The following is a 110,974-nucleotide window of genomic DNA, read 5'->3' on the forward strand; positions in this document are numbered from 1 at the left end:
TGGGTTGGGTGGTTCGAGTCCTGAATGCTGATTAGCTGACAGCTGTGGTATATGAGACAGTTTTCCATGGTTATGACAAAACATTTATTTTTTCTGCTCTAATTACGTTGGTAACCAGTTTATAATAGCAATAAGGCACCTCGGGGGTTTGTGATATATGGCCAATATAAGGGCTAAGGGCTGTATTGGCCACATACTACACCCCTCGTGCCTGATTGCTTAAATATAGACCCATTTGATAATTCTGTATGATACTTTTCACGTCATTAAAAATAATCTAACAATATCATATAATACAATATAAATCAAATCAAATTGTATTTGTCACATGTGCCGCAGCTTACAGTAAAATGCTTACTTACAAGCCCTTAACCAACAATGCAGTTTTAAGAAAATACCCTCAAATAATAATTTAAAAAGTAAGAGATAAGAATAACAAATAATTCAAGAGCAGCAGTAAATAACAATAGCGGGGCTATATACCGGGGGTACCGGTACAGAGTCAATGTCAATGTGCTGGGGCACCGGCGTCTAGGTAATTGAGGTAATATGTACATGTAGGTAGAGTTATTAAAGGGATTATGCATAGATACAGGTCCTGGATGGCAGGAAGCTTGGCCCCGGTGATATACTGGGCTGTACGCACTACCCTCTGTAGTGCCTTGCGGTCGGAGGCCGAGCAGTTGCCATACCAGGCAGTGATGCAACCCGTCAGACGGATGCTCTCGATGGTGCAGCTGTAGAACCTTTTGAGGATCTGAAGACACATGCCAAATCTTTTCAGTCTCCTGAGGGGGAATAGGTTTTGTCATGCTCTCTTCATGACTGTAATGGTGTGCTTGGACCATGTTAGTTTGTTGGTGATGTGGACACCAAGGAACTCTCAACCTGCTCCACTACAGTCCCGTCGATGAGGTTGGGGGCATGCTCGGTCCTCCTTTTCCTGTAGTCCAAATTCATCTCCTTTGTCTTGATCACATTGAGGTTGTTGTCCATGCACCACACGGTCAGGTCTCTGACCTCCTCCCTATAGGCTGTCTCATCGTTGTCGGTGATTAGGCCTACCACTGTTGTGTCATCAGCAAATTTAATGATGGTGTTGGAGTCGTGTCTGGCCGTGCAGTCATGAGTGAACAGGGAGTACAGGAGGGGGCTGAGCACGCAATCCTGAGGGGCCCCCGTGTTGAGGATCAGCGTGGTGGATGTGTTGTTACCTACCCTTACCACCTGGGGGGCGGCCCATCAGGAAGTCCAGGAACAAGTTGCAGAGGGAGGTGTTTAGTCCCAGGGTCCTTAGCTTAGTGATGAGCTTTGAGGGCACTATGGTGTTGAGCTGTAGTCAATGAATAGCATTCTCACATAGGTGTTCCCTTTGTCCAGGTGTAAAAGTGCAGTGTGGATTGTAATAGAGATCGCATCATCTATGGGTCTGTTGGTTCGGTTTGCAAATTGGAGTGGGTCTAGGTTTTCTGGCGTAATGGTGTTGATGTGAGCCATGACCAGCCTTTCAAAGCATTTCATGGCTACAGACGTGAGAGCTACGGGTCGGTAATAATTTAAGCAGGTTACCTTAGTGTTCTTGGGCACAGGGGGGGGCTATGGTGGTCTGCTTGAAGCCTGTTGGTAGTATTGCACTCAGACAGGGAGAGGATGAAAATGTCAGTGAAAGGACCTCCCGAGTGCCGCAGTGGTCTAAGGCACTGCATCGTAGAGCTAGCTGTGCCACTAGAGATTCTGGGTTCGAGTCCAGGCTTTGTCACAGCCCGCACAATTGGCGCCGCCCCATGGATGTCCTTGTCCCGTGGCGCACTAGTGAATCCTGTGGCGGGCCCGGGATAGGTGCACACTGATACGGACGCCAGGTGTACAGTGTTTCCTCCGACACATTGGTGCACTGGCTTCTGGGTTATGTGGGAATTGTGTCATGAAGAAGTGCGGCTTGGTTCGGTTTCGGAGGACGCAAGACTCTCGACCTTCGCCTCTCCCAAATCCATATGGGAGTTGCAGCGATGAGACAAGACTGTAACTACCAATTGGATACCACAAAATTGGGGAGAAAAGGGGCAAAAAATTATAATAATAAAAAAATTATAAAATAAATAAAATGTCAGTGAAGACACTTGCCAGTTGGTCAGCGCATGCTCGGAGTACATGTCCTGGTAATCCGTCTGGCCCTGCGGCCTTGTAAATGTTGACCTGTTTGAAGGTCTTACTCACATTGGCTGCGGAGAGCGTGATCACACAGTCGTCTGGAACAGCTGGTGCTCTCATGCATGTTTTGGTGTTACTTGCCTCAAAGCGAGCATAGAAGTTATTTAGTTCATCTGGTAGGCTTGTGTCACTGGGCAGCTCTCGGCTGTGCTTCCCTTTGTAGTCTGTAATAGTTTGCAAGCCCTGCCACATTCAACGATCATCGGAACCAGAGTAGTACGATTCGATCTTAGTACTGTATTGACACTTTGCCTGTTTGATGGTTTGTCGGAGGGCATAGTGGGATTTCTTATAAACTTCTGGGTTAGAGTCCCGCTCCTTGAAAGCGGTAGCTCTACCCTTTAGCTCAGTGCGAATGTTGCCTGTAATCCATGGCTTCTGGTTGGGGTATGTACGTACAGTGCCTTGCGAAAGTATTCGGCCCCCTTGAACTTTGCGACCTTTTGCCACATTTTAGGCTTCAAACATAAAGATATAAAACTGTATTTTTTTGTGAAGAATCAACAACAAGTGGGACACAATCATGAAGTGGAACAACATTTATTGGATATTTCAAACTTTTTTAACAAATCAAAAACTGAAAAATTGGGCGTGCAAAATTATTCAGCCCCTTTATTTTCAGTGCAGCAAACTCTCTCCAGAAGTTCAGTGAGGATCTCTGAATGATCCAATGTTGACCTAAATGACTAATGATGATAAATACAATCCACCTGTGTGTAATCAAGTCTCCGTATAAATGCACCTGCACTGTGATAGTCTCAGAGGTCCGTTAAAAGCGCAGAGAGCATCATGAAGAACAAGGAACACACCAGGCAGGTCCGAGATACTGTTGTGAAGAAGTTTAAAGCCGGATTTGGATACAAAAAGATTTCCCGAGCTTTAAACATCCCAAGGAGCACTGTGCAAGCGATAATATTGAAATGGAAGGAGTATCAGACCACTGCAAATCTACCAAGACCAGGCCGTCCCTCTAAACTTTCAGCTCATACAAGGAGAAGACTGATCAGAGATGCAGCCAAGAGGCCCATGATCACTCTGGATGAACTGCAGAGATCTACAGCTGAGGTGGGAGACTCTGTCCATAGGACAACAATCAGTCGTATATTGCACAAATCTGGCCTTTATGGAAGAGTGGCAAGAAAGCCATTTCTTAAAGATATCCATAAAAAGTGTTGTTTAAAGTTTGCCACAAGCCACCTGGGAGACACACCAAACATGTGGAAGAAGGTGCTCTGGTCAGATGAAACCAAAATTGAACTTTTTGGCAACAATGCAAAACGTTATGTTTGGCGTAAAAGCAACACAGCTGAACACACCATCCCCACTGTCAAACATGGTGGTGGCAGCATCATGGTTTGGGCCTGCTTTTCTTCAGCAGGGACATGGCAGATGGTTAAAATTGATGGGAAGATGGATGGAGCCAAATACAGGACCATTCTGGAAGAAAACCTGATGGAGTCTGCAAAAGACCTGAGACTGGGACGGAGATTTGTCTTCCAACAAGACAATGATCCAAAACATAAAGCAAAATCTACAATGGAATGGTTCAATAATAAACATATCCAGGTGTTAGAATGGCCAAGTCAAAGTCCAGACCTGAATCCAATTGAGAATCTGTGGAAAGAACTGAAAACTGCTGTTCACAAATGCTCTCCATCCAACCTCACTGAGCTCGAGCTGTTTTGCAAGGAGGAATGGGAAAAAATGTCAGTCTCTCGATGTGCAAAACTGATAGAGACATACCCCAAGCGACTTACAGCTGCAATCGCAGCAAAAGGTGGCGCTACAAAGTATTAACTTAAGGGGGCTGAATAATTTTGCACGCCCAATTTTTCAGTTTTTGATTTGTTAAAAAAGTTTGAAATATCCAATAAATGTCGTTCCACTTCATGATTGTGTCCCACTTGTTGTTGATTCTTCACAAAAAAAATACAGTTTTATATCTTTATGTTTGAAGCCTGAAATGTGGCAAAAGGTCGCAAAGTTCAAGGGGGCCGAATACTTTCGCAAGGCACTGTACAATCACTGTGGGGACGACTTCCTTGATGCACTTATTAATAAAGCCAGTGACTGATGTGGTGTACTCCGCAATGCCATCGGAAGAATCCCGGAACATATTCCAGTCTGTGCTAGCAAAGCAGTCCTGTAGTTTAGCATCTGCTTCATCTGACAACTTTTTTATAGACCGAGTCACTGGTGCTTCCTGCTTTAATTTTTGCTTGTAAGCAGGAATCAGGAGGATAGAATTATGGTCAGATTTGCCAAATGGAGGGCGAGGGAGAGCTTTGTACGCTTTGTATCTCTGTGTGTGGAGTAAAGGTGGTCTATATTTATTTTCCTCTGGTTGCACATTTAACATGCTGACAGAAATTAGGTAAAACTGATTTAAATTTCCCTGCATTAAAGTACCCGGCCACTAGGAGCGCCGACTCTGGATGAGCGTTTTCCTGTTTGCTTATGCCGGTATACAGCTCATTGAGCAAGGTTTTAGTGCCAGCATCAGTCTGTGGTGGTATGTAGACAGCTATGAAAAATACAGATGAAAACCCTCTAGGTAGATAGCGTGGTTTACAGCTAATCATGAGATACTCTACCTCAGGCGAGCAAAACCTTGAGACTTCCTTAGATATCGTGCACCAGCTGTTGTTCACATATATGCATAGGCCCCAGTCCCGTGTCTTACCAGTGGTTGCTGTTCTATCCTGCCGATAGAATGTATAACCCGCCAGCTGTATTTTCTTAAATGTCGTTGTTCATCCAACATATAAACCAGCGTTCATATAATAACACCTTGTGATGTTTATTTTTGCTCTGTAAAATAATATGTTCCTATTAGCTGTAGTCTACTAAAGTCAAGAGTAACTGCAAAGTACTGGAAGCCAATCGCTACAGCACAAACTCACCTGTGGCTCATTGTTGCCTCTGACAGTAGTATCAATTCCACAGGAAGTTTTGGAATGTTGCTGTCTAGAGTGGATTACAGCAAACATGCCACACTCCGAGGGGGTGAAAGAGTAATCTCCGGTTAACCCAGAAGTAAAATCGATGCAGAATCTGCCCACGGGAGATTAGTGACAGGGAGACTATTCAATGTCAGACAGAAGATGTTGAAATAAAGGTTCAATATCAGCTGTCCAGCTCAGACTAAAATAAGCACTTTTGCCTTTTTTAAAACAGGTGAGAATGAGGTTAATGGCAGAGCTGACTATCGTGATCCACATAAGAGCAAAAGGTCATCAAACTAACTTTTCTGGTTTTACATGGAAATTCCAGTGCTAACAAACATATCATATTTCTTATATCAGCCACACCCTCGTCTGTCCTAAAAAAAAACACTGACGTAAGACTCTTGCTCACACCATACTGTCTACTATGGAATGAAAATCAGACATAATTACAGAGAAATCCTCCCTTTGATGTCCCATGTGTCTTCTGTACAACATCCTTTGGGTCTGTTGTTTTAATTATTAACATGTTCCTATAGCAATGTTTATTTTTATTCAGTTGATGTTCATAATATGCGTGCACACACAGCATGGCACAGTCACAGTGTGATGTAATTTGTGTTGTAGGACACTTTGCAAATGCCTTCAATAAATGTACGTTGAGGGTTTATTACAAACCCACAAAGGAAAATACCTCAGTGATGCACTTTTTTATCATGTACTGTTGTTGGAGACATCTTATTACCTGGTATTGCCATTGTCCCCCCTATTCAGTAGAGGGCAGTGTAGCATTTGTCTTACTCTAAAGCTACATCCTGCTACACGCTATTTACGCAACATGCGCAATGCAAACTTCCTTTTTCTAATGCAGCGGAGTCAAATCCCCTGTCTTTGACTCCAGGCTCCTGGTTAAGGAGACAGAAAAGACTGAAAATGGTTAGTAAAACGCCAAAATATGTTCCTACATACATATATAAGACATCAGATATGTGTTGTGTGCAATCACATGTTTTAGATGTTTTTGAAAGCCATAGATGAAGATGGATTCCGTCCAGCTACCTCTCAAGGGGGTCTATCAAACGTGGCCTAATGGCCGCCTGAATCAATTCATGCTTCCTGTAGCTCTGTAGAGATCTTCCTAGCGAATTGTTACTTTGTCTGTAATCAAGTCCAGTGATGTGAATCGCTAATAAACATGTTTATAGTGTTGCCAAAGTCGGAGTAGGGTCGAAATTAAAACTAGCCCGAGGCTAGTACTTTTCACACCGGCTGGCTAGTAGAAAATGTGGTCAGCTAGTTCGACAGTTGGTGAAATTGTCTTTTCATATATCGCATGGCACAGATTTTGGACCGGGATAGGATAATGTGGTCAGTGCCCAAAATCCATCCCTGTGCTGAACATCGCAAAGTAGTGCTAACTAACTGCTAGCTAGCCCATCAGCGAAGATGGGCCAAATACTTGGTGTGACAATGTCTGACAGTTTGGCCACATAAAATAAACTTTCAGTGCAGCATGTGTAACGTTAGGTATACTTTGTGTGTTGAAAAGTAGTTAGGTAGGTTTACCGACATGCTAATTACGTTACTCTCTTATAGGGTTTTGTGAAAGTGGTGAAAAATAAGTCCTACTTCAAGAGGTACCAGGTCAAATTCAGGAGGAGGCGAGGTAAGGGATTTCTAAATTGTCAAAATTATTTGTTTTAGCACGTGATTGGAGTTGCAAGAATGCAAATGCCATGACTGTCCTGATATTTCCTTTCACACTAAAGACCCTATTCATTCCATTGATAAACCTCCATCTCACTGACTTTGGTATCCTTGTTCTGCATAGAGGGAAAGACGGACTACTTTGCCCGTAAGCGCCTGGTCATCCAAGATAAGAACAAGTACAACACACCCAAATACAGGATGATTGTCCGCTTCTCCAACCGGGATATCGTCTGCCAGGTAAGATGGGGAAAATGTTGGAATTACCAGAATGGACAATCTATTTAGCAGAAACTTTTATCTAAAGCAGCTTACTTTTGACAGTAACACATTCATCAGTAACACACAATTGACAGTTACACATGTGGCTTGTTAGAGTCAAACCCACAACTCTGTTGCCACCTGAGCACCATGCTCTAGTCCAGTTTAATCCACTGAGAAAAATGTGGAACTGTGTTCTCAGATCAATTCAACTAGATTGACCCCATCATTCTCACATGTCCCATGACGCTTTGATTTGAGTTAATCGGAGATGGCGCTTTGATTTGATTTAATCGGAGATGTCCCGTGATGCTTTGATTTGAGTTAATCGGCGATGTCCCATACTATGAGGGGTTGGTTACCAGAAATCGGCGCAGCACACGCTTATGACTTAAATGTTGTAGACTGTATTGTCATTATTTCTTGTGTTATGTGATTTGCTCCAGATTGCCTATGCCAAGATCGAGGGGGACATGATCGTGTGCGCTGCCTACTCCCACGAGCTGCCCAAGTACGGGATTGCCGTTGGTCTGACTAACTACGCAGCAGCCTACTGCACTGGTCTGCTGCTGGCCCGCAGGGTAAGATCAGCTCTCATACACCCCTGCTCTGACCTGATGGCTCCCTCCATAGTTTTGTTCAGTTTGCAGCACTATTAGCGAATGCGTATTCTATGTTTCTACCCTGTTAATGAAAGCTGTCTTTTATCAACATTGCATGTGCCATTTACTTTCGTCAAACCTTGTTTAATCTTTTACACCTTGAACTAATTTCGAAGTTATTGACATAACTCTGGATCGCGTTCTAGATTGTTTGTTATAGAGATGCCATGATTCCCTGTATTACATGAAGTATGTCTGCTCTGCATCTGAATTTCCAAACAATCCTATTGAACCATGCATTTCTTTTTGCTCATTGTGAGGAATTGGCAGTTACAGGCGAAAGGCTAGCTGTCCGTTTGACTTGATCCACTTGTTTTGCAACTGACTGTAATATAATATGCCATTTAGCAGACTTAGTCATGCGTGCATACATTTCTACGTTTGGATGAACATGGGAATGGAACCCACAATCTTGGCGTTGCAAGCATGATGCTCTACCAACTGAGTCATAAAGGACCTCTGCTTTAGCCACCTACAGTGTTGCTTGCTGAGCGAGAACACACTACCAATGTTGTCAGCTTGGCTTAATACTACAACAGATTCCTCTAATCCTGTTTTTGTCTTCCCCTCCAGCTGCTGAACAAGTTCGGCCTGGACAAGGTGTACGAGGGACAGGTGGAGGTCACTGGAGATGAGTTCAACGTGGAGAGCATCGACGGTCAGCCAGGTGCATTCACCTGCTACCTGGATGCAGGGCTCGCCAGAACCAGCACTGGCAACAAGGTTTTCGGAGCCCTGAAGGGGGCTGTGGATGGAGGCCTGTCCATCCCCCACAGGTAATTACTTTCCCTGGCTTAAGAACACGTTTTTGTAGCCAGGGGCCGTATGTATCTAGTGTCTTGGCGTAAGACTGCTGATTTAGGAACAGCTCCCCCTGTCCACAATCTTATTCATTGTCATCGAAAAGGCAAAACTGATCCTAGATCAGCATTCCCACTCTTGGGGCACATGATGCATACTTACCCAGGTCAAGATTTGTTTGTAAGTCACACAGATCTGGGACTAGGCTAGTACTTCTGAAGTTGCCAGGATCTATGTGTTGCTTGATGATGATACACTTGAGGCTGAGCAAATTGTAGTTGGTCCTTCATTTGCCCAGGTTGATGTAACATGTCCTGTTTCAAGACGGGGCTGAGAGCAAAATGAATCAGTAGTTTACCAGCCAAATGTTATGTTCTTGGTGTTCTGCAATCACTCATTTCATATGGCCTTAGTGAAACTATTGGTCATAGTGCACTGCCTATAATCCTCAGTCAATATGACTGGGTCAGTAGTCCCTTTCCGGCTGACATGGTCTTGTCCCCTCTTCCCCTTCCTTTCCCCCTAGCACTAAGCGCTTCCCTGGATATGATGCGGAGAGCAAAGAGTTCAATGCAGAGGTCCACCGCAAGCACATCATGGGTGTCAATGTGTCTGAGTACATGAGCTATCTGATGGAGGAGGATGAGGACGCATACAAGAAGCAGTTCTCTCGCTTCATCAAGAATGGCGTTGCCCCTGACACGGCAAGTTGAAAGTTCACACTGAACCCATTGTGATGTATCGGGAGGTGCCTGCCAATACATGTCTATTAGTTAAATTAGACCACAGCTGGATGGTTACGTGTTTATCTGCACTATTAGCCACTTGGGATTGTATCACACACCCAGTTCTACCCAGTTTTCACTGAACCAAACTAAACCTGAGATAGCATGGGTTGCTACTACTGCTCTGTTAAATTCTTAGGTCTCATGCCTGTAAGCATACTGGGGATCATATCAGCTTATGATGCAAATAAATTCTGAAGGGAAAGTTGTGCTGAATCCCAAACCAGTCCCTTCCCCTTGGCCCTGCGTTTGCGTGTTCACAGAGGCCTATTTAAATGTAAAACACAATTGCGTCATTCAAGTCACCCGTGTTTCCTGAAGTTAATGGTTTCATTTAATTCCCTTGTCACTTAGGAAGTGTCCCTTGGAGTTGTCAGCAACACGTGACACCAGAGTGCCCTCAAAACGATTTGGAAGGGGGCGAGGGCCTGGTTTGGGATTCTGCGTTAACTTACTGTCCATTGCTTCAATCTTATCAATGCTCTCTGATCTACAGGAGGGGATAGGGGTTGCTTTGGAATTTTTCAATAAGTCTATGTAGTAACTGCTGCTCGATGATGATAGACTTGAGGCTGAGCAAATTGTAGTTGGTCCTTCATTTGCCCAAATTGATGTAATCAACGTTTCAAGACGGGGCTGAGAGCAGTACAGTTAATACATTTGTCATATGTACTAGTCCTAAAATACAACAGGCAAATGTGACATCAACTCATTCCTATCAACTGGATGTGTGTAAAGTAAAAACTATACTGCATCCAGCAGGAGCCTCTGTACTGTTGTGTTAATGTGTATTTGGTCTGGAATTTACTTTTATTTACCCACTACATGGTACTATTGTTTGCCACACTTGTCTCGCAGGTTCAAGAGATGTACAAAAAGGCCCATGCTGGCATTCGTAACAACCCAGTCCACGAAAAGAAGCCCAAGAAAGAAGTCAAGAAGAAGAGGCAAGTTGATGAGCAATTGTGGCTATTTTCTATTGGAATGCAGTACTTACTACTGCATTGTTGGCTTTCATGCTGTTATGACTAAAACATCATGGTCCAAGTTGGGGTCAATTCCATTTCAATCTACCTGTTTGTATTTAAACACATTTCAGTTTACTTATTGCATTGTCCCCTGCCCTTGGCATTGTAGTCATGTTCCCTGACATTGTTAAAATGCATCGTAATGTAATAATTCTTTGTTTGTCTCCCCCAGGTGGAACCGTGCCAAGCTCTCTCTGGCCCAGAGGAAAGACCGCGTTGCTCAGAAGAAGGCCAGCTTCCTCAGGGCTCAGGAACAGGAGGCTGCCGACAGCTAAACTCTGGTCCTAATGATGTAGGGACAATTCTTTGTTCTAATAAATCTACAGAAAAAGAATGTAGCCTCTGTCTGTTATTGGTTTACCCCTCTATTATAGGAGCTACTGTTTGAAGTGTTACCCATACTGTTTAAGTGGTTGAGATTGTGTAGAATTGGACATGGAACTGATTGACTTACTCTCCTCTGAAGTGTTGGCAGTCTCTAGATTCAAAACCATCCACCAGGGATATTCAAATATGGACCTCCAATCCAGTTTCACTGCTGATTTTTCATTTTTTCTAATCGGGAACTTATTTAGACCTGGGACACCAGGTAAATGCAATTTAATCTGGTAGAACAAAAAAACAAAGCTGACCTACCTTGAGTTGAATACACCTGCTATAGACAGTGTTCAATGCAGATTTTAAATAGATGGAGGGAAAAGTTGACAATGGAATACAATTGATTGTACATTTCTAGCAAACAATGCCAGTCTAAACATTACACAAATTAAAGGGGAAATTAACCCAGTCCCCCTCAATTTGTAAAGCATTTTTAACCGATGGTTTGATTGTCCCTCTATATACTGAAATTTAAATAACATTCAACAATGTCAATTGAAATTAATTCATTAGTCACTAATCTGGCTTTCACATGACTGAGCAGGGGTGCAGTCAGGTTAACAAAAGGTCTACCGACTAGGGAGCCAGGCCCAGCCAATCAGTTTTTCCCCACAAAAGGGCTTTATTACAGACAGCTGATGAAATGGAGTAATTCTCTGGGTGGCTGGTCTCGGATGATCCCACAGGCGAATAAGCCGGATGTGGAGGTCCTGAGGCCGGTTTGATGTACTGCCAAATTCATTAAGACTGAGGCAGTTAATGGTAGAGAAATGTAGTCAATCCTCTGGCAACAGCGCTGTTGAACATTCCTGCAGTCAGCATGCCAATTGCATGCTTCCTCAACTTGAGACATCTGTGGCGTGTGATCAGTGGCCTTTTGTCCCCAGCACAAGGTGCACCTGTGTAATGATCATGCTGTTTTGTCAGGTGGATGGATTAACGCTCAAACATTTGTACACAATTTGAGAAGATTTTTGTGCATATGGAACACTTGGCATCTTTTATTTCAACTCATGAAAAACAGAACCAACACTTTACATGTTGCTTTTATATTTTTGTTAATTATAGTTCCCTAAAAAGCTTAAGAGGGGGCAGCAGTAGTGTTCATCTGTGTCCTGATTCTCCACCCTTTCCCAAAGTGTGGATTTACAATAGTATAAATGCAGTTCCAATCAATACTTTCAAATCCAGGGTCTGGATGTGCCTATGTTTTCACCTCAGGAGTCCTTAGTGTGCGATATCTTTTTCCACAACAAGCTCTTCAGGTTGTTCAGTATAAGCGAGTGTTCCATCTCCATCTGTTCAGCCGAGCCCTTCAATGCTATACATGCATACAGCTGTTTCTCCAGCTCCTCCTGAATGTCAGACGGCGCCCCGTTCAGGAGGTAATCCTTCAGTGCGCCGCACGCCTTGGCCAGGTTGGGCTGCGTCACCTCTGGAGTACACCGGTGCTTGGTGAGGTCACAGGAAGTGCGACAGTCGGCACCGTACAGACAGTCCTCTTCCGTGTCGCACCGCCGCTCCCTCATGGCTTTCTGGAAGGTGGCCTCAGGGACAATGTGGCGAGTGTCCATCACCTTCAGGTCGTGGCGGTCGTTGTAACCGAAGCCGTCCGCGCTCACGTCACACATGAGGAAGGAGCCGAAGGTCCCGTGGAAGACATCCTCAACGAGCTCCAGGAGGCCGATGGAGATCTTGGCCTTGTGGGGCCAGGAGGGCGTGAACCACTGGTCCATGCTGCGTCGTACCCCCGCGGGGATCCACAGCTCCACCACCCAGGGCAGGCTGATGCCGTACAGGGGAGCATAGGGCACCTTCTCCATCACATACAAGTTCAGAGAAAAAGGGAACAAGAGAGATGGGGGGTATTGGAAGAGGCAGAGGAGAGAGAGCTGTGATGACTTTCATCACAAATACGCTCATGATTACTAGATCATTTGTGTTGTCTGAAGAAAATAATCCCTGTTTTTATTCTTCATAAATGGGCATTCCTATTAGATTACCTTCTCCATCACATACAGGTCCCCACAGAAGCCCAGGAGCCTAGGGGTGTGCTCTCGGTCCTGCAGGACTATTGCTAGCAGAAACTCATTGAGCTGGAGAAGAGCCCACGTGGAGCGGGCCTCCGGCAAGGAGATGAGGCCATCTTTGTTGTAGTCGGCCATGGAGAAAACCAGGCTCACCAGGTCTGGAAGGTTGGCCTGTTCACCCACCTTGGTCTGGAGAGGAATAAGGGGTAAGAGATACCTTCATAACAGAACTGCATTAATGAACACGCTAGCCACTAAAGTCATAACACACTAACAAAGATGGCAATAAGTTACGTGAATACTGTGACAAAATATCAATTAGCATTTATGAAATATTGGTGCCCTGATTATAAATGCATAATGTATGGATTATGAATGTGTTATGAAGACCTTCAAATAAGTGTTGCAGACATGAACCTATTAATAAAAGCTGGTAGTCTAATGAATCACACTGGGATGAGATGACAGTATTCTGACCTTGAGGTGGCTGAGGACCATCTCTTTGAACTTCTCCACGGAAGTTCCCTTGGTGGGCTTGTTGAAGGGCGATGCCTCCTTCCTGTGCTCCATCTCAGCTCCCAGGTTATAATGAGGAATCTCTTCCATTTGGCACTTAATCACCCCCTCTAGGTCCCCCCAGCCACCTGAGTACACCTGAGACACACAGACCCACAACATGCTCGTGTTAGTTCTCAGACACAGAAACGCTGTAGCTCTAAACACTATGGGTGAATCTCTAAAGTCCTTCCTTGATTCCTCATGTCCTCTCTCCACACCACCTGCCCAATGTCAGAAGGAAGTGAGAAGCAGATCCTTGGACCTTCTCCTCCAATGCTCTCCTTCCCTCTTACATTTTGGAAAGGAAAGACTTGAGATTTACCGTAGAACTAGGATCAGAGTCAGATCTGACCTGGTTGTTCGGCTTGGCAGAGAGACATTTCCCCAGGTACAGCGTGTCTTTTTCACACAGGCTTCTGCATGCCGAGCCGTCGATCACTCCTTTCCTGTACTTGTCACACTTGGATAAATAGACATGGTGTTGGTTTGTATAGTAACTCACAGGATGGTTTCAATACAATATGGAAGCTGACACTGGAATGCTGTATTTGAAGGAATAGTATATTTTTAACCAGTAGGAGGCTCCATCAATTTACTTATTTCATATAAGGAAATGGAGAACTCACTATGGAATTCTTGCACTCATGTCCACGACACAGCTCTGAGTAGGATGAGTACTCCACATACACCACCCAGCTACCCACAAACACTGCCAGCCACGAGAAGAACAGATACTTCATGTGCAGGTAGGAGAATCGGGCCTGAAACAGAGAGAGCAAGGGAGTGAGGGAGAGAGAGTAGATAATGAGATAGAGGGGGAGAGAGAGCTGTGATGACTTTCATTACATAAGATCATGATCAGAATACATAAATGGGCATTCCTATTCGAAGAGTTCAGGTGGAAATCATATTACCAAGAAAGCAGGAATGTGAGGTTGTAACACTCAGCACTAAAGGGATTTCCAGTCATTTCCATAAGCAGGCTGGTCTAGTACCAGTAGTGTAGTTATCCAATTAATAGCTCCTTCACTGGGTGCATATTGAAACATGAACGTTTAACTGAGATGCAGTATTATAACAATCCTGCAGAATAGATGAGGTGAGAGATTAACAGATAACACACTAACATAATTTGCGCTAAAACAGGGTCAGGTTGTGAGACGTGAAGATTCATAGAAAGAACCAGATTCAAAACGACACTTCCTCAAAAACTAATGTCAATTTAGATTTGAGTGGGTTTCAACAGAATGCATTTCGAATGCATTGCTGTGCCAGAAAATCCTACCTTTCTCCATGTTCTTCAGGAACTAACAGCAAAACAGATCCATTTGAAATCTAAATGCCACTCAAAGAAATTTGGCGGGATTGCCGTAAATCCCAGACCCCTCGTGGCTTGACATTCTCTAATCAGACATCTTAAACCTGTTTACTGTGTTATTCCTCTCCAGAAGGGCTGGGTGATCTTGTAAAATGTATAACACGTGAAAGAAATAATAACTATTGTTATTGAGAGGGAGAGTATGAGAGAAAAACAGAGTGTGCTTGGGGACAGGGAGTCGATACAGCCATAGGGCTCTGGTAAAATGAAGTGCACTATATAAGGAATAGGGTGTCATTTGGTACATAGCCAGTGACAGACAGGAGAGAGGAGGGGTGTCTTGTTCCCAGTGTCTGTTGCGCCTGCATCTATGCTTGTTGTAGTCTAGCAACCATCTGTGAGAACAGACCATGTGACTCGTTCTTCCTAGACTGACTTGGCCACTGCAACAGAGAGAACAATAAATCACTGAACTGAGGTGGGTCATATAATGAGGGGGGAGAGCGAGAGACATATCATCTATATTTTCTGTACGAGCCAGCATTGAGTCAATCATGTAATTTCATGTGATCCCATATAGTGGCTTGCGAAAGTATTCACCCCCTTGGCATTTTTCCTATTTTGTTGCTTTACAACCTGGAATTAAAATAGATTTGGGGGGGGGTTGTATCATTTGATTTACACAACATTCATTTACACAACTGCATAACTATCTACAACATATTACAGTCCTTCATTAAAACATAATTATGTTCACTGCTATAACAGCACATTCATGTACACTATATATGAAACTGTTAGTAATGAACTAGTTTATTCTAATTAGAGAGCAATTGATGGAGAAACAGGCCTTAAATTGGGATATACATGGGTAGTTGCCTATAGAGGGCCTTGTGGAGTACAGTAATACTTCATTATTACAATGACTATTGATTATGAGCTCTGTAATCAACAACCCAATGGGTGCTCTGTGGTAACACATGGTTAGTTACAGGCAGACAGCTACTGTACAATCTTTATCCTTTTTGACACTCCAAATTGTTATTGCCTTTTGATAACATTTTCTTCCTGATTCATAATTCTAAATGGAATATCTTAATGTTCTCAGTAGATCAATAATGGCATTACTTCAACACAGAAAGCTGGCTGAGTGGAGGAATAACAGACATTCAGAAACCCTTTCTATTCCATCTATTAATAATGAATATGTCCAATGTTTGACAGTGATGGACTCCCCTAGCCTCTCTCCCTCTCCCTCTTTCAGTTCCAATTTGCTTTATTGACATGACTCTGTCTCTCTCTGTATCTCTTCTGTGCAATTCTCAACTTAAAATAGTACTTTGAGTGCCAATCTCAATTTCTCCCTCTATTCCATGTTGTGATGCTGTGTGTGGATCTGTAACCACTTCTTACTCAATTCCCACATTTCATTACCGTCCAATGACTATGGACAGAGTGATTAACCCACATGATTGTGAGTAAAGGTGAACTTTTGCATTGTCTTTGCCCAGCACTTGTAATGTGATGTACATTGGACAATACCACTTTCTAAAGATGAACCCTTTACGCAAATGAGGAAAAGCGAGTCCCTGTTTTCTGAATTGGATTTCTATAAGAACTCTGTTATTAGTGATGATGCATAAGACTGGGACTTGACAGATGTGCATTCCCTTCATCTTCCACCCACCCTCTTTCACTGACAGTAAAGATGACTCTTCTGAAATCAATTTAGCCCTTCAGTCTGCATCCATCTCGCTCTCTAATCTAATCCTTCTCTCTCTATTCAATGGACCTCTTACTGTAATGTCAGTCCATTACTCTCCTCTTTTGTCATCTCAGTGTTGAGAGCTGTGGAGTCTTTTTTATTTGACCTTTATTTAACTAAGCAAGTCAGTTAAGAACAAATTCTTATTTTCAATGATGGCCTAGGAACAGTGGGTTAACTGCTTTGTTCAGGGGCAGAACGACAGATTTGTACCTTGTCAGCTCGGGGATTTGATCTTGCAACCTTTCGGTTACTAGTACAACGCACTAGGCTACGCTGCCGCTCCTGACTAGTCACAAGTCACTTCTCTATTGTGACTGCAGGTCCAGAGCAACCGCTTTTTAGCAATTATCTCTCCCCACAGCCCAATCTCATTCTGTGGTCCTAGACCTGGACGGTGGTTGGAGCAGCTAGAGGTCAAAGAGCTGTAATCTCGGTTAACCCTTTTCCTCTGTGCTTAGATTTTTCCATACTTGTGGGAAGAGTTGGTGCTTTCCAGATAAGTGTTCTCCCAGCCGCAGTGCCTTGATATTAAACCTAAATTATTCAGCATTCCACAGGACCGACAACTGCTCAGAATGTCATTTACAACAGCATGGTGTCTAGTGTAGTCCCTCTCTATATGCAGGCTGATCTCTGCCTCGGTGTCTCAGAGAACCAGATACACTTGACTTGGGAGGTGTGCCAGGCTAATAACATCAATAACAAGGAAATCAGTAGCTTTCCTTGTCATTTCTCTGTGGCATTCCCTGGTCAAGTAATCTGAAGACCTCATACACTTGACTTTACACTGAGTGAACAAAACATTATGAACACCTGCTCTTTCCATGACATAGCTTTCACCTGGTCAGTCTATGGTCCCTTATTGATGTAACTTATTAAATCCACTTCAATCAGTGTAGAGGAAGGGGAGGAGACAGGTTAAATTATGATTTTTAAACCTTGAAACAATTGAGACATGGATTGTGAATGTGTGCCATTCAGAGGGTGAATGGGCAAGATAAAGAATGTAAGTGCCTTTGAACGGGGTACGGTATTAGCTGCCAGGCGCATTGGTTTGAGTCAAGAACTCCAACGCTGCTGGGTTTTTCATGCTCAACAGTTTCCTGTGTGTATCAAGAATGGTCTACAACCCAAAGTACATCCAGCCAACTTGACACAACTGTGGGAAGCATTGGAATCAACATGGGCCAGTATCCATGCCCCAATGAATTGAGGATGTTCTGAGGGCAAAAAGGGAGTGCAACTCAATATTAGGAAGGTGTTCTTAATGTTTGGTATACTCAGTGTACTGTATGTTTAGAGTGAGCATAATCGGTAGGTGTCCTAGTACTTTCCCAGTGTTTTTTTACAAACCTAAACTGAAAGAACTACTCTCGATTAACCCAGAACTAAAGTATTGCGTAATTGGTCAGAGGCTCTATGAAGTTCAGGGTCCATTTGTGGGAAGACAGAAAGAGTATCAGAACTGGAACAAATAGCTCCACCCTCGCTCTTTGCAAGTTGCGGGCAAGTCTATTGCCAAATGTTTCCTCCCCTTTCGAAATTCGAAAAAGATGCTAACACCTGTGAAACCAAGATTTGTCCAAAGCACCGGAACTAATGCTGCTCGTTATCTCACGCATGCCATTGTACAAATCATGACAGATCTACAGTGACATTTATGTTTACGTAGTCTGTCCATGAGAGACTAAGAGAACTGCTACAAAGCAGCATGACCACACAAACAATACACTGTGTTCCATATTGATTCTTGCGTAGGTAGGTGCTGTAAATTGCATCCAACTGCAAAGTCATTATAGATAACACTCTGAAGGAAAATAAATATGTGGTTGTTCTTTAAAAATCAATGTTTTGAGGGCTTTCATTTGAACTGTGATTATGCATTTCTCACTCCTATACAGGAGCCCATAGGCTGCTGGTGGGGAAAGAGCAAGGCTACGTCCCAAATGGCTCCCTATATAATGCAAATAGTGCCCTATGGGCCCTGGTAGAAAGAAGTGCACTATAAAGGGGATGGAGCCCTAAAACACAGCTAATGAGGCAGCATTGATCCTGGCTGTTGTGACTGCTTGTTATTAATTACCAGCTGTAATCAGAGCTGTGGTGATGTAATGGGGTGTGTGGATGGTAAGGGCGGAAAGAGTCATTATAGGGCACGACCTTTGCCCTGAGATCCCGGGTCAAAAGTGGTGCACTAGAAAAGGACACAGCCTTAGCCATTGTTTAGCCACTAAATAATCATGCATCCCACCAGGCCTTGGGTTTTATTTCCTTAGAAGGAACTGCAGAAAGTGTAATTGATTATCCCCTACATATTATGTCTGAAACATGCTGGAGATACCAACATTTCAATCGACACGTGATGGGACTATAGTCTAACTAACCCTAACTACAGTCCAGCTTTTTTAATTGACACTGAGCAGAGGTCCAGATATTGAGTCCATGCAACTTAAGGATGCACAACAAATACATGGACAAAGCACTTGTTATTTGTGACCTGAAACGGCTCTTTGGCATCCATATACGCAGGGAGAGAAGATAGAAATGTTCTCTGCTCTTGATCCATTTCTATGCTGACACTTGTTTTGCAGCCCTGCTCACCACTCATCCATTATTCATGATCATAAAGCTAGTCCTCTCTAATGGGCACTCTCTCCAGCTGTGAAGAGAGAGAAATGGAAAGAGAGAGATATGGAGAGATGGGGGAGAGAGAAAGAGGGATAGAGAGATGAGGGAGGGAGGGACATATGAACAGGGAGAGGAAAGGGGGATACCTAGTCAGTTGTACAACTGAATGCATTCAACTGAAATGTGTCTTCCCGCATTTAAGCCAACCCTTCTGAATCAGAGATGTGCAGGGGGCTGCCTTAATTGACATCCACGTCATCGGCGCCTGGGGAACAGTGGGATAACTGCCTTGCGAGGGATAGAGATGAGAGAGAGGAGATGAAGGGGAGAGACAGAGAGGAGATGAAAGGGAGAGAGAGAGGGGAGATGAAGCAGGGATGGATGGAGAGGGAGAATTAAAAGATTGGGTCACAGACAAAAGCAAACCATTTCCCTCCCTATTATTCTAGATGGGGAACACTAATAGGCTTATGCACAGTGCACACACATGGGAATCATTAAGCGTGGAAGATGTTTCCTGGTGAGAGCTTCTTTTTGTACCACCTGTGTAAACTCTCTGCTTGCATCTCCCTCTCTCTCATAGGAGTTACGCACCAGTAACTCATCTGTCCCAGCATCCATCTCTTCCTCCCAGGACTCCAAGTCTCTAAAGGAAGGAGGTGTCATTACTATTTGCTGTGTGCATTGTGCAGGCTCAGAGAGATATCACACTCAGTGCATCGCAAATGACACCCTATTCTCTACAAAAACACTATATAGGGAATATGGTGCCTTTTGGGAATTACACACTCTCTATTTGTGTGCCTGGTACAGGCACAGGGAGATGTAACACTGTCTCTGTCTCTGTCTCTGTGTGCTATGTGCAGGAGCTACGCGCTGCCTGGTTGAGCGGACTCATCCCAGTCCCAAGTCGGACAGCATACAGCAAGCAATAAGAAAGACGCCACCTCTCCCTCCTGGTCGAGGACACACCCTCCTGGTCGAGGACACACCCCAATCCCCACACTGACTCAACACTGCGACAATAACACTACATGTTAACAGCAGATTTTGGGCCAGTTGTTCACTTTTCACTTACATACTGTGTAGATACATATGACATGTTCATGGCCTGTTGTAAGTTACAGTCTCCTAACATACAAGCATGCAAAAATACACAGCCTTGCTCTCTCTTCCTCACATATGCACACACACGCGCAAACAATCACGCAAACCTACACACACGCACAGAATAGCAGAAGTTGCCACAACAACTTAACACATTGCTTGTTAGCTCTCCACTTGTGTCACAGGACAAAGTGACATGTCAATAGCATTTAATTCTGACTTCCTGCTCTTCTGCTCCAGATTAGTTAATCAGTTCAGCCTATCGAGCATGTCCAAAATACAAATGAAGTTTACACCTAAGGAGAGTGGGGTGGGAAGAAAATACTAACCAGCTAAATGCTGCATCTTAAGTAATATTGATTAAATTAGGCTCCCACCATGTCCTCTGGGACAAGCTTAGACCTCAAACAGTGGTTTGTGAACACATGCTGATAGATTCATGCACTGCAGAGCATGGAGAGGAGGCGATATGGAAGAGAATGGAGAGATGAGAGCATGCAGGTGTTCCCCCAAGGAGAGAGAGTTGTGGAAAGATGAGTTGACAAACAGCTCCTCCTTAAACCTCCCCACATCTGAGTTTAACTGACTAAAATGTAGGTAACCAAATCTTCCAGAAACATACAATTTAAAACTTTGAATAATTTGCTCTGTTCTGGGCATGTGTGTTCTAGTTAGCACTGTCAAACTGTGCCAACATCAAATAAGATGATCAGCATCGTCATCATATCCCCCTATTGCACATACTGACACAGTTCCTCATATTCAGGCTCGGGCCACAGGGGTACATCAGACCTGGTTCTCTCTCTTACTTCACAGGGACAAAACCGGTGGGTGGGCAATGGACATCGGTCATTTTAATTTTGAATTGCCATACAAAAATACAGCTGTGCCTGATCACATATTCACACTGTGTTAAATAGGTGACAAATCACAACAGACACGTTTCTAGGCTACCCATATTAAAATGTGCAGCCAGGGCTACGTGTTTGGTGATCTCAACTATGGCTTTCACAAAGGCCCATAGGGCTTTGGTCAAAAGTAGTGCACGATATAGCGAATAGGGTGCCATTTGGGATGAGTCATTCCCAGGTTCTAACTCTGGTGGTAAAGGACTCAAGGAGCATTGGATGTCAGATCTGGATGACTGGGTACAATAAACTGGACCCAGCATGGCAGGATTACCCTGTCTCCTGACAGACAGACAGGATCCATGGAGCAGTTTTATCTCGGCTGGACCACTGAGCTCTGCACCCCCTGACAACCATGGCCTTCCACAGTATGTAGCCTATGTGGAGATTCAATTTTGGACGACTGCGATAACTTCCGCCACACGCAGTGCAATGTCTGACACTATTAAGTCAGAAAGCAGACCCAACTGTAGACAATACGTCTTTTGATGCTAAGGATTTGTTGAATGTTTTGTGAAACGATTTGTAATCTCTCATGGCTGTTTACGCAAGATTTTTGGTCTGGTTTAATGAGATTAAATTACTTGTGACATTCTGGGAAATTCTGTAGGCTACGGGGAGTACAATTTTAAACAGTGCTCTGCATAGATAAAACAATCACAAGGAATCCTTATCTCCAAGTAGGACATCTGCTTGGGGTTTTATTTACAGTTGAAGTCGGAAGTTTACATACACCTTTGCCAAATACATTTAAACTTGGTTTCACAATTCTTGACATTTAATCCTAGTAAAACTTCCCTGTATTAGGTCAGTTAGGATCACCACTTTATTTTAAGAATGTAAAATGTCAGAATAATAGTAGAGAGAATGATTTATTTCAGCTTTTATTTCTTTCATCACATTCCCATTGGGTCAGAAGTTTACATACACTGAATTAGTACTTGGCAGCATTACTTTTAAATTGTTTAACTTGGGTCAAACATTTCAGGTAGCCTTCCACAAGCAGTTGGGTGACTTTTGGCCCATTCCTCCTGACAGAGCTGGTGTAACTGAGTCAGGTTTGTAGCCCTCCTTGCTCGCACACACTTTTTCAGTTCTGCCTACACATTTTCTATAGGATTAAGGTTAGGGCTTTGTGAAGGCCACTCCAATACCTTAACTTTGTTGTCTTCTTCCCCCCCCCCCCCCCCCCCCCCCCCCCCCCCCCCCCCAACGATGCTGCCACCCCCGTGCTTCACGGTTGGGATGGTGATCTTCGGCTTGCAAGCCTCCCCCTTTTTCCTACAAACATAACAATGGTCATTATGGCCAAACAGTTGTATTTTTGTTTCATCAGACCAGAGGACATTTCTCCAAAAAGTAAGATCTTTGTCCCCATGTGCAGTTCAAACCGTAGTCTGGCTTTTTTATGGCGGTTTTGGAGCAGTGGCTTCTTCCTTGCTGAGCGGCCTTTCAGGTAATGTCGATATAGTACTCATTTTTACTGTGGATATAGATACTTTTGTACCAGTTTCCTCCAGCATCTTCACAAGGTAATTTAATGTTGTTCTGGGATTGAACGCATCTCCTTCCTGAGTGGTATGACGGCTACGTGGTCCCATGGTGTTTATACTTGCGTACTATTGTTTGTACAGATGAACGTGGTACCTTCAGGCGTTTGGAAATTGCTCCCAAGGATGAACCAGACTTGTGGAGGTCTACCATTTTTTTATGAGGTCTTGTCTGATTTCTTTTGATTTTCCCATGATGTCAAGCAAAGAGGCACGGAGTTTGAAGGTAGGCCTTGAAATACATCCACAGGTACACCTCCAATTGACTTAAATTATGTCAATTCGCCTATCAGAAGCTTGTAAAGCCATGACATAATTTTCTGGAATTTTCCAAGCTGTTTAAAGACACAATAAACTTAGTGTATGTAAACTTCTGACTCATTGGGATTGTGATACAGTGAGTTATAAGTGAAATAATCTGTTTGTAAACAATTGTTGGAAAAATGACTTGTGTCATGCACAATGTAGATGTCCTAACCGCCTTGCCAGAACTATAGTTTGTTAACAAGAAATGTGTGGAGTGGTTGAAAAATGAGTTTTAATGACTCCAACCTAAGTGTATGTAAACTTCCGACTTCATCTGTATGTATGTATGAAATCGGCATGTCTTACTGGAGCGACCAACCGGCGAGTGACGGTGTTCCATCATGTTATGACCTCATTAGGAAGATGCAGAGTGGCCTGGAAAACCCTCCGTGGGACTAAGATGGCAGACACACACACACTCCCCCTTGTGACTGCTGTCACTTTCCACTTACATGGCTTACTCACACAGCGGTGTGAAGGAAAAACAGGCACAAAACAAAAACGCAGCTCAGAGTGTGTCTCTTGGCTGAACAAAACAGACAGATGAGATGATGAGACCAGGGTTTTTGATTCCGGCTGTAAAATAAATTACATTTTTAATAGATATGTTGATCACTGGGGGAAAAAATAGCTACAAACATGAACCATATCTAACTAAATTTAAAAAAGGTTGGGCTCTATAAGTTGCAGTAAAACACCACTCGCATTGTAAAGGTTGGATCTCCTACATGGTCTAGAGAACACTGTTTTTCTCAGCTTTCCAAGTTGATTCAGAAAGTATTCAGACCCCTTGACTTTATCCACATTTTTTTACGTTTAGTTTTCCCCCCCTCAATCTACACACAATACAAAATTCTGACAAAGCAAAAACAGGTTGACATTTTTGCTAATGTATAAAAATAAATAAAAAGATGACAAGTTGTCCTTTAAAGTTCATGTGGATAATCTTGTGACAAGCTTTAACTGAAATTGTTTTTTTTTCGTAATAAGGCTTGCTTCCCGCTTATGGCTAGAAAGAAGCTTGTTCATGCCACTTTTCTCTCTGTAATTGATTATGGTGACTTGTGTATATGCATGCAACCTCCTCTGTCTTACAGGGACTGGACTCTGTTTATCATGCATCATTGCGCTTTATTACAAATGCCAAGTCACTCACCCACCATTGCACCAAATTGGACCTCACTTTATATGCGTAGAAAGATACAAATGTATGTGTTCATCTACAAAGCCCTTTTGGGTAAACTCCCTCTTTACCTCTGTAGTCTGGTCTCCTTCACCAGCAGCAGTTACCATACCCGGTCTGCTAGGTGGTTGCTACTTAAAGTCCCCAGGACATTCACAGTATGAGGCAAGACTGCCTTCTCTTCTTGTGCACCAGACACATGGAATAATCTACAATCCATGCTTCATCCAGATATGCAAGTGTCACTGAATGCATTTAAAATACTGATGGGAGACTGTTACAGAGGAGTGTAAATGCTTTTTTTTTTAGGCTGGATCATGTTGTTGTATGTTTTAAATATGTAATGTACTGATTGTTGCTGCCTTCTTGGCCAGGTCTCCCTTGAAAAAGAGACTCTCGGTCTCAATGGGCTTTTCCTGTTTAAATAAAGGTTAAATAAAATAAAAATACAGGACCTATATACTAGACAGAGGAAAGCCCCAAAAATGGTCAAAGACTCCAGTCACCCAAGTCATAGACGGTTCTCTCTGGTCCCTCACGGCAAGCTGTACCAGAGCACCAAGTCTAGGATCAAAAGGCTCCTTAACAGCTTCTACCCCAAGCCATAAGATTGCTGAACAATTAATCAAATGGCCACACAGACTATATCCATTGTCCCCCCCTCCCATTGACACGGTACTGGTATGTAGCCTCGTTATTGTACTGTGTTACTTTTTTACTTTTGTTTATTTGGTCAATATTTTCTTAACACTTTCTTGAATGGCACTGTTGGTTAAGGGCTTTTAAGTTAGCATTTCATGGTAAGGTCTAGGTGTAGACCTGTTGTATTTGGCGCATGTGACAGTTTGATTTGATTTGATCAAGTTGGTAGAAACATCTCAAGGATGATCAATGGAAAGGATTTTTGAAATAGAAAACATTTTTGGAAAACATTTTTGAAATGTTTTATCCATTTTAGAATAAGGCTGTAACGTAACAAAATGTGGAAAAAGTGAAAGGGTCTTGATACTTTCCAAATACACTGTATACTAAGTGTACAAAACATTATGAACACCTGGTCTTTCCATGACATCGACTGACCAGGTGAAAGCTATGATTCCTTACTGATGTCACTTAATGAAGGGGAAGAGATGGGTTAAAGAATGATTTTTAAGCCTTGAGGCAATTGAAACATGGATTGTGTATGAAATTCAGAGAGTGAATGGGCAACACAAAATATTTAAGTGCCTTTAAACGGGGTATGGTAGTAGGTGCCAGGTGAACTGGTTTGTGTCAACAACATTAGAATTTTTGAATTCAACAACAATTTTTCAACAACATTAGAATGCAAAGAAAAACATGATCTAGCTGTCCTTGGGATTGAATGCAGTGCTCTCATCCATGGAAAAATACCTTGTGTATCCATCCTCCTGTTTTGTGTGAAAGCTGGATGATCCCTGTTGCTACAGAAACGGTGAGTACCTACTGAATTGGGCCAATGACTACAGCTCTTGGGCATCGACAGAGCAAGTACGCTATTGGAAATGAAATAGGATCAATCCAATACTCAAAGAAACAGTTGTATCAGAAACAACAGCCTCAATAATGGCAATGGCCAAAATTACAGTTTACCGAAGATTAACATATTGCAAATGAATGTATATGAAATCGTGTCCAAAAGAGCCTTATAATGTTCAAAGTAGCCTACCATACAGGAACATGAATAATCCCAACTGTCTAATAGTGAATGGGTGATTGTCCGATCACGATAAAGTATAGGAAAGATTTCCCACTGGGTTTACCTGTATGTAGATAGGCTTCCTCAGCCAGACCCATGAAAACAGACCTCTTGCCATGGCAAATAGAGCACATCTCACAACACTAACCTGCCAGAGGAAGAAATCACAATAAGAAGCGAAACATAGAAATCTAATCTCGTCTTCTGCACAATTATTCTGCCTTCTTGTGTAGCAATAATTAACCACAGTGTGTACAAATAATAACAGTCCATTTCACCAAATCCTTTCTCATCCTCCGTCAAATAAGCTCTTCCTTGGAAGTGCGCTTTCAGTGCTGCAAAATAGCAGCCACTTGAACGCTGCAGCACTCTGCCCACGAGACAGAGTAGGAGGGGATTGTATAGGAAAAGGGGTTCTTGATAAAGGCGTATAGATTACAATACTGTCACAAATGTTAAAGGCCCAGTGCAGTAAAAAACGTGATTTATCTACGTTTTATAATATTTCCACATAATGACGTTGAAATAATACTTACAATTTTGAAAATGATGATAATGCTCCTTTAGTGTAAGAGCTGGTTGAAAAAACTGCATGAAATTTCAGCCTGCTTTAGTGGGATGGAGTTTTGTCCTGCCTGGAGACATCCCCAAGCGGTAAATTAGTTAATAGACCAATAAGAAAGAGTTCCAAAACTCTGCCAAAAACGACTTTTTCAGTTTTCCCCTCCTTGCAAAATTCTTGCTTGAGAAATTGGTCTTTGCTAAGAAACGATTGTTGTTTGTTTTTGATCATTTTAATTGAAAACAATCACAGTGATGTACTTAACTGTTAACCAGAAATGATTTGCTATGTAGATAAAAACGTCTGCTTTGTACCTTTAAAGAAAAGCTGTTCGGTAGACTGCTACTATGTACTACTGTATGTGTCTAAACAGCACACAGACAAAGTTGTCAAATAGTTTCTATACCGTCTTTGGTCTTACTAAAACGGTTACAAAGAAACACGCACGTTCTATGATTTTACGTCAGTTAATCATGAAGCAGAGCGCAGGATTCCTATCATGTTGTAAAACAACACCACTTCATCCAGCATGTAGAGAGAAGTGTGGAGTGAGTGGCAGGCGAGCTTGATTGTATTAACTCTTCGCATCTATGTTATTTAGACTTTATGTTGAACCGCACCATGTCCACCGATTAACCAAACAGGTAAGAGCAGCACATAACGAAGTAACTAAGCAACTGCCTCCGAACAAGCCATCTACTTACTGGTGGCTAACTCTACATAAGCTAGCTAGCTAGCTAACAAACTTGCTAGTTAACGTTAGCTGAAATGCTAACCAACTGTAATATGTCGCTGACTTTGGTGTTATTGTTGCCTTACCTCTGAAGTTTGGTGTACATACTTCATCATTGATTTTATTGCATCCAGATTGCCATTGTACACACACTCTCACCAGGATGGCTGAAGAACGCAGGGTCTGTAGCAGTGCCCCACAGGTTGAGTCAAAGGTGAGACAAGCTAACCGTAAATAGAGGCTTGCAAGAGATTATACTTTTTTTTTAATGTATGTGATTCATTTATCAAATAAACTGCTATTCAATGGAGGAATGCATTAAAAGTCATGTTTTTTTCAGCCTCCCTCTTCATCCTCTTCAATGAGGGAACTGGAATCTAAAAACTTGCATCTCAGAAGGAAGTTAAGCTCAGTGGAAGAAGAAAGTGTTTCTGTGATGCAAGAAAACAGACAACTGATCATTGAATTGGAAGCAGTGAATCTTGAACTTGCCAGCTCCAAAACCAAAGTATTCCAGCTCATGCAATTTTATACAACCTCTGCCATTATTAATGATTATAACACTATTCATGCAGGCCTTTACAGAGGGCCCAAATAATTGTTACTAATGTGGGTTTAGTTCCACAGATGCTCAGCTTGAACTAAGACAAATTTGTTCACCTACAATCTTGACAGGTCCGGGTTCTGGGTTCCACCGTAGGGTCTAAGACTTCTAGTGTGTGTCATATGAAGGAGGAGATTGAGGGTATGAAGGCTGAGGTTGAGGCCCAAGGGGATGCACTCAGGTTGGTAGGAGAATACACAGATACAACTTTGTGAATGCAGTTGTGCTAGATGTGTTGCCATGTTCATTGTAGAGATACAGAAAAGAGGCTGGAGGAGACTGAAGAGACATTGGTTATTAAGAGCAGACTAGTGGACCAGCTACAAGAGGAGCTGAAGGCTGCTAGGGCTGAGTTAGAAAACAGGACTAATCAGGGGATAAGGTAAGCAGTGATTCTATTTTCTTTAACAATCCCCACTTACTATAAACATGGAGTTCTCAAAATATTTAGAACACCCCCCTTTTGCCTTCAGAACAGCCTCAGTTAGTCAGGGCATGGACTCTACAAGGTGTCAAAAACGTTCCACAGGGATGCTGGCCCATGTTGACTCCAATGCTTCCCACAGTTGTCAAGTTGGCTGGATGTCCTTCAGGTGGTATACCATTCTTGATCCACACAGGAAACTGTTGAGCGTGAAAAACCCAGCAGCGATGCAGTTCTTGACACACACTGGTGCGCCTGGCAGCTACTACCATACTCCGTTCAAAGGCACTTAAATCTTTTGTCTTGTCCATTCACCCTCTAAATGGCACACATACACAATCCATGTCTGAAGGCTTAAAAATCATTCTTTAACCTGTCTCCTCCCCTTCATCTACACAGATTGAAGTGAATTTAACAGGTGACATAAGTAAGCGATCATAGCTTTCACCGGGCCAGTCTTTCATGGAAAGGACAGGTGTTCTTAATGTTTTGTACACTGTATGTAATACACATCACCTGATGTCACCTCCTTGTACTAGTGCTTGTTTGTTAACTAAGATATACAGTTGAAGTCGGAAGTTTACATACACCTTAGCCAAATACATTTAAACTCAATTTTTCACAATTCCTGACATTTAATCCTATTAAAAATTCCCTGTTTTAGGTCAGCTAGGATCACCACTTTATTTTAAGAATGTGAAATGTCAGACTAATAGTAGAGAGAATGATTTATTTCAGCTTTTATTTCTTTCATCACATTCCCAGTGGGTCAGAAGTTTACATGCACTCAATTAGTATTTGGTAGCATTGCCTTTAAAATTGTTTAACTTGGGTCGAATGTTTCGGGTAGACTTCCACAAGCTTCCCACAAGAAGTTGGGTGACTTTTGGCCCATTCCTCCTGACAGAGCTGGTGTAACTAAGTCAGGTTTGTAGGCCTCCTTGCTCGCACACACTTTTTCAGTTCTGCCCACAAATTTTCTATAGGATGGAGGTCAGGGCTTTGTGATGGCCACTCCAATACATTTACTTTGTTGTCCTTAAGCCATTTTGCCACAACTTTGGAAGTTTGCTTGGGGTCATTGTCCATTTTGGACCAAGCTTCAACTTCCTGATTGATGTCTTGAGATGTTGCTTCAATCTATCCACATAATTTCTCCCTCATGATGCCATCTATTTTGTGAAGTGCACCAGTCCCTCCTGCAGCAAAGCACCCCCACAACATGATGCTGCCACCCCTGTGCTTCACAGTTGGGATGGTGTTCTTCGGCTTGCAAGCCTCCCCCTTTTTCCTCCAAACATAACGATGGTCATTATGGCCAAACCGTTCTATTTTTGTTTCATCAGACCAGAGGACATTTCTCCAAAAAGTACAATATTTGTCCCCATGTGCAGTTGCAAACAGTAGTCTGGCTTCTTTTATGGCGGTTTTGGAGCAGTGGCTTCTTCCTTGCTGAGCGGCCTTTCAGGTTATGTCGATATAGTACTCATTTTTACTGTGGATATAGATACTTTTGTACCAGTTTCCTCCAGCATCTTCACAAGGTCTTTTGCTGTTCTGGGATTGATTTGCACTTTTATCACGAAAGTACGTTCACCTCTAGGAGACAGACTGTGTCTCCTTCCTGAGCGGTATGACGGCTGCTTGGTTCCATGGTGTTTATACTTGCGTACTATTGTTTGTACAGATGAATGTGATACCTTCAGGTGTTTGGAAATTGCTCCCAAAGATAAACCAGACTTGTGGAGGTCTGCAATTTTTTTGCTGAGGTCTTGGCTGATTTCTTTTGATTTTCTCATGATGTCAAGCAAAGAGGCACTGAGTTTGAAGGTAGGCCTTGAAGTACATCCACAGCTACACCTCCAATTGACTCAAATTATGTCAATTAGCCTATCAGAAACTTCTAAAGTCATGATGTAATTTTCTGGATTTTTCCAGGTTGTTTAAAGGCACCGTCAACTTAGTGTATGTAAACTTCTGACCCACTGGAATTGTGATACAGTGAATTATAAGTGAAATAATCTGTCTGTAAACAATTGTTGGAAGAATTACTTGTCATGCACAAAGTAGATGTCCTAACTGACTTGCCAAAACTGTAGTTTGTTAACAAGAAATTTGTGGAGTGGTTGATACACTTAGGTTGGAGTCATTTAACTTGTTTATGTAAACTTCCGACTTCAGCTGTATTTTCCATTAATCCCAAAGAGTTGAGCAACAGAGAAAGGACGCTCTTGTTACTGCAGAGAGGCAGACATTGGCTCTCCGGAGTTACAAGGGAAATATGTCTGAGAAACTGAAGAAGGTATGGAATAAGAATGGCGAGTCAAGCTATGTAAATGACAAGAATGTAAATGTATTTTAAGCCTGTTTGTTCAGAATAAATGCTTGTCAGTACATGGTGAAATGCGCTGCTTAGGTTTAGACATTGAAGTCTTTGATTGTATAGCAACAGGATGCTGTGTTGTGGTCCATAGGTGTTGGACAACGAGGCCAGACTGAAGGAGGCTCTTATCCAGTGTGATAAAGAGAGAGTGGTGTGGGAGAGGAGGTGTCTTCAGCTAGAGCAGGACAAGACCGAAATGAACCAGCTGATCGGGTTGGTACTAAAGTGTCTGCTCGTCATAGCTTACTTATGAATTTCTGAATCAACCTCTGAAAATGTGTTTTCATCTCAAATGAATTAATCTATGTGGTTACACTTCACTTGAATCATCTGTGATGAGGAGGACCGTGTAAAAAAGGACAGTTTTGCTTAAAACCATGATATGTGGATATGGTTGAGATTGGTTGTAGTTAGTAAAATACTAATACCACTGTGATGGACATACCTATCGTAATAGTAGTTGGGAATCTCTCTGACCAGCCAGTTGAAGGAAGAGTCGGTCAGAGCCAAGGCGATGAGTGTAGAGAGCGCCACGTTGCGTTCTCGTCTGGAAGAGGCCTCTGTCCAGGCTGTGGAGCTGAAGAGAAGACTGAGTGACAGGGAGATAGTTGAGAAGGACATAGAGGTGTTGAGGAAGGAGTGTAGGGACCTACGCCACCTCACTACCAGCCAGGAGCAGAGACTGGAGCACTGTCAGAGAGAAGCACAGCAGAGCCAGGCTGAACAGGCCAGCCTAGAGGCCATCCTCAGCCTGCTGCATCTTAGAGAGGTGAGCATACTCCCTACTACACTCTCAAACTATACCCTCTGTGTATTGTCTATACATGCTATATTCTGTATGCTGTATATGCCCGATAAAACCATAGTGCACCCTGCTTATTGCTAACTCAGCATACCCTCAACTCTGTTCCAGACAATGATGGTGGACAAAATGTACTATACTGTTATGTAAAAGTGATCTAAATATTTGTTATAGAGTGGAGGGGGATCACTCTGTGCTAAGCCTTGTCTGCCAGCTCCATTCTGTGATGTCCCCAAACTCAAGCCAGGTGATTTCCCTAGCTTATACTCTTCAATACTATACATCATATTGTAGTCTGTATACACTGAGTGTACAAAACACTATCATGCTCTTTCCCTGACACGATTGAATCCAGGTGAAAGCTATGATCCCTTATTGATGTCACTTGTTAGAGCACTTCAATCAGTGTAGATGAAGGGGAGGAGACAGGTTAAAGAAGGATTTTTAAGCCTTGAGACATGAATTGCGTACGTTTTCCATTTAGAGTGTGAATGGGCAAGTGCCTACAGGGTATTATAGTAGGTGCCAGGCGTACCAGTTTGTGTCAAGAACTGCAATGCTGCTGGGTTTTTTATACTCAAGTTTCCTGTGTGTATCAAGAATGGTCCACCACCCAAAGGACATCCAGCCATCTTGACACAACTGTGGGAAGCATTGGAGTCAACATGTCAGCTTTCGACATTTGTGTAGTGCCCATGCCCTGACGAATTGAGGAAGTTCTGAAGGCAGAAAGGGGTGCAACTCAATATTAGGAAGGTCTTCCTAATGTTTTGTACACTCAATGTATAGCACATAACTAATCTTCCATCTTTAGGCCATGTATACAGTAGAGTAGGTAAACTCTAACAATATCTATCTTCCTTGCATGCTGTAACATTGTGGATACACATGAAAAATGCAAAGTATGTTTGTATCCTCCCAAAAAATGGTCAGTTTGTTTTTTGTGTCTACGGTGTGTCAGGGGAGCAGTACCAGCAGCTGCTGCCTGTGTTGCATGCTGTGGAGCAGGAGAGAGTCAGGCAGGCAGCTCTAGCCCTGGACCTGCAGGAGAGACTAAGGCAGACCCAGGTGGAGCTGACTGCCCTACAGAACAACATGAACCAGAGAGACCTCCAGCTACAGAAACTGCACACAGAGCAGCAGGAGAGGACAGTACAAATTAACCAGCTGGAGAGAGAGGTAAGGAAGGACACATTATCCACACTACTATTCAAAAGTTTGAGGTCACTTAGAAATCTCCATGTATTTGAAAGAAAAGCAAAAAAGGTTGGTCCATTAAAATAACATAACATTTATCAGAAATACACTATAGACATTGTCAATGTTGTAAATTACTACTGTAGCTGGAAATGGCTTTTTTTATAGAATATCTACATAGGTGTACGGAGGCCCATTATCAGCAACCATCACTCCTGTGTTCCAATGGCACATTGTGTTAGCTAATCCAAGTTTATAATTTTAAAAGGCTAATTTGTCATTAGAAAACCCTTTTGCAGTTATGTTAGCACAGCTGAAAACTGTTGTGCTTATTTAATAAGCAATACAACTGGCCTTCTTTAGACTAGTTGAGTATCTCGAGCATTAGAATATGTGGGTTCGATTACAGGCTCAAAATGGCCAGAAACAAATAACTTTCTTCTGAAACTCGTCAGTCTATTCTTTTTCTGAGAAATTAGGGCTATTCCATGCGACAAATTGCCAAGAAACTGAAGATCTCGTACAACGCTGTGTACTACTCCCTTAACAGAAAAGGCTTAACAGGCTCTAACCAGAATAGGAAAAGTAGTGGGAGGTCCCGGTGCACAACTGAGCAAGAGGAAAAGTACATTAGTGTCTAGTTTGAGAAACTGACGCCTCACAAGTCCTCAACTGGCAGCTTCATTAAATAGTACCGGCAAAACACCAGTCTCAACATCAACAGTGAAGAGGCGACTCTGGGATGCTGTCCTTTCTCGCATGGAATAGCCTTCTGGACTTTCTTCTGAAACTTGTGAGTCTTTTGTTTCTGGCCATTTTGAGCCAATAATCGAACCCACAAATGCTAATGCTCCAGATAATCAACTAGTCTAAAGGTCAGTTGTATTGCTTATTTAATGAGAACAACAGTTTTCAGCTGTGCTAACCCTTTTGCAATTATGTTTTCTAATGATCAATTAGCCTTTTAAAATTATCAACTTAGATTAGCTAACACAACGTGCCATTGGAACACAGGAGTGATGGTTGCTGATAATGGGCCTCTTTACGCCTTTGTAGATATTCCATATAAAATCAGCTGTTTCCAGCTACAATAGTAATTTACAACATTAACAATGTCTACACTGTATTTCTGATCAATTTGATGTTATTTTAATGGACAAGAAAACAAGGACATTTCTAAGTGACCCCAAACTTTTGAATGGTAGTGTGTATGTCATATATGCATACATACAGTACCAGTCAAAATTTGGCCATACCTACTCATTCAAGGATTTTTCTTTATTTTCAACATTGTAGAATAATAGTGAAGACATCAAATCTATGTAATAACATATATGGAATCATGTAGTAACCAAAAAAGTGTTAAACAAATCCAAATATATTTTATATTTGAGATTCTTCAAAGTAGCCACCCTTTGCCTTGATGACAGCTTTGCACACACTTGGCATTCTCTCAACCAGCTTCATGAGGAATTCACCTGGAATGCATTTCAATTAACAGGTGAGCCTTGTTAATGTGTGGAATTCCTTAATGCGTTTGAGCCAATCAGTTGTGTTGTGACATGGTAGGCGTGGTATACAGAAAAATGCACTATTTGGTAAAAGACCAAGTTCATATTATGGCAAGTCCAGCTCAAATATGCAAAGAGAAATTACAGTCCATCAATACTTTAAGACATATGAAGGTCAGTCAATGCGGAAAATTTCAAGAACTTTTACATTTTCTTCAAGTGCAGTCGCAAAAACCATCAAGCGCTATGAAGAAACTGGCTCTCATGAGGACCGCCACAGGAAAGGAAGGCCCAGAGTTACCTTTGCTGCAGAGGATAAGTTCCTTAGAGTTAACTGCACTTCAGATTGCAGCCCATATAAATTCTTCAGAGTTCAAGTAACAGTCACATCTCAACATCAACTGTTCAGGGGAGTCTGCGTGAATCAGGCCTTCATGGTTGAATTGCTGCGAAGAAACCATTACTAAAGAACACCAATAATAAGAAGACTTGCTTGGGCCAAGAAACACGAGCAATGGACATTAGACCGGTGGAAATCTGTCGCATGGAGGAGGCGGTGTGATGGTGTGGGGGTGCTTTGCTGGTGACACTCAGTGACTTATTTAGAATTCAAGGCACACTTAACAGCATGCCTACCACAGCATTCTGCAGCAATACGCCATCCCATCTGGTTTGTGCTTAGTGGGACTATCATTTGTTTTTCAACAGGACAATGACCCAACACACCTCCAGGCTGTGTAAGGGCTATTTGACAAAGAAAGAGTGATGGAGGGCTACATCACATTACCTGTCCTCCACAAATCACCCGACCTCAACACAATTGAGATGGTTTGGGATGAGTTGGACCGCAGAGTGAAGGAAAATCAGCCAACAAGTGCTCAGCATATGTGGGAACTCCTTCATAACTGTTGGAAATGCATTCCTGGTGAAGCTGGTTGAGAGAATGCTAAGAGTGTGCAAAGCTGTCATCAAGGCAAAGGTTGGCTACTTTGAAGAATCTAAAATATACAATATGTTTAATACTTTTGGTTACTATATGATTCCATGCAGCAGAGGTAACCCTGGGTCTTCCTTTCCTGTGGCTGTCTTCCAGAGAGACAGTTTCTTCATAGCGCTTGATTGTTTTTGCGACTGCACTTGAAGAAAATGTCAAAGTTCTTGAAATTTTTCGCATTGACTGACCTTCATGTCTTTTTTTTTAATATATATATATATTTTTACCCCCTTTTCTCCCCAATTCCGTGGTATCCAATTGTTAGTAATTACTATCTTGTCTCATCGCTACAACTCCCGTACGGGCTCGGGAGAGACGAAGGTCGAAAGCCATGCGTCCTCCAAAACATAACCCACACTGCTTCTTAACACAGCGCGCATCCAACCCGGAAGCCATCCGCACCAATGTGTCGGAGGGTGCACCTGGCGACCTTGGTTAGCGTGCACTGCACCCGGCCCGCCACAGGAGTCGCTGGTGCGCGATGAGACAAGGATATCCCTACCGGCCAAACCCTCCCTAACCCGGGCGACGCTAGGCCAATTGTGCGTCGCTCCACGGACCTCCCGGTCGCAGCTGGCTGCGACAGAGCCTGGGCGCGAACCCAGACACAACTGATTGGCTCAAACGCATTAAGAAGGAAATAAATTCCACAAATTAACTTTTAACAAGGCACTGCTGTTAATTTAAATGAATTTCAGGTGACTATCTCATGAAGCTGGTTGAGAGAATGCCAAGCGTGTGCAAAGCTGTCATCAAGGCAAAGGGTGGATACTTTGTCAAATTTGTTTAACACTCTTTTGGTTACTATGTGATTCCATATGTGTTATTTCATAGTTTTGATGTCTTCACAATTATTCTACAATGTAGAAAATAGTAAAAATAAAGATTAGACGGATGAGTAGGTGTGTCCTAACTTTTGACTGGTACTGTATATGTATTATTCTCTTTAAAATGTGTGTGTGTGTATATATACAGTGCCATGCGAAAGTATTCGGCCCCCTTGAACTTTGCGACCTTTTGCCACATTTCAGGCTTCAAACATAAAGATATAAAACTGTATTTTTTTGTGAAGAATCAACAACAAGCGGGACACAATCATGAAGTGGAACGACATTTATTGGATATTTCAAACTTTTTTAACAAATCAAAAACTGAAAAATTGGGCGTGCAAAATTATTCAGCCCCTTTACTTTCAGTGCAGCAAACTCTCTCCAGAAGTTCAGTGAGGATCTCTGAATGATCCAATGTTGACCTAAATGACTAATGATGATAAATACAATCCACCTGTGTGTAATCAAGTCTCCGTATAAATGCACCTGCACTGTGATAGTCTCAGAGGTCCGTTAAAAGCGCAGAGAGCATCATGAAGAACAAGGAACACACCAGGCAGGTCCGAGATACTGTTGTGAAGAAGTTTAAAGCCGGATTTGGATACAAAAATATTTCCCAAGCTTTAAACATCCCAAGGAGCACTGTGCAAGCGATAATATTGAAATGGAAGGAGTATCAGACCACTGCAAATCTACCAAGACCTGGCCGTCCCTCTAAACTTTCAGCTCATACAAGGAGAAGACTGATCAGAGATGCAGCCAAGAGGCCCATGATCACTCTGGATGAACTGCAGAGATCTACAGCTGAGGTGGGAGACTCTGTCCATAGGACAACAATCAGTCGCATATTGCACAAATCTGGCCTTTATGGAAGAGTGGCAAGAAGAAAGCCATTTCTTAAAGATATCCATAAAAAGTGTCGTTTAAAGTTTGCCACAAGCCACCTGGGAGACACACCAAACATGTGGAAGAAGGTGCTCTGGTCAGATGAAACCAAAATTGAACTTTTTGGCAACAATGCAAAACGTTATGTTTGGCGTAAAAGCAACACAGCTGAACACACCATCCCCACTGTCAAACATGGTGGTGGCAGCATCATGGTTTGGGCCTGCTTTTCTTCAGCAGGGACAGGGAAGATGGTTAAAATTGATGGGAAGATGGATGGAGCCAAATACAGGACCATTCTGGAAGAAAACCTGATGGGGTCTGCAAAAGACCTGAGACTGGGACGGAGATTTGTCTTCCAACAAGACAATGATCCAAAACATAAAGCAAAATCTACAATGGAATGGTTCAAAAATAAACATATCCAGGTGTTAGAATGGCCAAGTCAAAGTCCAGACCTGAATCCAATCGAGAATCTGTGAAAAGAACTGAAAACTGCTGTTCACAAATGCTCTCCATCCAACCTCACTGAGCTCGAGCTGTTTTGCAAGGAGGAATGGGAAAAAATGTCAGTCTCTCGATGTGCAAAACTGATAGAGACATACCCCAAGCGACTTACAGCTGTAATCGCAGCAAAAGGTGGCGCTACAAAGTATTAACTTAAGGGGGCTGAATAATTTTGCACGCCAAATTTTTCAGTTTTTGATTTGTTAAAAAAGTTTGAAATATCCAATAAATGTCGTTCCACTTCATGATTGTGTCCCACTTGTTGATTCTTCACAAAAAAATACAGTTTTATATCTTTATGTTTGAAGCCTGAAATGTGGCAAAAGGTCGCAAAGTTCAAGGGGGCCGAATACTTTCGCAAGGCACTGTATATATATATATATATATATATATATACATATATTACTAACAGCAGATTATACACATTTTGGCCAATGGATCGTCGGAATAATTTTAGAGGGTGTAATACAATGTAATATTATTAATTTACAATTTTATGTTCTTAACCCTGGGCAACATGTGCGTGGGAGGCTCACAGGGATATTGGTTGCAACATTTCTCCACCAATTTATATATTTTTTCAACTCAATACTTCTTGTATTCCCCCAAAAATGTAAATAAAAAAATATAGAAATGCACTTGTAATTCAAGCTTTAAAACTGCAATTTTCTCTTTACCTCGTGAAATTTGAATAGCTTTAAAGCTGCAACAAAATATCTGCCACTGTCACGCCCTGACCATAGTTTACTTTGTATTTTCTATGTTTTGATTGGTCAGGGTGTGATCTGAGTGGGTATTCTATGTTTCATGTCTTGTTTGTCTATTTCTATGTTCAGCCTGATATGGTTCTCAGTCAGAGGCAGGTGTTCGTCATTGTCTCTGATTGGGAACCATATTTAGGTAGCCTGGGTTTCACTGTCTGTTTGTGGGTGATTGTTCCTGTCTATGTGTTTTTTCACCAGATAGGCTGTTTAGGTTTTCGTTACGTTTTGTTTTGTAGTATTGTATTGGAGATTCGTGTTTCGTATTATTAATAAACATGGATCGTAAACCACACGCTGCATTTTGGTCCGACTCTCCTTCGTATGAAGACGAAACTCGTTACAGAATCACCCACCACAAAAGGACCAAGCAGCGTGTCAACAGGCAGGAGCAGCGCGAGGAGACGCGCAATAAGGATTTCTGGACATGGGAGGAAATCCTCGACGGGAGAGGACCCTGGGCTAAACCAGGGGAGTGTAGCCGCCCAAAGGTGCAGCAGGAGAAGAGGCAACAGGAGCAGCCCAAAGAGGAGGTATGGACATGGGAGGACGAATTAGAAGGAAGAGGACCCTGGGCTCAGCCAGGAGAATATCGCCGCCCCAAAGAAGAACTGGAGGCGGGCGCTGGAGCTGAGAGGCGCAGATATGAGGAGGCAGCACGACGTAGCGGATGGAAGCCTGAGAGGCAGCCCCAAAAATTTCTTGGGGGGGGGCTAACAGGGAGTATGGCTATGCCAGGTAGGAGACCTGAGCAGACTCCCTGTGCTTACCGGGGGGCTAGAGAGACCGGACAGGCACCGTGTTATGCAGTGGTGCGCACGGTGTCTCCAGTGCGGGTGCATAGCCCGGTGCGGTATATTCCAGCTCCGCGTGTCTGCCGGGCTAGATTGAGCGTCGAGCCTAATGCCATGAAGCCGGCTCTACGCAGCTGGTCCCCAGTGCGTCTCCTTGGGCCGGCTTACATGGCACCAGCCTTGCGCTCGGTGTCTCCGGTTCGCCTGCATAGCCCAGTGCGGGCTATTCCACCTCGCCGCACTGGCAGGGCAACCGTGAGCATTCAACCAGGTAAGGTTGGGCAGGCTCGGTGCTCAAGAGCTCCAGTGCGCCTGCACGGTCCGGTTTTTCCAGTACCACCTCCACACCCCAGCCCTCCGGTAGCAGCTCCCCGCACCAGGCTTCCTGTGCGTGTCCTCGGCCCAGTACCACCAGTGCCAGCACCACGCATCAGGCCTACAGTGCGCCTCGCCTGTCCAGCGCTGTCGGAGCCCTCCTCCTCTCCAGCGCTGTCGGAGTCTCCCGCCTGTTTAGCGCTGTTAGAGCCTTCCTTCTCTACAGCGCTGCCGGAGTCTCCCGCCTGTTCAGAACTGCCAGTTAGCATAGAGCTGCCAGTTAGCATAGAGCTGCCAGTTAGCATAGAGCTGCCAGTTAGCTTAGAGCTGCCAGTTAGCATAGAGCTGCCAGTTAGCAAGGAGCTGCCAGTTAGCAAGGAGCTGCCAGTCTGCAAGGAGCTGCCAGTCTGCAAGGAGCTGCCAGTCTGCAAGGAGCTGCCAGTCTGCATGGAGCTGCCAGTCTGCATAGAGCTGCCAGTCTGCATGGAGCTGCCAGTCTGCAAGGAGCCGCCAGAGCTGCCTGTCTGCAGGATGCCGCCAAAGCTGCCAGTCTGCAAGGAGCCGCCAGAGCTGCCAGTCTGCAAGGAGCCGCCAGAGCTGCCAGTCTGCAAGGAGCCGCCAGAGCTGCCAGTTAGCATGGAGCAGCCAGGGCCGCCAGTCAGCATGGAGCAGCCAGGGCCGCCAGTCAGCATGGAGCAGTCAGGGCCGCCAGTCAGCATGGAGCAGCCAGGGCCGCCAGTCAGCATGGAGCAGCCAGTCAGCATGGAGCAGCCAGTCAGCATGGAGCAGCCAGAGCAGCCAGTCAGCATGGAGCAGCCAGAGCAGCCAGTCAGCATGGAGCAGCCAGAGCTGCCAGTCAGCATGGAGCAGCCAGTCAGCATGGAGCAGCCAGAGCTGCCAGTCAGCATGGAGCAGCCAGTCAGCATGGAGCAGACAGAGCTGCCAGTCGACCAGACTCTTCCAGATCTGCCAGTCGTCCAGACTCTTCCAGATCTGCCAGTCGTCCAGACTCTCTCAGATCTGCCAGTCGTCCAGATTCTCCCAGATCTGCCAGTCGACCAGATTCTCCCAGATCCGCCAGTCGACCAGATTCTCCCAGATCCGCCAGTCGACCAGATTCTCCCAGATCCGCCAGTCGACCAGATTCTCCCAGATCCGCCAGTCGTCCAGATTCTCCCAGATCCGCCAGTCGACCAGATTCTCCCAGATCCGCCAGTCGACCAGATTCTCCCAGATCCGCCAGTCGACCAGATTCTCCCAGATCCGCCAGTCGACCAGATTCTCCCAGATCCGCCAGTCGACCAGATTCTCCCAGATCCGCCAGTCGACCAGATTCTCCCAGATCCGCCAGTCGACCAGATTCTCCCAGATCCGCCAGTCGACCAGATTCTCCCAGATCCGCCAGTCGACCAGATTCTCCCAGATCTGCTAGTCGACCAGGATCTGCTGAAACCGCCAGCCAGCCAGGTTCTGGTAGTTTCTACTACCTGCCTGGGCTTCCTCTCAGTGCTGAGCTTCTTCTCAGTGCTGAGCTTCCTCTCAGTGCTGAGCTACCCATCTGTCCCGAGTTACCTCTGTCCCTCTGTCCCATGTTATCATTGTGGTGGGTAACCTATTTAGGGACGTTTAGGAGGGGGATTAAAACTGTCATGGAGTGGGGTCCACGTCCAGCGCCAGAGCCGCCATCGCGGACAGATGCCCACCCAGACCCTCCCCTATAGGTTCAGGTTTTGCGGCCGGAGTCCGCACCTTGGGGTGGGGGTACTGTCACGCCCTGACCATAGTTTACTTTGTATTTTCTATGTTTTGATTGGTCAGGGTGTGATCTGAGTGGGTATTCTATGTTTCATGTCTTGTTTGTCTATTTCTATGTTCAGCCTGATATGGTTCTCAGTCAGAGGCAGGTGTTCGTCATTGTCTCTGATTGGGAACCATATTTAGGTAGCCTGGGTTTCACTGTGTGTTTGTGGGTGATTGTTCCTGTCTATGTGTTTTTTCACCAGATAGGCTGTTTAGGTTTTCGTTACGTTTTGTTTTGTAGTATTGTATTGGAGATTCGTGTTTCGTATTATTAATAAACATGGATCGTAAACCACACGCTGCATTTTGGTCCGACTCTCCTTCGTATGAAGACGAAACTCGTTACAGCCACATGATAAAATGTGTAGAATTGTAGGAAATTAGTTTGAAAACTGCCACATTTTCTATCTGATGCCAATTGGGGGGCCTTTAAAATGTTCCTACCCAAGGCTCGAAACGTGGTTTGTCCGTCTATGCACTGCTGAAGTCCTAGTAAAACTCATTGATTGCTATGTTTTATCTCACTAGAGTTGTGATCTGATTATGAGGGGGTCCCAACAAGTTTGAGAACCCCTGGTGTACTGTATGTGTGACTGATGTCTGTCCCCTGGTAGTGAATGTTGTATTGCAAACGGACGTGGCAGTTTCCCCAAGTACATATTCCAGCTTTCACGTATAACTGTATAACAGCTTTTCACATATATTTCACGTATAACAGGTGGCTCTCGTCCTGGGCCTGCAGGAGAGACTAAGGCAGACACAGGAGGAGATGACTACCCTACAGAACAACATGAACCAGAGAGACCTCCAGCTTCAGAAACTAGACACAGAGCTGCAGGAGAGGACAGTACAAATTAACCAGCTGGAGAGAGAGGTAAAGATGGACACAGGGAATATTGTACTGTACCACCATTTTCGCTATGAGTGGTCTCAAATCAAGGAAGGCAGTATCTCAAAGGAATCTGAGTTACATAATGTCACATACCAGAACAAGTGAGGGTCTCACTCACAGAATCAGAGCAATAAGGCCTTAAACCAGTGCCTGAAACTAAAGATAACTTGTTGTATACAGTATGAGAGATGTCTGTCCCAAGAGGTGAATGTGTTCTATTGCAGTTAAGGAGGAAGAACGTCTGCCTGGCAACTACAGTGCAACAGTTAGAGAAGAAAGATGCAGGACTTTCACAGGCTGTAGAGAAGACCACTGAGTTGGAGCAGAACCTGCTGGTAATGGTGACGTGCTCAACACATACACTGAAAATAAATTGTGTTGTCACTAATCTATCAAATGCTGAAGTAGGCTACACTAAACAGACTGTTGTCACTACACACACACGTGCTTTCACTTACACATGTTGGGTCTGTCTAAATCCACAAGGATGCCTCCCTGCCTTTTGATTGAGACAGACCCAGTTCTCTCTAACTCACATACACATCCTTTCACACACACAGGCTGTTATATTTAAGTTGGCTAATTAGTTAGTTGATGAAGTCTCTGGTTTGAAACATAGGAAAAGAGCAGCAGTATCCAGCACTTTAAAACCACTCTGGACTTGAAGAAGAGGGATTTCCAGCAGGAGTTGGAGGAGACTCAGAGAGTTGGCTCAGAGCAACGTAAGGAGCTACAGGATCAAATCAAAATGGTGAGAGGATACATGTATTGTATTCCTTTATTCACACTTGACTGTTCATAAAAGTCACCCAAGGTTACAGTAAGCAATTCCATGAACTTTACATACTTTCAGTCTTAGAATAGTTATACATGAAAGCTGGAATCCGTATACTAGGTGAAACTGCCACGTCCGTTTGTGATGTTACTGCAAACAACGACCACAGTTGTCACGCCCTGGTCTTAGTATTTTGTGTTGTCTTTATTATTTTGGTCAGGCAAGGGTGTGACATGGGTGAATTATGTGTTGGTTTTGTCTAGGGGTTTTTTGTAGGTTATGGGATTGTGGTGAGTGGAGTTGTCTAGAAAAGTCTATGGTTGCCTGGAGTGGTTCTCAATCAGAGGCAGGTGTTTATCGTTGTCTCTGATTGGGAACCATATTTAGGCAGCCATATTCTTTGAGTGTTTCATGGGTGATTGTTCCTGTCTCTGTGTTTGTTTGCACCAGATAGGGCTGTTTTGGTTTTTCACTGCATTTTGGTCCTCCTCTCCTTCGACGGAAGAAAACCGCAACAACGGTTTTCCTTCGCACATCATTGCCCATCGTACTTGTGATAGAACTGCAGAGTATGTACTGTGAAAATATTTTGCCACGATGCTGGATGCTCCTCTACTCTGTTTCATTGACAAAACAATAACATGCGCTGGGGGTGAAGTGGCACTGTTTCACCTTATTCTGAATTTCAGCTTTACAGTACAGTAGATGTTTGAGCACCTGCAAAGATACTTGTGTTTCCTGCCTGTTTCATGTGATTTTATGTCTGCCTGTCCTGTACAGTTGCACTCTCAGAAAGCAGAGCTGGAGAACGACTTGTCTTCAGCCCAGCATGAGAGACAGGAGGCCCAGCACAGAGCAGAGAGACTTCAGACCTCCCTCAACCAGCTCACGCATGTATGTCTGCCCCATACACACACCTCACATTACCTTTACCTAGAGTGCGTTCGGAAAGTATTCAGACCCCTAGACTTTTTCCACATTTTGTTACGTTACAGCCTTATTCTAAAACGGTTTACATTTTTTTTTTCCCTCAATCTAAACACAATACCATGTAATGACAAAGCTAAAGCAGGTTTTTTACATAAGTATTCAGACCCTTTGCTATGAGACTTGAAATTGAGCTCAGGTGTGTCCTGTTTCCATTGATCATCCTTGACATGTTTCTACAACTTGATTAGAGTCCACCTGTGGTAAATTCAATTGATTGGACATGATTTGGAAAGGCACATCTGTCTAATATATGGTCACACAGTTGACAGAGCAAAAACCAAGCCATGAGGTCGAAGGAATTGTCCGTAGAGCTCCGAGACAGGATTGTGTCGAGGCACAGATCTGGGGAAGGGTACCAAAACATTTCTGCAGCATTGAAGGTCCCCAAGAACACAGTGGCCTCATCATTCTTAAATGGAAGACGTTTGGAACCACCTAGACTTCCTCAAGCTGATTGCCTTGCCAAACTGAGCAATCGTGGGAGAAGGGCCTTGGTCAGTGAGGTGACCAAGAACTCAATGGTCACTCTGACAGAGTTCCAGAGTTCCTCTGTGGAGATGGTTGCACTTCTGGAAGTTTCTTCCATCTCTGCAGCACTCCACCAATCAGGCCTTTATGGTAGTGTGGCCAGACGGAAGCCACTCGTCAGTAAAAGGCACATGACAGCCCTCATGGAGTTTGCCAAAAGATACCTAAAGGACTCTCGGACCATGAGAAACAAGATTCTCTGGTCTGATGAAACCAAGATTGAACTCTTTGGCCTCAATGCCAAGCGTCACATCTGAAGGAAACCTGGCACCATCCCTACAGTGAAGCATGGTGGTGGCAGCATCATGCTGTGGGGATGTTTTTCAGCTACATGGACTGGGAGACTAGTCAGGATCGAAGGAAAGATGAACTGAGCAAAGTACAGAGAGATCCTTGATGAAAACCTGCTACAGAGCGCTCAGGACCTCAGACTGGGGCGAAGGTTCACTTTCCCTCAGGACAATGACCCTAAGCACACAGCCAAGACAACGCTGGAGTGGCTTCGGGTCAAGTCTCCGAATGTCCTTGAGTGGCCCAGCCAGAGCCCGGACGTGAACCCCATCGAACATCTCTGGAGAGACCTGAAAATAGCTGGGCAGTGATGCTCCCCATCCAATCTGACAGAGCTTGAGAGGATCTGCAGAGAAGAATGGGAGAAACTCCCCAAATACAGTGCCAAGCTTGTAGCATCATACCCAAAAAGACTCAAGGCTGTAATCGCTGCCAAATATGCTTCAACAAAGTACTGAATAAAGGGTCTGAATACTTATGTAAATGTTTCAGTTTATTTTTAATACATTTGCAAATATTTCTAAAAACCTGTTTTTGCTTTGTCATTATGGGGTATTGTGTGTGGATTGATGAGGAAGAAAAAACTATTTTGTCAATTTTAGAATAAGGCTGTAACGTAACAAAATGTAAAAAGTCAAGGGGTCTGAATACTTTCCGAATACACTGTAGATCTTCACAGATTTATAAATCACACCCACGTCATTGAGTTTGACAGAACGACACAGCTGGGCATCTCAATATTAATCTGACTAGTGCTATAATCCTGTCACTTCCTAGGATACAGAGACGAGAGCCATTCAAGACCAGGAGGCCTTGAGAGCTCTCAGAGTGCAGGCAACAGAGTATACTACCAAGGTCAGTCCTTATGAAAACACATGCTATGGCAATTTAGTTATCAACTAAATCAGACTTTTTCCTGTATCGGTCCTGTTGCAGGTGAGGTTTTTGGAGACAGCCCTGACAACATGCCAGGATGAGTTGAGCGACTGTATGCTACAGATAAAGGGAGTGAAGGGACGCTACGAGAGAGAGCTGGAGACAAACGCTAAAGAAGTAGAACATGAAGACCTTCACCTTGCTTTTATTTCCTGTGAAACACTTACAACATTCCAGACACATTGTGTGATATCTGTGGGTGGGATGTTGTAGTCTGGTCCCAGATCTGTTTTTGCTCTCTTGCCAACTCCTTGTCACTTCTTCTCAAGCTGAACATGACAATGTGTGGCATGACCATTCCATAAGGAGTGGGCAGGAGAGCAGACTGGCACTGAGGAATTTGGGAACAATGTGAAGGATATGAGACCCCAAAAAATCTAGGATGTGAAACAAAAATGAAATACATTTCCAACTTGTGAAGTGTATGGATGAAGACTAGTGAAGTTCAAACAGGCAGTTCCAGCGTACTCTGTCCCCAGGTGGAGGCTCTGCAGGCGGAGATGAGGGGTAGCTCTCTGGTGTGTCAGAGCTCCAGTGAGCAGAACTTGCAGCTGCAGCACACCGTCCAGAGACAGCAGACCATGCTGCAGGAGAGCACCTCCCGTGTGGCGGAGCTAGAGGACAGACAGGCGCTGTTACTGGAGCAGGTAGACAGATACTTTTACTGTCCTCAGAGAGGAACATTATTTCCACAGCCTGTAAGTTACATACAACATAATGAGCAAACCAGCATTAGAGATTGAACATTAAACACAACACAGCAGTACATAGAACATTACAGTTTTAATTGAACTCGGTGAATGAATAAATCAACTACTAGAGCGCGTGAGCTGCAGTTGTCATATCTAATGTACGAGTTTGAGATGCAATACAAATGTCCCTATTTTGAAACATTCTACATTGCTTTAACTGGTACAGTTCTTTATGTGCAAAGCCAGCTTTTGTGGGCCAGCCTGAACTTCCTCTTAAGGGCCCAGCAGAGTTAATAAAATAGAGCTCATATCTGTTTATAACTGACTGTGCATGCTTGCTGCTCATGCTGTTCATGAGTGTTTTGAAAAGCCTAATTGTTTAGACAGATTCCTGTGTTCAAACTGATTACTTTCGGCTTGCAGGGGCTGACTATAGTGCAGTCCGTTTCTTGAGCAGATGGTCGGGGGGGCCGGAACATAATTTGTAGACTACAATTTGACCACAAGAAGCCTAAACAGATATAATATTTGACTAAAACATAATAATTTCAAACATTGCTTACATTTGTATATGATCACGTGCCTCTATGCATGGGAATACTTGGGTACAGATTTCCAAACTTAAAATCACTTGGAGCTGATTTCCTGGTGTTTTTACAGTATTTTATGTCCAACAATGATTTTTAAAAATGCTTAGAAAACTTGGGGGCCAAATAAAACCACCGCCAGTTGGGGAACCCTGGTATAGTGGGTAAAAAGTAAGTATTTGTTCAAATTTTCAGTACAGTTTAGCAGACCATTTTATTATCACGGTTTGGAGGTGAGTTGAGAGGGTTCAATTCACACACTGTGTGGTGTGTGTTCCTCCAGGTGGGCCGCTTGGAGAAGGACCTGGAGAAAGAGAAGGTGTTAGCCTTCAAAGAGCTGAAGAGGAGAGACCAGAGAGCCCAGGAGGCCATAGAGGGATTGCAGGAGGCTAGTCAGCAGGCAGCGAGACATGAGAGAGAAGCCCTGCAACTCTCCAACTCTGTCACGTGAGACTAGTTTTTACTCCCTCTACCGTCTCGGCTCTAATCTATGCTACTCGACTCTACTCTAATCTATGTTACTGTACTCTACCAGGGTTCGAAACTGTGACAAACTCCTGCGTTTGAACGTTTGACTTGGCAGTGTAACACCAATTTTTAATTAGGCACTAGGGTGCCTGTTTATTTTTTTGCTGGTCACATTAGCTTTTCACCTCACTCAAGATTTAACCATGATTTGGTCAAACGGTAAAGTACATTATCCACATGATTCCTGCCCTGTGGCTGTGCATGTTTTGCTGGGGACTACGGCTATGATGAGTGAGCCACTCTCCTTTCCCAGGAAACAAAATGCTCCTGGGGGAAAAAAAGTGTTCAGATTTTTAAAATCCAATTGCTGGGGAAAACACAGCTATCCTGTTGTTACAGTTGAAGAGGGGAGGTTCTCAGCTTTCTGTAGGTATCCTTTTTATTTCTGATCTCTCAATTTTGACCTCCATAGCAACGATTCTTCAACCAAGATATTTGATATGGCTTTGATACAGAGTGTGTGAAATGTTGCGCATTGGCTATTGCATAGGCATAATTGAGCTGTAGGTTACAACTGCAAAGTTTTTTTGTACTTGACATTTACTGTTAGATTAATACATGGCTGCCAGCATTGGGTATTATGTTTAGTGTTACCAATCAAGCTAATGAGTTTTCAGATTTTGTGTACTCAGGTGGTGAATTAGCCCCAAATAAATGAGCCTAGAATATTAGTGCACATGTAAAGATGTAGGGAAGATTGTCTCTATTGAACAAAATACAATTCAGAACATTCTGGAGACCTATTTTAACAGTAAAATGTAACAATAGCTTATTTGTCAAACCAAAATTCACGACATTCACTGGATTAGGTAGCAGAATATCTTGAATCATGCATTCTTTCAGGGACATGTTAGATAAATACATACATAAATAAACTTGTTTATTACCATCTCAGTTGTCTACACCTCTTAAAAGTACTTTAAATGACTTTTAAGATGATTACAAATGTTTTAAATTGTGTGAACTGTGAAAAATATTTGACGCAAACAAATCATGGGCTGGTGCCACCAACTGAAAAAGTTAGTGGCACCAGTGCCACCAGGGGAACATGTTGGTCTGCTTTACTCTATACTACACTACTCTACAACACTGCACACACACGACCGCTATTAAATGTATCATTTTGATTTACTCTACTGAGACAAGGCTGCTTGTTGTTCTTAAATGTTATAATACTGTAATAACAATTATAGCTACAATTCCAAGTATAGCTTTTTACCAATGCTCAGACCCCACAGTAAAGCTTCATTCAAGAGTTGGTGGATGGAAGTTCTCTCAACATCTGACTTCCATCACCCCTCACCAAGTGATAAGTCTTGTCTTGTACTAATCAAGCTAGTTACTGATTGCACCAGTCTAGTGATTAGGAGTCAAATGAAGCAAAGTCAAACACCTGCCTGCCTGCAGTAAGGGGAAGTCCATATAAACATAACTCCTTATCAGGAATTAGACAGTTTAATTTAAGCTCCCATTTGGGTTTCATTAAACTAGATGCCTTTGTAAAGATGCAGGTTTTGACAACATACAATACTTACGAAAGACCGAACAGGATACAGTGGAATGGTCCTTAAGTAGTTGTGTAATATCAGCTGTTTGTTTATAGTCGATAGTTGTCAGAGCGCTCTATTCGTTGTTGTTGGTTGGCTGCATTATAAGGCCTCTTTCAGCTGCTGAGAAGCTGGGAATGCATTTGATATGGCCAGCTTAACTCCCTGAGTTACTTTGACCCTGGTATCTCCAACTGTCATGTTTGTCATTTTCGTGAATAATGGCTTTCCTAAATAGACTTGTACTCAGTTAAATGTTCTCCTTCAACATTGATCCTAATGTCTGGTTGTGTGTGTATAATGTCAGTTAGCAGCAGGGCTTGTGGAGACTGGTGAAGCCGGTCTTATGACTTGTCTGATTATAACGCTCTGTACTCAGTATTTGTTGTTGGGCGACTGTGCTCTCTGTTAGGGGTATATAAGCAGTCTAGATAGCCCATCCCCAAAAGATCAACCGGAGAACAAACACAACATACTATAGACCAGTAGAAGGAAACGCTTAGAGATGTTCCATCCTGACCAGTACAGGCCAGGGAACCAGGACACGCAGAATATCACTGTTATACTTCTCCAGGCATCGCAAACCTTTTGTTATACTCACTTGGTTTCTGCGTTGCCAATTATCAGTGCAAGCGACTTTAGGGTGACAGTTTACAGACATAGCGTTCCTAGTAGCCTTGTGCTCCTGTTGTTGAGAGCCAGGATTTGTCTGTGTCCTGTCCTGCAGGCAGTTGTCAGAGGACATGAATAAGGTTCAGGGAGAGCTGAGTGAGCGAGAGCAGCAGATGCTGCTTCTACGGAGAGACAGCGACACCAAGGCCTTACAGCTCTCTAAGATGGAGAAGATGCTAGCTGAGACCAGAGGAAAGCTGGACAAGAAGACAGAGTCTGGTATGGAAAGTAAAGGGCGGGACAACCGAGACAATATGGTTCTGTATCAATATCCTTACTTTAATTCACTGAGCTTCTTCTCTGAAATGCATTTTTTTGGTTATATAGATAAACTATCATAGAAGGATTCAAATGTACTCTTAGAAAAGGTGGTACCTAGAACCATAAAGTGTTCTTCAATTGTGTCCATAGGTTGGGAGAACCCTGTGAAAGGTACTATTTTTTTTTGTTCCAAGTAGAACCTTTTCACTAATACATGGTTCTACAGGGGTGGGCAAACTTTGGATCCGGCCTGTGAGCCCATTCAACCCCCCCAAATTATTTTGGGATAAACACTCCAGGCCAATCTTGAATGTCTAAAACTAAATAGAAAGTATGTAGACTTTAGAATGGACCTACATGCCTTTTTTCTGGACCGCAAATGGCTTTTTAATTAACATTGAGAGAGAAAATCTGTGTGGCCCTCTGCTGAATTTTGAAATCCCAATGTGGCCCTTGAGCCAAAATAATTGCCCATTCCTGTTCTAAGTAGGAAACCTTACAGGATCCCTTATACCACTAACAGGTTCTAAGTAAGTAGAACGTTTTTCACCATCAAAGGGTTCTACCTGGAAACAAAAAGTGTTCTCCTATGGGGACAAATGAAGAACCATTTTTTTAAGTGTAGTTTTGTGACAGTGCATGTGCCCTTGATGATTGATTGATTTAATTTATTGGATAATTATTGGGTAAGTATTAGGCTGCTTCAGATGCATACAACAAAAAAAGAAAAAAAAGCCTGTAGGCTAATTTCCATCATGGTCCTCGTGATTCTATAGTCAACTCAATATACAAGTATCTACTTTTGATAACAATTCACTTTGCAGAGTAAGTAACTGTCTGTGTTGAAATCAAATTTTATTAGTCACATGTGACGAATACAACAGGTTACAGTGAAATTACACCTGAATTACACCTTACAGTGAATTACACCTTACAGTGAAATGCTTACTTACAAGCCCTTAACTGACAGTGCAGTTTCAAAAAATACAGATAAGAATAAGAGATAAAAGTAACAAGTAATTAAAGAGGAGCAGTAAAAAAAATAACAATATATACAGGGGGGTGCCGGTACAGAGTCAATGTGCGGGGGCAGCGGTTAGTTGAGGTAGTATGTACATGTAGGTAGAGTTAATTAAAGTGACTATGCATAGATTACAACAGAGTGGCAGTGGTGTGGGGAGGGGAGGGGGCGCAATGTGAATAGTCTGGGTAGCCATTTGACTAGATGTTCAAGAGTCTTATGGCTTGGGGGTAGAAGCTGTTTAGAAGCATCTTGGACCTAGACTTGGCGCTCCGATACCGCTTGCCGGGTGGTAGAAGAGAGAACCGTCTATGACTAGGGTGGCTGGAGTCTTTGACAATTTTTAGGGCCTTCCTCTGACACCTGGTATAGAGGTCCTGGATGACAAGAAGCTTGGCCACAGTGATGTACTGGGCTGTTCGCACTACACTGTGTAGTGCCTTGCGGTCGGAGGCTGAGCAGTAGCCATACCAGGCAGTGATGCAACCAGATGCTCGATGGTGCAGCTGTAGAACCTTTTGAGTATCTGAGGACACATGCCAATCATGTCCACAATCATCTCCTTTGTCTTGATCACGTTGAGGGAGAGGTTGTCCTGGCACCACACGGCCAGGTCTCTGACCTCCTCCCTATAGGCTGTCTCGTTGTTGTCGTGATCAGGCCTACCACTGTTGTGTCATCGGCAATTTAATGATGGTGTTGCAGTCGTGCCTGGCCGTGCAGTCATGAGTGAACAGGGAGTACAGGAGGGGGCTGAGCACGCACCATTGAGTGGCCCCTGTGTTGAGGATCAGTGTGGCGGATGTGTTGTTACCTACCCTTACCACCTGAGGGCAGCACATCAAGGAAGTTCAGGATCCAGTTGCAGAGGGAGGTGTTTAGTCCCAGGGTCCTTAGCTTATAGATGAGCTTGGAGGGCACTATGGTGTTGAACGCTAAAGCTGTAGTTAATGAATAGCGTTCTCACATAGGTGTTCCTTTTGTCCAGGTGGGAAAGGGCAGTGTGGAGTGCAATAGAGACTGCATCATCTGTGGATATGTTGGGGCGGTATGGAAATTGGAGTGGGTCTAGGGTTTCTGGGATGATGGTGTTGATGTGAGCCATGACCAGCCTTTCAAAGCATTTCATGGCTATAGATGTGAGTACTACGGGTCAGTAGTCATTTAGGCAGGTTACCTTAGTGTTCTCCGGCGCCGACAGAGATGGCCGCCTCGCTTCGCGTTCCTAGGAAACTATGCAGTTTTTTGTTTTTTTACGTGTTATTTCTTACATTAGTACCCCAGGTCATCTTAGGTTTCATTACATACAGTCGAGAAGAACTACTGAATATAAGATCAGCGTCAACTCACCATCAGTACGACCAAGAATATGTTTTTCGCGACGCGGACCCTGTGTTCTGCCTTACAAACAGGACAACGGAGTGGATCCTATGCAGCGACCAAAAAAACGACTACGAAAGAGAGGGAAACGAGGCGGTCTTCTGGTCAGACTCCGGAGACGGGCACAGCGCGCACCACTCCCTAGCATTCTTCTTGCCAATGTCCAGTCTCTTGACAACAAGGTTGATGAAATCCGAGCAAGGGTAGCATTCCAGAGGGACATCAGAGACTGTAACGTCTTTTGCTTCACTGAAACATGGCTCACTGGAGAGACTCTATCCGAAGCGGTGCAGCCAACGGGTTTCTCCACACATCGCGCTGACAGAAACAAACATCTTTCTGGTAAGAAGAGGGGCGGGGGCGTATGCCTCATGGCCAACGTGACATGGTGTGATGAAAGAAACATACAGGAACTCAAATCCTTCTGTTCACCTGATTTAGAATTCCTCACAATCAAATGTAGACCGCATTATCTACCAAGAGAATTCTCTTCGATTATAATCACAGCCGTATATATCCCCCCCCAAGCAGACACATCGATGGCTCTGAACGAACTTTATTTAACTCTCTGCAAACTGGAAACGATTTATCCGGAGGCTGCATTCATTGTAGCTGGGGATTTTAACAAGGCTAATCTGAAAACAAGACTCCCCAAATTTTATCAGCATATCGATTGCGCAACCAGGGGAGGAAAGACCTTGGATCATTGTTACTCTAACTTCCGCGACGCATATAAGGCCCTGCCCCGCCCCCCTTTCGGAAAAGCTGACCACGACTCCATTTTGTTGATCCCTGCCTACAGACAGAAACTAAAACAAGAGGCTCCCACGCTGAGGTCTGTCCAACGCTGGTCCGACCAAGCTGACTCCACACTCCAAGACTGCTTCCATCACGTGGACTGGGAGATGTTTCGTATTGCGTCAGATAACATTGACGAATACGCTGATTCGGTGTGCGAGTTCATTAGAACGTGCGTTGAAGATGTCGTTCCCATAGCAACGATTAAAACATTCCCTAACCAGAAACCGTGGATTGATGGCAGCATTCGTGTGAAACTGAAAGCGCGAACCACTGCTTTTAATCAGGGCAAGGTGTCTGGTAACATGACCGAATACAAACAGTGCAGCTATTCCCTCCGCAAGGCTATCAAACAAGCTAAGCGCCAGTACAGAGACAAAGTAGAATCTCAATTCAACGGCTCAGACACAAGAGGCATGTGGCAGGGTCTACAGTCAATCACGGACTACAGGAAGAAATCCAGCCCAGTCACGGACCAGGATGTCTTGCTCCCAGGCAGACTAAATAACTTTTTTGCCCGCTTTGAGGACAATACAGTGCCACTGACACGGCCTGCAACGAAAACATGCGGTCTCTCCTTCACTGCAGCCGAGGTGAGTAAGACATTTAAACGTGTTAACCCTCGCAAGGCTGCAGGCCCAGACGGCATCCCCAGCCGCGCCCTCAGAGCATGCGCAGACCAGCTGGCCGGTGTGTTTACGGACATATTCAATCAATCCCTATACCAGTCTGCTGTTCCCACATGCTTCAAGAGGGCCACCATTGGTCCTGTTCCCAAGAAAGCTAAGGTAACTGAGCTAAACGACTACCGCCCCGTAGCACTCACATCCGTCATCATGAAGTGCTTTGAGAGACTAGTCAAGGACCATATCACCTCCACCCTACCTGACACCCTAGACCCACTCCAATTTGCTTACCGCCCAAATAGGTCCACAGACGATGCAATCTCAACCACACTGCACACTGCCCTAACCCATCTGGACAAGAGGAATACCTATGTGAGAATGCTGTTCATCGACTACAGCTCGGCATTCAACACCATAGTACCCTCCAAGCTCGTCATCAAGCTCGAGACCCTGGGTCTCGACCCCGCCCTGTGCAACTGGGTACTGGACTTCCTGACGGGCCGCCCCCAGGTGGTGAGGGTAGGCAACAACATCTCCTCCCCGCTGATCCTCAACACTGGGGCCCCACAAGGGTGCGTTCTGAGCCCTCTCCTGTACTCCCTGTTCACCCACGACTGCGTGGCCACGCACGCCTCCAACTCAATCATCAAGTTTGCGGACGACACAACAGTGGTAGGCTTGATTACCAACAACGACGAGACGGCCTACAGGGAGGAGGTGAGGGCCCTCGGAGTGTGGTGTCAGGAAAATAACCTCACACTCAACGTCAACAAAACTAAGGAGATGATTGTGGACTTCAGGAAACAGCAGAGGGAACACCCCCCTATCCACATCGATGGAACAGTAGTGGAGAGGGTAGCAAGTTTTAAGTTCCTCGGCATACACATCACAGACAAACTGAATTGGTCCACTCACACAGACAGCATCGTGAAGAAGGCGCAGCAGCGCCTCTTCAACCTCAGGAGGCTGAAGAAATTTGGCTTGTCACCAAAAGCACTCACAAACTTCTACAGATGCACAATCGAGAGCATCCTGGCGGGCCTGGTATGGCAACTGCACCGCCCTCAACCGTAAGGCTCTCCAGAGGGTAGTGAGGTCTGCACAACGCATCACCGGGGGCAAACTACCTGCCCTCCAGGACACCTACACCACCCGATGTCACAGGAAGGCCATAAAGATCATCAAGGACATCAACCACCCGAGCCACTGCCTGTTCACCCCGCTATCATCCAGAAGGCGAGGTCAGTACAGGTGCATCAAAGCTGGGACCGAGAGACTGAAAAACAGCTTCTATCTCAAGGCCATCAGACTGTTAAACAGCCACCACTAACACTGAGTGGCTGCTGCCAACACACTGACACTGACTCAACTCCAGCCACTTTAATAATGGGAATTGATGGGAAATGATGTAAATATATCACTAGCCACTTTAAACAATGCTACCTTATATAATGTTACTTACCCTACATTATTCATCTCATATGCATACGTATATACTGTACTCTATATCATCGACTGTATCCTTATGTAATACATGTATCACTAGCCACTTTATACTATGCCACTTTGTTTACATACTCATCTCATTTGTACATACTGTACTCGATACCATCTACTGTATCTTGCCTATGCTGCTCTGTACCATCACTCATTCATATATCCTTATGTACATATTCTTTATCCCCTTACACTGTGTACAAGACAGTAGTTTTGGAATTGTTAGTTAGATACTTGTTATTACTGCATTGTCGGAACTAGAAGCACAAGCATTTCGCTACACTCGCATTAACATCTGCTAACCATGTGTATGTGACAAATAAAATTTGATTTGATTTATGGTGGTCTGCTTAAAACATGTTGGTATTACCTACTCAGACAGGGAGAGGTTGAAAATGTCAGTGAAGACACTTGCTAGTTGTTCAGTGCGTGCTCGCAGTACACGTTCTGGTAATCCGTCTGGTCCTGTGGCCTTGTGAATGTTGACCTGTCTAAAAGTCTTACTCACATCGGCTGCTGAGAGCATGATCACACTCTTCAGGTACAGCTGGTGCTCTCTTGCATGTTTCAGTGTTATTTGCCTCAAGGTGAGCATAGAAGTAGTTTAGCTCATCCGGGAGGCTCGTGTCACTGGGCAGCTCTCGGCTGTGCTTCCCTTTGTAGTCTGTAATGGTTTGCAGGGCCTGCCACATCCAACGAGTGTCAGTGCCGGTGTAGTACGACTCAATCATAATCCTGTATTGACGCTTTGCCTGTTTGATGGTTTGTCGGAGGGCATAGCGGGATTTGTTAAAAGCTTCCGTGTTAGAGTCCTGCTCCTGACCTCTTCTTTATTTATCTAGTCACTGGTGTATCCTGCTTTAATTTTTGCTTGTAAGCAGGAATCCGGAGGATAGAATTTGATTTATACAAGTATCTACTTTTGATAGCAATTAACTTTACAGCGTAAGTAACTGTTCTGATGCTATCCCTGTGTATTTTTGCAGCTTTTAGATCTTCTTTGTCTGAGAGTGTGTCTTTAGGGGCCACTTTCCAGGTCACAGATTAAGCAGAGTCCTTGATTAAAATGCGCGTTCAGAATCTCGTCGAGGACTAGGCTTTATCTGGAGATCTCTTTCTCTGAGTGATGTTTCTAACCTTGTTCTCTGGGCCTTGTCCGGTTCAGTCCAGGATCTGGAGGAGAAGGTGCGTTTCACCAGGAAGGACAGGAGGAACTCCCTCCACCGCACCCAGCTGCTGGAGAGCCAGATGAAGACGGTGAAGGGAGAGCTGGTGGACACACTGGACCACCTGCAGGAGCTACGAGACCGATTGAGACGCTCACAGGCCAACGCAGAGCAGCGCAAAGTTGACATGGAGAAACTGCAAGCAGGGATGAGGTGAGAGAGCCCCAAATGCAAACAGTCCTGTCCGTTGGCCTCATCTTGTGTTCCTACAGATGAGTTGGGCAGAAGCCCCTTCATCCCTCTCCCAAGTCATTTAGTACCCGAGGCTCCATTTGGTATCTGGTACTTTGACCTCCCTCTTCACTCCTTTTCAGCAATGGGGCCATAACACCTCAAGCTTGAAGCTTGACGACAAAGCTGAATCCAAATAATTTATTTGTAAAAATGTATATTGCCTCAAGGAATGTTAAAATAATTACTGTATCTGTCGTTACAATTTGTACTGCTCCCAAATTATTTGAAATACTTATCTATTTTGCTTTTGCGGGCGCCAAAGACGTGGATGTCGATTATGGCAGCCCCCCGCACCTCTGATTCAGAGGGGTTGGGTTAATTGCGGAAGACACATTTCAGTTGAATACGTTCAATTGGACAACTGACTAGGTATCCCCCTTTTACTCTGTTTTTTGTGACTTGATTTTCGTTGGGGGTTGATAAACACTGAACTTATTTCAGCTCCTATTCCCAGCACTTCTTACCCTGTCTGGGTTGTGTGGGAACTTGGAGCCAAACCAGTGTAAATTATTACCAAAGGACTGTGCTACAGGCCAATGGGAAAGAAGCAAAAATATGATGGCCATGGTTCTGTTTTTAACTTGTGTAAAATTAGATAAATGCTGTGTTGCTTCTGTGGTGTTCTATTGTCAAGGGTTGTCCAAGGTTATGTGCTTAAAGTAATTTTCCAGGGGACAAAGACTGAACACCCCCCACACCCCCGTTTGTAATACATCACTTGGAGGCAATTGTCACTGGTTGTGGGGAATCTGTTGCTGCTGTTTTTCAAACACACTTTCTGTGACGCAGCAGCTGCCCATACAGATTGTGTAACAAAGTTTAACTGGTGCTACTTGTCTTTTTATAAGGTAGACTATAGGCTATCGACATTACGTCCTTGCCTGCCCTCCAGTTCCAGTTCATACATTATGAAAAGAAAACATTCATATCATGACAGTTTTATTGGGGGATTTTCCATGTGTATCCCTAGGATCATGTCTTTCATATTGTTTCATGAAACTCTTTCAGATGCTTTGTTTCAATTGAAAATATTTGAGTGCCAAGATGTGGCTGTGACCCCACTCTCCGAGAGTGTCTCAGGGGGAGTTGGGATATGCAAAAAAAACATTTCCAATTCACACATGCGTATTAATACACACTTGTACATGAAACGGGAGAAATATAAGCATCCTAATTATTCATATTATTATTAGTGGGGCTTGCGAAGCAAGAGTGCAATATCAAATCAAATTGATTTATATAGCCCTTCGTACATCAGCTGATATCTCAAAGTGCTGTACAGAAACCCAGCCTATATGTTAGCCTAATTTCAGTTTATGCAACAAAACAAATAGTCATTGTGTAGAGAATCATTGTACCATCTAAACAGCTTTGAAATATATTTTTCATAACAAAAAAGCTTGTATTTTCAGAAGTTTGAAGCTATTGTACAAAACTGAAAGTAAACGCAAAAGCAAACTTAAGAATGGGAAGCATAGAAATAGCGCACGTAGAACAGATCTACTGCTTCGTAGACTTGCTTTCAACGAGAATGACAGATCTATAATGGACATTTATGTGCATTTGGTCAGGTCGCCCAAAAAGTTACATATTGCAGCTTTAAATCTTTGACATTCTTCTGAGTTATTATTATTTAGAAAGCTACTCGTACACCGTTTTTAAAGCTAGGAATGCCATTGAAACTTTAAAACATGCATATCGGTCTGGAATATTGTGCTTGATATCTTTTTAAACTATTAAGCTACTTCTCTGCTAATCAAATCTGATGTCGGTACAAAAATATCTGCTACCAATCTAACAATACAGCTGTTTTAGTAACCGCATGAACTGTATTTTTGTAATCACGTTTTCATAACGTTAAATGACAAATTTATAGGTGTGCCAAGCTTGTAGCGTCATACCCAAGAAGACTCAAGGCTGTAATTTCTTCCAAAGGTGCTTCCACAAAGTTCTGAGTAAAGGGTCTGAATACTTATGTAAATGTGGTTTCAGTTTCTTTATAAATGTCCTACTACTTTACGAATTCACTGTATTTGTTTGAAACCCACAGCATGAATGATTGAGTTGCTTTGCTTTCCTAAGAGTGTTGTCCACGTAATCCTGCCTTTTATTCGCATCTTCTGACAGAAGATCACTTCGTCCTATGTCTTTCTGCTTTCAGTTCACGTGCAGAAACTGTAGTAAAGACATTTTTATAATCTATTTTTATAATCTAACTGCCCCACAATCCAGAGTAATACGGTTGATATAGTAGTCTATAAAAGTAATCAGACCAATTATTTAACTTTGACTATATGTAACTGCTTTGCTTTAAATAGTAAATTAACTTTTTAAAACCTCTTCAATTACCACAGAAATACTTTTTAAAGAGCTAATGGGCGCCAGGTAGCTTATTGGTTAGAGCGTTGGGACAGTAACCCAGATCCGGCTAAATGAAAAGTCTGATGTGGAGGCCTCCCGGGTGGCGCAGTGGTTAAGGGCGCTGTACTGCAGCGCCAGCTGTGCCATCAGAGTCCCTGGGTTCGCGCCCAGGCTCTGTCGTAACCGGCCGCGACCGGGAGGTCGGTCCGTGGGGCGACGCACAATTGGCCTAGCGTCGTCCGGGTTAGGGAGGGCTTGGTCGGTAGGGATGTCCTTGTCTCATCGCGCACCAGCGACTCCTGTGGCGGGCCGGGCGCAGTGCGCGCTAACCAAGGTTGCCAGGTGCACGGTGTATCCTCCGACACATTGGTGCGTCTGGCTTCCGGGTTGGAGGCGCGCTGTGTTAAGAAGCAGTGCGGCTGGTTGGGTTGTGTATCGGAGGACGCATGACTTTCAACCTTCGTCTCTCCCGAGCCCGTACGGGAGTTGTAGCGATGAGACAAGATAGTAGCTACTACAACAATTGGATACCACGAAATTGGGGAGAAAAAGGGGTAAAATTTCAAAAAATAAAAATAAAAGTCTGATGAGCAAGTCACTTAACCCTAATTTGCTGCAGGGGCACCTTATTACTATAGCTGACCCTGTAAAACAACACTTTTCATTGCAACAGGAACAATAAAAACAAAAAAATGAAGTTGGAATTTTACATACATGGAGGTCATTAAAACTGTTTATCAACCACTACACAAATTATAGTTTTGGCAAGTCGGTTGGGACATCTACATGACACAAGTAATTTTTCCAACAATTTTTTACAGACAGATTATTTCACTTATAATTCACTGTATCACAATTCCAGTGGGTCAGAAGTTTACATACACTAAGTTGATTGTGCCTTTTAAACAGCTTGGAAAATTCCAGAAAATGATGTCATGGCTTTAGATGCTTCTGATGGGCTAATTAACATCATTTGAGTCAATTGGAGGTGTACCTGTGGATGTATTTCAAGGCCTACCTTCAAACTCAGTGCCTCTTTGCTTGACATCATGGGAAAATCCAAAGAAATCAGCCAAGACCTCAGAAAATAATTGTAGACCTCCTCCACAAGTCTTGTTCATCCTTGGGAACAATTTCCAAACGCCTGAAGGTACCATGTTCATCTGTACAAACAATAGTATGCAAGTATAAACACCATGGGACCACACAGCCATCATAATGCTCAGGAAGGAGACGCGTTCTGTCTCCTAGAGATGAACATACTTTGGTGCGAAAAGTGCAAATCAATCCCAGAACAACAGCAAAGGACCTTGTGAAGATGCTGGAGGAAACAGGTAAAAAGTATCTATATCCACAGTTAAACGTGTCCTATAAAGACATAACCTGAAAGGCCGTTCAGCAATGAAGAAGCCACTGCTCCAAAACTGGCATAAAAAAAAGCCAGACTACAGTTTGCAACTGCACATGGGGACAAAGATCGTACTTTTTGGAGAAATGTCCTCTGGTCTGATGAAACAAACTGAACTGTTTGGCCATAATGACCATCATTATGTTTGGAGGAAAAAGGGGGAGGCTTGCAAGCCAAAGAACACCATCCCAACCGTGAAGTACACTGGTGGGGGTGCTTTGCTGCAGGAGGGACTGGCTTCATGAGGTAGGAACATTTTGGATATATTGAAGCAACATCTCAAGACATCAGTCAGGAAGTTGAAGCTTGGTCACAAATGGGTGTTCCAAATGGATAATGACCCCAAGCATACTTCCAAAGTTGTGGCAAAACTGCTTTAGCACAACGATGTCAAGGTATTGGAGTGGCCATCACAAAGCCCTGACCTCGACCCTATAAAAAATGTGTGGGCATAACTGAAAAAGTGTGTGCAAGGAGGCCTACAAACCTGACTGTTACCCCAGCTCTGTCAGGAGGAATGGGCCAAAATTCACCCAACTTATTGTGGGAAGCTTGTGGAAGGCTACTTGAAACGTTTGGCCCAAGTTAAACAATTTAAAGGCAATGCTAGCAAATATTAATTGAGTGTATGTACACTTCTGACCCACTGGGAATGTGATGAAAGAAATTAAAGCTGAAATAAATCACTATTATTCTACATTTCACATTCTTAACATAAAGTGGTGATCCTAACTGACCTAAGACAGGGAATTTCTACTAGGATTAAATGGCAGAAATTGTGAAAAACTGAGTTGAAATGTATTTGGCTAAGGTGTATGTAAACTTCTGACTTGTACACGTACACACACACACACACACACACTACCTGTCAAAAGTTAACACCTACTCATTCAAGGGTTTCTTTATTTTTACTATTTTCTACATTGTAGAATAATAGTGAAGTCATCAAAACTATGAAATAACACACATGGAATCATGTAGTACCCAAAAAAGTGTCAAACAAATCTAAATATATTTTATATTTGAGATTATTCAAATAGCCACCCTTTGCCTTGATGACAGCTTTGCACACTCTTGGCATTATCTCAACCAGCTTCACCTGGAATGCTTTTCCAACAGTCTTGAAGGAGTTCCCACATATGCTGAGCACTTGTTGGCTGCTTTTCCTTCACTCTGCGGCCCGACTCATCCCAAACCAGGTCGGGATTTTGGAGGCCAGGTCATCTGATGCAGCACTCATCACTCTCCTTCTTGGTCAAATAGCCCTTACTCAGACGCCTCCATACTTTACGGTGGGAAATACAAATGCGGAGATTACCCGCTCACCCACTCCTCGTCTCACGAAGACACGGCAGTTGGAACCAAATGTCTCCTATTTGGACTCCAGACCAACGAACATATTTCCACCGGTTTAATGCCCATTGCTCGTGTTTCTTGACCCAAGCAAGTCTCTTCTTCTTATGTGTCGTTTTTAGTAGTGGTTTCTTTGCAGAAATTTGACCATGAAAGCGTGATTCTCGCAGTCTCCTCTGCACAGTTGATGTTGAGATGTCCGTTACTTGAATTTATTTGGGCTGCAATTCCTGAGGCTGGTAACGCTAATGAACTTGTCCTCTGCAGCAGAGGTAACTCTGGGTCTTCCATTCCTGTGGTGAGCCTCATGAGAGCCAGTTTCATCATAGCGCTTGATGGTTTTTGCGACTGCACTTGAAGAAACTTTCAAAGTTCTTGAAATATTCCGTATTGCGTGACCTTCATGTCTTTAAAGTAATGATGGATTTTCTTTTCTCTTAGATGGTCGCCTCGCTTCGAGTACTTGTTTTTTTTAGGTATTATTTCTTACATTGTTAGCCCAGAAAACCTTAAGTGTTATCACATACAGCCGGGAAGAACTATTGGATATAAGAGCAACGTCAATTTACAAACATTACAACCAAGAATACGACTTTCCCGAAGCGCATCCTCTGTTCGGACCACCACCCAGGACATTGGATCTAATCCCATAGGCCGACCCAAAACGATGTCGCCACATAAGGGGTACCCAGAGCGGCCTCCTGGTCAGACTTCGGAGATGTCCACTTCTGAGTAGATTACTCGCCAATGTCCAGTCTCTAGACTACAAGGTGGATGAAATTAGGGCAAGTGTTGCCATCCAGAGACATCAGAGATGGTAACATTCTCTGTTTCATGTAAACACGGCTCTCTCTGAATATGTTGTCGGGGTCGGTACAGCCACCGGGTTTCTTCATGCATTGCGCCGACAAAATAAACATCTCTCTGGGAAGAAGGGCGGAGTGATGTGCTTCATGATTAACGACTCATGGTGTAATCATAACAACATACAAGAACTCAAGTATTTTTGTTCACCTGACCTAGAATTCCTTACAATCAAATTCCACCCACATTATCTCCCAAGAGAACACTCTTCGATTATAGTCACAGCCGTGTATACCCCCCCCTCCCTCCCAAGCAGACACCACGACAGCCCTCAAGGAACTTCACTGGGCTCAATGTAAACTGGAAACCATATCTTGAGGCTGCATTTATTGTAGTTGGGGATTTTAACTAAGAAAATTTGAGAACAAGGCTACCTAAATTCTAGCAGCACATTGACTGTAGCACGCGTGCGGTCAATAAACTGGACCACTGCTACTCTAACTTCCGGGATGCGTACAAGGCCCTCCCCCGCCTTCCCTTCGGCAAATCCGACCACGACTCCATTTTGCTCCTACCATCCTACAGGCAGACACTCAATCAGGAAGTACCCATACTAAGGACTTTTCAACGCAGGTCTGACCAATCAGAATCCACACTTCAAGATTGTTTTGATCACGCGGACTGGGAAATGTTCCAGGGAAGTCTCAGAAAATAACGTTGATTTTATACGCTGACTCTGTGAGTTTATAAGGAAGTGCGTTGGAGATGTGAATATTCAAACCTACCCTAACTAGAAACCGTGGATAGATGGCGGCATTCGCAGGAAACACCACATTCAACCATGGAAAGATGACTAGGAATATGGCAGAATATTAACAGTGTAGTTATTCCCTCCGCAAGGCAATAAAACAAGCGAAATGTCGGTATAGGGACTTAGTGGATTCGCAATTCAACAGCTCCGACACGAGACGTATGTGGCAGGGTCTACATTAAATTACAGACTACAATAAGGAAACCAGCCACGTCACGGACACCGGCATCTTGCTTCCAGACAAACTAAACACCATTGCCTGCGTTGACGATAATACTGTGCCGCCTACCAAGGACTGCGTGCCCCCCCCCCCCTCTTCCGTGGCTGATGTAAGACATTTAAACCCGTTAGCTCTCGCAAGGCTGCCGGCCCAGACGGCATCCCTTGCCGCGTCCTCATCATGCGCAATCCAGCTGGCTGGTGTGTTTACGGACATTCAATCAATCCCTATCCCAGTCTGCTGTTCTCACATGCTTCAAGAGGGCCACCATTGTTCCTGTTCCCAAGAAAACTGAGCTAAACGACTATCGCACCGTAGCACTCACTTCCGTAATCCTAAAGTTCTTTGAGAGACTAGTCAAGGACCATATCACCTCCACCCTACCTGACACCCTAGACCCACTCCAATTTGCTTTCCGCCTCAATAGGTCCACAGACACGCAATCGCAATCACACTGCCCTAACCCATCTGGACGAGGGATACCTATGTAAGAATGTTGTTCATCAACTACAGCTCAGCATTTAACACCATAGTCTCCTCCAAACTCTTCATTAAGCGCAAGGTCAGTACAGGTGCATCAAAGCTGGGACCAAGAGCCTGAAAAACAGCTTCTATCTCAAGGCCTTCAGACTGTTAAACAGCAATCACTAACATTGAGTGGCTGCTGCCAACATACTGACTCAAATCTCTAGCCACTTAATAATAAAAAATTGGATGTAATAAATGCGTCACTATTCACTTTAAACAATGCCACTTTATATAATGTTTACATACCCTACATTACTCATCTCATATGTATATATTGTACTCTATACCATCTACTGCATCTTGCCTATGCCGTTTGGCTATCTCTCATCCATATATTTATATGTACATATTCTTATTCATTCCTTTACACTTGTGTGTGTGTATAAGGTAGTTGTGAATGTTAGATTACTTGTTAGATATTACTGCATGGTCGGAACTAAAAGCACAAGCATTTCGCTACACTCGCATTAACATCTGCTAACCATGTGAATGTGACCAATACAATTTGATTTGTTTTGAACTTCTCAGATCTTCTTTGTAAAGGGTTTAAACACTGTTTCCCATGCATAAGCAATTAATGAACATGCACCGGTGGAACGGTCGTTAAGACACTAACAGCTTAAACTTAGGACACTAAAGAGGCCTTTCTACTGACTCTGAAAAACACCAAAAGAAAGATGCCCAGGGTCCCTGCTCATCTGCGTGAACGTGCCTTAGGCATGCTGCAAGGAGGCATGAGGACTGCAGATGTGGCCAGGGCAATAAATTGCTATGTCTGTACTGTGAGATACCTAAGACAGCGCTACAGGGAGACAGGATGGACAGCTGATCGTCCTCTTTTCTACGTTAAAATATCTGAAAAGTTGTATTAGGAAAATTATAACTTTGTAATCTGAATATTTTCCTTGGTGCCCCGACTTCCTAGTTAATTACATTTGCCTGATTAGTTAATCACATAATGCTGATTACAGAGACTTTGATAAAAACTAAAAGTCTTCATTTAATGAAAGTAAAGACACGACAACAGGAATGTCAGTGTTCTGCCATGGCCAGCGAAGAGGGATCTCAATCCCATTGAGCACTCCTGGGACCTGTTGGATCGGAGGGTGAGGGCTTGGGCCATTCCACCCAGAAATGTCTGGGAACCTGCAGGTGCCTTGGTGGAAGAGTGGGTTAACATCTCAAAGCAAGAACTAGCAAATCTGGTGCAGTCTATGACAAGGTCATCTCTGCAATACTTAATGCAGCTGGTGGCCACACCAAATACTGACTGACTTTTGATTTTGACCCCCCATTTGTTCAGAGACACATTATTCCATTTGTTAGTCACATGTCTGTGGAACTTGTACAGTTTGTCTCAGTTGTTGAATATTATGTTCATACAAATATTTACAAATGTTAAGTTTACTGAAAAAGGAACGCAGTTGACCGTGAGAAGATGTTTATTTTTTTGCTGAGTTTATGTACATTCCTCCCAAACTGCAGGGCACCATCATTGCTTGGATGGTTCCAGTGTCTTGAACAGCCGCAAGGTCATTTTGTCTGACTGCGTCTAAATTTAGCATTGTGTTTTTCTCCCACACAGACAGCAGCATCATATGCTAGAAGGCTATCGGCTATGTTTATCATCTCCTGTTCTTGATCAAAACAGTAATCACTGATATTATTGTACAGTTAGAGGTATCACATGTTTAACTTCAGTGAAATTAGAAAAATACCCTAGTCCTTCTGGATTTAGATTTTTCTGGATATTGGGGTTTTGTGCCGAGCTCTGCTTTGTTGATACACTTTTGGGCCCTTGTGTGTGCGTGATGTACATTTTCCCTGACACCCAAAAGTACTTGTTACATTTTGAGTGCTTAGCAGGACAGGAAAATGGTCCAATTCGCGCAATTATCAAGAGGACACCCCTGGTCATCCTTACTGCCTCTGATCTAGTGGATTCACTAAACACAAATGCTTTGTAAATTATGTCTGAGTGTTAGAGTGCCCCTGGCTATCCGTACATTTAAAAATCAAGAAAATTGTCCCGTCTGGTATGCTTCATATTAGGAATTAGAATTGATTTATACTTTTAGTTTTGATACCAAATACTTTTACTTGAGTCATTTTCTATTAAGGTATCTTTTACGCAAGTATGACAATTGGTTACTTTTTCCACCACTGTATGTGTGTTTGTTTCCCCAGGGTGATACACAGTCAGTTGGAGGAGACATGTAGAGAGTTGGAGCAAAAGAAACAGGAGATTATCGACAAAGACACAGAAATTAAGGAAAGGCAGGAGGAACTTGAACTAAAATCCCTCCAGGTGCACCAAAGCAACCCACACACACAATATGTACACAAGACTACATAACACAGACAACCATTTTTTTCAAATATGTGGTTAACTTTTTTGTTAAACTTTTTATTTTATTTGTATCACTCACAATGGTTGCTCACATCAACACCATGATTTTGCCAATTTCTTTAATCCATGTATGTGATTCTCTGTGTGTCAAGCTCAGTAAATTAGAGGCTGCTGTTGAGAGTCATACACAGAAGATGCAGCAGAAGCTCATCCTCCAACAGGGGACGCTGGAGATTTCCCAGAGAGAGGCCAAGGAGAGAACCAACCAGGTTTACTACATCACATCTCACTTGAGTTAACAGCACTCACTAATCCATCTGAGTAGAACAGGTTCTGTCAATCAGCAACGCATGCCACATGGTTCTGATAGATGTATGTTCTACTATGCTAAACTGTTATTGCAATTGTGTTCTGAAATATTATAACGGAGCCATATGTGTTCCACAAACTCATTTTTGATGACCTGATATACAGTGCCTTCAGAAAGTATTCACACCACTTGACTTTTTTTGTCTTACAAAATTGGGATTAAAATGGGTTTAATCATTTTGTCAACAATCTACACAAAATACTCTGTCAAAATGGAAGAAAATGTTTAACATTTGTAAAAAAAAAAAGTAAATATGAAAAAAATAAATAAAAGTATAAATAATAAAAAAACACATATCTTGAGGTATTCAACTTCCTGAGTCAATACATTTGGCAGTGATTACAGCAGGTGAGTCTTTCTGGGTAAGTCTCTAATAGAGGTCGACCGGTTATGATTTTTCAACACCGATACCGATTATTAGAGGACAAAAAAAAGCCGATACCGATTAAATCGGCCAATCTTTTTATTTTATTTGTAATAATGACAATTACAACAAAACTGAATGAACACTTATTTTAACTTAATATAACACATGAATAAAATCAATTTGGCCTCAAATAAATAATGAAACATGTTCAATTTGGTTTAAACAATGCAAAAACAAAGTGTTGGAGAAGAAAGTAAAAGTGCAATATCTGCCATGTAAGAAAGCTTAACGTTTAAGTTCCTTGCTCAGAACATATGAAAGCTGGTGGTTCCTTTTGACATGAGTCTTCAATATTCCCAGGTAAGAAGTTTTAGGTTGCAGTTATTATAAGACTATTTATCTCTATACCATTTGTATTTCATTAACCTTTGACTATTGGATGTTCTTATAGGCACTTTAGTATTGCCAGTGTAACAGTATAGCTTTCGTCCCTCTCCTCGCCCCTACCTGGGCTCGAACCAGGAACACAACGACAACAGCCACCCTCGAAGCAGCGTTACCCATGCAGAGCGAGAGCGAGACTGCTCTACCAAATCATAGACTTAGTTATAACATGATAACACAGAAATAAGAGCCTTAGGTCATTAATATGGCCGAATCTGGAAACTATAATCTCGAAAACGAGACGTTTTATTCTTTCAGTGAAATACAGAACCGTTCCGTATTTTATCTAACGGGTGGCATCCATAAATCTAAATATTCCTGTTACATTGTACAACCTTCAATGTTATGTCATAATTCCGTAACATTTTGGCAAATTAGGTGGCCCAAACTGTTGCATATACACTGACTCTGCGTGCAATGAACGCAAGAGAAGTGACACAAAGTTAAATATGCAGGTTTAAAAATGTATACTTCTGTGTATTGATTTTAATAAAGGCATTGATGTTTAGGTACACATTGGCGCAACGATACGCACCGAATCGATTATATTCAACGCAGGACACGCTAGATAAACTAGTAATATCATCAACCATGTGTAGTTAACTAGGGATTATGATTGATTGATTGTTTTATTAAGATAAGTTTAATGCTAGCTAGCAACTTACCTTGGCTTACTGCATTCGCGTAACAGGCAGTCTCCTCGTGGAGTGCAATGTAATCAGGTGGTTAGAGCGTTGGACTAGTTAACTGTAAGGTTGCAAAATTGAATCCCCCGAGCTGACAAGGTAAAAATCTGCCGTTCTGCCCCTGAACGAGGCAGTTAGCCCACCGTTCCTAGGCCGTCATTGAAAATAAGAATGCGTTCTTAACTGACTTGCCTAGTTAAAGGTGTAAAAAAATAATTAAAAAAAAAGCCAAATCGGTGTCCAAAAATACCGATTTACGATTATGAAAACTTGAAATCGGCCATTCCGTTTAATCGGACAACCTCTAGTCTCTAAGCGCTTTCCACCCCTGGATTGTGCAATATTTGCCCATTTTATTATTTTCAAAATTCTTCAAGCTCTGTCAAATTGATTGTTGCTCATTGCTAGACAACCATTTTCAGGTCTTGCCATAGATTTAAGCAGAAATGTAAAAACTGTAACTTCGCCACTCAGTAACATTCACTGTCTTCTTGATTAGCAACTCCAGTCCAGATTTGGCCTTGTGTTTTAGGTTATTGTCCTGCTAAAAGGTGAACTCATCTCCCGGTGTCTGGTGGAAAGCCCAGCACCTAAGTTAAGGATGTGCATATGACCGAACTTTTTGGGGGAAAGTAGACAGAACCAAGTTTTCCTCTAGGATTTTTCCTGTGCTTTGCTCCAACTCCTCAATCCTTAACGATTACAAGCATACCTATATGGTATTCTGTTCAGGCTTCCTTTTCACTTTCCATTGGGTTAGTATTGTGGAGTAACTACAAGGTTGTTGATTAATTTTCAGTTTTCCTATCATAGCCGTTAAACTCAAACTGTTTTAAAGTTGCCATTGGCCTCGTGAAATCCCTGAGTGGTTTCCTTTCACTCTGGTAACTGATTTAGGAAGGACGACTATTTTTTTAGTGATTGGGTGTATTGATACACCATCCAAAGTGTAATTAATAACTTCATTATGCTCAAAGGGATATTCAATGTCTTTTGTTTTTACTTTTCTACAAATAGGTGCTCTTCTTTGCGAGGCATTGGAAAAGCTCCCTGGTCTTTGTGGTTGAGTCTGTGCTTGAAATTCGCTGCTCGACTGAGGGACCTTAAAATTATCTGTATGTGTGGGGTACAAAGATGAGGTATTCATTAAAAATATTGTTAAACACTTCTTACACACGGTCCATGAAACTTATTAAGCACATTTTTACTCCTGAACTTTAGGTTTGCCATAACAAATGGGTTGAATACTTTTCATTCTTAATTAGTACACATTTCGAAAACATAATGCAAAGTGGAATTATTGTTTGTCACTGGCTTACACACAATCTCAATGTAATCCATTTTAAATTCAGGCTGAAACACAAACAAATGTGGAAAAAGTGAGTGTGTGAATACTTTCTGAAGGCACTGTACAGGTTTAAATTGTGTAGTCTAGTGGTTCAGATAAGTTTGTGTGTCAGGTGGAGTTTCTGAGTGAGAGGCTGGAGTTGATACAGAAACAACTGCAGGGAAAGGAGGACCTGGAGAAGGTAGAGTGAGTGTGTCTCCATGCTGGAGGACAGTGGATGTATGGCTAATAATAATACTTGATTAGGGTTAAGTATATCAAGGTTTCGCTAACTCTGTCCTGGGGCCCCTCGTGGGTGTACATTTTGGTTTTTGCCCAACCACTAAACAGCTGACTCAAATAATCGAAGCTTGATCAATAAATCAAATTGATATATTAAGCCCTTTTCACATCAGCCGATATCACAAAGTGATATACAGAAACCCAGCCTAAAACCCCAAACAGCAAGCAATGCAGATGTAGAAGCACGGTGGCTAGGGAAAACTCCCTAGAAAGGCAGGAACCTAGAAACCTAGAGAGGAGCCAGGCTCTGAGGGGTGTCCAGTCCTCTTCTGGCTGTGCCGGGTAGAGATTATAACAGTACATGGCCAAGATGTTCAAACGTTCATAAATTACCAGCATGGTCAAATAATAATAATCACAGTAGTTGTCAAGGGTGCAACAGGTCAGCACCTCGGGAGTAAATGTCAGTTGACTTTTCATAGCCGAGCATTCAGCGTTAGAGACAACAGTTGCAGTAGCGAGAGAGCGAGTCGAAAACAGTAGGTCCAGGACAAGGTAGCACGTCCGGTGAACAGGTCAGAGTTCCATAGCCGCAGGATATGTTCCACACTGTGTCAAACAACAACATTGACGAATACGCTGATTCGGTGAGCGATTTTATTAGCAAGTGCATCGCCGATGTCGTACCCACAGCAACTATTAAAACATTCCCCAAACAGAAACCGTGGATTGATGGCAGCATTCGCGCAAAACTGAAAGCACGATCCACTGCTTTTAACCAGGGCAAGGTGACCAGAAACATGACCGAATACAAACAGTGTAGCTATTCCCTCTGCAAGGCAATCAAACAAGCTAAGCGTCAGTATAGAGACAAAGTAGAGTCGCAATTCAACGGCTCAGACACGAGGTTTGTGGCAGGGTCTACAGTCAATCACGGATTACAAATAGAAAACCAGCCCCGTCACGGACCAGGATGTCTTGCTCCCAGACAGACTAAACAACTTCTTTGCTCGCTTTGAGGACAATACAGTGCACCTGACACGGCCCGCTACCAAAACCTGCGGACTCTCCTTCACTGCAGCCGACGTGAGTAAAACATTTTAAACGTGTTAACCCTCGCAAGGCTGCAGGCCCAGACGGCATCCCCAGCCGCATCCTCAAAGCATGCGCAGACCAGCTGGCTGGTGTGTTTACGAACATATTCAATCAATCCTTATCCCAGTCTGCTGTTCCCACATGCTTCGAGGGCCACCATTGTTCCTGTTCCCAAGAAAGCTAAGGTAACTAAGCTAAACGACTACCTCCCGGTAACACTCACTTCCGTCATCATGAAGTGCTTTGAGAGACTAGTCAAGGATCATATCACCTCCACCCTACCTGACACCCTAGACCCACTCCAATTTGCTTACCGCCCCAACAGGTCCACAGACGACGCAATCACAACCACACTGCACAGTGCCCTAACCCATCAGGACAAGAGGAAAGCTATGTGAGAATGCTGTTCATTGACTACAGCTCAGCATTTAACACCATAGTACCCTCCAAACTCGTCATCATGCTCGAGACCCTGGGTCTCGATCCCACCCTGTGCAACTGGGTACAGTGCCTCTTTGCTTGACATCATGTGAAAATCCAAAGAAATCAGCCAAGATCTCAGAGAAAAAAATTGTAGACCTCCACAAGTTTGGTTCATCCTTGGGAGCAATTTCCAAACACCTGAAGGTACCACATTCATTTATACAAACAATAGTAGCCAAGTGTAAACACCATGGGAATCTTTACTCGGATTAAATGTCAGGAATTGTGAAAAACTGAGTTTAAATGTATTTGGCTAAGGTGTATGTAAACTTCCCACTTCAACTGTGTGTGTATATATATATATATATATATATACACACACACACACACAGTACCAGTCAAAAGTTTGGACACACCTACTCATTCAAGGGTTTTATTTATATATATATTTTTTTTTTTAAGTATGAAAAACCCTTAAATTAGTAGTTGTGTTAACTTTTGACTGGTACTGTGTGTGTGTGTGTGTGTGTGTGTGTGTGTGTGTGTGTGTGTGTGTGTGTGTGTGTGTGTGTGTGTGTGTGTGTGTGTGTGATAGATATATATTTTTTTTTGCTAAACATGTGGGGCTCAAAGCAGAGCCCCACCTGCCCTGAATGACAGGTCGCCACTGCTTCAGTGTGTGACAGGGTTGTGATTCTGAAAGGACAGCAACCGATATAACAGCGCACTCATGTAGGAGAGTGCACTTTTTGTAAATCAAATCCAATTTTATTTGTCGCCTACACATGGTTAGCAGACGTTAATGCGAGTGTAGCGAAATGCTTGTGCTTCTTGTTCCCGACAATGCAGTAATATCTAACAAGTAATCTAACAATTCCCCAACAACTACCTAATACACACAAATCTAAAGGGGTGAATGAGAATATGTACATGTAAGTATATGGATATGGATGAGCGATGGCCGAGTGGCATAGGCAAGGTGCAGTAGATGGTATAAAATACAGTATATACATGTGATATGAGTAATGTAAGATATGTAAACATTATTAAAGTGGCATTATTTAAAGTGGCGTTGTTTAAAGTGACTAGTGATCCATTTATTAAAGTGGCCAGTGATTGGGTGTCAATGTAGGCAGCAGCCTCAGGACCCAATTGCGCAGGGTGGGGTTGAGACCCAGGGCCTCCAGCTTGAGGATGAGCTTGGAGGGTACTATGGTGTTGAATGCTGAGCTGTAAAACACAAAGGGCCAGTGGTGTAGTGGAGGGTATACGCAGGTATAAACTGTACACCCACTTTTTTCAGTTTGTATTGCATATACTCACTTCTTAATCCCTACTGATGCGTATCAATGTAGTGTAGAGGATATATACGACATATCAATTATGTAGTAGAATAGGGAAATAATGCATAAAGTCGCCTACACATTCACAAAGCACGTGAAATATATTTATATTTAGTGCCTTAGACCACTGCACCACTTGCGAGGTCATACTTCTGTTGTGTTTAAATATTTGCAGAAATCCATTCAGGTGTATTTTTGTGACTTTTGGCAAATGCATTCTACTGATCTAAAGTCACGCTGTTGCAACTGCCTGTAAAGACACAGTCCAGTTCAAAGGGAATGATGGCAGGCCCTTGTGGCAAATGGCTTGTTTGTATAAAGGCCTACTGTAGCTCTGATTGGCTATAGTGCACCGGTCTGCGTAGACTCCAGTCCTGGACAAGACAGACGCTTTTATTCTGTTTTATTTACTGCGGTGTCTATTAATTGTCCAAATGCATGACCCCTTTCACACTCTATATTGCTATAGAATTTCCACAAATGCCTTAGTATACGTAATTCCCAAACATTCTAAGAATTTATGAAAACGTGAAAATTACCATATCTAATTGGTCGCTTGTCAAAAAAAAGTTTAAAGTGTTATATTCTTCCCAGGGGTGTATATGAACAGATTTTAATAAGATATCATGTTGCTAAAATGCTGTCAGTTTGACATTAAATGCAACAATGTTTCACACACAAGTTTTTTTTCAAAGAGATGGCTAACAGCAAGCGCGCTACAATAAAAAACACAGTTCCACTCACCAGATGATAATTTTAAACTTAACTAGTTGAAAGTTATTCTTGAAAAGAGAGACGCTAACAAATTAGCAACAACATCCTCTTTGATAACACCTGCTGCAGCCACTGCAAACTAGCCTATAACAAAAGCTAGCTAGCTAGACACTGGGAAAATTACTGCTCGCTCTTGCGCAGTGTCCTATTGGCCTTCAAGAAGGCTGAATTTCCATACATGTTTGTAATAACGGTCGCAGCCATTAAGTCAATGTGATTGGTTGATTCCACTGTCACTCCAAAATTTTGCCCTAATACAGTTGAATGGCAGATGCCTTTTATCTAGCTCCTAATGGCTTAGCCAATGGCTGCCTTAGCTAGCTAGATTTATCTCCCCAAAGACCAGCAAAGAAAAATCGTGATTCAATATTTTTTTTGCTTCAGTGTTAACCCTTTCCAACAAAAACTGAAGAGATTAAATCAGAACATTATTGAAAATAATAATATAATTATAATATTATTATTCTAATAGTTATTTTATAAATCCTTAGCCCTTCTCTGAAGGCGTAGAAGGCCCATTGTTCCCCACTGTGTTTGGGTTAGGAATAATTTGTAGAGTGTCTCTATTTTCCCTCAGCATGCATTTTTTTCACTGTTCTGAATGTCTAAATATGTTCTGAAATATGAACACAGAAATACTGGACGTTTTGAACTCTTATTGTGGTGATTTGACAAAATATCAATCACGGTCTTGAATTGGACTCGAATTGGACTTTTGACCATTTTTCTGACCTCGGTCTTGACTTGGTCTCTCGCTCCTTGTCCCCCTCCCGGTCTCGGTCTTGCCTCGGACTCGATTTCCTCCGCTCTTGTTCTTGAATGTGTCTCGAACACAACACTGCTCTGTAGTCTCATGGGTGTTCTAACCAGATTCCCCGGTGGGAGTCATTTTTTTCAACACTTGGACACTGACATCCCACAATCCAAACCCATCTTTCCCATGTAACATTTTTGTTAACACGTCCACAGTGGGACAGGAGCAGGCTGTTGTCCTTGTGTTGTCCTTGTGTTGTCCTTGTGTTGTCCTTGTGGTTCTCAGAGAGAGGGGAGCGTGAGAATGAGTTCCTCAGTTTAACGTAATGATAGGCTTATTATCTAACACTGTAAATTATAACAGCATCTCACACAAAACCTGACCACAATAACACACACACTCACTCACTCTGTCTACTTTCTTACACCACACACTATAATAGTTTCACCACTAATTCACTGGGCTGCTACATTGGGCCCAGTTATCATCTCATACATCTTCCTTGTATTTTACATGATGAAGTCACCTTAGCTGACCTTTATCTATTTTATATCCACTGTGGCATGGAATGTTCCTTTGTTAGAAGTACTCATGCTGATATATGTGGGGAAAGGACACTTTTCAGAAGTAGAATATATGGCAATGCTATGGCAGTTTTGCAATTGAGTAGCCCAAAATAGTTAATGAAACAATGGTATACCGTATCTACAGTATGTCTATCTTGTCATTACACTACTGTTCTCACTCAACAAAACATGTTTACCAAGGGTTTCAGTTTTGACAGCTTTGTCTCAAGATGTTGCCTCAGCAGTTCGACATCAGTGTCTATTTCTGAGTACTGACATAACATCTACTCTTCTTTTGTCAATATGGGTCTTTCATTTGACTGTCTTTCTGTAAGTCTTCTGTGAACTGTGGCTACAGTGTGTGTGTGTGTGTGTGTGTGTGTGGCCGTGTGTGTGTGTGGCCGTGTGTGGCCGGCCATCAGGAAGCCTTAGTCCAGGGCCAGCAGCTGTTTCTGTGCAGGGAGAAGCTCCAGAGGACATCTCACAACCAGGAGATGCATAGTCGCTGTGAGAGCCTGGCAATACAGCTAGAAGAAAGTGTTCAGTTATGCCGTGAAAAGGTTTGACCCACTCACGGCACCCTCTTATTGTCTCCCACATAAGCGCACATGTCCGTGACGTGATATAATTTAATCAGCGCTTGTGTGCTGTGGTACTTACAGTAAATGCTATGTGATATAATTCCACCTTTGAGCATGCAAGATTATCAGTGTTTGTACTAGGTGCTGTTAAACATCTACTAGATGCTGGGGATACTGGAGGCGGCACATAACGATACTAATGCCTGGTCATCTGGGTGATATTGGTGATAGGAGAACCATGCCAGGCATATGGAGGAGGAGCAGGGGAGGATGGAGGAGCAGGCTGCCCAGACTGAGGCCAGACTCCAGGCCACAGTGGCCTCCCTCAGACTGGAGCTCGACACACTGAGATGGCTGCAACAGAATGAGGTAGCTAGAGCCTTCTACATTAGGTCATAGTAACTGTCTGTTTAGTTACATTCACATCAAATTTTGTCGGAATGACCCAGGTTCAGTAGAGGGGTTCAAACTTTGACCCTTTTATACTGAGTTTCTCCTAGAAATTATCTGCTAAATTCCCAGGTCTGTCCTCCCGTGCGAAGGGAGTATTTGGAGGTTATTATACATCTCAGTTTACTAAATCGATCATCTGTTTTTGTTGGATCCTCTGATTCAGAAAAGTTTTAGATAAGTCTTCTAAGTCTCTTGAGTACTGACAATGAGCATGAGTCCCTTCCGTTAAACCAATGGGGGTCTCTTCTCCTCCAGCTGTCAGCTCTACAGGAGAGCCAGGCGGAGGTGCTGAAGGCGTCAGAGTGTGTCTCCGCCACCCTACGCTGCTCCCAGGATCAGCTGACCTCTGAACTACAGCATTACAGACTGCAGCTGGAGGAGGCCCAGCACAACACCACCGCCCTGTTGGCAGAACTCAACACCAGAGAACAGCTGCTGCAGAGGACCAGCGAGACCCTGCTCATCAAGGTAGAGCGGTGAAGGAATATCCTCTTGTAGCTAAACAGCTAATGTTTATTTGATAGTTAATTATCTTGAAGTTGCCATACCCATTGATTGTGGTAAAGTCATTATTATAATTATCTTTGTTTTGGGTGGGGGGGGATCAGGAATCCGAAATGACACGTCTAAGGACCAAGATCTCCAGCTTTGAGAGAAGCAAGGAGCTCCATAAAATAGCTGTTTGCTCTTGTATCAGGTCACAACCCTACAGCCCCCTCCCTACTCCCACCACAAAGTAAGAGAGAAGACCGATAAAGAATACCTTTGTCGACAAATATACATTTTATTTTGAATATGAGAAAGTACTTTCGGACAAATTAAATGCTTTTGTTTTTATTGTATTGTCTAGTAGCATGCACAAATGCTTGGTGGAGTGTAATGTGCTGATTCAGAATGCACTTTTGATTGTGCATATGACTATTTGTATGTTGTTTACTATTACAGTAACATTCAGCAGGTCTAAACACCAATTCTAATTATTGACAACAAATGCTAAACCACTGTGAAACGTGGCAGTGTTACAGCAGTGTTACGCCCTTATTTGTCTGTTCCAAGTGATCTGTGCCATTAGTATTGCTGCACGGAGAAGAGCTGCTCTCTGCAGGAAATTAAACGGAGCAGCATCTGCAGGCGATTTGATCCTAATGCTACCTCCAAATCGCTTCCCTTGCTCATCCTAGGAGTGGCTATGTAGGATTCCTTATGATCCTAGGAGATATGGAGCAAAACAATCTGTCTGTGTCACAAATGGCACCCTATCCCCTACATAGTGCACTACTTTTGACCAGAGCCCTATGGGACCTGATCAAAAGTAATGCACTATAGGGTTCCATTTGAGAAGCATTCGTTGTCTCTGCCAGGTTTACGTTAACGGTGAGCCATTCAAAAATCATGTAATTGCACAGAGTGAGTCCATGCAACTTATTATGTGACTTGTTAAGCAAATGTTTACTGGTTAACTTATTTAGGGTTGCCATAACAAAGGGTTTGACTCAAGACATTTCAGCTTTTCATTTTTTATTAATTTGTTAACATTTCCAAAAAACAAAATCCACTTTGACATTATGGGTTATTGTGTGTAGATCAGTCACACACATGTTCAATTTAATACATTTTAAATTCAAGCTGTAACACAACAAATTGTGGAAAAAGTCAAGGGGTGTGAATACTTAATGAAGGCACTGTGTATCCTCAATCTCTCTTCAATTTGATTGTCTTTTAGGACAAGAGCAGACTAAGATATTCACAGATTGTGTCTGGATATGTTTGTCGGTGTGTTTTTATTTACGTGTGTGTGTTTGTAACAGCATGCCTGCGAGTGTGTGTGTGCGCGTGCCTGCGAGTGTGTGCGCTCGTGTGTGTGTGTGTGTGTGTGTGTGTGTGTGTGTGTGTGTATACAACAGACAAAAGCAGCAGAATGTGCTGAGGCAGCAGTCTGTGGTAGGAGGAGTGATGGTGATGGACCCAGCCCTAACCTGAGGCGACTGCTAGCCCTCAGTCATCCCAGGGCAGAGGTACATGCCTTCCCCCCTCTGTCACACTGCCACGTGGGGAACAAAGTGGCCAAATACCCCAGCTGCTGACAGCTCAGCACCACACAATAGCAGCCAGAGACATAGGCTGCAGCCCAAATGGTACCCTATTCCCTATACAGTGCACTACTTTTGACCAGAGTCATATAGGTAAAAAGTAGTATATAGGGAATAGGGTGCCAGTTGGGATGCTACACAGACCCAAGCTGCTGAACTCAACTGCCAATGTCCAGCCACATTCTTTACGCATCACACTTGATTTAGTCTCTTGTGTGCGTGCGCCTGAACCAAAATGCATACATTGGGTTCCTGCGCTGGACACTGTCTTTTTTATCTCTCTATTAGACACTATTCTCCCTCTTCCTTCTAAGGGTCCCTGACACAAACTTAATTTTTCACACACTGTAATGGAAAAGTGTAATTTATACGGTCATTTTGGGTATTGTCAACAGTCAAATGCTGTAAAACATTTTACTGCAGCATACTTTCAATTATGGTACATTATGGGGAAATGTGGGTGGGGAAATAATTGCTGTATTTCTAATGGTACTGTAATTCTACCCAACAGAATACAGTACCATGCCGTATTTTTGTAGTACCAAAAAACTTTTGACCACTAGTGGGTGCATGGTATTGTTGTTTCTGACTTATTAACATATTTTGAGAGGTACCTTGTAAGAGCCTATATTTGCTGCGATATGAAATACAGTAACTTACTTGCCAATGAGCTGCCTGTAAGTTACTGTCAAATTCACTGCAATTCACAATAAATGACTTCAATAAATGACTTTTTCAAAGAAGAAGAATCCAACAGGCTTATTCTTAATGCACTGCTTAGGGTTTTCATTCTCCAAAATTGTTCTATAATCTTTTTACCCTCAGATTTGATCCTTTTTCATAAGAATATCTTGCATATTCAATGGTAAGCTGCGTGCAGAGGGCATTTAGAGGGATCTGTGTGGATTTCAGGGGGAATATTAAATGAAAAGCTTGTTGGGTTTCAGTTCTGGTGTCCTGCCACCTCTGCCAGCTGCCAGGCTATTTCTGCAGGTGGAATTGCACTGCTGTAACGTGGTTGATTGTTTTCACATAAATGTTCATAGATGTACACTCACTACACCGAGTATACAAAACATTAAGAACACCTGCTCTTTCCATGACATAGACTGTCCAGGTGAATCCAGGTTAAATCTATTATCCCTTAATGATGTCACTTATTAAATCCATTCAGTCAGTGTAGATGAAGGGGAGGAGATAGGATAAAGAAGGATTTTTAAGCCTTGAGACAATTGAGACATGGATTGTGTACAGTGCATTCGGAAAGTATTCAGACCTTGACTTTTTCAACATTTTGTTGCGTTACAGCCTTATATATAAAATAGATTACGTTGTTTTTTCCCCTCGTCAATCTACACACAATACCCCATAATGACAAAGCAAAAATAGGTTTTTCGAAATTTTTGCAAATGTATTAATAATAAAAAACTGATCACATTTACCTAATTATTTAGACCCTTTACTCAGTACTTTGTTGAAGCACCTTTGGCAGTGATTATTTTATTTATTTCACCTTTATTTAACCAGGTAGGCAAGTTGAGAACAAGTTCTCATTTACAATTGCGACCTGGCCAAGATAAAGCAAAGCAGTTCGACACACAAAAAAAGGCCATGGTGGCAAAGCAAATACAATATAGCAAGTAAAACACTGAAATGGTAGATTTGCAATGGAAGAATGTGCAAAGTAGAAATAAAAATAATGGGGTGCAAAGGAGCTAAATAAATACATTAAATACAGTAGGGAAAGAGGTAGTTGTTTGGGCTAAATTATAGGTGGGCTATGTACAGGTGCAATAATCTGTGAGCTGCTCTGACAGCTGGTGCTTAAAGCTAGTGAGGGAGATAAATGTTTCCAGTTTCAGAGATTTTTGTAGTTCGTTCCAGTCATTGGCAGCAGAGAACTGGAAGGAGAGGCGGCCAAAGAAAGAATTGGTTTTGGGGGTGACAAGAGAGATATACCTGCTGGAGAGTGTGCTACAGGTGGGAGATGCTATGGTGACCAGCGAGCTGAGATAAGGGGGGACTTTACCTAGCAGGGTCTTGTAGATGACATGGAGCCAGTGGGTTTGGCGACGAGTATGAAGCGAGGGCCAGCCAACGAGAGCGTACAGGTCGCAATGGTGGGTAGTATATGGGGCTTTGGTGACAAAACGGATTGCACTGTGATAGACTGCATCCAATTTGTTGAGTAGGGTATTGGAGGCTATTTTGTAAATGACATCGCCGAAGTCGAGGATTGGTAGGATGGTCAGTTTTACAAGGGTATGTTTGGCAGCATGAGTGAAGGATGCTTTGTTGCGAAATAGGAAGCCAATTCTAGATTTAACTTTGGATTGGAGATGTTTGATATGGGTCTGGAAGGAGAGTTTACAGTCTAACCAGACACCTAAGTATTTGTAGTTGTCCACGTATTCTAAGTCAGAGCCGTCCAGAGTAGTGATGTTGGACAGGCGGGCAGGTGCAGGTAGCGATCGGTTGAAGAGCATGCATTTAGTTTTACTTGTATTTAAGAGCAATTGGAGGCCACAGAAGGAGAGTTGTATGGCATTGAAGCTTGCCTGGAGGGTTGTTAACACAGTGTCCAAAGAAGGGCCAGAAGTATACAGAATGGTGTCGTCTGCGACGACCATTCTGGCACCATCCCTACGGTGATTACAGCCTCAAGTTGTCTTGGATATGACGCTACAAGCTTGGCACGCATATATTTGGGGAGTTTTCCCGTTCTTTGCAGATCCTCTCAAGTTCTGTCAGGTTGGATGGGGAGCGTCGCTGCACGGCTATTTTCAGGTCTCTCTCTCTCGTTCAATCAGGTTCAAGTCCGGGCGCTGGCTGGGCCACTCAAGGACATTCAGAGACTTGTCCCGAAGCCACTCCTGAGTTGTCTTGCCTGTGTGCTTAGTGTCGCTGAAAAACATCTCCACAGCATGATGCTGCCGCTACCATGCTTCACCGTAGGGATGGTGCCAGGTTTCCTCCAGACGTGATGCTTGGCATTCAGGCCAAAGAGTTCAATCTTTGTTTCATCAAACCAGAGAATCTTGTTTCTCATGGTCTGAGAGTATTTAGGTGCCTTTTTGGAAACTCCAAGCGGGCTGTCATGTGCCTTTTACTGAGGAGTGGCTTCCGTCTGGCCACTCTACCATAAAGGCCTGATTGGTGGAGTGCTGCAGAGATGGTTGTCTTTCTCCCATCTCCACAGAGGAACTCTAGAGCTCTGTCAAAGTGACCATTGGGTTGTTGGTCACCTCCCTGACCAAGGCCGTTCTCCCCTGATTGCTCAGTTTGTCTGAGCTCTAGGAAGAGTCTTGGTGGTTCCAACTTCTTCCATTTAAGAATGATGGAGGCCACTGTGTTCTTGGGGAGCTTCAATTCTACAGACTTTTTTTTTTTTACCCTTCCCTTGCCTTGACACAATCCTGTTTCTGAGCTCTTCGGACAATTCCTTCAACCTCATGGTTTGGTTTTTGCTCTGACATGCACTGTCAACTGTGGGACCTTAGACAGGTGTGTGCCTTTCCAAATCATGTCCAATCAATTGAATTTACCACAAGTGGACTCCAGTCAAGTTGTATAAAACATCTCAAAGACAATCAATGGAAACAGGATGCACCTGAGCTCAATTTCGAGTCTCATAGCAAAGGGTCTGAATACTTATGTAAATAAGGTATTTCAAGAATATAGAATTAGAATAGAATTTATTATGAATTTGCTCAAATTCTTTGTCATTATTGGGTATTGTGTGTAGATTGTTGGGGGAAATGTTTTATTTAATTCATTTTAGAATAAGACTGATACTTTCTGAATGTACTTTGTGTGCCATTCAGAGGGTGAATGGGCAAGACCAAATATTTAAGTGCCTTTGAACGGGGTATGGTAATAGGTGCCAGGCGCACCGGTTTGTGTCAAGAACTGTATCGCGGCCTCCCGGGTGGCGCAGTGGTTAAGGGCGCTGTACTGCAGCGCCAGCTGTGCCATCAGAGTCCCTGGGTTCGCGCCCAGGCTCTGTCGTAACCGGCCGCGACCGGGAGGTCCGTGGGGCGACGCACAATTGGCCTAGCGTCGTCCGGGTTAGGGAGGGCTTGGTCGGTAGGGATGTCCTTGTCTCATCGCGCACCAGCGACTCCTGTGGCGGGCCGGGCACAGTGCGCGCTAACCAAGGTTGCCAGGTGCACGGTGTAGCCTCCGACACATTGGTGCGGCTGGCTTCCGGGTTGGATGCGCGCTGTGTTAAGAAGCAGTACGGCTGGTTGGGTTGTGTATCGGAGGACGCATGACATTCAACCTTCGTCTCTCCCGAGCCCATACAGGAGTTGTAGCGATGAGACAAGATCGTAGCTACTACAACAATTGGATACCACGAAATTGGGGAGAAAAATGGGTAAAAATTCAAAAAAATAAATAAAAAAGAACTGTATCGCTGCTGGGTTTTTCACTCTCAACAGTTTCCTGTGTATATAGAATGCTCCACACCCAAAGGACATCTGGCCAACTTGACACAACTGTGGGAAGCATTGGAGTAAACATGGGCCAGCATCCCTGTGGTATGCTTTCGACACCTTGTGGAGATGAACTGAGGCTGTTCTAAGGGCAAAGTTGGGGGTGCGTGCAACTCAATATTAGGAAGGTGTGGTGTTCCTAATGTTTGATACACTGTGAATATGTCAGCCATAGATGCACATGAACACATGCAGGAGAAGACACCTGTACTATCCTGATTAATGACTGTGAGAGTGGAAAAAAACAGGAGAAAGAATGCATGATGCCTGGGGGGAAAAAAGTGTTTCAGCAATTTATTGTTGTAGGGTGAAGACTGGAGTTGCTGAACCCACAAGAGTCTGGGAATGGTGTCTTACATGTATGTATTTGACGTTTTCTTAGGGAAGGGACCAAACTCGGTCCTCGGGAGCCCAAGGCTTGCACGTTTTGTTTTTTGCCCTAGCATTACACAGCGGATTAAAAAAATAATCAAATCCTCACGCTTTGATCATTTGAAATTAGCTGTGTAGTGTTAAGGCAAAAACGGCACCCCTTGGTGTCACAAGGACCGAGGTTTGGGAAACTCTGTTTTATGAGTTGTTTAATTGTAAAAGAAAGGCATGATTTTCACATTCTGGTAACAACCTCAGACATTGAGCAACTTAAACCAAGCACCACATTTCTCTCATCTGAGTGGTACACATGAATGTGCTTCAACATGCAGTTTCATTCAGAATAGGTTTAAAGTCTTTGAGAAGTTTAATCCGGTGCATTCCCTATTGTTATTATACCCTCAATACTATTCTGTGGTGTCTGCAGCTGGAGCACATATTTTAAGCTGAGTGAGAGACAGCACAATGGGACAAGGTGTCCTGCCAAAATAATATTGAGACTGCCGTCTGCAGCACCCTCTGTAGCACTTTGTTGTCGAGGGCAGTGCAGTTGTCTTACCAAGCGGTGATGCAGCCAGTCAAGATGCAAACTAATGTACTTTTATTTTAACTACTCATATCATGCATGATGTCAAGGGAAACAAAGTACTCTGTTTCAGCAAATAATAGTTGTTGGGTGCAGGGTTCCGTTTCAATTCCAGTCAATTCAGGAAGTGCACTGACATTCCAATTATCTTCAATGCTTTTCATTGTGGAAAATTTGGAATTGTAACTTGGTTGACTTTGTGAATTGACTGGAATTTAAACGGAATTGACCCCAACCCTGGTTGGGTGTAGACTGAGGTCACTGGGCCCACAAGAGACTGGGAATGCTGTCTTTGTTATTTATGTAGGCGTAGTTGTTGTCATGTTTGAAATGCCACTTTGCATTTAGCAAAAACATTCCATACTCCTACATAACCAGAATATAAATAAAACTCAAAACAGGATTTATTACACACGAATACAAGTTTATTACATGGCAATGTTATAGTCATGATCTGTGCTGCATTGGTGTGTGAATAAATGCTGACATGTATGGAATTTATCATACAGTGACAATACTTGTAAAGTTCCATAAATACGTATACAAATATTTTTTTGCACTCCATTCCTGCCCATCAGTGGCGGATTTAGGCATAGGCATCTTGCCCGGTGCGGCATTGGGCGCCCGCACACAAAAAAAATATATCTGAATGGTGACATTTGCGCGATCGGTTTTCTATCGCTCATTTGCATGTCACGTCAATGATATCATTGTGTGATATCACCGTGTGGGACTGTGGGTCAATTAACCTTGTCGGAGTGGGCGCCCTGATGCTAGTTTGTGAGCTAGGCAGGCTACTGCCTGGGAAGGTCTCCCACTCAGAAGTACGAGATGGGGCGAGGTAGGTTGACCTCAGGTCTCTCCACTGGAAGCCCGAGGTAGGGCGAGCGGGGAATCTATCAAATAGCGCACCTCTAACTTTGTACAGTACTAATGCAATTAGTTGTGCAATTTAGTTTGTGTTTCTTGTTTGAAGTGCAATAGTGTAATAATCAGGTTATCTTCTTTATAAGTGTGTTATTCTATTTGTGTTACAGGATTTGTGCAATTTAGTTTTATTTGTGTTTTTTGTTAGCAATAGGGTAATAGTGTAATAATTTGATTATCTTTATTTGTATTTATATACTACAATTTGTTTATATTTGTCTTTGTTACTTTTTGATATTTATGAGTCTTTAAAAAATATATATATTTATATAGTTTTAAATGTTATTATTATTTCTTTGCGTTGTTCCAAATGTCTGAATAAAAATTACAGTGCAGAATGGTGTTTTTTGTTGCTGTTGGGGGGAGGGGCGCTAAAGTGGGGGTTCGCCCAGAGAGCCATACAAGCTGGAACCACCACTGCTGCCAATGACTGGTACCTTACTCAATGTAGGAAGGACTGTAGTGGTATGTTTACGACGTGTTGTTACTTGCAGGTGGGTTGGGGCGCGTCCGGAGACGCCTCTTCTTTCCCGAGCGCTGACCTCCAGCTATATAATATCCTCTCTCACGTTCAATCTTTTCAGAATCTGGAATACTACACAACATCCAAATCTGACTTTTCTGCTGAGTTCATCTTCGAGAGTTTTCTACTAACAGGTAAAAAAATATAGATAATACAACATTACATACATCAACTTGTTCTCATACAATAAGGATACACATAGATTTGTAAAATAAATACATAAATTGATCTGAAAGAAAAGAAAGCCTATGTTCATGGAAAATAGGAAACATAGTAATTTCTGTAGCTTCTTTAGAGACGAACTAAACTATAAAGTTGTTTATTATCAGAATCTTAAGTATTGAAGTAAAATGTTGCTGCCGGTAGATCTATTCTTTATCATATCGCAGTTGGCTTGTAAACTCATATCAGGTAGCCTAGGCTAGATGTCTTTCGCTATTTTAAATAGATGTCACTCAAAATGTGTAGAGTGGTCAAGCGTAGTGAAAAATAACTGTTCGAAAATGTAAGTAAAAAATAAATAGAACTTCAATACGCTTCTATTTCATTCATCATTTCGGGAATTTACTGTCACTGTGCCTTTAAATTATAATGGGTGTCGGCTGGCTAGAATCACATGAATCCAAGAGGAAAGAAACCTACTCAAAAAGTCCTTGTACTGTGAGTCATGTCATATCTTGCAGCGGATTTAAAGATATAAAAAATACTTGTAGGCTACAGTTCTCCATTTGATTGCTTAATTGAGTTGCTGTGTCAACATGTTGACTAGAGAATATGGAAAGTTAGGATTTGAACATTGAAAAAAATAAGTCCATCTCTGTCATGTATCTCTCTGAATGTTGATGCTTTTTTGCACGATGAGATTGTGAATTTAATATTCTAATGACTGATAATTCATATGAATTTATTTAATGAATTAAATATATAATCTATTCTTATCATGTTTGTCTCAATCTTACATAAAATGTTTTGTAAAAGTAGGAACTTTACTGTTTTTGAGGGTCATGAATCCTATAGTTTTTGTCATCTGTGTTCTGAGGTGGTTTTGTGTTTAGTCATCCTCTACCAGAATTAACCCAGAACTCATCCAGTAGCACCACATAGGAAACCAGCTGCTAGGGGAATACTAGAGGATAATTGGTTAGAGGAACAAATGGGTCACAAATGGGCATATGTTTACAGATTCCTTCCTTAGGAGAACTGTATCTTCTTATCCAATCTCACAAGAAGCTTCAATCAAAACATGGCTGCAGGAAAAATTGTATTGATATTATGTCATTCCTGCTTGTATGGTGAAATGGACTTAAGTACTGTACATTTTCAGTTGCTGGATTGTTGAGAAAAAGATCAGTCTTCCAAACAGTCAATTTGGAGAGAAATTGAGAGAGCTACTGTTCCAAGTTCTCCCATGAGTCAATCTGGGTCACTTGATTCACTCTCTTTGCACCACCACCCTAGATCAACACAGATTTAGGGCTCTGGTCAAATGTAGTGCACTCTAGGGATTAGTGTGCCATTTGGATCAAAGCTTAGTTAGACACACAATTGTCAATAAAGGAGTAATAATAGTAAAGTAACAGGTTTTATGTTAAGTCCAATATGAGATATACTCTCATTAATACTTCCAGTAATAAAGACATGAGTTTATAAATTCAAGCACACATTACATTTTTGTTTTAATAATGGAAGACATCCATAGTAAAGATAGACTGTCCAAGAAAATAATAATTGGTCGCCAACAAATATTTGTTTTGCAAACAGACACCCTGGTATCTGCTGCCATTATGGTGGGCCATTCCACAGAACACACACCTGTCTTATGTAAATAATACTGTTCATATGGCTTTCTCTTCGGTGGGCCAACAATTACCTCTGTTTACCTGAGAAAAACATTCACTAAGGATGGGAAGCTTTGCCCTGTGTTGTGTATTAAAACCTCTTAAGGATCAGACCCTTTTTTTTCACAATTTAGCCTAAAATGACATACCCAAATCTAACTGCCTGTAGCTCAGGACCTGAAGCAAGGATATGCATATTCTTGAAACACTTTGAAGTTCTTTGAAATGTGAAATTAATGTAGGAGAATATAACACATAGATCTGGTTAAAGATAATATAAAGAAAAACATTTGTTTTATTTATTTATTTGTTCCTCCTTTGAAATGCAAGAGAAAGGCCAATATACAGTTTTAGAACACCTACTCATTCAAGGGTTTTTAATTATTTTGACTATTTTCTACATTGTAGAATAATAGTGAAGACATCAAAACTATGAAATAACACATATGGAATCATGTAGTGACCAAAAAAGTGTTAGACAAATCAAAATATATTTTATATTTGAGATTCTTCAAATAGCCACCCTTTGCCTTGATGATAGCTTTGCACACTCTTGGCATTCTCTCAACCAGCTTCATGAGCTTCCTGGAATGCATTTAAATTAACAGGTGTGCCTTCTTAAAAGTTCATTTGTGGAAACTCTTTCCTTAATGCGTTTGAGCCAATCAGTTGTGTTGTGACAAGGTAGGGGGGATATACAGAAGATAGCCCTATTTGGTAAAAGACCAAGTCCATATCATGACAAGAACAGCTGAAATAAGCAAAGAGAAATTAGTCTATCATTACTTTAAGACATATGAAGGTCAGTCAATCCGGAACATTTCAAGAACTTTGAAAGTTTCTTCAAGTGCAGTCACAAAAACCATCAAGCGCTATGATGAAACTGGCTCTCATGAGGACCGCCACAGGAATGGAAGACCCAGAGTTTCCTTTGCTGCAGAGGGTAAGTTCATTAGCGTTACCAGCCTCAGAAATTGCAGCCCAAATAAATGCTTCACAGAGTTCAAGTAACAGACAAATCTCACCATCAACTGTTCAGAGGAGACTTCATGGTTGAATTGCTGTAAGGGAACCACTACTAAAGGACAACAAGAGGAAGAGACTTGCTTGGGCCAAGAAACATGAGCAATGGACATTAGACCGGTGGAAATGTGTTCTTTGGTCTGGAATCCAAATTGGAGATTTCTGGTTCCAACCGCCTTGTCTTTGTGAGACGCGGTGTGAGTGAACGGATAATCTCCACATGTGTATTTTCCACCGTAAAGCATGGAGGAGGTGTTATGGTGTGGGGGTGCTTTGCTGGTGACACAGTCTGTGATTTAATTAGAATTCAAGGCACACTTAACCAGCATGGCTACCACAGCCTTCTGCAGCGATACGCCATCCCATCTGGTTTGCTCTTAGTGGGTCTATCATTTGTTTTTCAACAGGACAATGACCCAACACACCTCCAGGGCTATTTGACAAAGGAGAGAGATGGAGTGCTGCATCAGATGACCAGGCATCCACAATCCCCCGACCTCAACCAAATTGAGATGGTTTGGGATGAGTCAAACCGCAGAGTGAAGGAAAAGCAGCCAACAAGTGCTCAGTATATGTGGAAACTCCTTCAAGACTGTTGGAAAAGCATTCCAGGTGAAGATGGTTGAGAGAATGCCAAGAGTGTGCAAAACTGTCATCGAGGCAAAGGGTGGCTATTTGAAGAATGTCAAATATAAAATATATTTAGATTTGTTTAATACCTTTTTGGTTACTACACAATCCATATGTGTTATTTCATTGTTTTGATGGCTTCACTATTTTTCTACAATGTAGAAAATAGTAAAAAATATTGAATTACTTGGTGTTCTAAAACTTTGGACTGGTAGTGTATGACTTAGGAATCTAGGTGCAACTTCCATTATTGTAACGTAAACGCAGAGAGTCAGGAAGCAAGTGCAGTTGGTGAGTTTAATAACAAAGAACCTGAAGATATAAAAAACAAGAGAAGCGTACTAGACATGAAAACAAAACCAATACTGCCTGAATACTGAGGGCTAAATAAAGATGGTTGCCAGGTGTGCGTAATGTGGGTTGCCAGGACCGGTTGTTAGTAGAGCGGCAACATCGAGCACTGGGGCGGGAGAATGGGTGACAATTATTAGCGCCATAGATTAACCTTTCACACTACAGACGCTCTATGGACGGACTCTGACATTGCTCATTCTGATATTTTGTGTAATTTTTGATTGTGTGTATTGTTATTATATTGCTAAATATTACTACACTGTTGGAGCTAGAAGCATAAGCATTTTTCTATACCTGCAAATATCTGTGTACTAGACCAATACACTTTAATTTGATATAAAGGCCTCCATAACAGGTGATAAAGAGCCATAAGTTTCCATCATATCTTTGACATCACAGAGGGTTTTTGTGTTTGTCAGTGGTAACAACAGTCACCTTGTATAGCATTCACCAAACAGAGAATTAGATCAAGATGGAAATAGATGGCTTGTAGAGTAGTGGATCAAGATAGGGGTTGGTTACTATTACATAACATTGTTGAAGTCCTAACTACGGCAAGCTCAAGTATGAAATGTCACTTTGTTTCTCCTCCTCTCCAGAACCATGGTGTTCCATAAGGAATTTCAGACTGCAGGGAAGGAGCCTGGTCTTCAGGTGTGGCGCGTGGAGAAGATGGATCTGAAGCCGGTTCTTAAACAGCTCCACGGAAACTTCTTCACCGGAGACTGCTACGTTCTTCTCTACACCACGGCTGCCCCCTCATACTACATCCACATGTGGCTGGGTGAGAGAGAGAGCTGGTTACCCGACTGATATAGCTTATCACCATGGCCACTCAGGCTGAGCCTTAAACCATTATCCTATATGTGCAGGAAATGGGTTATAAAGGGTTATAAAAAGATACATGCCTGTTCACTTGTCATATCTATTTGATAATGAACTGAAAGGTTCCTCCCTTGTTGTGTATGCTCCGGAGAGAACTTACCCCTATGTACAGATCTAGGATCAGCAATCCTAACCTAAACCATTAGTAGGACAAATGCTAAACTGACCCAAGAACTGCACCTAGGGGAAACTTCACCCTACACCGTTCTGTATGTTCATATGGACTTTCCCATTGGTCTTCTTCCTCAACTCCCCACGTCTCTATTGGCTGATACCACAGGAAGTGAGAGTTCTCAGGATGAGAAAGGTGCGGCAGCCATCTTTACCACCCAGCTGGATGATTTCCTGGGCGGAGGCCCAGTCCAGTTCAGAGAGGTGCAAAACAACGAGTCTCTCACCTTCCTGGGTTACTTCAAGTCTGGCATCAAGTACAAGGTTAGATATTTCAGAATAACATCTCAGAGAGACAATTGGGCATATTAGCTTAGATCAGAGCGCCATAGAAAAACCTCAAGTGTTTCTTGGTTAAATAAAGATACCCACACACGCTAGCACGCACACTCTACACACACACACACACACACACACACACATATATATTGTTGTATGGTGATATTATACATTTTGTATTGTAGATATGTGGTGGTGTAATTATGTTCAATTATGTATTGTTTTGTATTTAGTTTTATGTGTGATGTAAGTGCCTTAATGTGTTTGGACCCCAGAAAGAGTAGCTGCACCCAAGGCAGCAGCTAATGGTGATCCTTAATAAATACAGTACTGCACATCCTTTTAAAAATGACTGAAGGTCTCGCTGTGTCTCGCATGACAACCCCAGTATAGCTTTGGTTTCCCTTTCCAGCACGTAGATGCTTACTCTGTTGTTATACATCCCACTACTATACTTCTCTAAGTATGTCAGTGACATTGAACCCCAATGAATTTGAAGAGAAGGGTAATTATCGAAAAGATTGTGCATGGGTTTCTCATTATTAGGTTAAGTATTGATAGAGTGGAGTCCCATTTGAACTTGTTGACTAATGAGACTCAATTTCACAGTTACTGATTACCAGCGTCCAGTTAAAGGATGGTAAAATGTGTATTAATCAATACTCTAGTGAGAACAACAGCAACACACCCATCAAAGTATTGAAATACTAATGAGTCACGACACATGTTGCCCATATTTGAAGCTGTACATGCACAAAAGAGGGATTTGCTAAAAAAGTAACTGTGCTATTTATAGTAATGTGTGTATGTAAGTTTTAGCATCTGCAGTGGATAAAGTTTTCCATAGAGGGTTGCCATGGAGAGTTTCAAATGATGGACAGGCTAAGGGAGGACACATATGGGTCTAATTCCAGAAAACCAAATGGCTGCATGTCTGGCAAGATTTTACATTAGCTTCTGGATTGGCAAGTAGAGGAAGCTATGGAAGTAAATGTTTACTTACAACTCTGAACAAAGTTGCTGTCAATGACGTTGGAGTTTAACATGCAGTGTGTAACATAAATATATATAAACTTCTTATAAGCAATGTATTATTGTTATTCTCTGTCCTTCAGCAAGGTGGGGTGGCCTCTGGCTTCCAGCACGTGGTGACCAACGACATGAACGTCAAGCGTCTGCTGCACATCAAAGGCCGCAGGGCCATCAGGGCCACGGAGGTAGACATGTCCTGGTCCAGCTTCAACAGAGGAGACTGTTTCATCATCGACCTAGGAAAGGTGAGGCTGGGATAGCCTATCGGAGACTAAGCTAAATTATGATATGTTACTAAGTCTCCTCAACCAGACTCACGTGTTGAACTTGGCCAATGCTACATAAGGGGATTGTCACATAGGCAGATAGGCAGAAACACAATGATCCCACATGCACAATGTTTGCATATGTGTAATGAGGGTGATTTTACAGCCCTCTCCAAAGAAGGAGAGGGCTGTAAAATACCCCAGTTGTTATTTTGAGGATCATGCATGAGCATGAATAAGTAGGGGGGAGTGGGATAAGTTGAGCCATTTTGTACATTCAGCATCACGTCGTCAAGGGAAATATAGTATTCTGACTAACAAAGATATCTACATATATTTTAGGATGGTCTGTATCCCTGGGAATAATCAGAATTCATGTAAACATTACTGTCTTGAAAACATTGCATGTCCAAAAGAAGTGGTCTCCTGTCACGGCTTACCCAGGGTGTGGGGTAAGTTGAGCCCCGGGACAGAGTAAGTTGAGCCCCGGGACAGGGTAAGTTGAGCCCCGGGACAGGGTAAGTTGAGCCCCGGGACAGGGTAAGTTGAGCCCCGGGACAGGGTAAGTTGAGCCCCGGGACAGGGTAAGTTGAGCCCCGGGACAGGGTAAGTTGAGCCGTGCTGAATTAAATATTAGCTCTACCTTTTTAAACCCACATCTTGCTTTTTTTCCCAAACACAATAAATGTTTTGTCTTTTAATAATTTGAAGAATATTTTAACACAGGCTTAACACCTAACAAACAATTTTTTTCAACACTTTTAACATAGGCCAGGTCCTGTTGTTACTTCAGATCCCAGCGATATTGCCTTGCATTGCCCCAGGAAAGAAAACACTTCAATTTGCTTAACTTGCCATTGGCTCAACCATTGGCTCAACTTACCCCAAGGCAAACATTTTGACTAAATTAGCCCACGCAGCTACAAGGATGCACTTTCATGCTAGGTTTAGGACCTCATATTGTAGCTTATAAAGACCCAAACTGATGTATAGAACAATCTTAAAAGTATCTACTTTGGTTTAGATACAAGCATCATGAAACCTCTAACACAAAAAAAATGTTTTTTGGGCCTGACTTGCTTACCACTTTTTCCATGTGGTTTCTTCCTTCACAGACTCCATGAAATGATGACCTCTTCCTAAATATTTAATCAAATGATACATTTTGTGTATGGTTTCCTATAAACAAGGGTGGCTTAACGTACCCATTTGGCTCAACTTACCCCACTCTCCCCTGTGCATAAAGGCAAGAGTCTCTTCACTTAGTCTGAGTCATGGCCATTCAGACAGCTTTTGTGTCTATTCTCAGGACATCTTCCAGTGGTGTGGCAGCGAGTGCAACAGCTTTGAGCGTCTGAAGGCGTCCCAGGTGGCCATCGATGTCCGTGACAACGAGAGGAATGGCCGTGCCACTCTGCTGATGATTGAGGAGGGAGGAGAGCCACAGGCTGTCATCGACGTGAGTCACTCTCTCTCACGCACACACACACACACACACGCACACACACACACACACACACACACACACACACACACACACACACACACACACACACACACACAGACACACACACCGATAATCGCGGAGGGAGGATAGCCACCACCACCACCACTTCCTGACCCTGTTACATTGGAAGGGTCAGAGAATATGAGGGGGGTGGTTACTGGCATCTGCCATTATTATGTGCTCTGGGCACGCTAAGACATTGTGGTACGATCTTATCTCATTCAATGCATTTAAAGGGTAAGGAGTTGCATGGTGGTCACAAACTATGTACAGGGTATTTTATGCAATGCTGGAACCTTTTTAGAGGAGTGCACTGGGACTTCTTAGGCAGAGCTAATTAACTTGTCTATGACTTATTTCCCATTATTCACGACATGAAGCATTGTTGTGATTGTGTTTATTTTTAGGCTCTAGGGCCCAAACCCAACATCCCTGCAGGAAGCCCTGATGACGAGTCTGTTGATAGATCCAACCAGAAGAAGGGAGCTCTCTACATGGTAAAGATTTGCAGCCTTGTGATGCTCCCAGTCTGACCTGTTATGTCATGGCGCTGCACACTGTGACAGCAAAAGTAGCAATTTCCGTTGTCGCTGTATAATATTGATGAATAAAGATGTATTGTAGATCTCTGATGCGGCAGGCTCCATGAAGGCATCAGTGGTGGCCCAGACCAGCCCCTTCAAACAAGAAATGCTTTCCCCCAGTGAGTGTTACATTCTGGACAATGGAGTGGACAGCAAGATCTTCATCTGGAAAGGACCTAGTGCCAACACAGCTGAACGCAATGCTGCCATGAAGGCTGCAGAGCAGTTCATCAAGGAGAAGAAGTACCCCAGACACACCCAGGTAACGTTACATCAAACCTCTCCCCCGTCACTACTGCTGCCTTGAATATTCTGAACTTGTACCCATGTTTGGGAAGTTAGTCTCAAGTGGTAACACCGCCAACTCCGGAAGAACACATGTTAGTCCCCCTGGTCCGGCATTTTCCATACATAAAGGGAATGGCATTCCATTACAGCCACCACTCCACATCCCATCAACATCCTCTCAGATCTGTGGATTGATAAAGTCCTTTGAAGTCTACTCTATTTAATTCTACAGGTCCAGGTGTTGCCAGGCGGAGGAGAGACCACCCTGTTCAAGCAGTTCTTCTGTAACTGGAAGGATAAGGACCAGACCACGGGCCCAGGCCAGGCCTACAGCTTGGGGCGTATCGCCAGGGTGGTGCAGGTCCCCTTTGACTCCTCCGGCCTGCACACCAACAAGACCATGGCAGCCCAGCATGGCATGGTGGATGACGGATCCGGGAAGGTTCAGGTACGGCTGGAAGATAGTAGTGATGACATACAATGATCTAACTCAGGACTATTAAAACAAGTGGCACTGGCTGGGGAAAATGGATACCTAGTCAGTTGTACAACTGAATGCATTCAATTGAAATGTATCTTTTGCATAGGTACTGGAGGAGAGGTTTGGGAAATACTGATGTAACTCTACTACTTCTGGTGTGTTTAATGTAGAACATGACACACTGGGAGAAGTACAATGAGTGTACAAAACATTATGAACACATTAGGCTTCATTTCTGGTGTCATGCCACCTCTCTCTGCCAGCTGCCAGGTTATTTCTGCTGGTGGGATGTGGAGCACTCTTGTAACTTGTCTCCCCACTTCTAAAACCAAAGTTGCGCCCCTATCAAGAATGGTACAACACCCAAAGGACATCCTTGACACAACTGTGGGAAGCATTGGAGTCCGCATGGGCCAGCATCCCTGTGGAACGCTTTCGATACCTTGTAGAGTCCATGCAGCAGTTCTGAGGGCAAAAGTTGAGGTGCAACTCAATATTAGGAATGTGTTATTAATATTTTGTACACTCAGTGTATGTCGTAATGTAAAGGAGATGGATCTCCTCCTCAGGTGTGGCGTGTGGAGGATGGTGACCAGGTGCCAGTGGACCCCTCCAGCTATGGCCAGTTCTATGGAGGTGACTGCTACCTGGTACTGTACAGCTACCGCCTGGGAGGCAGGGAGCAGCACATCATCTACACCTGGTGAGTATTGTTCACCATATCGCCACAAGAGGGAGACATAATCATGCTTAAGCTATAGGCCTAACTCTGCAGGAGGCAGGAACACATCTGTTCTCTGTGTTTGTCCCTATTCATATCCCTGTAAGATTGATTGATTGATGATTGCAGGCAGGGGCTGAAGTGTACTCAGGATGAGCTGGCTGCCTCCGCCTTCCTGACTGTCAGGCTGGATGACTCCATGGGAGGGTCTCCTGTCCAGGTGAAATACTAATTCAGACACTATTCATAACAGATATATCTTCTTTAATCACATCACATATGTCATAAAAAGTGGTTCTCTATATATCATTGTCTTGACTTAAATGGTTGAACTTGTGAAGGCTCCAGAGGCACTGCTCTGTGGATGACCCTGTGCAGGTTCCAGCCTCTTGTGTGTGTGTGTCGATCCTAATCTGTGGTTTGACGGATGTGCTGAAGTGTCTCCTCTCCTACTCTCTCCTCCAGGTGCGTGTGACTCAGGGCCAGGAGCCGGCCCACCTGATGAGTCTTTTCAAGGGGAAGCCCATGGTGATCCACCTGGGGGGGACGTCCCGTAAGGGAGGCCAGAGCAGGGTGGGCTCCACACGCCTCTTCCACATCCGCCAGAGCTCCACCAAGGCCACACGGGCTGTAGAGGTCAGTCAGTCATACAACATATACAAATCAAATCTAAATGTATTGGTTGCATACATACACACACACACACACACACACACACACACACTGAATGAAGGCCTATGTAGGTTTAGGTGATCACACAACATACACAAACTACAGTACTAACCACTGATATTTTTAATGATCCTGATTACTTTAAATTAGGGCAGAAGTTATGAAGTTACATAAGGAATATGAGAAAGGAAAAATGTATATTCGTACAGTTAATAAAGTAACTGAGGAGGATTATAGGATAGGAGTACCTCACCACTTCTCTTTCTCTCACTATCACTCCCTCGCTCCCATTCTCTCCTATCCAGGTGGAGCCCTCTGCTGCATTCCTGAACACCAATGATGTGTTTGTGCTGAAGTCCCCTAACACTGTGTTCCTGTGGAGGGGAGTGGGGGCCACTGAGGAGGAGCTGGCTGCAGCCCAATACGTCACCTCTTTCCTGGGAGGAGGAAGTGCCACTGAGGTGTCAGAGGGCAAGGAGCCAGGTGGGTGTTTTAGTCTTACACCTAATCACAGGCATAACATAACATATTTTAGTGATGATAGGATTAATTTACTTTCTCTTTGAAATACGTTTAATGTAACACTTTTATTAGCAAATAATGCATATGAACAGTCATTACAAAATTACTCCAATTTATTCTTGTTTTTCTAAAGCTACTTTTTGTCTTTTAGGCAAATGTCATTGCCGGCCGCTTTATAGTTAATTTTTCAGATTTTCCTTCATTTGCATTGAATTAAACTTGTTTTCCATACTGGTATGATGAGTGTTTCTGATGTACCATATTGTATTGTTCTGCATCCTTCCCCAGCTGGGTTCTGGTCTGCTCTGGGAGGGAAGAAGGAGTACCAGACCTCTAGGAGCCTGCAGAAGATGGTTAAGCCACCACGCCTGTTTGGCTGCTCTAACAAGACTGGCAGGCTCATAGTGAGTAGAGGGTGGATTTCTCTTAGTGTAGGGATGGAATATTTTCTTGTGAAGGATACTCTGTATTCATCTCTCTCTCTCTCAGGCTGAGGAGGTGCCTGGAGATTTCAACCAGTCAGACTTGGCAACTGATGACGTCATGCTTCTGGACACTTGGGATCAGGTAAGGTCTTGGCCTGATGTTGAAGACCATTATACAGTATAATCCACATGATCCCAGTGGCTCTGATACAACTGAAGTCCTGCCATGATAGTTTTTAAAGGAAGTGGTCCAATCCTCCAATCCCTCTCCACATTCTGCTTTTATTGTTTCTCTATCCCATGATCCCCTGAGGGCGCAGGGTTGAAGCCATAGAAATAGAATGAAATACTTCCTGGCATGGGTGCACCCAATATGGCCGCCGCTCAACCCATCAAGGAGCATTGATTTGAATGGGAATGGCAATTCTAGTCATTTAAAATTGTTATATTACTTTTACAGATCTTCCTCTGGATCGGCAACGAAGCCAATGAGGTGGAGAGGACTGGATCAGCAAAAATTGGTACGATAGATTATTGATCAATTGGCCATTGTTGATGCATACACGCTATCACTACCTCAGTGTAGTCACTAACAAAACATTTCAATCTATAGCAGGGTTTCACAAACTCTGTCCTGGGCCCCCCCCCCCCCCATTTAGTTTTTTCCATAGCACTACACAGCAGATTCAAAGAATCAAAGCTTGATGATGAGTTGATCATTTGAATCAGACGTGTAGTGCTAGGCCAAGACCGAGTTTGTGAAACTGATCTATGGAGCTTAATGTAGAGCTTTCTTCTTGTCTTTTAGCCAAAGACTATGTGGATTCGGACCCTTCTGGTCGCCGGGGCATTGCCATCACTACGATCAAGCAGGGAATGGAACCACCAACCTTCACCGGCTGGTTCCAGGCCTGGGACCCCAAGTTGTGGGAAACCGACCCTCTGGAGCGTATCCGCGCCCGCTTTTAAACTTTACTGTGCTCAACCACTTCCTCCTGCTCCCTCCCCTCGCATGGCTTCTTCTCCTGCATTATCCTCTACTCCTGAAAACAAAAGGCCAAGACATCTGAAAGACATATGCAAGCAGTTGGACCCATAAACCCAATGAAACTGGTCTGGTCCATTATATTGGATTAGCCTGGTCTCAGATCTGTTTGTGTTCTTGCATACTCAATTGCTGGTATTGTCAAGCCAAATGTTTGACATGAAAGTCAGTGACAAGAAGTTGGAATGATAGCACAAACAGACTGGCACTCATGCTATGCTTGGATGAATATCTCAGAAAATGTTGTCTTTATTTTGTTATTATCATGTATAACTGTATGGCTTCTCAATGAAACAAGTGCCAATGCTCAAACACAGGAATGATAGTTAAATACAAGAAAATGCCAAGTCTATTTCATGCTTGTATACTGTCGTAATTTTACTCTGAATCCGATAAAAATTTACTTCTGAAGAGAAACAACCAACAACCAGGTTTTATGGGATTTGATGATTGTATTAAAACATCCTGCTTTTTGAAAGGGGGTTGTGTTTTTTTTATTATTTCTTGCATTATGTACACTGAACAAAAATATAAACGCAACATGTGAAGTGTTGGTCCCATGTTTCATGAACTGAAATAAAAGATCCCAGAAATGTTCCATACTCACAAAAAAGCTTATTTCTCTGAAATGTTGTGCAAAAATGTGTTTATATCCCTGTTAGTGACCATTTATTCTTTGCCAAGATAATCCATCCATCTGACAGCTGTGGCATATCAAGAAGCTGATTTAAACGGCATGATTACACAGGTGCACCTTGTGCTGGGGACAATAAAAGGCCACTCTAAAATGTGCAATTTTGTCACACAACACAATGCCACAGATGTCTCAAGTTTTTGAGGGAGTGTGCAATTGGCATGCTGACTGCAGGAATGTCCACCAGAGCTGTTGCCAGAGAATGTAATGTTTACTTCTCTACCATGAGCCGCAACCAATGTCCTTTTAGAGAATTTGGCAGTACACAGCCAGAAGAGGACTGGACACATCTCAGAGCCTGGTTACTCTCTAGTTTTCTTCCCAGCTTCCTGTCTTTCTTGAAACCTTTCTTTCTAGCAACCGTGCTATTACATCTGCATTGCTTGCTGTTTGGGGTTTTAGGTTGGGTTTCTTGTGACGAATGCTGATGTAAAAAGGGCTTCATACAATACATTTGAATGATTCTGTGTGTGTATAGGTGTCGGCTATGTGTATGTGCTGGGTGGTAAACTACTGTATTTAAGACTCGATCATGCGACCGGCATTGGATAATGAGAATTGAGCTAACTGAGGGAGCCATGTGAGTAAGAGGTGCTTTGGAACAGGCAGCTGGGAAAAAATTATTTATAATGACTATATTCAGCCCAAGGGCACAACGGCCACTAGCCGCAAAATGCATACATTTTTTTAGGGGCCATTACGGCCACACAAGGGGGATGCCGCTGTGAAATTCGAGGCATGATCAATTGCTTGTCAAATAGTGAATGAGAGACTGATGAAGTGTGTGCAACCTAAGCAAAAAACAAAGACTGCATGCCTTTTTCAAATCATCATTAGTCTCATCATGCAGCCTTAGAATGTATTAAACATTAAAACATGTAGCCCAACGTTTGTATCACAACTAAAGTGTCATAAATAACTCTAAATTAAACATAATATGAGGACAACCTTCTTTGTTAACTACTCAACACAGAATAGCTGTGCGCACACTCCCTAAAATTGTTTAGAGAAAATATCCTTTCTATATTATTCAGCTACGTTCAATTGTATTCTTCCTAATATAAAATAACGCCATAGAATTCTAAACAAATCTTGTCTAGTGTAGCCCACAGCTATATGGCATAGCCAGGTCAGGGCCTAACATAAGGACAACTCAGAGTATACTACTCTGTTCTTCTGTAATAGACATTTTTTTCATATCATGTTTCTTTGGACCTGTCTAAAATATATAACGGATTTATTGTGTTGGTGTAGCTATATCACATGGACTTATTAGACTTTTTAAAATGTATATTTTCCAAAGGTCTGAATCAGTGGTGAACGACAAGGCACTGGAGTGGCGAACCACACTTGCTGTCTCTGCGTGGCCAGCTCCCCTCTCTCCACCGGGATTATTTGCCTCTGACCTTATTAAAAGGGCTGAGTCACTGGTTTGCTCGCTCGCTCTCTCTCCCTCTCTCTCTCTATTTCAATTAAATTACATTCAAAGGGCTTTCTTGGCATGGGAAACATATGTTCACCCAATAGATAATTGAGTTTACCAAAATTTGATTTGTTTTGGAATCATTTCTCTCTCTCTGTCTATCTCTACCGCACCTGCTGTCTCAACCTCTGAATTCTGGGTTATGAAAAGCCAACTGAGATTTACTCCTGAGGTGCTGACCTGTTGCACCCTCTATAACCACTGTGATTATTATTTGACCCTGCTGGTCATCTATGAATGTTTGAACACCTTGAATAAAGATCTGGCCTTAATGGCCATGTAGTCTTATAATCCCCACCTGGCACAGCCAGAAGATGCCTGGCCACCTCTCAGAGCCTGGTTCCCCTCTAGGTTTCTGCTTTTCTATGGTGTTTTTTTCCTAGCCACCATGCTTTTACATCTGCATTGCTTGCTGTTTGGGGTTTTAGGCTGGGTTTCTTGTGACAAATGCTGATGTAAAAAGGGCTTTATACAATATATTTGATTGATTTTGTGTGTGTATAGGTGTAGGCTATGTGCTGGGTGGTAGACAATTTACAGTGTTTATTTACCCTAGTCTGACTGACACCAAACACACACCAAAGTCTTCCTCTACTCTCCCTCGCTGTGTACCACATGAGTCTCGTCAGTCAGGCTAAGTTTGCCCACACACCCTACTTATTTTACCACTATCCCTGCTAGCCCACAGCCACCCCACTAATCAATCTCGTATAAAAGTCTTATAACATTAGTTAAGCCCTCAGACGGGGCCAGGCGTACTTCTCTTTGTGTGTGTGTGTGTGTGTGTGTGTGTGTGTGTGTGTGTGTGTGTGTGTGTGTGTGTGTGTGTGTGTGTGTGTGTGTGTGTGTGTGTGTGTGTGTGTGTGTGTGTGTGTGTGTGTGTGCTATCGCAACCCACAAATGTCTCAGACTATGTTAGGAATATTTATTTCTCACACACAATAGAATAGGTCAACTTTTGTACTATGGGGGGATAGTAGATTTACATAGTCTAGTGCTTTTGCTGTTTTTACCTTTGGACTACTCATCTTGTTGTCTGACAAAAAGTAGAAGTTGGCAGTTCTTCCAATATCTTCAATATGCACCTCGGACGCGTGCAGTTGCGTCCAGGATGTGTCTGCCTTCACTTGTAGCCTGTGAGAAAGACTTGATCATGTGACTGGCATTGGACAATGAGAATTGAGCTATCTGAGAGAGCCATGTGAGTAAGAAGTACTTTGGAGCAGGCAGTCGGGAAAAATATATTATAATGACTATTTCAGCCCAAGGGCACAACGGCCACTAGACACAAAAGACATAAAACATTTTAGGGGCCGTGACGTCCACACAAAGGGAATGCAGCTGTGAAATTCGAGGAATTATCAAGTGCTTGTCAAATTGTGAATGAGAGACTGATGAAGTGTGTGCAACCTGAGCAAAAAACAAAGCAGAGCCCATGCCTTTCATGAAGCGTTTTTCAAATCATCATTAGAGTCTCATCATGCAGCCTTAGAATGTATTAAACATTAAAACGTGTAACCCAGTGTTTGTATCACAACTAAAGTTGTAAAATAATGCCATAGAATTCTAAGCAAATCTTGTCTGCTAAATGAACTAGTGTAGCCCACAGCCATATGGCATAAGGACAACTCAGAGTATGCTATTCTCTTCTTCTGAAATAGACTACAGTTTCTTCATATCATGTTTCTTTGGACCTGTCTAAAATATATAACGGATTTATTGTGATGTATAGCTATATCACATGGACTTATTAGACTTTTTAAAATGTTGTTTTTCCAAAGGTCTGCATCAGTGGTGAACGACAAGAGTGGCGAACCACACTTGCTGTCTCTGCGTGGCCAGCTCCCCTCTCTCCACCGGGATTATCTGCCTCTGACCTTATTAAAAGGGCTGAGTCACTGGTTTTCTGTCTCTCTCTCTCTCTCTCTCTCTCTCTCTCTCTCTCTCTCTCTCTCTCTCTCTCTCTCTCTCTCTATTTCAATTCAATTACATTCAAAGGGCTTTCTTGGCATGGGAAACATATGTTCACCCAATAGATAATTGAGTTGACCAAAATTTGATTTGTTTTGGAATCATTTCTCTCTCTCTGTCTATCTCTACCGCACCTGCTGTCTCAACCTCTGAATTCTGGGTTATGAAAAGCCAACTGAGATTTACTCCTGAGGTGCTGACCTGTTGCACCCTCTATAACCACTGTGATTATTATTTGACCCTGCTGGTCATCTATGAATGTTTGAACACCTTGAAGAAAGATCTGGCCTTAATGTCCATGCAGTCTTATAATCCCCACCTGGCACAGCCAGAAGATACCTGGCCACCTCTCAGAGCCTGGTTCCCCTCTAGGTTTCTGCATTTCTAGGGTGTTTTTTTGCTAGCCCCCATGCTTTTACATCTGCATTGCTTGCTGTTTGGGGTTTTAGGCTGGGTTTCTTGTGACAAATGCTGATGTAAAAAGGGCTTTATACAATATATATTGATTGTAGGCTATGTGTGTGGCATGCTAATGGATGCTAATCATGCTCCTGTATAAGGCTGTTTCTGCTGAGTCTGACTACAGTGGATTACTGAGCCGAAAGCAAATCACCTTTACTCCCTCTCTTTCATCTCCTCATGCTCACTCTTATTCTGTCCTTCTCTCTCATTCCCCCCTCTCTTTCAATCTTCCCTCACTTTCGCTCCCCCATTGCTTTCATTCCCTCTTGCTGTCCCTCATTACCTGATACTGGAGTTGTGAGACCAATTTATTTTTGTACCGTTCAAATCACTTTATTAGCCTTATCCAGGAATTTTTCTCAATTTAGGTTCTTAAAGATAAAGGAGTTTCTGTGAGACTAACAGCAGCGATGAACCAGAAGATTGTCCTCATCACAGGTTGCTCCTCAGGCATCGGCCTGGCCCTGGCTGTACGCATAGCCAAGGATGAAAAGAAGAGGTTCATTGGTAAGTTAATGGGTACACTTTGGGTTGAACAGAATTTGGATATTTCATGTTATGGTAACCAAAATGTGATGTTTATTCCATCTCTGTCAATGGATGAAATCTCAGCTATCTGTTAAAATTATTATGGAAAGCAGTGAAATTGTGAGGATGGTTCCTTTACCTTCAGAATCCCCAAAAGTATGGTCAGAAACTCCTAATCCCCAGACTATACAGCTACACAATATTCATAGACAAACTTGTCTGCTTCCAAGAGACTAAGATACACCTGTGTTGTGTTCTCCAGTGTATGCCACAATGAGGAACCTGGGTAAGGCAGAGGCACTCATGGAGGCGGCAGGCAGGACTCTGGGCAGGACCCTGGTGATTAAACAACTGGATGTGTGCAATGAAGACTCCATCAAGGCCTGTGTGGCCAGCCTACCGGATGGCAAGCTAGACATACTCAGTAAGTACGGATGCATGCCTACACCCTTATCTGGTATTACATGTAGGCTAATGGCCTCACATTTATATGTATGGACACTGTCTTCCCTGATCGCGTTTGCATTACAAACCCAGTAAAGCATTTGACTGTAATTTTTTTGTAAGGCTAGTTGGTTGTACAGTCAAATTAAAATGGCCTGCACTGACTTATCCCACACATCCCAATTCCAGTGGCCGGTTCAGTAGGATGTAACGTTACAGAACATTCAGGCAGAAATGTATCATAGAAAACAGATATAATTGTCTGTCATGTAGAATAGGGCATTGTTTCAGCTCTGCTGATTCTATTTGTATTTGCAAACAAATCAAATCAAAAATCAAATCAAATGTATTTATATAGCCCTTCGTACATCAGCTGATATCTCAAAGTGCTGTACAGAAACACAGCCTAAAACCCCAAACAGCAAGCAATGCAGGTGTAGAAGCACGGTGGCTAGGAAAAACTCCCTAGAAAGGCCAAAACCTAGGAAGAAACCTAGAGAGGAACCAGGCTATGTGGGGTGGCCAGTCCTCTTCTGGCTGTGCCGGGTGGAGATTATGCAAACGCAACAATCAGAACGTTTTCACATAACTGAATAAACCTATATTTTCCCCTCTCAGTCAGCAATGCTGGGATGGGTCTGGTAGGCCCCATCGAGTGTCAGTCTATAGAGGAGATGAAGGCTGTCATGGATACCAACTTCTTTGGTCTAGTGAGACTCCTCAAAGAGATCCTACCAGACATGAAGAAGAGGAAGAGTGGCCATATTGTTGTGATCAGCAGTGTCATGGGCATACAGGGTAAGAGATGTTGCTTCTTTTCACACAATTGCTTTTCATGAGGTTTTCTTACAGACTAGCAAGTGTATTTGTGAGTAGGCTACACATTTGTATGTGCCTAATGGCACAGACGTGTATTTTAAAGGTAAACATGCATTACCAGATGTAATGTGGTATGAACACAACCAGGCATGATGTTTTCATCTGATTGTCAAATCACTTTAAAAAGTGCACATTGGTCCACTCCAAAATAAATTCCAGCTTCCAAACAGTGCAACAGCCATTGGATTAATGGAAAGAAACATCTGTTAAAAAACACCAAAACGTGCAATGACATTCAGAGATTGTCAGTAGATCTAAACTCTTGTAGCCTGCATTAATTGACGTGACAAATTTAAAAAATTTGTGAAAAGAAAAGTCAGAACACCTGAAAAAGGGCTGAAATATGGACGTAAATACAGCCATGTCTGTCCCGAGCTCATCGACACGGGAAACTGCGAAGTCCCAGTTAAAAACAATGTTGCCATTTTGCTAGCAGGCTGAATCCAGTCGATACAATGTTGCAAATTTGCTAGGGTATAGAGAGGAAGACAGCCAGAGAAAATAGATTAATACGATTGAAATAACCTGAACCAGCTGTCACTGGATTAAACCATGACAGGTTGTTCGTTTAATTTCGAATGCGCTTTTATTTTAATATTTACCACTGTATCAGTACAAAATTGCATTTTAAACACATAGGAGAATAGTTCAAAGAGATCCCCAGCACTGTTTGCAACTTTTGTTGCATTTAGGGGAGCTCATGTCTCATTTGGGGGGCAGAGCCCCCCCGGCCCCCATAATTCCCACACTGCTACTGGTTCAATATTAACCGTTGAAGAAAACTAGGCTTAGAAATGGAAAGACTCCATCACGATCTGAACTTCATAAATTTACATTTTACAATTGACACATCCGGTCTGTATAAATTATTTGGTGGCATTCTCCTTTTTCACAGGTATATTATTCAACGATGTCTACGCAGCATCCAAGTTTGCTGTGGAGGGTTTCTGTGAAAGCATGGCCGTCCAAGCCTTGAGGTTTAATCTGAAGTAAGTAGTCCTACCGTACCACTAGTTCTGGTCCAGGGCGTTAGTGTGGTTTGCTAAGGAATGCTCAGCATTGGCAATAACTAACGCCTTGGACCAGAGCTTCCCTTCCACATACTGCATCTGGTGTGTGTGGAGGGTACATTCACACTGCTCTGTTTGTGAGAGTTAAATTATCAGGGGGCAGAGATTAGAGAAGGGAGTGAGAGGATGCATCGTGGAGCTGCCTTCCCCTCAGGGGGAAATAATGCATGCTAACCAACACCTGTAGCCCACTCGTCCATGTCACCAACACCTGTAGCCCACTTGTCCATGTCACCAACACCTGTAGCCCACTCATCCATGTCACCAACACCTGTAGGCTAACTGAACATTCATTTGAAGTAGTAATTGTGTGTGTATGTGTGCGTGTGTGTGTGTGTGTTGCTGCCATTGCTGTGGCAGTATAAGTTTGATTGAGCCAGGTCCTGTGGTGACGGAGTTTGAGCATAAGGTCTATGAAGAGGGCATGAAGACAGACCTCTCCAAAGCTGACAAAGTGACAGCAGATATGTTTACCAACATCTATATGAAGAACTTCAAGCAGATCTATGAAAGCCTTGGACAGACACCTGAGGACATAGCAGAGGTACATTAGCCTATTGGGCTCAAATTGACACATTATAAAGGCTTATACATATAACATCTTATAAAGTATTATACTTAGAGACTAAGTAAAGTCTAATTCTAAATCACAGGGTTAGTTTGTTTGGTGCATGTGTTTAAATTTCTGTGCTTAAATGTCTCTCCCTAGCTTGACTCACTTGACTTGTCCAAGGGCCCTCAACAGTGCATCTCCAGAAAACCATGTTCTGGAAAGTTATTTTGTATTTATTTCAGGTTATTCTGAATTCTTCATCTCATTTTCAATGGCCCTTCCTTCTCCGTGTCTTCCTCCCTTAGCACACACACAAGATCATCACCATGGACAACCCTCCATTCCGGCACCAGACCAACACATTGTACACCCCCATGACCACCCTGAAGTATGCTGATCCAAACGGAGACCTTCCCATCGACACCTTCTACAAGATGGTGTTTGAGCACGACAAGGTCTTCAATGCCAGCCTCAACTTCCTCAAGCTGCTACGCTGGAGGACCCGCAAGAGCTTTGCTATAGATAAGGACAAGAGCAATTCTTAGGATGTGTCCCAAAAGGCAATTTTCTAATTAATTCACTTTTTTTATTATAAATCATAAACCAACATACAATTCCAAGGTTTTATCTTCTGAGTGTTGGTGTTGAAAATGTACGGATTCAAAAGTTGATGGAGTAGTTACCTTTCAATTTGGGCAAAATGTTTCACTGGGGAATCTCAATGGACTTTTGTATTGACAGGGCCTACAATAAAAGGATCCATCACCACTGATAAGATGTGTGGAGATCCAATTATGTAACAATATTATCTATTGGGCCACTAATCCATGATTCACAGGTTATAGAATATTACACTGCATTCAAAGTCCCAATTGTATTAAAGGATAATCCCATATTAACCACTACCTATGTATTATTAGATCACCTTTTTGTTTGTCCTGAACAAGCACAAGACAAGAATAGGGTTACATGTGATTAAAAAAAAAACATGGTAAAGGTCAATTGGGAAAGGGGAAATAAGCTTGCACACTTAAGTATTATAACCATATGTAGGCCTGCTATACATTTTTATTATGGTATTATTGTGCCTTCAACACAGTAGGTGGCGACATTTTTATTTGGTCGATTTCACAGGGCACCGTAGAAAAATAATATACCGGAAAGGGGTTTTATTTGCGTGGATCGTTTCCGCAGAAATTTCAGTGCCGAACTGCCGGTGAACTGAATTTAACAGAATAAATGAATTAAAGTATTTCGTTCGGCCGATAAAGGAACCGTAGTTCTCGTTCCAGTGTATATAGGATTTTGGTTTAAATAGTGTTTTGGGGATCAACACTGCGTTACGAAATGATCCCAACGACACGCTTGCTAGCCATGTTCTCAAAAGCCGCTGCAGGTAACTAAACTAGCTAATGTTAGCTAGGCTAACGCGTTGCGATAGATGGACCATAGCTTGCTAACTCGCTAGCTGGTTTTCATTTTCTCTTGTCCTCACCATCGTGTTTTACTTAGACCTATTCGTTACATTCCACGTCTCTACAGTAACATTAGGATATGCTGTGTCAATAGGCTTTTGTGTAGCTAGTTTGCATAGCTTTAACTTTTAAACCCAACTAGCCAACGTTAGCGTCTAGCCCACGACATTTTCAACACGTAACGTTAGCTAGTTAGCCCTCTGCGGAAGCCTACCATCAAATCAAGCTTTCCCCCAGTTAGGTTTTTTATTAACTTGAGAAACTAGTTCTCTGGAATACGATGGCTTCTTCGTCGGGAAACGATGACGACCTCACCATTCCCAGGGCAGCCATCAACAAAATGATCAAGGAAACTCTGCCCAACGTACGGGTTGCCAATGATGCAAGAGAGCTTGTTGTGAACTGCTGCACAGAGTTCATACATCTAATCTCATCAGAGGCGAATGAAATATGTAACAAGTCTGAAAAGAAGACCATATCACCTGAACATGTAATTAATGGTTAGTATCTTTGTATTTTTTATTCTGTATCAACAGGTTTGAAAATATATTCACTTGTAATGTATAGGTGTTTCCCCCCTTCCTGCCTGCCATGTATTTTTTAGTTAATGCAGGTATGTGCTTGCCTGGCCACTTATCTGTAAACCAGGTTAGCTTTAGTAAATCAATCTGGAACCAAGTTAGCTAGTTATGCACTAGGAATTCCAACAATAATCAAGTGATGAGACTGTTGAATACATGTCTGTTTCCTTTTCCCCAACATTGTTTCCATATTTTTTTCCCCTTTCCCCTTACCATATCCTCTTCTCCACAGCACTTGAAAGCCTGGGTTTTGCGTCGTACATCACAGAGGTGAAGGATGTCCTGCAGGAGTGTAAAACAGTAGCACTTAAAAGGAGGAAGGCCAACTCTCGCCTGGAAAACCTGGGCATCCCAGAGGAAGAGCTCCTCAGACAACAGCAGGAACTATTTGCTAAGGTAAGGATCAAGAGTCATAACCTGGTTAACCAGACTGATCGTTACAAGAGTGTGTTAAGGATCAAGACAGATAACCTGTTTGATTCAGACTATTTCTTGCCACATCTCTGCACTTTTATAGATCACCTTCACCAGGAATGGATAACTGCAGTGCACAAACGGATATTTCTGCAGTGTGACAAAGGCTCAAATAATGTATATTTGTTTTGGTAACATTTAGTAGATATTCTAGGTTGAGTGGCTCCCCTGCTTTGCTGTTTGTATCTCTGACCATGTCTAATTTATTGGTGGACTGACTGTATTTACTGTGTTCCAGGCACGGCAGCAGCAGGCCGAGCTGGCCCAGCAGGAGTGGCTCCAGATGCAGCAAGCTGCCCAGCAGGCCCAGTTGGCTGCAGCATCTGCCAGCGCTGGACAGCAGGCTGGCTCGTCCCAGGATGAGGATGATGAGGATGACATGTGATTATGAAGATGATCCCTGGGTCTGGGCTGCAACATGCAAAACATTTGGAACAGATAGTAAAAACAAGAATTTCTTATTGGATAACTACAGATAGTAGGCTGCCACCTGTTTCTGGCTGTTTTCATCCGTTTCGTGCCTGCTGAATACGAACCAGGCCATATCCCTCGTCTTTGGACAGTGTCGGCAAGCAGCCCTCTCTTTCTCTCGCCGAACACTCTCATTGGCAGTGATCTGAGCTTGTGTTCGGACATAATGCACATAACCCCACCAGTCCAGTATCAGGAGTTCACATTATGGACAGTTTCAAGGTACATAGATATGGGGAATTTTATTATATATAGGTTTTTATTGTCACATACTAGGTAGACATTTTTCTTTTTTGACAGCAGTACCTGAAAACCCATTTGGATAAATATACATTTAAGCTTTCCTCTACTTAAATTAAAAACTTTTTTGCCAATTACAAATCATATGTTACATCTGGCATGGAATTGTCATTTTCTGTGTGATTTGTAGGTTAGAGATCAATGGATGCAAGGTGGCATGGAAAATGCTGCAAAAGGTGTATTGGGAGGGGGGAGGGGGCAGGAGAACAGCTCCTCACTTGTCTTACCAAAGGTGGGCGGTGCTTATTCCTCCTACTGGCATGTCCTTTTTGGGAAATAATTTTTGCAGAACTTGTTCCTTACCCCCCTCTTTGTTTAACATGACGGATATGTCCCCAATAGCACCACATCCCATAAACTGGCTCTGATCAATAATTTGGGATACACCCAACACATTTCTGAAACACTTAGAAGGGTTGTGAATATGTTTTGATTTGTAAAATAGGATTCAAATGCTTTTTGTTTTATTTTAGCTCAGTCATACAGTGCCTTCGGAAACTATTCAGACCCCTTGACTTTTTTCACATTTTCTTACATTAGTCTTATTCTAAAAATGATTAAATAATTTTCCCCCATCAATCTACACACAATGCCCCATAATGACAAAGCAAAAACTTTGCACCTGAGCTCAATTGAGTCTCATAGCAAAGGGTCTGAATACTTGTGAAAATAAGGTATTTCTGTTTATTTATTTTCTCAAATCCTGTTTTTGCTTTGTAATTATGGGTTATTGTGTTTAGGTTGCTGAGGAAAAACATTTTATTTAATACATTTTAGAGTAAAGCTGTAACGTAACAATGTGAAAGTCAAGGGGTCTGAATACTTTCTGAAGGCATTGTACATGGTGTAAGTAGGTTGATTCTTTTTTTTAGGATGTTCACCTACAGTATTGCTAACTGTTTAGCTACTCCTTTCAGAATCTTTTTTGACTGACTCATATAACCAAAGATATAGGTTGTGTCCTAAATGGCACCCTATTCCCTATATTGTGCAATACCTTTGACAAGAAAACAATTGACCCTGGTCAAAAGTAGAGCACTACATAGGGAATAGGGTGCAATTTGGGTTACAACCACAGGAGAGCTTAACAACCCAAGTATATGAGCCTACAGTGTATGTTCCATGTGTAGTATAAAGAGACGTGGGTACAGTGTGCACTCAAGTTACTGTTCTCAATTACTGATAACTTTCACCTTGAAAAAATGCTTTGATTTCTTCTTGGCTTTTTATATTGTGCATCCCAAATGGTACCCTATTATCTTTATGCTGCACTACTTTGGCTCTTGTCAATAGTAGTGCACTATTTCGGGAATGGGGTGCACATTTGTTTTTCTGTTGTGCAGTATGATAAAGTTGCATTATGAGTGTGTGGTGAATTCTATAAAGATTGGTAACCTCTCATTGTGTTACCCATTTCACATGCCTTTTATAAAGTTGTATTCTTTAAGCAATAAAGTTAACATCTTTTATAGTGAGTGACCTATTGTTCCTCATGTTTTCTGGAGTTATTTACAGTTCTTTCCTCATTTTTAGGTGTTTTTGTACTGTGTATGTTAGCCTCAGTTTTATACATAATGGACAAAAGCTGCATTTTTTTTTGTTTTTAATTTGACTAGGACCAACAAGTCATAAAATGCCATTATGTTTTGATGGTAAATTATTCTAAATAAGACAACTAATGTAAAGTCATTACAATGACCGACAGTGACATGGCCTGCATACCCACCAGGCATGTCACCCATTGATCATGTTTGGGATGCTCTGGATCGATGTGTACGACAGCATGTTTCAGTTTCCACCAATAGCCAGCAACTTCGTACAGCCATTGAAGAGGAGTCCGGCAACATTCAGGCCACAATCAACAGCCTGCTCAACTCTATGCGAAGGATATGTGTCATGCTGCATGAGGCAAAATGATGGTCGCACCAGAAACTGACTGGTTTTTCTGATCCATGCCCCTACTGTTTTTTTTAAGCTATCTGTGACTAACAGATGCATGTCTGTATTCCCAGTCATGTTAAATCCATAGATTAGGGCCTAATGAATTTATGTAACTTGACTGATTTCCTTATATGAACTTTAAAAGGCTCTGCATGGTCAATCCAATGTCTGCAGTGGCCGTACAGCCACGCGATCCGACAGAAGCCAGAGCAAACATAGTTGCATGTTTGATCTCA

At 42.9% G+C, this 110,974-nt stretch overlaps 6 protein-coding genes and 1 non-coding gene across 8 annotated transcripts; 6 read left to right on the forward strand and 1 right to left on the reverse strand.

Annotated features, from left to right (window-relative positions):
• The first annotated feature begins 6,002 nt into the window (after positions 1-6,002).
• On the forward strand, positions 6,003-10,731 carry LOC139409394 (large ribosomal subunit protein uL18-like). The gene is made up of 8 exons (XM_071154490.1): positions 6,003-6,092; positions 6,753-6,822; positions 6,988-7,103; positions 7,571-7,705; positions 8,360-8,562; positions 9,114-9,291; positions 10,231-10,319; positions 10,573-10,731. Exons 1-8 carry the CDS (start codon positions 6,090-6,092, stop codon positions 10,673-10,675), a joined length of 897 nt encoding a protein of 298 aa, XP_071010591.1. The 5' UTR covers positions 6,003-6,089; the 3' UTR covers positions 10,676-10,731.
• LOC139410315 (small nucleolar RNA SNORD21) lies at positions 9,922-10,019 on the forward strand. The gene has a single exon (XR_011634477.1). It is a non-coding gene; the product is annotated as a small nucleolar RNA SNORD21 (small nucleolar RNA).
• A 582-nt stretch (positions 10,732-11,313) lies between the features above and the next one.
• LOC139410225 (divergent protein kinase domain 1A-like) lies at positions 11,314-26,202 on the reverse strand. Its single transcript, XM_071155696.1, has 7 exons — positions 26,130-26,202; positions 25,916-25,999; positions 13,993-14,127; positions 13,719-13,826; positions 13,286-13,462; positions 12,782-12,997; positions 11,314-12,592 (listed from the first exon to the last, which is right to left on the reverse strand). Exons 1-7 carry the CDS (start codon positions 26,142-26,144, stop codon positions 11,996-11,998), a joined length of 1,332 nt encoding a protein of 443 aa, XP_071011797.1. The 5' UTR covers positions 26,145-26,202; the 3' UTR covers positions 11,314-11,995.
• A 1,107-nt stretch (positions 26,203-27,309) lies between these two features.
• Positions 27,310-76,175, forward strand: LOC139409760 (coiled-coil domain-containing protein 18-like). The gene is made up of 24 exons (XM_071155141.1): positions 27,310-27,360; positions 27,822-27,931; positions 28,004-28,132; positions 30,380-30,476; positions 30,649-30,770; positions 31,038-31,326; positions 31,534-31,606; positions 32,321-32,511; positions 41,672-41,800; positions 42,070-42,180; positions 42,465-42,596; positions 43,401-43,514; positions 45,207-45,284; positions 45,366-45,482; positions 45,845-46,012; positions 46,928-47,091; positions 49,447-49,610; positions 56,140-56,353; positions 66,107-66,227; positions 66,422-66,538; positions 69,597-69,665; positions 74,381-74,392; positions 75,474-75,611; positions 75,951-76,175. Exons 1-24 carry the CDS (start codon positions 27,310-27,312, stop codon positions 76,173-76,175), a joined length of 3,135 nt encoding a protein of 1,044 aa, XP_071011242.1.
• An 8,545-nt stretch (positions 76,176-84,720) lies between these two features.
• Positions 84,721-97,890, forward strand: LOC139409395 (gelsolin-like). The gene is made up of 16 exons (XM_071154491.1): positions 84,721-84,823; positions 89,134-89,318; positions 89,700-89,854; positions 90,985-91,146; positions 92,477-92,626; positions 93,082-93,171; positions 93,299-93,520; positions 93,779-93,994; positions 94,597-94,730; positions 94,878-94,968; positions 95,214-95,384; positions 95,726-95,903; positions 96,231-96,346; positions 96,432-96,509; positions 96,828-96,888; positions 97,176-97,890. Exons 2-16 carry the CDS (start codon positions 89,138-89,140, stop codon positions 97,334-97,336), a joined length of 2,166 nt encoding a protein of 721 aa, XP_071010592.1. The 5' UTR covers positions 84,721-84,823; positions 89,134-89,137; the 3' UTR covers positions 97,337-97,890.
• Positions 97,891-102,226: 4,336 nt separating this feature from the next.
• Positions 102,227-106,342, forward strand: LOC139410226 (retinol dehydrogenase 8). Of its 2 annotated transcripts, none has more exons than XM_071155697.1 (6): positions 102,227-102,529; positions 102,813-102,974; positions 103,613-103,792; positions 104,769-104,862; positions 105,304-105,487; positions 105,802-106,342. In XM_071155697.1, the coding sequence occupies exons 1-6, from the start codon at positions 102,433-102,435 to the stop codon at positions 106,039-106,041; spliced, it is 957 nt and encodes a 318-aa protein (XP_071011798.1). In that variant the 5' UTR covers positions 102,227-102,432; the 3' UTR covers positions 106,042-106,342. The 2 variants fall into 2 exon arrangements, with proteins under 2 accessions (XP_071011798.1, XP_071011799.1); XM_071155698.1 differs by having other exon boundaries at positions 103,706-103,792.
• A 330-nt stretch (positions 106,343-106,672) lies between these two features.
• LOC139409396 (down-regulator of transcription 1) lies at positions 106,673-110,272 on the forward strand. Its single transcript, XM_071154492.1, has 3 exons — positions 106,673-107,471; positions 107,785-107,948; positions 108,265-110,272. The coding sequence occupies exons 1-3, from the start codon at positions 107,252-107,254 to the stop codon at positions 108,409-108,411; spliced, it is 531 nt and encodes a 176-aa protein (XP_071010593.1). The 5' UTR covers positions 106,673-107,251; the 3' UTR covers positions 108,412-110,272.
• Positions 110,273-110,974: the final 702 nt, after the last annotated feature.

Source organism: Oncorhynchus clarkii, chromosome 5 (genome assembly GCF_045791955.1).
Source record: "Oncorhynchus clarkii lewisi isolate Uvic-CL-2024 chromosome 5, UVic_Ocla_1.0, whole genome shotgun sequence".
Lineage (NCBI taxonomy): Eukaryota > Metazoa > Chordata > Actinopteri > Salmoniformes > Salmonidae > Oncorhynchus > Oncorhynchus clarkii.

Coding starts and splice junctions, on each gene's coding strand:
- LOC139409396 (XM_071154492.1), top strand. CDS start 107,252: ATGGCTTCTTCGTCGGGAAACGATGACGACCTCACCATTCCCAGGGCA. Junction 107,472..107,784: donor ACCTGAACATGTAATTAATG/GTTAGTATCTTT, acceptor TCTTCTCCACAG/CACTTGAAAGCCTGGGTTTT. Junction 107,949..108,264: donor AGCAGGAACTATTTGCTAAG/GTAAGGATCAAG, acceptor ACTGTGTTCCAG/GCACGGCAGCAGCAGGCCGA.
- LOC139409395 (XM_071154491.1), top strand. CDS start 89,138: ATGGTGTTCCATAAGGAATTTCAGACTGCAGGGAAGGAGCCTGGTCTT. Junction 93,995..94,596: donor ACGGATCCGGGAAGGTTCAG/GTACGGCTGGAA, acceptor TCTCCTCCTCAG/GTGTGGCGTGTGGAGGATGG. Junction 94,969..95,213: donor TGGGAGGGTCTCCTGTCCAG/GTGAAATACTAA, acceptor TCTCTCCTCCAG/GTGCGTGTGACTCAGGGCCA.
- LOC139410226 (XM_071155697.1), top strand. CDS start 102,433: ATGAACCAGAAGATTGTCCTCATCACAGGTTGCTCCTCAGGCATCGGC. Junction 104,863..105,303: donor GCCTTGAGGTTTAATCTGAA/GTAAGTAGTCCT, acceptor TTGCTGTGGCAG/TATAAGTTTGATTGAGCCAG. Junction 105,488..105,801: donor CACCTGAGGACATAGCAGAG/GTACATTAGCCT, acceptor TTCCTCCCTTAG/CACACACACAAGATCATCAC.
- LOC139410225 (XM_071155696.1), bottom strand. Junction 14,128..25,915: donor GGAAGCCTATCTACATACAG/GTAAACCCAGTG, acceptor TCTCTGTTTCAG/GCCCGATTCTCCTACCTGCA. Junction 13,463..13,718: donor CTGCCAAGCCGAACAACCAG/GTCAGATCTGAC, acceptor TGTGTGTCTCAG/GTGTACTCAGGTGGCTGGGG.
- LOC139409760 (XM_071155141.1), top strand. CDS start 27,310: ATGGCTGAAGAACGCAGGGTCTGTAGCAGTGCCCCACAGGTTGAGTCA. Junction 31,327..31,533: donor GCCTGCTGCATCTTAGAGAG/GTGAGCATACTC, acceptor TATTTGTTATAG/AGTGGAGGGGGATCACTCTG. Junction 32,512..41,671: donor CAGAGCAGCAGGAGAGGACA/GTACAAATTAAC, acceptor CACGTATAACAG/GTGGCTCTCGTCCTGGGCCT.
- LOC139409394 (XM_071154490.1), top strand. Junction 8,563..9,113: donor GGCCTGTCCATCCCCCACAG/GTAATTACTTTC, acceptor CTTTCCCCCTAG/CACTAAGCGCTTCCCTGGAT. Junction 9,292..10,230: donor ATGGCGTTGCCCCTGACACG/GCAAGTTGAAAG, acceptor CTTGTCTCGCAG/GTTCAAGAGATGTACAAAAA.